Below are 121,896 nucleotides of genomic sequence, written 5' to 3'. Positions count from 1 at the left end.
AGGATTACATCAGTACACACCGTCAAAGCAGCGCCAGACACACTAAAAGTGGGACAGCTGTGTTTCCACGCTGCAGGTGAGACAGGTGTGTGCCGTGTAGCTGCTAATTAGACTGCCTTTTCCTATTCAGTAAGTCGGTGGAAGTAGCACAAGATCGATGGGCTAAAAGTGGCTCTTTGATCCTGGATAGACGGATGCGGGGAGTCCTGAAATCAGCCTCAGGGGACCACACACAGCTTTAGGGACCCCATCAGCACCAGATTCTCATCTCCACCCTCTTGTAACGGCGTTAAGTAACAGCGCACCACATGTCAGCGGCATTATCTACTGCAAATGTGACTTTAGAAGTAGAAACCTTGCAGAAGCGCTTCTCCTGCCTTGTTACTGGTGAAGCACTGTGGCTGATGAGGAGAAATGAGCTGACAAAGGTGTTTTTTTATTCAAAAATTCAGTATGAAGAAAAGAACAGCAAAACCAAAAGAACATTGATACAGAAGGCATTTACAACAGCAGTTTTTTGGTTTCGTGGAGAAACGTAAGATACGGAGATGACATGTTCGATGCTTACAGACACAAAGGTTGGGAACAACAGCTAAGGCACAGAGGTCCCCTCCGACTGAAGAGTTTAAATAAATTGTGCAACAGTTGCTCAACAAAACATTCCAGCACAGAGAATGGCAATCTGGCGTACGATTCTCTGAAAGGCAAAAATGTTCATTAAGAGCCACACACTCAGACTTGTACAGCCCTTCACAAACTCTTCACGTGGAACTTTTGACGGTCTATACAGTGCCAATCAACACACCAAAACCTGATCCACTTAAAACAATGTTATTTACAACACTTTATGAACATCAGCCCAATAAAAAAAAACTTTACATTGTCATTCCTACCAAAATAGCTATAGTACAGAAGAGATGTCTGCATGATGTGGCAATAAATATCCTTTCAAATGTGAACGCCAGATTAGATATTTCTGTGAAAGTAATGTGAAAGAAAGAGGTATGTTGCTGTATTTGTGAGGTTAGATTCGCCCACTGCAGAGATCTTAAAATGAAAAATAAAAGTTTTAATCATTGTCATCATTTATGAAGAAATGTTCTTTTTTTGCCCATACAATGAAAGTCAATGGGGGCCAGTGTTGTTTTGAAGCCTACCGACTTTAATTGCATCGACAAAATTAAACATTTTCAAAAAAATCGTCTTTTGTGTCCCACAGAAGATGGAACAACACGAGGGTGAATAAATCATGACATAATTTTCAGTTTTGGATGAACTATCCCTTTAAAGGTGAAGTGTGTAATTTGTATAGCAACAAACAGAACTGCAAATATTATTAGACGTGTTTGACTTCATGAGGCGCTACACATGCCAATCGGCTTCATGTTCTTTGACTTATAAGCATTATGAGAACAATTCAAGAGCAATGTTCACAGTCTGCGCAGCTTCTCCAGAGTGGCTACTCGAGCTCTGTTGATGACACAGCTGTTTCTTAATGGGCTTAGATTCACCAATGAGTGCTTATTCTGACACCTTCAGTTGCTCAGAAATCTTTTCGTAACAGTAAAAACTCTTTTCATGTTATGTTATGGCATGTTTATCAAAAATAAAACTGATAAAAAATATAGACTTCACTGTTTTCAATAGTATATGTTTCTGTTTCTGCATGAAAATGACTGTAACGTCTATGTATTTGACAAATCTAATCCATTTCATCTGTAATAACGTACACAAACAGAGCAAGCAACGTTACAGGAAGCAGAAAGTGTCTTGATGTCTTTTCCCTGACTACAAGCGGCAAAACGGTTAAATCCAACCGAAGTTGAACACACATCGTTTTAGGCCACGCTCCATCTCTCGCCTTGCCCCAAACTCAAACAAAAAGAGCAATTTTAGAAAAAAACAGTTTGCGCACTCATTGGGAGGAACTGGAATAAGAGATTTTTTGAACATGACACACTTCACCTTTAAGCGTAAAATGGTTCCATTAACATTTAACTATCCAGTGGCTGAATCCTCACTTACAGCCAAGATCGTAAGTCAGAAGTCAATGAGATGTATGTGAATAGATAATTTCATATAATTTCTCTTTTAAGAATATCAAATAATTTGCACTTTCACACATACAGTACGGATGTAACACCACTTAGACAAGCATCTATTGAAAAATTTAAATAATGCATTCCCATTTCGCACCCCGCTGGGAACATATGAATGACAAGAGTGCTTTATTGAAATTTTAAGGTCGCATCCTCCTTTGGATCACATGACAGCAATGACATTTCACTGTTTGCGCACCCCGGGCGGGACGCCACATCTCTGAAGACCAGATAACAATCAGATTGCATACAAAGTGATGTCTAGGCCAGGGTCACAGAGTCCCAGAGGAGACGTGCTCCTCAAATGAGAGAGTGCAACAAGCCACACTAGCCCAGTTTAAATATGGAGTCGTACATTTGCAATGTAGAAACATAAAAGGTTCGTAAAAATGGAGAAAATGTTGGTCCAGCAAGCTTGCAATCTTCCTCACTAAAAATACATCTCAGTCAGATCTGAGAGGCCACCCTATCATTATTATGGATGCGAGTAATCCGTATGGCCCAATCTGGAAAATGTGACGTCCAAACGGCGTACGTGCAGAAAAGAGACTGAGCCCGGGAACTTTAGGAACCATGTTGAAATTGCATGGATGCTACCAACCAGTCCAGCCGATGTCAGTTTTTGATCATTTGAGCAATATATGGCCAAAGTACCAAACACTGGCTCATATAAAAAACACTAGAATAAAGAAAATGACAAGCAGCATGACTGGAATCTCAGTTCTTGAGGTCAAGATCATTGATCCAGTTAGTTTCCGTAGCTCAACGTTTGCCAAGTTAACAGATGGACCTCAGGTGGAAGGGAAGGAAGGTCTTCTTACTAACGCCCGTACTAGTACTGCATCTTGTGTTTATAGTTGTAATATGGTTGGGATGATAGCCTTTGTAAATAAAGGCAGCTTGTTTACAAAAGGTATTGAATGAGCTGCAAAAACAGCATATAGACATTAGTCATTGACTAAAAAAATATCTATTTCATTTATATAAACACATGAATAAATAGCCAACTTACAACCCAACTCAGCTACCCAGTACCTCTGATCAGGGGAAAGGGAAAAATTATAAAACAATAAAAGGCAAAAGAAATTACATATTTTTTCGTGCTGCGCCAGCACAGCTGGCACCTTCCATTTCAAGATTCGACAGTCTGAAGAGGAACGACACTTCAGACCGTCTCACAAGATACTCGAGACTCTCTCGCTTACAGAATTGTAGCTTGGTATCGTGCAAGTTTTGACCTCTCCACAGAATCCTTTATCCTTGGATCATAAAGCAAACTAACTGACTACAACAACTTTACTGAGTACTCTATTTGATGGTTGATTAGAAATATTAGTAAAAAACTAAAAATTGCTAGCTAAACATGTCTTTACACTTTTATACTACTGTTCAAACGTTTGGGGCCAGTAAGAATTTTTATAAGACAATAATACTTTATAAGAGACAGTAAATACTTTTTGTGATATTATAAATTATTTATATTTTAAATAAATGTTCTTTTGAACTTTCTATTAAAGAATCCTGAAAAAATGCATAAAGTTTTCCAAAAAAAAAAAAAAGCAGCACAGCGGTTTTCAACACTGATGATAATAGGAAATGTATCTTGAGCACTAAATCAGTACATCAGAATGATTTCTGAAGGATCATGTGACGCTTAAGACTGCTTCACCATCAAAGGAATACATAACATTTTAAAATATATTACAATAAAAAAGTTATTTTAATTTGCAGTATTTCATAACATTACGGTTTTTACTGAGTTGTTGATCAAATAAATGTATCTTTGGTGGGAATAAGAGACTTCTTTAAAAATATTACTGACATCAAACTTTTGAATGGTAGAATACATCACCAATCACTTTACATAAATAAAGCTAAAAAATGCTCAAATGAAACCTTTCCTGTTCTGTTTTCAGTTAGCTTGCAAGCTCTCCAGCCTTCGCATATCTCTATATAAGCCTGTTAGTTTAGCATACCACTAAATATTTATCCTGCCAGCTTAGCAGCTGATCAATTATTTGTCCTTTTCATTATTTGTAGCTACCATTACTACAAAAGTATAACCAAAAAGGCCATTTTGATTATACAGAAGTGTGATACATTTTTGAACAGACTAACTTAACTGCGACCTCTTTGCCTCCACAGGTCATAGAATTCTGTGGAGGTTGGCATCTTGCAAGACACTGGATCTCTTTTACTTGTCAAAAGCTCAGTTTTTATTAAAACCAGATGTTTTTCAACCAATAACTTATTAAAACTAAACAGTAGACTTTATTAGGGGAGTTTGAAGGCTTTAAATACCTGTTTGACTGCATTTGATCCAGTGAAAGCCTTATAAAAATGGAACACATTTTCTAAACACTAAAGAAACACACAATGTTGTGCTACAGACAGTTATATACGATCTGAAACATTGGTTTTAATAAGGTATAGGTCGAAAAACACCCCTTCTATCATTTATGTTAGGTGCATGTGTGTTTGTTTTTAAATAGAGGCTTACTATACAAATATACCTTTTGGTCTTACAACCAGTGTTAAGGTCCATTCTGTGCTTGAAATCCCAATCCCAGCATTCAGCTGTAACACCTACATTTAGGCATCACCAGCTGCTTCCAGTTGACAAAGATTCAATCACAGTAATCAAAATAAATTAAATATAGAGAAGCCTGACAGCACTCACATCACTAGAGCACTCGGAGTTTGAGGGGGCACACATAAAAAAAATAAAAATAAAAAAAAAATCACCAGAAACTTTCCAGCGCACACTTTCGAGGCCCTACGCCTTGCGTTTGAGAGAGGGCCGTTTAGCTCATATTCACATGAGCGATGCTGGGAAATAAATAGTAAAAGCAAAATGGCCTAAGTAATGAAAAAAGGAAAGTCTTCAGGGCAGTGAAAGCTGCTACCTGATTCGTCCGTTGGTTTTGGGTGGGCCCAGTTGGGACTTTGGGTCCGGGCTGAGAGAGCTCCACACAGTTTCCCTGCAAGTCTGCATGACTGGACAGCCACTGGGGCCCGTTGAACACACGTCCACAGCAGACCACACCTCGCCCACTAGACTGTCCACCCAGCGCTCCAGCTCGGACCCCGTAAGCTCTGCGTTGTGTTCGGCCGCTTCGACCTGACCCAGGTGCACCGGGATGTTGAGGATGGGGTTCAGGCCGTGGAAGCTCTGCTCCATGTAGCTATTCTTGGCCGGCCCGTTGTGCGTTCTTAAAGCATCCTCTGTGAGAGAGAGAGAGAGAGATGGAAAAAGAGTTGGGTTTTTTTCCATGAGGATGCACAACGGCTTAATGCAAGCAAAGCAAAACTAGGATTATGACTGAATTCGCTGGAACATTTGACATTTTTACATATGAAACATAAAGAACAGTCTCCCTGATTTCATTTTTTGGGGAAAAAAAAAAGATGACTTTTTGCTTTTTCTTCAGCTATGGGAGTTATAAAACAATGTCATTCATGGATTTATATTTGCGCAATGAACTTTAAAGCTATTGTTTGTTAACAGGATAATGCATTTAAAACCCACATTAGCTTTAAGTTTTGTTAATGCTGAATTTGTGTGTTTAGCTGGTGGATGGAAGGTTATTGGTCATATGTCAACGAGATTATTATTTTTGTGTGGGTACAAATCTATATATGTAAACCAATGTTATATCAGAGTTATTTACAGTAGACTGCTGTTCAAAGGCTTGGGATCAGCAAGGCTGTATTTATTTGATCAGAAAAAGATACAGAAGAAAACACCAGCAATATTTTGAAATATTATTGCAATTTCTAATATTGGTTTCCTTATTGAATATACTTTAAAATATCATTTATTTCCGTGACGCAGCACTGAATTTTCATCAGCCATGACTCCAGTCTTCAGTGTCACATGATCTTTCAGAAATCATTCTAATATGTAGTGATCGACCGATATTGATTTTTTATAACCGATACCGATACCAATTATTGGCATGTCTATGTGCCCGATAACCGATATGCAGAACCGATATTTATTTACTGTTATAAAGTAAATAAATGACTGCGTGAAGTAAGTCCATACTTCACTTTGGTTTTACCTCCTTTCAGTCATCTTAACAAATTTTTTTTTGAGAATTAGCAGTCTTTCATGCAGGGCTCTAGACTCATTCTTCCCACTGATCTCACTTTTGCGCACGAGCACATCATTTGGTTGCAATTTGTTTTTTGTTTTTGCTACAACATTTGATTAATCAATGCATGCTGATGAACTTTTATCATTCCTTTTTTCGTGCGCTTTTTACTTTCAAATTTGCGATCTTGGTGTCACATTTTACAAGAAAAGATCATTGTCTGTTTTGCTTATATCTATACACCTTTAACTTTTTAAGACTAAAACAAAAGATGGATTCATTGTTATTCTTAATTAAAAAGCGCAACAACAATAAAACAGTACGTTGACAATGACAAACTCTTACATAACATTTATCAACAAAAACGAATAAGACGAGGCATGGCATAGGACACACCACATGCTGTACTATATACCTAGTATATTACAGAATGTTTAGCAAACTCTGAGGAAGCAAATAAATATTAATATATATATATATATTTAATTAAGGAAAGCAGCATAACCTGAGGTAAACAGCAAAGATAACAAGCTTCTCAAAACGAAAACAAAAAGAAAAGTAAAACTAAACTGGCTGTAGCTGACAGGACTTGCATGTTTTTTCTACAAGAATACCACCACGTTCACCTTCTCTGGTTTAAGAAGCGGTCTTTTACTTTAGTTTGAAAACAAATCCATCCGTTGCGCTCCATCCGCGACGCGCACCTTCACGATCGTGCTGACGCAGCGAGTATAAACCAGGCTCTACCCACGCTCGCGCTGAAAGCACCTCTCTTCACGTGATCAGTGAAATCTGACTCCTGCTATAATGTGCTGCGGCTGGCAGCGCGCGCTGTATGAAGCAGGCGCTTTGGAGCAGCGCAGACCATGCACTCATACAAATGCGACCACGTCAAATTTTAACTCGCAAACAATTACCATTTTGGTCGCAGCCTAGAGCACTGTCATGTTAAATGTAATCTTCGTATTACAACAATAAAAAACATTTTATTTATAAAAAACACTAATATTAGCAGTAAGCAAAATGAACATAGAAAGTCTAATGTTTTCAAATGGAGAAAATAAATAAAGGACAGGAGTCATATCAACTTCATTTTTAACTTCATTTTTAAAAACAGTTTTTTAAGCTGTTTAATAGGATAAAGAGTGAAGAATAATTCACTGGATAATGTTAATTCACTGAATAATATTCTCTGGAATATTGGAATATAACAAGCATTGTATTTTATTGCATTTCTCAACTGGCATGCTCTAAATTATGCTGCTGACAGCGCGGTTTATCTATGCCTTTACACAGAACTATAGGCTACTCAAACTGCCATCGATCGCGGAGATAATAAATAATTAATTTCCATAGAGTTGTATTAATTTAGATGTTTATAAACGAAATAATGGTTATATAGTAAGTGTTAATACAATTTAGGGTGCTTCAAAAAAGTGAATCTTGTTAAAAGTTACATGCGGTGTCCGAGCTGGAGCATTTCTTGAGCATCAACCGCTGAGTGAACTGCAATATGAAAGCGGCTTCACGAGACTAATGATGAGCATATAGACAACAGAGAGAATTACATTCAATGCTTTTCTTTCCAACATGCAATCATTCATGGCTGTATTATTTAATTCATGCAAAGTTACGTCTTTATTGGGAGAGGACTTGACGGATTATCTATGTGACTCCGACTTCACGAGACTAATAGACCACAGAGAGAATTAAATTCAGCGCTTTTATTTCCACCATGTGCTAATTCATGGCTGTGTTATTTCAGGCAAAGTTATAGCCTATCTTTATAGGGACAGGGCTTGACAGAGTATCTTATTTATCATATTTCTTAGAGCCAAGTTGCATTTAAACTATATATCAGGCATTTATGTAATACATCTAATTTGTGCATTAATGCCTGTAATATTAAATAGTTTACTAACTACAGCAAATCAAGTACCTGCACGCCTTTGCTGTCTTGTCTCCCCTCAGATGCGCTGCAATTGCGATCCTGCGCGCAATTCTGAAAACGTCCACAAGATGGCGGTGTTTATCGGGGAATCCGATATTACAAAACCGATATTCGATTATGAAAAAATGCTTAAATATCGGGAAAAATATCGGTAAATCGATATATCGGTCGATCTCTACTAATATGTTGATTTGTTATCAATGTTGGAAACAGTTGTGCGGCTTAATATTTATGGAACCTGTGATACTTTTTTCTTTGATTCTTTGATAAATAAAAAGTGAAAAAGAACAGCATTTACTCCAAATAGAAATATAACAATATAAGTCTTTACTATCACTTTTTATCCATTTAACACATCCTTGCTGAGTATTAATTTCTTAAAAAACAAACAAACAAACAAACTAACTTTTGAATAGTAGTGTATATTGTAACACAAAATTTCTATTTTGAATAAACACTGTTCTTTTTAAGAATCCTGAGAAAAGCATCACAGGTCCCAAAAAATATTAAGCAGCACAACTGTTTCCAAAAATAGAAATAGAAAACAGTTATTTTAAATTGCAAAAATATTTCACAAAATTAATATTTGTTCCTGTATTTTTGATCAAATATATACAGCCATGATGAGCATAAAACACTTTAAAAACATGAAAAAACTCACATTTTTGAACATCAGTGTATATACTATTAAAGTATTTTGAATTAGCTTTTATTTTCATATGTTCAGCTTTTACACTTAGTTTGAATTTTAGTTACTTCAGTTATTTTTATTAGATCTACTTTTAAGTATTTTGCAAAGAAGCAATTAATTGATCAAAAGTGACAGTAAAGACATTTATGATGTTACAGAAGATTTCTAAAAGATGACGAGTCTCCAGCCACAAGAAGCTTCATGCTGTAACTTAACTTTTACTAAGTTTTAATACATTCAGTCTCTTTTTGAGGGCACGAAAAAAACACAGAGCTGGGATTTTACATCTCTCAAAATGGCATAAAACATCTATACTTTGTTTAATTTTTAAACACATCTTCAAATATAAACTAGACCACTAGTATGCATCACATAATCTAACACCAGACGGCTAAAAACAGCTCATTTAGTTGTGAGGACGGAGGTAAAGCTGTGAATTCCTCGGGCTCCTCACACCTCTTTCTCTAGCCGCCCTTCACAGATCACCTTCTGTGTCTGTTCCTGACCCCCCTCTCCAGGTTGGCCCACCTCCTTTCCAGAACATACCATATTACGCTCACAGGAAGTGCATGGACAGGATGGCGTCGTTGCTTACAGCGTGCCGCCCGACCTGGACCGCATAAACACACTCCATAAACTTTTATTAGCTATGGGTGCAGATGCACGGCGAGCAAAAGAACTCTGTGCCTGCCGTAGACATTAATCATACGACAGTCTGGTAAATCACGTGTGTTTATCACCCGCCCATTCCCACACCGAACTGCAATCACAAGCTCTCCCTCATTAGGAGCGTTTTGAGGACAGATACGCTGATGACCGCACACCACTCTTATTTCGAAATGTCCCTAATGGGCTAGAGATAGCAATCGCGGCCCCTGCACTGTAATCTTTTGGAGTTTATTCCAATGAAAGGTGACCCGGCGTGGTGTATTACTCATTTGTGACTGAGAGCCGGGGCTATATATAGGCAAGCAAGCGGCCCAGACACAGAGCTAGACGTGAAGGCAGAAAGTGCCTTAGAAAGCAGGGGGGGGTGACCTGAAAGGTTGAGGCAGTTTAATATACAGCGTACCATAACGTCAGACTATGGTCTTCAAAAAAAGCACCCGAAATGCAAGAGGACTAGTCATTACATTTGGAGGAAGGAGCATTTCTCATTCTGCTTTAAATATACGAGCCTGGAACAGCGCATAAATCAAAGCTTCAAACGCGGCGCATTTTCTCCAGTGATATTCTATGCTACGACAGCCAGTTTAGACCATGTTGACAGGACAAAAACAATGTTGTTTGTTGTGGAAGTGATTTATATTTTCCCCATGAACTTTAAAGCTGATGTTTGTTAACTCGGATTGGAGAAGGTATTTTAACATCCACATTAGCTTTAAGATTTGTTGGTAGGTCGTGTATGTCGTGCTTGTGCTGGTGAATTGGAGGTTATCTATTTTTTGAAAAATATTTTTAATCCAGTGTTTATATACTATTATAGTTGAATTTATTATATATTAGATTTTAAAGAGTAGCGTTAAGTTTAATTTATTTTTTGGGGATTTTTTTTGTTCATATGGTTTGTTTTAAAAAATAGGTTCAATAATGATTGACAATAGCCTCGTAGTTAGTGCGTCGACATACAGCGCAATTACGCTCAAGCCAACCAGAGTTAGATTCCCGTCTAGAGGTCCTTTGCCGATCCCGGCCCCCTCTCTCTCCACCCAATGCTTTCCTGTCAGCTCTCTACTGTCCTGTCCCAATTAAGGCAGAAAACGCCCATAAATATAACTTTAAAAAAATTAATGATTGACTGAATAATTTGAATCATCATACAGTGTATTTTTGTCTTCCTTTTTTTGATGAAAAATGTTTTTAGTGATTTTCTTACACTGAAGATTCTCCCACTCTGGAATCAGAAAAACTGAATCATCAAAAATCATCAAATTCGTTCATGCATCTTTGTGATCTTCACTATGCAGTGTAACTCTCACCTTGGCGTATAGGCAGGTGTTTGTGGTGGGTCAGGGGAGTGATGAGAAAGCGCGTCTCTGCCACAGGGCTCCAGTGGTGCAGCACACGCACGGTCCACATGCCGGGCCGCAGGGGCAGGTTCAGCGGAGGCCTGTAGTGAGTGAACTCAGCGCTGCCGTCGATCAGGATGTCGTAGGTGGCAGCGATGACATTGGTGGGGTCAATCCACACCACAGTCACAGTCACATTTGACCCTTTCCCCCATTTTTGCATTCCCACAGGCTCGTCCATGGGTCCCATCAGATTCCCATAGTTCCGGAATATCCTTTCCTTGGCATCCCAGTCTGTTCCAATCTGATGTTTGAGAGAAAATGACCAAAAACAGATATTTAATATGAAAACCAAGGGCAGTTTCCACCCAATCTTTTAGCCTAATGAACCTTCACAGCCCTGTGAGTAAGGATCAAGTACCCCTTTATTGACACAAACTAATGTTCCCATTCACTCTGGATATCATTTAACATGAAAATGAATGATATTAAAGTCACTTTTAAATCATTGATAAAACGAATCAATGCTGTGGGTGAATAACAGATTGAGTCACATATAATCACAGACTACTGTTCAAAAGTTTGGGGTCAGTGAAATGTTTTAATATTTTTAAAAGAAGTCTCTTAAGCTCACCAAAGCGGCATTTATTTAATGAAAGATATAATAAACCAGTAATATTGCATAATATTACTACAATGTAATGTTACTACATTGTAATGTCACTACAATGCTGTTTTATTTGAATATATTTTAATGTGATTTATCAGAAATCATTCTAATATGCTGATTACAAGCACTATTTATTATTATTGTGCTGCCTAATATTTTTGTAGAAACGTGATACTTTGATTCTTTGATGAACATAAAATTTAAAAGAACATTATTTATTTGAAATAGATTTTTTTTGTAACATCTTGTACATTATAATTTACTGTCACTTTTGTCGAGTTTAATGCATCCTTGCAAAATAAAAGTATTCATGTCTTTCAAATTGTTTCTTTAAAAAGGAACTGAAAAATCATTAAACTCAACGTAATCTAAAAATAATTTGTATGCTATTATATAAATATATTAATATTTATTTTATTGTTCTATTACATTTCTCATAATATTATTTAATAGTTTTCAACGTGTTTGCATAGGTTTAAGTAAAATCTTTTCAAGTACCCCCTGGAACCTGCCAGAGTACCCCTTGGGTTACATATACCTCTGGCTGGGAATCACTGATCTAAAGCAAAGTTGGAGAGGCAGAAACAGTAAAAGCAAAGAAGAATGAAGGCAAGTGAGGCAGGAAGAGAACACAGTCCTGGGGGCTTTAAGACAGAGTGTGTCCCTCCAGACACTGCCCAGGTCCTCATTGCAATGGAAGCTGTACAAATTTTCTGTATCCTTAAAATTCAGTCCCCTAAGACACCAGAGTACTGGGATGCCTGAGCTCTGTACATACCGGTTGCTCCCTAAGAGAGGCACATGCAGCCAAATGAATTGCACAAGATCCCATCGTAAGTAAACAGATGGCACCAAATGGGACGAACAGTACCAGCTGAGATGAACATAATTGCATCAAACGATCAGCAGTGCCCAGTGTAATGTTTCTCCCACTGTGAGGTAATTTGACTTCTGGGATGGGGGGGGTGCTGGTGGCTTCGAGCCGTTTAACATTAGCTTGCTCTGGCCACTCTTAGAAACAACAGAAATTTCTACCGAGGACATGACCGACAGCTGGAGTCTCTTGCGGTTGACCTGTCCCATATCCCTCCTCAGCCGTGCCCGCACCTCAGTAAAACACAGCAAATCAATTTGATCATTCTGTGGGGAAGATGCCTGAGACCCAGCTGGACTTGGTTTAAGCACTTTACAGCTCTGCTGTCTTGTTTATGGGTGTCCACCAGGGATAGATGCTGGGAAATTACATCCAGGCAGGCTCCAAAATTAACTTTTTGCCACACAGATGAATTAGGAACATGTACTAGTCATACATATACATACATACATATATATATATATATATATATAAATCTAAGCAGAGTACTAATCATACATTTATATATTTATATATATATATATATATATAACATGATATACACTACCATTCAAAAGTTTGGGGTCTGTAATATTTCTGTCATGGTTTTGAAAGAAGTCTCTTCTTCTCTTAAAGCTTGAATTTACTTAATTAAAAATACAGTAATATTGTGAAATATTATTACAATGTATAATAACTGTTTGCTATTTTATTATACTTTAAAATGTAATTTATTCCTGTGATGGCAAAAATTTAAATTTAAGCAGCCATTACTTGAGACTTCAAATGAAAAAAATACATCTACGAAATTGCATGCATCACAAAACAAAGAGTTTTATATTTAATTTTATTACTATAATAAACACATATTAAACATTAAATATTTTAATTTAAAATAGAGTAGAGTGATGGTTCACCTTTAATTTGAATTGTTTGTCAAAGGACGTGTATAATTATTACAATGAACTAGTTAGAGATGCTCATATGCGGTTTAAAGTCATCTATCCACATCTAACTCCTGTGTCTGAAAACAAACATGTACCCTTGGCTTCCAACAGATAAACTGAGGGCAGTTCAGCGTGAAGTCATTATTTTATCCCCATACTCGTGGCAGACAAATCACTGATTACGCCAAAGGGCAAGATGACAGGTATGGCGCTGCCTGACAGCTAAATCAATGAAGAACGCCTGAATTATTGGTTGTTTAACGGAGTATGTCAAGCACAATGTGCAGCAGTGTAAGATTGCCAATAATATTCGGAGGTCAATTTTCTTAGCAATGCATACATTCTGAGGGTACTGCGGGGGGCGATTCGGCACCTATAGACCGCCAAGACATTTTTACTGCGGTGAGCCAGAACAAAATACGCATTGTCTTAAAACTTTTATTTATGAAACATTGCATGATGACAGTTTCTGTTCATGAATAAAAATTACCAACAGAAAACACATAAATGTACTACCCATCATCCTTTAACTATTAGAATACATGAAAACATTTCCTCTCCAGAGTGTGTGTTGTTATACAGTGAGTCTACTAACCTCAGCAAACTGCAGTCTGTTGAAGGTTTTGGGTGGATTGGTGAACTTGAAGAACTGTTTGGGCATGACCCAGGTCTCCAGGGTTTCCAGTTTGCTGGTTGCCAGGTTGGTGGCATGATGCCTGACCAGGTATCCCTGGAATTCATCAGACAGGAAGTAGATGTGGACAGACACAGGATGTCCCATGGCAAAATACCTAAAAGACACAAAAGAAGTAATTTAACAAATTCACAACACTTGCATTTAGGGTCCAAAATTAACTTTCAGCCACATTTGCCAAAGGGGCCTTCATTGGGGATTTAAAACAAAAACAAAAAACTATTTCTTACTGGTCATGCTATTGATTTATATGAGCATTTTGAATTTTTCTGAAAGTATATTTTTTTTGTCTCTTAATATATTTGTTTTGGTGGCTTAAAGCTGCAGTCCGTAACTTTTTTTGTGTTCAAAATTTACAAAATTTATATAATAAGCGAGTACACCATGTATCCATTTTCCAAACCTGTGTTTTTGTCTTGTCCTGAATCACTACGGTACACCTATAATAAGTGTTTATATTTGGATTGTTTTAGATTCGGGTAGATTTAGGCTCGGGTAGGTACCGCTGCGGAGTAGCCCAGTACCTGCATTATTCGTCATAGACATAAACAGAGAGAAGTAGCTCTGGCTACAATGTTCTTCTGTAAAACGCACGCAGTTCTGTTTATTAACTGCTAGAGCGCCAAAAGTTACGGAACTTGAGGAATGTTCCACATTAGATATTTCCACATAGATCAGTTTACATCTTTTATTCTTTAAGAATGCATTCAATTGATCAAATGTAACCATTTTCAACATTGTTTACAATGAGAATGTTTTTCTAAGCACCAAATCAGCATATTATTATGATTTCTGTAGAATCATGTGACACTGAAGACTGAAGTACTGGCTGCAATTTTTTAAAGACTAATAATATTTCACAATATGACTGTTTTTACTGTATTTTTGATCAAATAAATGCTGTGGTGAGCATAAGAGACGTAACCCCCCCCCCCCAAAATCCTTTTGACCGGTTGTGTATATAAATATTTTTTTTTATAAAATGTTAAGACAGTTTGCACTGTAAAAACAAATATAGGACTTCCTTTAGACCAGTTATTCAACCAGTAACTGTCCTCGATATTTCAAAGTTTCTTCTGGCTTTGTTAACAAGCTCTTCACTTGGGGAAAAAATGCTGAAAAAAAACTTCGCTGAAAAAACTTCTGAGCGACCAAACCAATCATTTTTTATTCTGGAGAGAAGTTTATTTTCTCTAGACGTGGGGTTGTAGAGAGGCGAGTGAAGCGCTGGGCTGTGAGACACTGAGACAGACAGACAGAAGGACGAGCAGCAGGAGCTGATAGAGACGCAGGCGGCCATGCGAAGCGGACGGCTGCTCTCACGGCGATCTCCACCCTGAGCTCCACCGCCGTGCTCTCATCAGTATTCCAGCACAGGCTAGAGGTGCTCCATCTCAGCACCGCTCGCCTAACAAGCAGAAAAGCAAATATTTACCCCGGTGCGGCCGCCCCCGCCTCCTCCCCGTCCTCTGTCACTGCAGGAGGTGGGCAGCACGCAGGGACTAACAGAGCAGCTATTGAAGCGGCCCACCTCAGCCTCTCACCGCTGATGTCACTGAGGGCTGCGAAAAACAGAGCGCTGCTTCACTCACGGACCCCGAGCGCCACCACCCAACCCCCACCAACCAGCAACAACCGCATCCTTGTGTTGACGAGTCCCTCTGCAGGGTCCAAATACTGTGGCTCACTTGTCTGAACGCAGCAGCGCTCTCCTTGCACAGAAACAGCAGCGACGCCAGGCCTTACTGCACTGATAAACACAAACATCTCTCTCTCTCTTCTCTGACAGATGTGTGGACAGCTGAGGAACTTCAGATCTGCTGCGAGTGAGATCAAATAAAGCTGCACTTCCCTCAGCAGACAGCACAAATGAGTGTGCACTTCTTTAGCTTTCAGAATAGCCAGAGTGCCAATATACATACGGTTATACACAAAAGATAATTACTATGAAATACCCACACTAACAAAAACATGGACACACACAATTGTTAGAGGAAGAATTCCCTTGAAAATGATGAAGCTATGTTTTGTTATGTTATGTAAAAGTTATTTAGAGCAGTGATTGGTGTGATGTCAATCAGAAAGGATGATCTAGAGTCGCAGAATCATTACACAATTGAAATTCATTCAAGTTAAAAGTAACCTGAAATATTTCACAGTCCACACATTTTTATGGAGGTTTTAAATGGAGAAATATTAATGGTTTTAATGGAGTACAACGGTAATAAAATCAACTAATTAAATTATTGCTAAAATAAAATGGACAGTAAATTAAACTAAATTAATATTCAAAACATATTTAAACGCAGTGGGCTGAAAATGTATTAAACGAAATACCAATTATTTAATATATTTATTTAAATATAAATCAAAAGTAGGGTGTAGCACTAACACTTGATTAAATGATTTTAAAAATGATAAAAAATTTACTTTTCTACAGTATTTCACATATTTTTTTCTTGACAACGTCAAAAGCTGTGCATCTGATCGGATTCCTTGTAATATAAGTGAAACCACATTAAAACAGGTTCTCAAGCAACAAGGATTAAAAAACAGTTTGTGTCGACTATAATGTGGAATTATTAATTACTGATTGCAGAGCATGAAACCATCTTCATTCAATTACCATCAACCAGTTTAAGTCGTCTTGTGATTTTCAGCGTAAAATATGGGTCCTGAAGCAAACCCACTGATTTTCAGAAAGACGCAAGCTGCTCTTTTCCATACAAAAAGAGCCAATGGCAAACCCCAAACAAGTCAAAACGATAGACTTAGATAATCTAAACTAGGGTTCCTCAAATCTTGGCCTGGAGAGCTAATGTTTTGTACAGTTGAGATCCAACCCCAATCAAACACACCTGTGCAAGCTCAGTCTTTAGGATCCCGAGAAAATCACAAGTAAGTGAGTTTGATCAGGATTTGAGCTAAACTCTGTAGGGCATTGGCCCTCCTTGAGGAACACTGATCTAAACACAAACAGCACTTCATTGAAACATACAATATACTGCGTACTGACCTGCAGCTGTTGTCACTGGTGTCACCCTGTAACGAGTTGGTAGTCCGTGCCAGACCCAATCGGGCGAAGGCATGATAGTAAGTGATATGCGCGTCGGACAGGCTGTGAATACCATCCGCTTCATCAAAAACATTCTCCCAGTAGGCCTTGAGACCCGGTGTGCCCTGGGGCATACTCCCGAACAGGAAGGTGTCCAGCTGATTCACTATCTCTTGATTTACACTGGCTTCAAACTTTCTTGCGAAGAATGTGGGCCTGGTGGTTTGCTGATGGAGACGAAGACAGAGAGAGAAAGAAATAGAGAGTGTGAGTGTGAAGACAAAGAGACGCTGATAGACATGACAACCTGCTGAGACTGTGAGAAGCAGGAAGAGAAAGAGAGGTAGTGACAGAGCGAAGAGACGGAAAACTGAAAAGCGTGGCACACCATCCAGTGTGATGTGCTAGAAAGGGGAAAAAGCTAAAAGAATCAGAAACGGAAATTTTCCAGAGATAATTGAAGGCAAAAAAATAAAAATCAAAGTGGCATATTTCTGGAAATGAATCGGTGGTATTGCTTTTTATTCACATCCACCTCGCCTCCCCGCAGACTAACATGTAACATAAAACAGTTAAGAAGAAGGACGACATCTGTGAAGAACCAAAAATATAAGAAATAGTTTTCAGGCAACATCAGACCCCTGACAGACATCTTTCAGGAGAACGTCCTAGAAGATGGAAAAAATCAAAACACGAGCCATGAAAGGAACAAAAATTCCCCAAAATTAAGATTCTGTCATCATTTACTCATCCTCATGGCTTTCCAACCCCACATGACTTTTTTTATACCATGCAACACCAAAGAAAAAGTTCACAAAAACTAGAGCAGTATGATTTGTAAGCAAATCATTCAAACCGTTAATAGACCTTAGCCAGGGTAGTGCCATAATTTCTGACAGAAGGAAAACAAGACCTTGAGGGACAGAAATGCAGTGCGTCTAATAGATTGTACTGTTATTTAACAACATACCGATTGTTCAGCTGACAAAACGTCTTTCTGAGAAAAAAAAACTCCATAAAACAATAGTGAACGTTGTGAGTTATGCGATCTAGAACTTTATACAGTGTGTGCCACTATAAAAACTGTTGTTAAATTCAATATAGCACTAAAGTCTACTGTGAGTGTGAACTAAATCAAATAATTAACTGGAAAGCTCTGATTCAAAAGACTGATTCATTAACAAATAATTAATACGGTTAAACTGGACTGATGTATTTATTTGAATATTGCTTATGGAATAGATATCGCAGCTCGTGATTCTTTTTATTATTATTATTACATAGAAAAAAGTGACCAGTACAATTCTTTAAAATATTTCCTTTCATGAATTTTCATTTTTGGGTGAACTTTGCTTTTAAACAAAATTCAACTATTTTTTTTTTTAATGTCAAAAGATGTGAGAGAAAGAGAAAGCATATAAAATATAATAAAGTGATTTTGAGAGGCATGTCGAGAAAGCTCTTTTATACGGTTTGGGCCTCTATAGGGTGAGAGGGGAGGGGGGGTGCTTGGATAAAAACTGAACTGCCATGACACATTTCAAGCCTCCCTTCCTCTCCCATTGTTCGTTTTCTTCAGAGCTGTCTGTGAGAAAGGAGGTATTGTCACAGAATAATTACTCAATACTCACTATGGGCATGCCTTCAGTGATAATGACCCGCTAAAGGCTCGCAGACCCTTCCCCCAGCTCAGGCCTGAACAAGTTAACTGCAGGCTCCGTGAAAGGACTCCATTATGTAGAGCAGTTGTGGCTGTAAACATTTAGCGATGCTCAAAATACGCCAATGATGGTGCTGGGTTTCTAGCCCTTATTTAAAATAGGAAACACTAGTTATAAATCAAACAGGGCCAAAATAACTTAAATTGTACTTTAATTCAAATGTATGAACATCAAGATCCACCATTGTGGATAAATGGAAAAAAACGTGGCTTAATCAGCTGGTTGGTTTTGAAAAAAGCAACAAGTGGCAAATCCGCCTGATGTGGCACACGGTGATGATGTCATGGTTTGGCACACAGGCTCACAGTAGGGAGTTTACGAGGAAACGGCCTGCCGCATGGAATAATGTGAGACCATACCACAAGCAACACGACATGGAGAAAAACAGGCCAAGAGAGAAAATGCAAAGTTGCAGTTCTGTTGCAGCGGAATGGAAAAAAAACAGCACAGCCAGCTCTGTGAAAATCAGCAGGCTGGGAATGACAACTTTAAAACTCATTTCGAGCTCCGTTTACAGTAGAGAGAGTGAGTCACAGTGGTCGGGCATGACCACGTTAGAATTGACTCTGTACTGGAGGCTAATGAGAGACTTCCAGACCAAAGGTGGGGGGGGGGGGGGGGGGGGGGGGGGGGGGGAACAGGGAATCGGCTGCTGCGGTCAAGCTCCACAGCCTCATTCCACTATTCTAGACTCACTACCAGAACCCTTTTGATGAGAGACTGCCTTGCAATTGATCCTTCATCGTCCTTTTCTGCCGGCCAGAGTTAATTACAGATTCCCTGTGTAGGCACGAGTTAGCAAGGCTTTCCTTTAGTTGAGTCTCATTGGATTTCTAATCACGATTGAAATCGCTACTGACTGGAGAGCTTGTCTCACACTATTAGGTGTTTGTTTAAGGTAAATTAAAGGCCTATTGTGCTTATTCAGACTAAACAGGGCACGGCGTAGGTCTCCTTCGGGCGTGAGGTCAGCGCTGTCATGGAAAAGGCTTTAAAAGTGTTTAACTAATGATCGAGTTCTTCTAACTGTTCCCATTGTCTCTGGCTGCACTGATACAGTTGGACACCGAGAGGGCTGAGAGCATTGTGGTGGGAAGGGTACGAGACGCTCACCTGGAAACGGGGCAGGTCGGAGGGCTTGAAGTCGTTCGGCGAGCAGCCGCACCAGTCCACGATGTGCTTGTATTGACACTTGCAGCCAAGCTTTCGATTCCAGTTAGTGATGCGAAGGTTGTTGTCCACCATGCTCTCGCAGTGTGGACTGTTCTCCAGAACCGTGTGAAAGAATGACTGCGAAGACAGAGAGAGAATCGGGGAGGAGGAGGATGATAAATAGGAAGGGACGGTGAGAGGTGAAGAGAAAGAGAAGAAAATAGATGACTAAGAGGTTGAAACAGAATAATGACATCTGATAAAATGAAGATGGATGTCTAACAGAATGGCCCTGTCAGGAGGTCTAGTGTGTTAAATGTCTATATCAGTAAAAATGGCCAATTGCCTTCTCAAGCCACAATATCCAATATCTCAGCAGTGAATAACTAGCCCTAGACAGAGCGAAGAATCCAATTTCGCCGTGGCACAGCAAAAAGCCCTTCATTAAAACTAACACATTGACACAGTCATTTCAAATGAACAAACACGCAATGCAAATGAGCAAATAACACTATGCAAATTCATCTCGCTTTTTGGAAATTTATACAATTTATCATCTTAAACTTCAAACTCATGAATAAGTGAGAAATATTAATGAAACGCCAATCTACTGAATTAATGTAGCAGAATCCTTGGAATATTGTGCAATGCAAAGTCATGGTCTCGATCATTATTATTGTCTTGTTTTTGAAGGAAACAACATCTAAATATCCTTAAAACAACATGCATTTAATTCACAATGAAAATTGCGCAAGTTTTCAGAGTATATATATTATTATGAATATAAGAATAATATAGTTAATGTTTCTTACCCCATTTTTTACTTGTTTTAAACTTAAACTCCACTCACAAATTCATTTAGATTTGTTCAAAATAAGAAAAAACAATAATAAATGTAATGCAAAATATATTCTCTAGTCTATATAGTGAATTTCCATTGTTTTAAAGGGATAGTTCACCCAAAAAGTCTTCACCCTCATGTCGTTCCAAACCCATAAGACCTTCGTTCCTCTTCGGAACACAAATTAAGGTATTGTTGATGAAATCCGAGAGCTCTCTGACCGTCGACAGACAGCAACACAACTGACATGTTCAAGGCCCAGAAACGTAGTAAGGACTAGGGGTGGGCGATATAGCCTCAAAATTATATCACGATATTTCAAGAATATCTGCGATAATGATATTTGTGACGATATACAAAAAAATATGGAACAAAGTTTTATTGGTGATTGCAGCTGGCAGGCAGCAGCATTTATTAGTGCAAACACAATGAAGGACATTTTCCATCCTTTTCCAATGAGCTACTGTCATTGATGACAGACTACATAAATCGAAGTGTAAATATATTGTCATAAGGTGGCAGAAGCAGCATTATAGTATACCTTTCTAGGCCTTGAATGTGCCAGTTGCGTTGCTTTCTATGCAGGGCCAGAAAGCTCTTGGATTTCATCAGAAATATCTTAACTTGTGTTCAGAAGATGAACGAAGGGGAGTAATTATTAAAAGAATTTTCATTTTTGGGTGAACTATCCCTTCAAGAATGTTTAGATACTTTTTCTGGAAAACAACACATTTTTACTTCTTTGACATTCATTTTACATAGTTTTGGTTTCTCACCTCTGCAGGTAAGAGTGTGTACGCGTAGAAACGTTTCATGTTGGTCACAAGGTCATCTTGAGAGTTGATGACGTACTCCACGAACATTCGGTTGAGCAGAAACCAGTCAGAGCCTCCATCCACGGATATGCCTTCTGGAATTTTCCTGTCTCCAAGTCGCCACATATGGGTGTCACACTCGAAGAAAAGCCGGTCCAAACCTTGTTTTCTGATGAATCTGTTGGCGATTATCAACAATGCAAATTACTAATTTATTTTTGTCGGTTATAAAAGGCACCCTTCTGTGCAAACTGGCAAGCATTTGAGTGTCTTGGGCACCATAAGCCATCAGCATGATCACACGTCAGCACTCACCGAGCGTTATCTCTTCCGTGGGACTTGATGAAATTCATATCTCTGTATTTGGACAGGAAGGCCACCAGCTGATCATTGGTCCTGAGGAGACATTGAAAAAATGTTGGAAGGGAAACCAGAAAACAAGTGAAAGAGAGAAAGAGTAACAGAGAGTTTGCTAATCAGGCTAATGAGCCACAGTGTAAATGAGCGCGGAGCACGAGGGATTCTGGGTGAGTCCAAGCTCACATACAGAGCCAGATTCTGCCCCTGATGCCAGCTGCCCAGTTTCACCGCCTGTCGCAATGCACTGCCTGAACGTCTGTAGCCATTTTTCCCCATACACACTCCTCTCACACATTTGTTTTTTTTCACTGCAGGCTTCTGCTACAGAGGAAAGAACTTCACACTGAAGATAAAAAGAATAATACAATCTTTAATCGCAATACCAGGGAAAGTGGAATTTGAGAAATGACTAGCTCAAAGAAACAGCAGTCATGGCTCACATTTCTGGGGATCAAACCAGCAACTTTCTGGTTACTAGCCTTGACTGTGAACAAGAACCGCAAGAAAGTATGCAAATTCTTGTTAGATAGTAATTGTGAACATTTTTACAATGAAAGTCAATGAAAGATTGCAATGTTATAGGTGCCGTACCATTATATTTCACTTTTAAATTCTTATTATAATCTTATAATTGACTTCTTATAAAGTCTTAAATGTCTTAAGTCTGCCATTATGCTTTATGATCACAAAATCTTGGATTAAATCTTTTTGTCAACTTCTTGTATTTAAATTAGTACTGGTTTTATAATTCTTTTTTGAACTGGTTGTGATTTTTTATTTTTTTTGTGGATAATTTTGGCAGTGTTCACCCCACAAATGTGGTGCATAAGCTCAGATCATAAGGCCATCCGTTACAAAAAAAAATAAAAAATCAAATACAAAACTTTTGCTAATTGAAAAAACAAGTTGATAAAAAGATTGATTCCAATTTTTGGTAATAATATTGCAAAACAAGAAATTTTCAAGCAATTTTTTGTGGGCTGGTCATTTTTGACCAGGAACACCACAAGTGTAACAAAGCCAGAAAAAAAAAAAAAAAAATTAAGAAAAGGAAATTGTTATATCTTGTATGTGCAAAGTCTGTAAATTTTAATCCTATGAGTTCAAACTGGCTAGGATTTTCAGGAAAAAGATTGGTTGGTTCTGAATTAATTGCAAAAAATAAGTGAAGAGGAAAATTGTCTCCTATTTTGAAGGCAACAAATGCTTGTTTGCAACCAGACAGTTATAAATAGCTGAGGTGAATTTGTTGATGTTTGCATGTGATTTTGTAGCTCCATAGTAAAAGCTCTGTCATCCCATCATCACTTGCATGATGTCTTCTACATGTCTACAGCCGCACACATCAGTCACACACTTACTTCATCTCACACGTCTCTTAAGTTTCAGTAGCTTAAGACGCTATATCATCCTGTTTGTTATACAGCCACATTAAACGTTTAACTGCTGTGGTAAAAAGATCAACACACACAAATGCACTCTGACCTACAGTGTCTTCCTGTTTGCCAAAGATCAGCATGGGAAACCCAGTGTGGCATTTGAAATGAAACCCTGCTCCAGTGCTCAGTGTATATATACAGCTGCCAGTCACTCCCAACTCAGACCTCAGGCTATTAGAGTGCTGTACTCTGTAACCGACCTACCAGCGAAATTTGAAATCTGACTGCAGTGCCATCAAAACTGTGCAATAATAATGAGCAACAATCCGAGGGGGAGGGAGCAGGGGAAAGAGAGACACAAAGGGGATGTTTATGCTTAATTTTTAAGGTTTCTTCAGGGAGTGCAAATTTTCTCTAGGCATGGAATACTTGGATGTCCTGCTTCAATTGCACAGAATGCAACCATGAGGACACCATACTATATACCATAATACAATGTGCCCAACTGGATCTCAATAGTGATGAATGAACTGGAAGGAAATTATGTTTTGTACCATTTTTGACTGCGAAATGTGTGGAAGCAGTACCCCCCAAAAAAAAGCATTTATTTTCAATAACTGAATGCAACAAAGTGAGGTCATGTGCCAATGTAGCATAATACAATATGAAATATTTATTGCATGCTGCACATGCAAAAAATAATCTAAAAAATAAAATAAAATTGCATACAAGTATGCAAATAAATGCAAGAAGACAAATCATAAAACAGAATGCAAATGACAGGAAATGAAAGCCAATGGGAGTCTTAAATGTTTAAGTGATGCATCAAATTTTTCCTTTTTAAAGGGGTCATATCATGCGATTTCAAGTTTTCCTTTCTCTTTGGAGTGTTACAAGCTGTTCATGCATAGATAAGATCCCTCAAGTTGTAAAGGCTAAAGTCTCAAACCCAAAGAGATATTCATTATAAAAGTTAAGACTTGTCCACGCCCTCCTAAAACGGCTCATTTAAACACGTCCCCACATGTCTACGTCACAGTGTGGGAGATTTGCAAAACACCGCCCAAATGTATACGCAATGAAAGAGGGCGTGATTTTTATTCTCGCTGTAGTATCGTTCTTGCTGCCGGCACCATGTCCTGGAGATGCTGTGTTTCATTGTGGAAGAGAAAGTACTTTGTTTGGGCTTCTAAAAGAGGACACAACTAGAAATCAGCGGTTAAGTTGTTTTTACAACACTGTTCCATAACAGTTCAACTCAAATATTAGAGCGTTTACAGCACGGAGGACTGTTTCCTAAACCTGGAAGAGTAGCCTACAATGCTGGCTTGCACAAAGGCTGTTTCTATAAAATGGGGCAATTCCAAACTTTGCAAGGACAGTCTGGCGCTTCTGACTCACAGCCTGTAAGTATGTTTTCATATTTAAAGAATTTACCACTGACGATTCGAACGCGAGTTTTGAGCAGTGTAGATTAATGCTTGTTGTTTGTCGTTTCTCCGATCACAAATGCAGACATGGTAATGTTTACGCAGCGCGATGCAACGCGGTGCGTAAAAAGACAGTATAAGTCATTATAATCAGTAATTATGTCCCCACTGGATGCAACAAACGCCTCGTTTATAATGGGTTTTATTGTTTTTGTGTCGTCGCGCTGGGACACGGCATCACAGTACGGTAAGGGGCGTAACATTTCCGTCTCACGCTTGAGGTATTTGGCCAATCACAACGCACTGGATAGCTGGCCAATCAGAGCACGCCTCGCTCAGAACGATGAGCTTTGTAAAAATCGGCATTTTTCAGAAAGGCGGAGCATAGAGGAGCAACAATAATGTACAGTATGTGGAAAATAATGTGTTTTTTGAACCTTAAACCGCATAAACATTGCATAATACCAAATACACAAAATAATGTTCTTTTTAGCAACGTCATATGACCCCTTTAAATTCTCATTAACCTTATAATTCACATTAACATTTGTACTTACATTTGTATTTATTTTCAATAACTGAATTTGAAATGGTTTTTACTAACCTGAATATAGTATATATAATAAATACAGTATATGCTGCATAGTACTTAGTAAGTTAGTATTTCATTCAGAAACTGTCTGTAGAGCTGCTCCGTTCCAGAAGAGGGCATCATGGAGCCCATGTGACCACATGGGAAGAAGAGAACAACAGAGTCCAGACTCATTGTTTTCTTCTTTTCTCTCTTTATGAAAAGGCCATAAATACAGCTGCGCTGACTTAAAAACAGGGCTGGAGAAAAAGAGCAAGATGGAGCGGATAAATGGAAGAAAAGAGCCTGGCGCTCCCAACAAAGCCACTGTGTAACAGATCCCTCCGCCCCTGGCATCCAGGTTCGCCTATAGAGCAGAGAGCTTTTTGTCAGCCCCTTTCACAGGCATCCATGCAGAAGGATGGACATCAGGAGGGCATTAGAGGGGAAAATAGGCAGCTAAGTCAGTAGATGCAGGTACTGCACGTCCCTCGGCACCGCAGTCACGACATGCGGACAAAGCGTTCTGCAAAAGGGCTGTGCACAGGTCTTTAGTAAGGCCAAGACTGAAGACGTCCCCCAGGACCTCTAACACATGCTGTCATACGCAATTAGCCGATAATGGGAGCAGCCGCTATGAAGCTGAGCGCAGACTGCAGTGTCACTAAACATGCTGAAGTCAGGCGTGCAGTTGAACATTGTCTGCGGCTTCGTCTCTGTCTCCCTCTCACCACACTTCCTGTCTCACACTCACTTCCTCCGTCAAAGGCCATTGGAGGCAAGAGTGGGAAAAACATTCAATGTCAGGAAGATAACCCTTCAATCTTTGTAGCCAAACTGAGATTAGGTCTAATGGAGTCCAAACTTGACCTATCAGTCTGTGCTCACTTCTGTCCAATCAGAGGAGATCTTTCACCTACAGCACTGGAGTGCAACAGTCGGGCTCCAAGAGTAAAATTCCCATTGATTTTCTCCATAGGGGAACTGATGATAACTTATAAACCTTTACAGAGAGATGTACGGTGAGCTACAAGATTGTTAATCAATGGTACATGCTTTTGTTGAAGGCATCAGCCTGCATTATTTCAACTTGTTTTTTTTTTACATAACTGTAAATAAAAATCTACATTACCCATGATAATGCAAAACAATCTCCACCAATCAGAGATTATGTAACTAAACAAAAAGTACACTTCAGAAACTAATGCCTAAACTATGCCAAAAGAGCATTTTAGTGCCAGGCCACTCCCATGATGCACTGTGAATTATTTAAAGGCAGTTTCCTTACACTCTCAAACTACTTGCATGTGTAATATGCATATTTTTGCAATACACATAAAATATAGTTGTATATAAATATCTAAACATCTGGAAAAAACAACAATCACTCTTGTGTGAGAAGCAAAATTGTACAAGATGTCATTTATTTAAAAAAATTTAATTGAATTAAAATAGAAGTGTGAGACGATTTACCTAAAAATCTAAAATAGGATCTAAATTCTAATCTATTTTGTCTTTTGTCTATATAAAAATTGTACCAATTTTTATATATATTTTTGCTTCAAATCAAAGTTTTATAGCTTGATTTGAAGCTGGTTGGTTTTGTTCATATAACTCTTAAATGTAGACTTACAACTCAAAGAGTTGAATGGAAAAAATACTTCAGGAAACAACGTTGCTAAACAAGTGGACAGACACTCCTGCAATCTATACATTTGAATGCCTCAGACAGACAGAAACAGAAGTTTGTGGTGTCAACCCTTGATTAAGGGTACAAAAGCATATGAACATAAATGAACATACTTTTTCATGTTGTGGACTTAACGCTGTCTTCAACATTTCTTTTGTTGTGTATTTTCCTTACAGTTTCTTCTTTGCTGACCTATGTTTCTATTGTGATAGTGGACTGAGAAATAACTCTCCATCACCACGACCGGAGGAGCTGGATTGGACTCCTTAATGGAGCGATTTGTCCTCATGTTTTAGAGAAATGATGTTTCTGCACAGTATAATACAAATGATAGCAACTACATCACTGCACTACACACACACACACACACACACACACACACACTGACAGGCTACTTATAGCTCACACCTGAACCCGACTCTGAACTAGAGATGAAAAGAATCGTTTTATTTTTCTTTGATGTTTGCTTTAAAGGGGCTTTGGCTCATAGGTAACTTTCCTCTCTGGTCTGGAGGTGTGGTGTGCGACAGAGTGATAGAGAGGCAGGATTAACCTTGAACGGCAGAGCGGGACAGGCCAGAATTCATCACAGGGCTGTATCGATCTCTAACACCCTGATTTCTGAGGGCTGCAGTAAATGACATGGCTGTAATATTGATTGTAGCCAGGGGAGTAGCTGGGTTACTCAACCTCTCATCCTGCTCTCATTATGGACTGAAGAGTTATGCACGCTAAAGGCATTTATCATGGTGATAATTCAAATCTTCAGACGCAGTTCGGCTTACAGATAGAAATGCCACATTGAGTTACAGGTAATGTGATGAGATACTGGAATGCTGGGGTATTTTTTTTTTTAAATGTGAAGAATATTTGGGAAATAAAAATCCTGGACTTAAAAAAATGGATTAAAAACAAAACTGATTATGAACAAATGCTTTCATATTATGTTACTATTTTTTATGTCCAATACACATGTTGTACCAATACACAATTAAAAAATAAAATAATAATAATAATAACAACAACAACAACATCAATACCAGTAGTATTATATTAATACCAGTAGTAATTATTTTTTATTACTTTTTCAGTATCAAGATGACTGCAATGAGAATTCTGCTAATATAACAAAAAATGCTAATAATAATAATAATAATAATATTACAAATAATATATCTTTTTCCCTTTCTTTCCATCTCTCTCTATAATAATAATAACAATAAAAAACTATTTTAAAAACTATGCATCACTTTCTGGTGCAGCTCTTTTCTAATATTCATAATCTCTTTATTTTGCATAAATAGTCCACAAGCTCTCATTTAATTTCAGAGTCCCTCTAAATTCAATATCTTCAAGTTCCTTGTTTTTTTGTTAAATTTAGTTGTGGCTCTGTCGATATTAAATTGAGCTAATTCTGAATAAACAAGTACAATCTCCACAAGATGTTTAAATGTAATCCCTTAACAGTTCTATGAACCATCAAGCTTGTTGACACCAGATCAAACAGCCAATGGTGATCACAATTACCCATAATCCCCTGTTAAACTAAATTGTGACATTGCTTGGAACTAATCTCCCAGCAGTCCACAGCTAAATGCTAGTCAGGTGTTAACTCAATTGTTCTCTGTGGCAACCAATAAACTTGAATCATTCCCTGAGAGAAAACAATGACAATCCAAGCAATGCAAATGATATCAACAGAATCATCAGTCAAAAGTGGAGTAATGCGAGATTATCATGACTCACCTGATTGGGTAATCAGCAGCACTCAGGTTGATGAAGAAATCCCAGGACCAATCTCGCATGGCCAGCAGGTCCTTCATGCTCTGCAGATACATGGTAAGCAGACTGGCACCGCCCCATATCGTAGACATGCGCCACGATGTGACCCGGACGTTGGGATACTGGCGAGCCAGAGCCACCATCTGCCTGTGCAGGTAGTTGGATCGCTGCGGGAAAAAAAAGAAGGCTCTGGTTAATTTGGAGCCTGAGAACTTTATCTGGGATCAGTCTGTCAAACGTGACCAGTGTTATTATGAGATAAACAAAGTCTGACCACCCACTAAGGGCACCTTGTGCATGGGGAAAAACCCATTGAATGAAGTGGATAAGGCTTTTTCAAACAGTCAGGTAAGGTTGCACAGAGTTTCATGGAATATGTGCACATGGCAACATTTTCTTGGTCAGTGTATTTGTCTGGTTTTCCCCACTTTTACTTAAACAGCAAAATTACACAATATAATATAGGACTTAATGAAAATCAACTAAATTTACTTCTCACCCCATTGGTAAAAACGTTTTAAACAAATCTAAGAACATTTCATAGGGATGCAAAATATATTAAAATTCAACCCAATAGCCAACAATTAATTTGAAGTTATGACCAATAAAGAGGCAATATTAATATTCAATATTATTTTGTATAAATAAAGAAAACTAAAAACTCAAATGAATGATTTTAAATGCTATAAGTGAATTTTGGCATCATAAGATTGTACAATATGAAATTGATATTCATTTTAAAATTTTGCTAAAGATTACACTGAACAGCGCTATTAAAATATTAGAGTTTTTAAAAGATCACCTTTGCCATCATCCAACTCTCACTTGAAGGTAATTTAAACAATCCATATATATATTATTAACTCGTTCCCCGCCATTGACGAGATAGCTCGTCAATTAAGAGACAATGCTTCCCCGCCGTTGACGAGTTTTTACAGCAATCCGTGTTTTAGGTGTATTACGGTAAGGAAAGCCCTAGCGCATATCCTGAATGCGTTATGCGACTTCCCGTCTTCAAGGTGCAAATACAAGATGATCGGCATAAATAGAAGGCTGCTGCAGAACCCAAGTTCACTTCAGCTTGAGGTCACGAACAGATGGCCGGATATTGTCCTTCAGGATTTTTTGGTAGACAGCTGAATTCATGGTTCAATTTATCACAACAAATAAAAAAGACCACTGAAAAATAGGCGACTGTGATGTTACAGGTTCTGCAGGTATTGTGAAGAAACAAGCGAGGACAGATCATGGAAATAAATGTTATCTTCCAGGCTGTACAGGGGATGTGAAGTGCAGGGATGGGCTGGTGCCTGTAAACGGAAAGCAAATAACACGTTCTAATAAAATAACACGAGCCACTAAAGAGACATGGTTAACTCCTTGCTAGTTGTAGCCTGTTGCAGTACATACAATTTCACTTACCACATAAACAGAGTAAGGAGAGATGACTGAGGATGATGGCGAATGATTTACAGATCTTGAGCACCACTGACAAGCATCTGATCTTGTAAAATGTGTGGTAAGTACTGCCGCTCTATAGTATAAACAGAGTACATGCGATCGCGAATCTTGAAAGCGAAAGTAAAAAGCGATCGTGCATTTGAAAGCAGTTTCAGTGCCCCGCATATTAATATGACCTGATGCTCGCATTTTATATACAGTAAAATTACCTGACGATATAATTGCGAGAGAAAGTATTGAAATATATATTTTCCCAGTGTTTCCTTCCTGCTGTGTGAGTTAGTGAAATGAGCCGCACTGTAAAACAGCCAATCAGAGAAGAGCTCAACATTGAGCCGCACTGTGAAACAGCCAATAACAGACCATTTCATTCAAGGGAGAAACCCTAGGGTTGTAAATGGACATGTAAAACCATTTCTGGAGATTTTTTTGCCCTTACCTAAGCCACATACCTTCTATGTAGATATAAGAGAACAATTTCAAATGTTGTATCAATGCATTCTATGGCACCTTTAACTTTTATAAAGAATATCTCTTTGGGTTTGAGACTTTAATCTTTGCAACTTTACAGATCTTACATATGCACAAATAGCCTGTAACACTCCAAAGACAAAGGAAAACATGAAATCGCATAATATGACCCCTTTAAATAAAAAAACATATTGTGCATTCCTAAAATTTAGTAAATATTATGCTAAAAATAAGCCTATTTATCTAACACAATCTTATTTCTCAAGTTTACATATCTTGTTTTTGGGATGTCTAGATATTTTACTAAAAAACAACAAAAACGCCAAGAAGTTTTTCTTTTTTGTGGCTAAAAAAGTGCTTGTGATGAACTTGGCATGCAATTGTGAAGCACTGTGTTCTTCTTGAGATACACATCACAGACTTCGATTCCCTGTGAGTTTTCGGTGTTATACCACCCCACCTTTAACTCCTCTCTTTTCCTCAGCTCGTTTTTATGGTGTCATAAAGCTTGTCTCTATGATGATGGACTGATTGAAAAGCAGCTCTTTATCCTAGTCTTTTGAAATTACAAGACAGAGTACTCACCCTACGCATTCCTGCCATAAATTCAAGTGTCTCATTAAGTGTATTTTTGTATGTGTGTGTAATTAAGGGAGGGGGGTTGCAGCATTACGCGTGTGTGTGTGTGTGTGTGTGTGTGTGTGTGTGTGTGTGTATGTGTGTGTGTGTGTGTGTGTGAACAAACAGCCTTTCATGTTCACACTGTATCACTAGCCAAGCTGAGAGAGTAAATGGTGTGAAAGACACTGAAGTATGGCTCTTTAATAAGAGGCTTTTTATCAGGCTCTATCAGGCTTTTGAAACTGGTTACTCAAAGAATGGAGGGGTTGGAGCCCACTGTTTAACCAGCATCCCCCTCTCTTTCAATCCCCCACTATTGCTCTTAGAGATGGTTAACTATTCACCCAACAACCGATTAGTTAATCAGTAAGTTCAAATAGTTATGTTTTATATATACACTTTACATAAATAGTTTGTATTTTATACAGTTGTTAACATGATCAACACCACAACGTCTGCTGTTCAATCATTTATATCATCAGAATATTCCCATCATTATAGATGATATTTATAAAACTAAGTGGTTGCTGAAGACATACCTGGTCCACATGAATGTAGTAGAAATGAGATGTGTGGTATATGGCCTTGAAGAGACGCTGCACCTGGCGTGAGGCCCGTCCGTGGACCACCAATATGAAGGCTATCCGCACCGGTACCGCAGGCACAGTCTCCATAGAGTCGTCCTCCCACTGCACATTCATATTCACTTTGCCTGCACAAACACACAGACACACACATTAGCCACAATGAACTCGAGACTAAATTAGCAACATCTAAACTTGTCAGTTGCCAGAAATTAACTTAAGGGTAATATTTGCACTCTGTAGCTGATTTTTCTGTAGCTCATTTTGCATTTGCAAAAATATCTAATAATAATAATAATAATATTTAGTCTGGGTGAACATTAGAGACTTCTTTTATAAAATCTTACATACTCCAAGCTTTTAAACGGTAATGTTCATTTTTGATTTGAAAAGTTACAGCTGTTATAAACAGTCATTTTCACAGGTTTTGGTGTTGATTTCAATGTAATTGCAGTTTACAGAGAGCTAAAATAAAGCTAAAATGTCTAAAACCAATGCTTTCAATGATTTTAGTGTTCATTTTAGTCTATTAATAGAACAAAAACCCACACACATTATTTTAACTTCCAAGTCATTCTGAAGATCACCATCTTTTGCCAATATGGTTACAGTCATTATTCACATCTTTAACTCCAGGAATATAAAAGGAGCTTTGTTTATTGTAAGAACAGGACAATTCGGGACAGATTTCTATCAATAAATGCAGTCATCAATCTCAAAAACTGACTGTGTGACGCAGTCATTGAGATGGAGAGTATCCCTCAATGGTCCAGATGAAACAGATGAGCCTTTGTAACACTTAAACAGAGTTGAGGATACCTCAATCCATCCGAGACACTGCTGTGACGCCGGAATCCAGAACCGCAGCGATCCACCACATGATCACCTATTGGCCTATAAGTGTTTCACTGATACTATCTCCACAATGGCTGTTATAAGACACCACCCCCGCCTTCCTTCAGACATACATTCAGCACTCACAAATAGCTTGGCGCAGACCACAAGGGCTGAGCCTTGGTCGTTTGTGGCTTTCTAAAAATGCCCACAGAATAAATGTGTGGCGGACTGCCTCTCTCTCTCCATGTCATGATATAGCCTGCCACTTCTAAAGAAGGGCAAGCTGAATTACTCATTACAGGCCACGAGGTTAATTTTAAATGCTCATATGAAATTACACTGAAGGCACTATGTTTTGGCGCAAGGCCATGCTGACTGAAGACATGTGCCATGAGGGGGTAATGACTATAATCTGAGAGCCGAGCCTGTCGTTACTGTCTCAAAGTGCACCGGTCTCCCAGACCCTGTGATGGAGCCTGAAAGGGGGCAGGAGAAGGCACCGCTCCTGGCCCTCAGGGAGAACCTGGCCGACCCTGGATGGGTGGCGGCTGGGAAAAGCATTAAGGTCCTTTATTAAAGGTAATTACACCATCTTAAACCCTCAAGTGTCCTATGTCTTAATGGGGTGGACAGGCCTGACCATCATCTGTCCCTGCGTTTCCTATGTGTTCTCAGTGAAACACTGGTCCTGCTATAAGAGTGTGTTAACGTTTAGAAAGAGAAGCAGAGTTGTGTGATTTCGCCTGAAGCGATCATCATTTTCAAAGTTGGAGCATCTGTGTTGCCTCTCGCTACAAGATCTTTCCGATACCACTCTATCACGAGTGTGACACGACAACAACCCACAATGCAAGATTTCGCTGCAGGTTAAACAGTCTTAACAGACTTGGTAATAAAATTTACTACTGTTCAAAAGTTTGGGTTCACTATGACTTTAAAATATTTTTAACAGAAGTTTCTTATGCTTTCCAAGACTGCATTTATTTGATCAAAAATACGTCAAAAAATGTGACGGAAACAACTGTGCCGCTTAATACTTTTTATGGAAAATGTTTCTTTTTTCAGAATTCTTAGATAAATAGAAAATTCAAAAGCATTTATTTGAAACAGAAATCTTCTGTAAGATTACATTTACTATCATTTCTAATCAACTTAATGCATCCTTTGAAAAAAATAAAATCATACTGATCCCAAACTATTGAACAGTAGTGAATTTAGAGAAAAAAATGTGTTATTGCATAAGATGATGATATAAATCTCACAGAGCAGAGTGGAGCTGAGCAAATATTCAAACCATATAAAAATATATAGTAAAATGATTGGAATGAATCGACATCTTACCTTTCAGTTAAAACCCCCCCCCAAAAAACTCAGCTTCTGGTTAGAAACATTACTTGTTTTAACTGCATTGTGATAACTGGACCAGCCTGAATAAGTCAGATTTTTAGAAAAGTAATGTTCATAAACAGCTTTGGAAATTTCTCCATTCAAGTAACAAGCAGCCAAAATGGGCCACTGAATTTAGCACTCTCAGTTCTGTAAATCTATTCTTCAGATTTCCTTCAACAGTCAACAGTGTTACAAAAGCACAGATTCCTTGTGGGACCTCATGACCGACCAACAGCCTGGACCACATTTGAAACTCATTCATCCAACAATGTTCATTAAAAACCTGCCATTTGTTTCAAATTTATGTTGCTTTTGCGCTAATTGCCACCACTGAGGCAAAGCTCTCACGTGTTTGCCATCAAAGACTTTGTCTGTTCCTGCACAATGCAATTACAGTTTATATATACACATACAAACAGCATCCCTGTGGCTTGTTCGGTCTACTGTACTTGCTGAAAATAGATGCGTTCATGGCCCGCCCCACCCCCTTACAACCTCCGCATGTACCAGACTCATGTCTCTGTGGTGATGTCCCTTGTCATATCTGTCAAAATCCATTCTGGTTTCCGGAAGTTTCTCCGGACAGAGGCTCTGAGCCCTGAGAAGATCTGTCACTGTTCTATTTGAACGCATCCACAGCCCTGATTTGTGTGCAGACGACTGAGCACTGCATAATTGCATGAATATGTTTTCTGTAGTCAGCTATGGTAGATGGAGATGGGGGGGGTTGGGGGGGAAGACACCGTACAGCAATTACATCCGTCTAACCTTGTGCGGAAATCCAGAATCTAATTTCCAGCCCGTCTCTGATTGTAATTACAAGTGCTGTGAATGTCTGTTACCAGCCCTGTGACTCTTAATGCGCTAATTCTTCCATAAACCTCCAAAGACAGGATGGCAATTAATTCGGGAAAACCATCATTATTTATCTTAAATTCCCATAAACTCCAGCTAATGTTTCCCTTCATTCCATTGCAGGTTGATGATTATAATCAGTCCTCATCCCAAAAGAAAACATCGCGCCATTGATTTAAAGCCCTGACAAGTACAGTTTTCTCTCCTGTGGTGATGTACTTCCTATTTAAACAGGAAGTTTGGCCAGTGAATATGAAACGTCTTGTCCATTTAAAAAAAAAAAAAAAGGCTTCAGTTACGGCAAAGTAGGGCTTGGCGATAAAACGATAATTATCGCAATATAATTTTCCTCAATAAAACGACAACAAGAGTTGGATAAATGTTCGATATAATGTTTATGCACCACAAGTGGAATGTAACCCCTACTCATTTAAAGCACGCCACACAGACAGTTTATCCGCTTGCCTCAAAGTTCAAACGACAGTGCAAGCTACTACAGCAGATGTGTTTACTCACTGATTAAAACTAGTTTAAAGCCAGATGAAACAGCGCTGACAAACAGGAGAAACAGTGTGTGCAACAATACAGTCAGAAGACTTTTCAATCTACAAATCACCATCATTTACCATGGATTTATCGCAGTAACACTAACCGCACCATGGCATTGTGGCAGAAATGTGGGATAATAATAATACATTTTATAGTATTATTAATGCAGACAAATTAAATGTTTTAGAGTCATAAGGGAATATAATTACAGTATTTTCTGATTAAGCTATAGCATTTGTGCATTTATACTAAATGTATTTAGACTACTATTTTTCATACAAATTCATAGAAACAATATAGATATTTTTACCATGGTATTGAGGTGCTGTATGTGTGGTTATGAGGATCGAAATGTATGCTACTATGGAAGACCAATGCTAAAGTAATAAAACTCAAACAGAATAATAATTACATTTCACAATATAAAAATTAGGTAATAAAGATTTTAAATCTATCGTGATTATTATCGTTATTGACTGATATTAAAAAAATTATAGTGATTTTTTTTTTATATTCACCCAGCCCTACATCGAAGCCATGAACCATTTGCTACTGCTAGTCAGTTGCAGTGGTTGAGCCATTCTCATTCTATAGGGCATCTGATTGGACAAAAATCTGTGTAGTGCAGGATGAGTCATCGATAATTTGGGTCCATTTTCCAGGAAAATAAATCCTTTTAAATACATATATCTGAAATTTGCAATGAAACTATAGTAACGACAGGTCTTTTGTGTTGTGACATACATCCAAGTGTAACAGATAATTGAAAAAAAAAAAAAAAAGCAGGGCGGAGACTTTGTTCCATTCATCGGTTGTTGACTGAATTTTAAAAGATGTAGACAGTGCACACAAAAATGAATGCATGTTGCAGTCAATTGCGGAGGGGTGGGGTTATACTGACTAAATAAATGAAGTCCGGCATACATGACCAGAGAAAAATAGGGTTGTGCCGATAGACGATAGTATCGTGAATTGATGATATTCAGAGATATCACCTGTGGCTGATGCCTTTGATGATAATTATTATTATTTTATTAATATTAGGGCTTATTTGCTCAATTTTTTTCTCTGTGTTTTTACAGTGTTGCACTCATAACCAATCAATCACACACGAGTCCGTTGAGTTTATGAAAGCAGAGGTGTTCAGATAAGTCATGTTTTGTTGTTGAGTTTGCACACTGACTGAATTCTGCTCTCTTTCAAATTCTCTCACCATAAACAACAAAGTGCAGATGCATGTGCGATGTAAGTATAAGAGATTTATTCATCATACAGTGTAGATGGCTTTGCTTATCATAACAGGAGTGTTTTTAAAGTGCATATATTTGCGTTAGACTGAAATCATGTTCTTTGATAATTCAAATGTACTTTGCTCATATTCTGTAGCTGCTGTTTGAATAACAGATGAAAAATAAGCATTAGCATTAGTAACTTACAATGTTTCTATTAAATTATGTTAAATACAAATTCAGTCATATTAAAAATACTTTTTATATTTAGTTAATATTACACAAACATTAGGCTGTTTAAATAAATAAATTAGCATGATAATATCGTGTATCAGCGATCTCACAGGCTGACGATAACACGATATAACTATGGAAAGGGAAGTGGTGTGTGGCCAAGTATGGTGACCCATACTCGGAATTTGTGCTCTGCATTTAACCCATCCAAGTGTACAGACAGTAGTGAACATACACCCGGAGCAGTGGGCAGCCAATGCTGCGGCACCAGGGGAGTATATCCCCCAACACTAGGGAGAAGTCTATCGCTTTAAGTTTTAACATTTTGATTAATATTATAGATCAAAAATCATTTGACGTTAAACAAATGAAAAAAAGAGTTCACAATAAGATCAATAACATGCATTTCAAAAACAGCTGTGATTTTTATTTCATGCAAACTTGAAGATAATTTCTCCACTAGTGAGGGATTCAAAGCTAATAAACATGGGTTAAAAGCCACAAATTCCCAATTTTGATTTTATGAGGTCTTTAACATTGAGTATGCTGTGTAAAGAGAGTCTAACTCACCCTCTACGGGGCAGTAACGGGTGACCTTCTCGGGCATGAGCTGGCGTTCTTTGTGGCGGCAGTAAACCTCTGCTATCTGCTGCCGGCACTCCTTGGTCTTGGCGCGAGAAAGGGCAGAGATTGCCTCTTTGCCGCTGATCTCGCATTTGGGCGGCTGATCGTACTTGATGTCGGCGGTGGGCGTAGCCGATCGCTTGGCCTGCTGAAGGTGGTGCCGGTGCTGCTGGGACTGCTGTGGATGGAGGGTGGGATTGGCCCTCCGCTTAAGCTCAGTGCGCGTCTGATTGAAGCCAACTTTGTTCTGTGCATACTGAATGACTTCGTTGGAGTTCTTGCTCGGGTTTTGCTGTGCATGCGCCTTCTCCAGAAGGCCTTGTTTGTGCTTGCCAGGCGCGTGTCTCTGAGTCTGTGAACGCGCCCCGAAATTACTGTTGTCTATATTCTCAAAGTCTTTGGGAACGGAGTTCTCGTTGTTGCTGTCCACACGGACTTTCTCCTTGGGCCGATGCGAGTAGTAGCCGTCCTGAAACATGAAAACAGATGAAATCAATAGCTGCTACTAACAGAACATCAATGTCACACCAGATAAAACACAACACCATCAAGTTTTATACTTCAATTAACTTTATAAGCAATCAGACATACAATTTCTTTTACTATTTTTTTAGTTGAACAATATGGGCGAATAAAAATCTAATAGTTTTACATTAAAGGAGGCACACAGAATATCATAGAGACCTGGAGATGGGCTCTTTTGACTTGGGTCACTATGCAACCTCCTATCAACCAAGTAGAACACCCTAGAAAATGTATATCAACATCTTAGCAGCCTTTCGGAACACCTTAGCAACTGCATACCAATGACCTGGCAACCGTCCACAGCACTTCTCACAGTTTTACAATTCAGAAAGCATTTAGTTCCTTGTGTGCTGTAAAAAAAAAGGCATATCCACACAGGTGTCTGCCGGTATACGAGTAATATTATTGAGCAACTGTAAAACTATTCAGAAGAGTATGTAACCTTATCAGACTTTAACCACACAGTAATTCACAGGGAGCATGACCTCAGGTCATTTCTGATATTTTGCAGTTTCCTGTAAGTGTCACTGCTGATGGAATATTCCACTGGTAACAGTGTGTGCAACAGGAAGGAGGTTGCAGCCATGCCCTGAGCGCTGATATGATTGCAGGAGACATCTCTGTAGCTGTGAAAGCTTTAGGGGAGGATATGATCTCTGACATGACAGGACACGACGACTATCTACATGGTGATTTGCAAATGAGTGTGCAATTTTTCACATTTTATCTCTTTATATATTTTGTTGATTCCATTAGCAAGCCATTCGCCCATTTTTTATTTGAAAGAAAGTAAAACTTCAAACTATTCTTCAAGCATGCATTAAATATCAAAAGTGACACATCTACTTTCAACATTGACAATAATAATTGTTTCTTAAGCATCAAATCAGCATATTAGAGTGATTTCTGAAAAATCATGTGACAGTGAAGACTGGAGTAATGGCTGCTGAAAATTCAGCTTTGCTATCACAGGAATAAATGACATTTTAATACATATTAATTGATGATAATGACGATAATTTCATTTATATAGGCTAGTTTCTTGGCAATAGTGTTCAAAGGTTGCAAAATGTAAAATAATGCTCATCAGAATGTGCACAATTAATCAAACTATGGTTAATATTTATTAAGAAAACAATGAAATCACAGGTATTACATCTTAAATTCCCTTTACTGCAAGTCAGTTCAGTCTGCTGCCATTTAAGCTATCAGTGATTCTCAGCCATGCAAACACACTGCTTGCAAACACTACGTTTTCATAAATTGCAAATCAAAAATAAAATCTAACAAGTGTTTAAAAAAAAAAAAAAACACAAGCTAAAACCACCCCAAAAATATTCAGACATAAACATGCATATTTTAGAATAAACAAACACGTGATTGGTTGTTTTAACTATAAGGCAGGACTAAATAAGGGTCAATACATCATATAGAGAGTTTGGATGTCTCTGCCTTATTAAACATGTGTCAATAGCCAGTTTAACATTACAACCTCTTTGACATGTTCTCACTAACTTTCCCATGCATCGCATCCCCTGACTCTCAAAAACGTCCCTACATTCTGTCAACTGCTCTTACTTTTACCCAACTCATTCTGTCCACCGATTACTGCGCCAGGCTTAAAGGATGCTGTACGTAAAGGAAGACAGAAAAAGAGACATTAATAGGAGGAAATGGAGACAACCAAAAAGAAAAAAATTAAAATCAAAGAGAAGGAGATGAGGACAGGAAGTAAGTCGAGGAACCGCTGCAACTCTCATTTCCTTACCGTTATGGTGCAATTTGTCTACTAAGCATTTATTAAAGCTTGTTTGTGAACTCGCAGAGTATATTATTTGTGAGGGAAAACTTTCGAAGACAAATCCCTGTCGCGTCACCCGCACCTTGGCCCTCTAAAGGCTACCGTTTACAGCAGACTCCACTCCTGCTCCTCCTCATTCTGCTCCAGGAGCTTTCAGGAGGAAATTACAGTGCCTGGGATTAATAGCCTGAGCAACCACAGGAGGTAAGTTAGGCTGCTGGAGAGAAGACTATCGATCGCTTGCAAAAATCTGTCATTTCCCAAGGTGCTCTGGAAGCCCTGCTCTACACCGCTGAGCACCCTGGCAGTCGCAGGCCTTCTGTATTCTCTCTCATGGGGAGGAGGCTCCCCTCTCTTTTGCATCATCCATCACAGGAATGGTGGGAGTCGCACACTCGTTTATCAAGCACACTTTTATCTGGCTCTTTTTCCACCTCTCTGATGGCGAAGAACATCACAGGCCACACACACACGGACACACAGACATTAGAACTGGGCGGTATGATGATATATACCGTAAAAATGTGTCAGCCGGCAGAGACTCTGCTATATTGTCAACACTACCGCGCAATTTAAACAATCTGGAAGGAAACAGAAATGTACAGACAGCGCAGCGCAGAGAGGCACTTCTAGTGTTCACAGCTTTATTGATTACAATAGGAGCGATTTGGTTTTAGTTTCCAGTGCTGTGTTTCTGGGTAGTTATGATTGTTGATTTAAATGACAAAATATTTGAGAGAAGCTTTCCCTGGAGTCATTGGCACGGTGGCGAGGAACGGTCCGACACTGGAATGCTGCTTTGCCTGTTCTCTCAAAGCCTCACGTCAGAGACTGTTTGACAACTATAGTTATGTAACTGTACACCTTAATGGTTTAAATGAATGAATAAGGTTTGAGGGATAGTGCACACATGAAACCTAAAACCAAACAACACTCACTAAATCTGTCCTGATTTTCCTTCACAGTCCAGCAACTAATGCGTGGACACCGTGGGAATAATAAAATACTACTTATGTATCTGATCTCTTCTGATCCAGGCCAACTGCATCTCTTGATCTGAGCCCTGTGGAGTGAAAGTCAGAAAACCTAAGAACATCATTTCACCTCAAAACTTTAAGACAAAAATATCAGAAATAAAAGAAAATGAAGAGACTTTTTTTGGATTGTAGCAAAATTTTTTTTGACAATTAAAATCACATTTACACTCAAAGTACTGCCAAGCACACCAGGAAAAGTCATGTAAATTAAAACCTTAAATGATGGCTGTTTTTCATATAATTAATTAGTTATGCCAAGCTCAAAAATATTTTAATAAGGTAGAAACTCTGAGAGAAAAATATTCATTCTTATTCAGTAAACCACAAAAAAAACTGAAAAAGTCATGAGGCCTTTGACTGTTGTTGTGAATAAAGAGGGGCCCTGGAGTCAAAAAGGCTGAGAACCACAACCCTAACCTCAAGTATGAAAAATAATATGGATGTTTTTCTTTTAGAATGCACCACTACAAATAATAATTAAATATCCACTCAAATTCAACATGCACATAAAAAAAAGTCATCCACAACTCCTGTAAATCATGTAGCAAGTACCGAAATGCAGTTTGTGAGTCACCTGGATCCAAACGGGTGAATCGCATCTCAGCAGAAGCTTGTTGGACTAACAGCACTGGGACTGAATGGAAATGCTGTTAATCAACTATTAGGAGAGTCATAAATACTTCAGTCCTCTGTGAAGCTGACGCAAAAAATGACGTCAGGAAACATTACATGACTCAGCCTAAGGCTACAAGATATGAGCTTTGACTGTGCAAAAAATATGCAGGGGAACGGACGTGGAAGCTGGTGCACATATGGATATAGACATGAAAAGAGCATTCATGCCAAAAAAAACAACAAAAAAAACAAGACAATGGGCCAGGAACTAAAATGTCTCTTTCCATGAGTAATCTCACAGTCTCTGACCAAATGTGACACCTCATTGTTTGTTTTACCAAAAAAAATTGATAACAAATTTGATAATGCAATAAGCATGCACTAGGAAATGAAGGCCGCGAATCCAAAAGTCACTTCCAATCACTGTTCATGCTATTTTTGACCAAATGTAACACCTCACAGTTTGCTTCCCCCAGCAAAGGTCGGCAAAGTTTACCTCACCCTGTGCCCCAGGGGTCACCTTCCTAGAGGCTGCCCTCTCGCTGACCTCTCAGCCTGGGGGGCTGTGCAGGGTCAGTGCTGAATGAGTCACATAGAGCTGGGGGTGGGGAGAAGGTCACATGTGCAGACTAGACACAGAAGGTGAGCTTGCGAGCTGGTTATAGCATGCGGGACGGGCGCTGAAACCCAACTCTGACCTTTTCTACACCACAGAGAGCAGCTCCATCAATCACTGTGACTGTCTACAAGCTACTCAATCAATCTGAACCGATGCCAGCGATCCACATCGAATCCTCATTCACAGAGTGTGTGTCTGAATCTTAATAAAAACAGCCACAGTTGACCTGCTCGTAAAGGTCAAACTCTGGACAAGTATTAAAGAACACTGGGGCTTTGTTCAGAATAGTAGCGCAGTACAAGTTGCACAGTTTATACTTAATGCTGCCAACAAATGTTAAATCTAGATTATACCACAATAAACATTTCAAATAGTAGTATTCTAACTAGTCTTTTCAAATAATGAGTCATGAAAGTAAGGTAGGGCTGATTTAAGTCACATGGAAATAAGGGGGTCAAATTGAGCACATTGCATTGTGAGATATAGAAGGTCATTATGATGGCTGTGCGTTATTCAGTACTGAATAGGAAAAAAAATGTAATTAAATGCCAAATTTTTTCAATCAATTTGAATTAGGTAGCAAATAGGATGCTTAAAGGGTTAGTTCACCCAAAAATGAAAATTCTGTCATTAATTACTCGCCCTCATGTCATTTCAAACCTATAAGACCTTCGTTAATCTTCAGAACACAAATGAAGATATTTTTGATGGAATCTGAGAGCTCTCAGACCCTCCATAGACAGCAAGGGTCCTTACACGATCAAGGTTAAGAAACGTAGCAAGGAGCTTGGTAAAATAATCCATGTGACATCAGGGGTTCAACCGTAATTTTCGTAAAATCTGAGAGGGTCTGAAAGCTCTCAGATTCGATCAAAAATATCTTAATTTGTGTTCTGAAGATGAACATTTTATGAGTTTGGAACAACACGAGGGTGAGTAATTAATGACAGAATTTTTAAATTTTTGGGTGAACTATCCCTTTAAAGTACAATTTGAATTTATGGAGGCAGAATAATAATTATTCTGAAATTCAAATGAACTGAACTACAAAACAACAGTTTGACAAGGGAAAATTTTAGGTTAAAACGTCTTGTCTACAGTTTAAAAAGGTGTTAAGTTTATATTGTATAAATTATTGTAAAAGTTCTACAGGCATTAAAAAAAAATCAATGTAAAGCAATGTTTACTCATTCATATATACTTTAAATTTTATTTAAAGATATACTCTGTGTGAAATTTATATACTTACATGTAAGAAATGTATGGATCAGATTGGAACAATACTTATTTTTCTAGACTGCCATTTCCTGATGAATTTATAAATGGATTTTTTTCTTGTGGCCACAAGAAGCTCTTTTACCCAACATTATGCATTCATAAAATCAGCAAATTGTGCACAGTATTCAAGCTATATTTACCACTGAAATGCTAAAAAGTAGTATGATATTGGCCAAGCGAAGGCAAGGACTAGATGTTGGCTAATGGTATCATCCAAATATTCTGAAGTTGTTTATATCTTCTGCCATCACCTTGTGGTTTCTTGCTGGAGGTGGAGAATTAAAATGGATTCGGATATTTGGTAGATTGAGTGAAAATTGCCTCTGTGCTTTCATCACCTCTGCAAGCAGAACAGTTGTTCCTGACAATGAGGCAGACGCCAAGGACAGACAGACAGAAAGAACTCGAAGCATAACCTGACCTTTGTTTCGAACAGCAGAAACCACAGAGGAAGTCGTTCATTGTTTGTCAAGTCAGACATGCAGTCCAACAAGCATGCATGCAACCACACTTAAGAAAACATAACCTAACTGTATAGTATTCGCATACCTAGAGACATCACAGTGCTTTTTCTCTCTCTCTTACATGGTTTTGCTCTGAGCAATGCTCTTGTCCTGTGTGATTCAGTCTAATGAAGGGGCTGGTCCCATAGCCATTCTTACTCACAGCTCTGAGTGGGCTACTGGGAAAAATAGTGAAAAGCGCTTCCACTAGTGATGACAAATAAGCCCAGCTCAGCCCCCCAAGTGGAGAAGAGCAGGTCTGCATAAGACACTCAGCAGACTGTCTGAGCTACAACACCTTCTACACGGCCAACATGAGTCAGAAAGACCACAGCAAAGCCAGAACAAGGAGATTACATTAGAGAAGATGGCTTATCTCTGAGAGAAAGCAGACGAGACCGAAAGAAAAGGTTTATAAGAGGAGAAAAGAGAACAAAAAGGCAAGAGGGGAAGAAAAATTAAGAGAAACAGAAACATAAATGAGCCCAAGAGGAAGAGAGTTTCTTCTTCTGTGGTTCACGGTCAATTAAGACTTGCAAACGTGTAGGTTTTTTAACCTGTTTCTGAAACACATTTGCTTCCATAATCTAACATTTCAGAGTGAAACAGGATGTTCAGTGTGGAAAAATTTGAAGTTGAACAATTCATCGCAATTGTCTGAATTATGAAAAGTGCCCATTACATAACAGAATGAAGCCAGACCAAATGAGAGTTTGCTAAAATAGTGTCCATCATCTCTATATTTGCCCATCAGTTAACATTATCCAATTACTTGCATTTCAAAGGGAGAGCAAGTTATTACAGATGAATTAAAGATTAAAGACAAAACGTTGCTATTTGGAAAATCGTGCATAATCAAACATTCACAATAACCAAGTAGTTCAGCTTCCATCATATTTCCACTCTCTATATGGTCTGTAATTTAAAGTCACTTCGTTACTTTCCACTATGCACACCCAAAAACACTCCAATTTAGACTTCTGACAAACACTCGTGATGGATGGGGAACGTAACTAGTTCAAACACTCTTTGATAACTAGCTACGAAATAAGATCACGGGACTTCAAACGACGACCTCTGCATGACAACTTCAATGTTTATGAAGCCTCTGAGCTTGAAAGCACATACAGCTTTCTTTTCCAGCGCGAAAAGATATAGAGGCGATCATCAGTCCTTGATCATGGCCAGCCACAACATGACTGATCATTTGTAGCACAAATCTACTTCACTATATCGAATAGTCACTAAAAGCACCCTGACCTACTTCCTTGCTACGCTTGCTTTATTAACTCCACTAACTGACAAATATTAACCTTATTTTAGGATTTATGATACAAAGCTACGGAAAAGGCTGTTTTACTGACAATTATGTGTTTAGTTTATGAAAAAAACAACAACATCAATTCAATTTAAAAGCTTTGTATCTGCTTTTAGCTGTGATACATTATTACAAACTTCACCATAAACAGATTAACATAACTAACACGAGGGCACGAGCTCTAATTGTTTGGGCATTAACAACAGTGCCTCAAGGATGAAGATTTACATTTGAACCTCTATCTGGTCTGTGATTTGTGCATTAAGCTGTCTTTCACAGCTGGTAGACTAAGCTCAGAATCATCAGTTTTGGATTCTCTGTGAAGAGCTCTGAGACTCCCCATAAGCCTCCGCTTGAGGCGCTTTGTGGCGTTTTTCCTATTGAACGCAGCCCCAAGCTCTCTGAGCACCTGTTGGCACGAGGCCTGATTGGCAACATCCTCTTCCCTCTGAAGCGCAAGGCCCACAGCTCTCACCAGTGCAAATGAGCAAACATTAAGCCAGGCTTAGCCCACTGCTTTAAGGTTTAAGGCCTCGGCTTTTTGTATCAAGTGGTCAACAGTAATCCATTATGGTAGGGATTTCTGGCACTGTCTCAGTAAATGCTTTCCTAAGTCTGAGGGATACAGAGTCACGCTGCTCAACTAGTGAAAGCTGGCCCGTTTAAGAAGTTTTCCAGTTGCCAGCCCCACATCTCCTCAGTCTTGCACATTTTGTTCTTCTGTAGCAGGGCAGGGCAAAATTCACAACTGAAGAAATGGCTCCCTTTCAGTTCATGAGCTGGATTTGAATAGAATTGGACAAAACTCACAGGAAGTTGAACTGGAATGACAGGAAGAGGTTCACTGAACTGTAATTCAAAGAAATTCAACAAACAATGCTTTCTGAGAAATAAAATTTCCTTCAACCCTGGTTGCAAAAAGTTAATTTATTTAAAAGGAACAGTTTGCCATTGCACATTGCATTAATTTTTATTATGGATGTGCACGCTTTATTTGACGACTGTTGAACAAAAACACCCGCCCACTGCAATGATAATGCTTGGAATAGCCAGGACAATTTTTAAAGGGGTTATCGGATGCAAAAAATCACTTTTCAAGTTGTTTGAACATAAATGTGTGTTGGAAGTGTGTGTACACATCCATCCTATAATGATAAAAATCCACCCAGTGTTTTTTTTTTTAAATCCCTATTTTAAAATACTCTCTCAAATCAGGCTGTTCTGAGACTCCTGTCAGAATGACGTACGATTAAGTGATTGAAGTGTTTAGTTGGATGTAATAATGAATATAGCAGTCGTCATTTACTCCCGACATCTGAGCCGCTGAAGACGCAGAGGATTAAATGCGTCTGTTCGCGCAAATTATTTGAATCTTTGGAAATCGCCTTTCCTAATATGTGCTAGTTAGCTAGTTTCGTGGCTAAAGTAGACAGTACTGCTCGTCACCCCACGGAAGAGAGGGGCGGGGCTAGCAGAGCATTTAAAGGGACATGGTCTAAAAAACGGCTTGCTGAAAACAGAGCTGATTTTGACAGGGCAAAGGAGGTGTTTTTTACACTACCATTGAGAAATTTTAACCAAAGTATGTTATATAATTTTCATCAAGACCCTAAAGAATCATATCAATTTGTGGAAAATGGGCATCCGATGACCCCTTTAATATAACTCGGACTGGATTTGTTACACCAAAGCCTGTTTTCTTCTTATTATGAAAAATGTTTCTAAGAATATATTTGTAAACATTTCAAGAATTGTATTTGGGAACATCATTACAAATTTCTTCGAATTTCTTTAAAGAAATGTCTTTACTTCTTTCTTAAGAAGATTTTCATGAATCCAGGCCCCTTATCTGCATCAGAGAACAACATCATGTTCCATGCATCTTCTTTAGTTAAACCCGTTACATCAAAACAAACAACCACCTTTCCGTCGACAGGAAACCATTGTTAATGAGGGGGGCAAAGCCTTGTAGGCAGAGTGTTTAAAGAGGCATACAAATGAGGCAGAGCAGCAATTCGAGAGAATCCACAATGGATGCGGCCACTCTCGGCTAAGGATTTCTTAATGAATGCTCAAGGTGCTGCTTGTGAGACAGATTGCTCAACATGTGGCCTCCTCGCATACGAAGTGGTCTGGGACTCAGGCCTCAATGCCTTTACATCAATGCCCTTTCAGTCAGGCAACGTGGGAGAACTACAGCTTTGTGTGGGCAATGGGACCACGGGGCGTACGTGTAAAAAGCAGGTCTGTGTAGGAAGAACGACTGCTCCTTCATTCCGCTTGTGAAAATATGCTGAAACCCACCATGCTCAGAATACCCTTCCACGAACCAGGACTGAAAACAGCCCCACCCTGGCTCGGTTCCTTCGGATCTCTCAGCCACACGCACCACCAGCAGTACACTGGAACTGGGTGTATTTTGGGCTAATCTCTTCGCTGATTGCTAATAGTAAGGTATATGCATGGAACAACCCAGATTTGGACATAATGACAGCAGCAAGGTCAGCGCAAAAGGCGGTTTTCCAGGCCTGTTATTTGGGAGGCATCAAGCAACAGTGAACTCAAACGTCCAGGCGGTAGTCTGTGGCCCATGTGGAGGAATAAGAACATCAAACAGAAGCTGACTGGCAGAGCCCGTCTCGGGTCAGTTTACTACTGCTTTGCTTTTACAACACATCCCGGTGCCATGCTAACACCCCTAAATTTTGCAGATGTGCAGTTTGGCTCGATCAGGTTATATACATATGAGACTTGACGGATGGCTTCTTTGCCAGTACAGTCCAGTCGCATAAAGAGTATCAATACACCATCTGTAACAGAAAACCCGAGAAGCACCGGAGCATTAATTGGAAAACCCTTCCATCCCTGCCATCCCAATTTCAAAGGCTCTGGCCAACGGCACAACTCAGCAGGTCTCGATTAGATTTTTTGGTAACGCATTAGCATGCTGACCCACAATGAAAGGGCACTTTTGTCTGAATACAATGATCAAAATGCATTAATTTATATAGTTAACAAAGGAATAAAATATATGGCAGCTGATAACACCAGTCTGCTCCTTTACTTTAATAGTTACTAATCTGAAGGAAACAGCATGTGGGAAACTATAGTACCTTGTAAAATCTAATCACACAACAATGGCAGTTATTGTGTTGATTACATAAAGTATGTTTCTATACAAATCATACAAATAAACCATTTGCTAATTATCCCCCATTAAGAGCTACTTTATAAAACGGTGTGCTGACACAAAACAAGCAAACAGAGTAAAAAAGCAGCAAACTGAAAGCCATATTATAATTAGAAGCTGTTGCAGTCATGAAAAAGAGAACAGAAGGTACATCCAAATTTCTCCGCTCCTCCGCGACAAGTCACTGTAGGCCTATATCTAAAAATATTTAATGACAATTATAGACTAGATGTGCGAGGAGGGAACCAATTTAGACAAACATTGGCAGCATGCGCGCTACATCATTTATCTGAGTGTGACGCAGAGTGGATGTCAATATGAGAAAATCAATGGCTAGAATAGTGATGCAACAGTCCTGTTCAGCAGCGGGGTGCCCTTTCATGGGCAGCAGACCACTGCATTCAATGCCAGCAGACGCTCAAAACACTCCCCTTCTGTTCATGACTCAGTACTTTTGCTGTTCACTCTGCTGTGCTGCAACTGCAGAACAAAAGAAGCTGTTAGAATATTCACACACGGTTCAATCCGATTGAGATTTCTGAGGTCTGTTGTTTGCCATTTTTTCTTTTTCATTTTTCGTTAGTCTTCCTTACCTCGGCGTTTAATAAATCTGCAAACACGCCCTGAATAAATACCAATCACCTCTCTGCTTCATCTCCCTTAACAGATCTCATTTACATCCATCCACCACGGCGCAATTCTATCAGCTGATATCCAATTCTGATATTAACCCATGGCTGTTGTCCATGCATTAATGTGCCCTCAGTTTGGAAACCAAATAACAATATTATCCACATCTAACGTCCCAGCTCTGCATTTAATCCAAGCTCAGTCTGGCATTTGCTTAATTTATCTCTTTCAGGTCTCAGCAGTTTAATTCTCAGTAACCCCTCAAGAAGCCAGCTACCTCTTGGCAGGCCATGGCTTTAATAGTTTTTGCAGAAACCTTGATACTTTTTTTCCCAGGATTCTTCGATATATGTAAAGTTCAAAACAATAGCATTCTTTTTTTTTTAAAGGAATCTTTTGTAATATTAAATATGTTGTTACTGCTATTCTTGATCAGTTGAACGCATCCTTCAAAACAACACCTTCGAATGGTAGTGTATTTTTAGATCATATCAAATTGGTGTTATTGGCTACATTTGAAGTGGGCACAATGCAACTTTTACCAACACAAACTTTATAATGTAATTGACCAGTACCACCAGTACCAGACCAATGCCCTGTAATTTATACACTCAAGTTTGAACAAAATAGCCCAATTTGGTACCCAAGTACTGTTTGTTCTGACTTCCCCAATCTTTACATGTCTGCTCTGGCCAGCCAGAGCTGTATAAATGTAGAAGGTAGCTGGAGGCTCCTATATGAACCTGCCCACCACCTGCCCACGCGCATCCATCTTTCCAGCATTCAACCAAGCACAACTAATCCTGATCTCCAACACCTTTGGCCTGAGACCATGAAGAATTACATGCATATGCAAATGTTGTTTTGCATTCAAGTATCTCCACCTGGCATCTTAACTAATAAGACTTTATTAGCTTGATCAAGAAATAACACATAATTGTGAATATTATTGCAATATTATAGTATACAAATAAGTGATTTTATTTGATCTTAATGCATGAATTTTATTATTGTAGAATCTGAATATCTCCATTCATCAGTTATTGGCTACAACATGAAAATAATTATCGCCAGAATATTAATACGCACTCATCTGTAGTCCCACCATTGGACTCTTCAGACACTCCTATCTTAAGAACTGTTTACACAGAGGTCTTCAATTTGATTGCAGTAAAAAAAAATAAAAAATTAGAGGAGCGGCTGTGCAAAAACGCTGAGATGTAGGGAACTGCGCTATCTTTAAGCCCTTAATTTGAAACAATGATGGGACATGGAGTGGAGAACCCCACTTCAAAGACTCAATACGCCCATGTGCCTATTAAAACTTGAAAAGAATCACATAAAAGGAGGGAAAATTTGGAAGAAGAGATTAGAACAACTCTTCACATGACAGTCAGAGGGACTGCCAGGGTATGAGGAAGGACACAGTTACTTCTTACAGTAAGAAAACGAGAGAGAGAGAGAGAGAGAGAGAGAGAGAGAGAGAGAGGGGTGACGAATGACTGAAGAATTCAAGCAGAAAATGGATTCTCAGATTGGGGCTGAGCCTAACCCTTTGGCCCTCATATCAGGCTTTTCCTGAGCTCTTCTGACAGCTCTTCCACATGCTACTAGTCTACTTCCACCCTAATACAGGCCAGCGTCACGTCAGCATCATATCAGGAGAGTTATCGCTATGTGAATGTGTGTGTGCGATGGTTCCTACCATTGATCCTGTTACACCTGAACTTCTCTGTCTCTGTCTTTCTCTACAAGTTGTAGACACAGATTCCCTGCCTGCCTGGGAGCTGTTATGAAGTATTGATTTCCTTTACAGTATGTGGCTGTGGTCAGGGCTATGTGCTGAATGTGGTTGCATTGTACATCACTGTGCTTGTGGGAGAAATGAAAAAAAGAACACTGGGGTTTATGGATGAGTCTGACAGTGTGACTACAGATGCAATCCCACAATGCACTTTCCTGCTGGCGTGAGGGATTTGTCACTGCGAACAAAGTACTAAAAAGCAGAAAGATGGACAGGCGCCATGGCAGTACCATGGTATGATTAGATGGCATATAAAAACAATATGTTAATGGTTTAGTACCATCAGGTCATTTCTACTGGGGAAATTAGATTACAGAACAACGGCTGAAATAGGACTTTGTAATCACATCCTCATCGATCACGTCTGGAAATTTCAAATTGAAGTTGGTAGCAAGCAAGGCGAATGTAAAGATGAAACATTTCCTGAAAGGATAAAACATGCAAATAACATGCAAGGAAGGAGACATAAACAATAAAAAAAAAAAAATGTATTCACAAATATATGTGTTTATATGTTGTTGTTTTATTTCTCACTGCTGAAATGCATTTTGCCAATTTGAGAGAAAATAAAAAGACAAATGCAATTATAAAATGTATTTTGCTCACTAGTTCTATGGGACTACTTTATATGCTTAAAAGTAAATTTGAATACATTTGAACTGAATTGAAAATGTCTACAATACTCTAGAAAATAATGCTATAAACATACTTCTTAAAATATATAAAATTATTCATACAATTACATGTAGATCTGCACGTTTATTTCTTACTGAAATGCATTCTGCATTTAAGAGAAAATTAAAGGACTATTTATTTGCTGTATAGAACTATTTTATATGCTATAAAACTTATGTAATATTGTAGAAAAAGTGCCATTTTAAAAAAACTATAAACCGAATTCCTCTAATTATTCACAAAATTAAATGTAGATTTGCAAATCTGAGAGAAAATGAAAAGACAAATGGATAATTGCAAAAAGCATTTTGTTCATTATCTGTATAACAATATTTTACATGCCATAAATCTGGATAAATTAATAGATTAATTCAAACTGAAACTAAACTGAAAAAACCCTCCTATTTTGAAAAATATAACATTACAACCTCACTTGAATGGGATCATCATATGAACATGCATTAAAATGCCTAAAAACCCCAGCATTGTGAGATAAAATACTTTAAATTCCACAGAAGTAATTGCTTTTAGCAAAGTGGCATAAATTGTGCACCGAGGGTTTTGACGCTACTTGATGACAGTGAAGCCCAAAGGCCAGAACAGAAGACCTGTAAAAGATAAGTAGCCTCCCTCTCTCAGCAGCAGAGCCTTGAAGTGGTGCAGCTGGAGGAGTGTGTGACCGCCATCATCAGATGATCTCTAGGGCTGTGGCCTTTTCTCTTGGCCAGAATCAGCATCCCTTCAGACCCTATGGGATCAGTTAGCCAGTGCAGTGCTATTCATCAGACGACTAAATCCTTCCCATTACAGAGTGAGAGAGAGAAGGATGAGCGATATAGGCAGAGACGGAATTAGAATGTAAGAGAGAGAGAGAGAGAGAGAGAGAGAGAGAGAGAGAGAGAGAGAAAGCACACCAGGGGGAAAAGAATGATTAGGGAACTTTGAGGCAGCCATAGACTTTAATTACACAAACTATACTGGTTTGGAGGGAAAGTGTTTTAATACCTCCATAAACTGCCCTAAAATGTTTTGCAGGCCGTTCAGACACAGTCAGGCAGCCGACTGCGGGCACAGTGGAAGGCTGGCAAAATCCTTCCACGTTGCCTCGGTGTTGAAGATCAATAACAGTGGGCTGAGGTAGATTAGCAGCAAGACTTACACACTCGGCGACATCTTTTATGAGCAGCGCTGCCTTAATATCACGGAGGCTGTAACCAACACTTACACTAAATCAACCTAAATAGAAACTTAAATGGCAAAGTGACTGAAAACTAATGTCAGAGAAAAAGGACGCAAAGATATGCAAATAACAGCTCTCAGGATAATTACGGTCATTTATTTGCCCCCTCCTATTGGCTCAAGGGTGGATTACAGAAGCAAAGCTCGACTCTTAGAGCCAGTGCTTTGGCAGCCTTTCAGTCACCATTACTCAGTGGTGTGTCTCATTTGGATCTTTTCAGCAAACTCAAGATCATCTGGGAGGCTCTTGCACACACTCAAAGGCATCAGTGTACATGCGGATCAGCATGTGCATGATGTTCTTGGTGATGCTTGTGCTATTACTAGGTCTGGGCGGCATGAAACTCTTATACTGCATGAAATCTTCACTACACAATGGACAAAACTATAGCGTATTCTCCAAACTACCACATTTTATTACCTTGATGATTCTGTAGCTTAAACAGTACAGCATAATACTGACAACATCAAAGTCTTGGGTTCGATTCCCAAGGATAATGTAATGTAAGCAATGATATCATTAACTATAACAATTAAATATAATTAAGTGAAAATTTTAAATAATTTATCAATTGAAATAAAGCAATTAAAAAAATTTAAACGAGAAAATATATGAAAAAAATAAAAGCTAATTCAAAATGTTAATAAATTTGACAAGCACATAAATAACATGCTGGACAAGTGCATGCAAAATGAATAAATGTACATGAAAATGTACTGAAATAGTAAATGTTTAAAGAAATTAAACAAAAGATTTTAATTTAATGCATGATAAAGCTAGCAAAAAAAAAGTCCTATAGAATTTCACTGATGGAGGGACTGGAGCCAGATCTCAATATAGACTCTTTGCACAGCAGTCTACTAAACTACCGGGCGAACAAAACTAAAAATCTAGCTTAAAATTTTAATTGACCATAAAATGACACCTCTCAGTTCAGTGGCACCATCCATCCGCTCTCAACTATGGAGAAGAAGAGGGCACAAGCAAAGTCAGAATAAGCCAATTCCCTCTCTTCATTAGTATTCTTTTCATTCAGCTATTCAACCTTTTCAGGTTGTGAATTTGGCCTTAAATGGATACCCCATTTCTCTTCTCTGGAGTTTCTAAAAGGGCACCCCAAAGTGAAAAAGTTGAACTGAGAGCCGTGCTTCAGTGACTGGTCTGTCCCCGTACACCAGACACTTGACATTAAGCGATTCTTTCTCCACAGCTTAAAGTGAAGATGCGCAGACCGTGTGGGAGGCTGATTCATAATCAGATGATTCACCTGTCCACCGAATCACACTCAAATCAAAAGACTGTCTCCCGAGAGGCGGATGCTTCACCAAGCTACCAAAGCATATTAAATGCAAAGTTGACTGGAAGGAAGAATTTGGATGACTGCAAGCTTGAGAATGCTGTCAAGCAAAGTTGACTCAAACACTTGGGAGAGCTTCACAAGGAGTGGACTGGACTGAAGCTGGAGTCAGTGCATCAAGAGTCACCACACTCAGACGTCTTTAGGAAAAGGGCTTCCAAGCCACTTCTGAACCAGAGACAACGTCAGAAGCGTCTTACCTGGGCTGTGGAGAAAAAGAACTGGACTGTTGCTCAGTGGTCCAAAGTCCTCTTTTCAGATGAAAGTAAATTTTGCATTTCATTTGGAAATCAAGGTCCCAGAGTCTGGAGGAAGAGTGGAGAGGCACAGAATCCATGTTGCTTGAAGTCCAGTGTGAAGTTTCCACAGTCAGTGATGATTTGGGTTGCCATGTCATCTGCTGGTGTTGGTCCACTGTGTTTTCTGAAGTCCACAGTCAACGCAGCCATCTACCAGGAAATTTTAGAGCACTTCATGCTTCCTTCTGCTGACAAGCTTTATGGAGATGCTGATTTCATTTTCCAGCAGGACTTGGCACCTGCCCACACTGCCAAAGGTACCTAAAGCTGGTTCAATGACCATGGTGTTACTGTGCTTGATCGGCCAGCAAACTCGCCTGACCTGAACCCCATAGAGAATCTATGGGGTATTGTCAAGAGGAAGATGGGAGACACCAGACCCATCAATGCAGATGACCTGAAGGCCGCTATCAAAGCAACCTGGGCTTTCATTACACCTGAGCAGTGCCACAGGCTGATTGTCTCCATGCCCCGCAGCACTGATGCAGTAATTCATGCAAAAGGAGGCCCAACCAAGTATTGAGTGCACAGAAATGAACATACTTTTCAGAAGCCTGACATTTCTGTTTAATATATCCTTTTTTATTGATCTTATGTAATATTCTAATTTTCAGAGACACTGAATTTTGGGTTTTCATTATCTGTAAGTCATAATCATCAAAACTTCAAGAAATAAAGGCTTGACATATTTCACTCTGTGTATATATAATATATGGCTTTCACTTTCTGAAATAAGTGACAAAAATTATTGACCTTTTTCACGATATTCTAATTTTTTGAGATGCACCCGTATCATAATCAAATATACTTCAGTGTCTTTAGTTGGACTTCTACACTACTTCCACACAATTAAAGTGCATTAAGCACAAAACTACTTGTTTCAATTTAGCAGACTTTAAGTATACCAGTTTAGTATACTAAAAGTACAATTGCAGGGTATTTTTTTAAAGTACATAAATATGTCAATGTATTTGTAGTATACTTGGCATGAAATAAATGTATTTCATACACATTTAAGTATATTTAGTTTTCACTAGGGTTTATCACTGTCATTTACAGTGTTGCGATTAACTTGGTGACAGCAAAATAAATCTAAATGTAAAAACAGAGCAAATCAGCTCAATCAAATATCCAACATGGACCAAAACTGTTAACTTCAGATGATAGCCAACATGCTATATTACACATATACTGTGCATCACTTACTTCAGTCAGATTATAGCTTGCCAAGTTGCTTTCTAGGTTTGTATGAAATATGCATCAGTCGATCTGCAAACAAACTGCGAGTGGATTGTGGACGTGCACTCTGAGGCAGAAATCATACCACTCGCATATAAGAAGCTCTAGTATCAGTGGTCTGGGGAGACAAAGAGTTAAAGGTGCCATAGAATGCATTGATAGAATATTTTAAATTGTTCTCCGATATCTACATAGAAGGTATGTGGCTTAGGTAAGGGCAAAAAATTCTCCAGAAACAGTTTTACATGTCCATTTACAACCCTAGGATTTCTTCCCAGAATGAAACGGTCTGTTATTGGCTTACGTGGAAGGGTCATGAATAATAATGTTGAGCTCTGCTCTGATTGGCTGTTTCACAGTGCTGCTCATTTCAGTAGTTCACAGGAAGGAAACACAGGAAAAATATATATTTCAATACTTTCTCGCTCAGTTATATCGTTGGGTAATTATAATGTAAATAAAATGCGGGCATCAGGGAGCCGCTATTAATATGCGGGGCACTGAAACGGTTTTCAAATGCACGATCGCATTTTACTTTCACTTTCGAGATTCGCGATCGCATGTACTCTGTTTATCCTATGGAGCGGCAGTACTTACAAATACAATACAATACAATATTTATTTGTAAAGCACATTTTAAAACAACCAAGGTTGACCAAAGTGCTGTACAGAGTAGAATAAAAAAACACAAAAATAAGATGGATACAAGACTCAAATACAATGGATACAAGATTCAAATTTAAAACACAGCACTAACAAAACAACAATTCAACCAATAATCAAGGGGTACTGAAAGCTAGAGAGAAGAGATACGTCTTTAGAGCAGACTTGAAAGCAGAAATAGATGGGGCTAGTCTGATATGAAGAGGTAGACTATTCCAGAGTTTCGGACCTGCAGTCGCAAAAGCGCGATCACCTCGTTTTTTAAGTCTACATCTAGGCACGATGAGTAGACAGAGATCACTAGATCTCAATGCTCTAGATGGGGTGTATGGATGAAGCAAGTCTGTCAGGTACTGAGGGGCCAAATTTTTAAGGGCTTTATACACAAATAGAAGAATTTTAAAATCAATTCTATATTTGATGGGTAACCAGTGCAATGCCGATAAAATAGGGGTTACTGGCCCATACTTGCGGGTACCAGAAAGAAGTCTAGCAGCTGCATTTTGCACTAGCTGTAGACCAGAGAGAGAAGACTGAGAAACACTGTAGTAAAGTGAATTGCAATAATGTAGGCGAGTTGTTACAAAAGCATGGATCACCGTTTGGAAATTACTCTGTGATAAAAAGGTTTTACTTCAGAAAGTTGACGGAGATGATAAAAACATGATTTTACAACAGCATTGGTCTGTTTATCAAATTTTAATTTATGATCAAATAGTACGCCCAGATTTCTAGCACACTGGGTTTCATATGGTGCCAGAGGGCCACAGTCAACATCTAACACACACTTTTCCTTATGCCCAAATATAATTATTTCGGTTTTATTTTCATTTAAATGTAAAAAATTACTTGAGAGCCAAAGCTTAAATTCTTCTAGACAGGCCAACAGCAATTGTAGGCCGTTTTTATCATTGTGCTTTAAAGGAAAGTAGATCTGAGTATCATCAGCATATAGATGAAAGGATACTTTATATTTGTTAAAAATGGAAGTCAGAGGTAGCATACATAGGGTAAACAATACTGGTCCAAGGATTGATCCCTGTGGCACTCCACAATTAAGAGGTATACTAGAGGAAGACTGATGACCAATACAAACATTAAAACTTCTTTTTGGTCAGATAGGAACGGAACCACTGTAAGACTGTGCCACGCAGGCCCACAGATGTCTCCAAACGTGTCAACAGGACCTCATAATCAACCAAATCAAAAGTAGCACTCAGATCTAATAAAACTAAAGCCATGGATTTCCCAGAGTTAGTTTCTGTAAAGATATCACTTCAGACTCTTAAAAGGACAGATTCAGTACTGTGTAAAGCTTTAAAGCCAGATTGAAACATCTCATGAACAGAATTAGCAGTCAGATAAGATTGTAATTGAGTCAAGACAATTTTCTCAAGGATCTTTGAGATGAAGGGTAGATTAGAAATAGGACGAAAACTGGAAAAAGAGGAAGGATCCAGGTTTGTTTTTTTAAGATATGGCGTCACCACAGCAAATTTAAGACTGTTAGGGAAGGAACCAGTATACAAACATTTGTTAATAACCAATAACAGACCAGAACCAACTGTATCCATGATTTGTCTAAGAAAAAGAGGAGCAATTATATCTTGAGGGCAGATAGTTGGTTTTAGGTGACCAACAATTTCATTACATGAAATCAAATCAGTAGGCTCAAACTCAGACCAGGTAGAAGAACATAGTGGAACATCATGCAAAACATATGTTGAATTAAACAGCTGGGATCTTAATGTTGTGATCTTCTCAACAAAAAACTTCTCAAAATTGTTGCAAAGAGAAGTTGAGGGTTCAAGAATAGAATTTAATAGTAGAAAAGTTAAGTTAATATTAAGAAGTTAATAGTAGAAAACAGAACTTGAGGTTTGTGACTATTATTTGTAATAAGTTCAAACAAATATTTTGCAGCTTTCTGAAACATGTTGTAAGAGTTTCTCAAAATTTCATAAGAAACCTCCAATCTGTTCTTCTTCCATTTGCATTCAGCCTGTCTGCAAGTCCGTCTCAGAGTACGTGTAGTTTCAGTGTGCCAAGGCACAGGTACAGGCTTATTATTTTTATACTTCAAGGGGTCAATAGAATTCATGATGTCAGCACAGGTAGAATTAAAAAGATTAAGATGTGCATCAGCGTCCAGATTTAGCAGAGTAGATTCTGACTCGAGAGAGTTGCATACAACACGGTAGGCTACAGAAAAGTCTTCACTAGAATGTTGAGTAAGAGAGCGAGTCAAACGTGCCAGCGATGGATTTCTAAGGACTCGGCCCGTAAGAGGGACAGTACAGAAGACCGGTCTGTGATCAGAGAAAGATGCACTTCTGATTTCAATATTTGAAATAGAAAAACCATGGGTTAATATCAGATCAAGCGTACGACCATGGATGTGTTGGACTGGAAACCCATTGAGTAAAGTCAAAAGACTCAATCAAATTCAAAAATTCAGCAGAGTATGGTTTAGAAGTACAGCAAACAAGAATGTTAAAATCACCCAAGAGCAGTATTTTTTCATGCCTTGTAACCAAATCCCCCATTATTAAAAGGTCCTTGTTATGATGAGGAGGTCGATATATTAGAGCTATAGTGATGGGGTTTACTAAGACTAATTGTAAAAGTTGCACCTCAAAACTGTTGTATGGGCCGACAGATAGTGAACGACAGTGAAAAGTGTCTTTAAAAACGGTAGCAAGGCCCCCACCGTGGCCCGACATACGTGGGGAATTAAAAAAATTACAGCCGTAAGGCACCAGTTCCGACAACGGGAATGACTCGCCAGGCTTGGACCAAGTCTCCGTAATACATAGGATGTCCAGCGCTTGCGAAGTAAAGAAGTCATTCAAAATAAAAGTTTTGTTTACCAGAGACCGGGCATTAATGAGAGCGATCTGTAGCTGCGATGTAACTTTCTCTAGCTGTGTTTCACGACACAGCGGATGAAGGTTGTTAAGATTCGCTCCACCACGGCGAGGACGAGAGAAGATCCGAGCAGGTGTAGAGAAGCATCTGGGAAGAACAGGGCGCAGGCATCGATAAAATCCATCCAGGGAACGCTGGCCAGCAGTGAATCCATGCACAAATTTAGATCCCCATGGGAGAGAAGCATGTTGCAGATTATAATTCCATAGCAGGGCCATTCTGCGTCGTAGAGCGATGCCCCCCACGCTTACCTCGCCTTCTCCGACGTCTCCGGCGAGGTAGATCCACTTGAATCCGACACGGGAACCCAGGGGTAAAAGATGAAGGTGGGAGGCCAAGACGCGGTCCACAAACATTGCATGTAGGCAGAGCAGTGACCGCACTACGAATGTTAAGTAGTGTAAAGCGGTCATAGACCAAAGTAGCCTTACAGATTAAAACTAAATGACAGAAATAAAAGCAGAGCAAACGCGATGCCTAACAACATCGGCGCCATCTTGCATCCACACATTTTACAAGATCAGATGCTTGTCAGTGGTGCTCAGGATCTGTAAATCATTCGCCATCATTCTCAGTCATCTCTCCTTACACTGTTTATGTGGTAAGTGAAATCGTATGTACTGTAACAGGCTACAACTAGCAACGAGCTATGTTGCTAGTGGCAAAGTATTATTTTATTAGAACGCGTTATTTGCTTTAGGTGCCTTTCTGAATACAGACACCAACCCATCCCTGCACTTCACATCCCCTGCACAGCCTGGAACATAACATTTATTTCCATGATCTGCCATTTTCGCTGTTATCCTCGCTTGCTTCTTCACAATACCTGCAGAACTTCTGATGGTTCGGCTGGCCTAGAACATGGGTGGGTATATTGCAAATGTTGGAGGCATAACTATTAGTGATCCCGACTGTCGGTGTTATGTTCTGATTCGCCTATTTTTCAGTGGTCTTTTTTATTCACGAGATTTACATAGAGGAGGAGGAAACTATGGTGTTTGAGGCTCACTGTATTTCATTTCCATGTACAGAACTCTTATTATTTAACTATGCCAAGATAAATACAGTTTTCCATTCTATGGCACCTTTAATAAAGACACACTAACAACACACACAGTATTCTCAAACCCTCTGGGATTGCTGAGGATTACGCCAGGGATTTGAGTAGATGCTGGATTAAGAGTTTAAAAAAAATAAATAAAAGGAGAAAATACACATAAATTGCAGTTTCCTCATTGAGCCTGCACTTTAATACAGCTAGAGACTGAGCCTGGAAGCTTGAGACGCTTTTCTGGCCTGTGACTGTATCTTCAACAGTGGGCTCGGGGGTCTCCAGATCCCTGTCAGAAATCAATCGCAACCTTTGCATTTGCACCCACTGCTAGTGCAAACAGCGCTCAGAAACACACAGACCAGCTGTTTAGAGGGATTCACAGGGGGTTCTTCTAAAAGAGTGCGAACGGGACCCTCTGTTCTGTTTGGGGAATCTAACCGTGGGTGGCAGAGGGAGTTTATTAGCATAACCTAGCCTGTAGACTAAAGGACATTCAGAGGCTCGGTGGGAATTCACACCAGCGTGTGATATACTCGCATTCGCTTGCTTGGCTTTAAAAAAGAGAGCGGAAGAGTCACGTGATCGGGGCTGTGAAAGAGTCTGCGTCTTGGTCACATGCAGCCGACATGATTCACAAGCCCCAGCAGGCATTGCCTAGAATTATGCCCTTCCAGCGCACTTTAATTAGGTCTCCGTTGCGGGATGCATATTGTATAATGGAATGGGTGAAATGGCATTTGTGGCTTGAAAAAGGTGGCGATTTGGGAGCACCCGTTGGCTTGCAGACAAAGCTATTTGTGATTATAATATAACAAGATAATATGCTCCTCGTTTACCACGTTAAATTCACCGCCGACATTCACAGATATCCACAAATGATTCTCCATCGGATACAGAAATTACAAGAGGATCATTAGCTTTGGCGTCGAAGGAGTTTACAAAACAAAACTGAGATATGAGAGGTCTCTCAAAACAGAAGACGACCGCAAACGAGGCCTTGAAAATTCACGGAGTGATTTAAATTCCCTGAATTTCACACGCGAGCATAAAACAACACCAGGTCTTATTCCCAGGATGCCTCTCGCTATCTGCATAAGACAAAAACAAACAAACACAAAAACTAATTTAAGATGCTTACCAATGGGATTTTTGTCTACTCTTGGGATTATGGATTTGAAGTATTTGTTATTGCATCTGCTAAAATCCGTGGCTGATATTAGGCCATGTGTAATGAGGCTGTTGTAGAGTAGCGTGATTATCTGATGCTGGGTGGATTATGGTGGCTGCTCGCTGGCGATGGATACATAGACGAGCCGGTTTGGCCCACGTTCAGCGCAGGAATGCAGAGGACACAATATACACCGCGGACAGAAACAGACTGAGAGACCTATTCAGAAAGGAGACAGGAAGAGAGACAGAAACGGACAGACATAACAAACTCGCAGACCTTGTGTACCGAGACCCTTCAACCTGTTTGACTAAAGCTGATCTTCTCTAGTTGAGTGTGTGTGTGTGTGTGTGTGTGTGGCATAGCTTTGAATGCCATGCGTGTGAAGATAGTTGGACGTGTGGGAGTGCTACTGGGGGGGTGTGGGGGAAAGAGACAGACTTATAGAGAAGGAAAACAGAAAAAGAGACAGAGACAGAGAGAGAGAGAGAGAGAGAGAGAGAGAGAGAGAGAGAGAGAGTAATTCCACTGAATATTGCCTTTTAAAACACATTGATGAAACTCAGAATGATATATGTTGTTTAAAAATCTAAAATAATTTTTAAAGAAATAGACAAAAATCCAAGATGTGATAATCTCCACAACAAACCTTTATATTGCTGAAAATAAAGCTGAACTGTAAAAAATAAAAAACAGAAAATGCAATTACCATAATGTTATGCTGATAAATTCTGCTTAAATAAATACACCATAAAAAAACTAAGGACTAAAATTAATCAATTTAATTTAGGCATCATGGCACTATAATGGACATAATGAAAAATGGATATTCATTTTGAGATTTTAAATATTACATTTCAGAGTGTAATTAAATTAACTTTAAGTGAGTTTTACATTAATGTATACATTTTGGGAAAGTTTTCAATAAATAAATCAAATAGTATAATAAGTGAAGTGAAGTGACATACTGCCAAGTATGGGGACCCATTCTTGGAATTCGTGCTCTGCATTTAACCCATCCAACGTGCACAACACAGCAGTGAACACACACAGCAGTGCACACACACACCCGGAGCAGTGGGCAGCCATTTATGCTGCGGCGCCCAGGGAGCAGTTGGGGGTTCGGTGCCTTGCTCAAGGGCACCTCAGTCGTGGTATTGAGGGTGGAGAGAGCGCTGGACATTCACTCCCCCCACCTACAATCCCTGCCGGCCCGAGACTCGAACCCGAGTTACGAGTCCGACTCTCTAACCATTAGGCCACGACTTCCCCATTAGGCCCCGACTTCCCCATTAGGCCACGACTTCCCCCTTTCAAACCTTATACAGATACAGAACCTTTCAAACTATTCAATGCAATTCAAAGAGCTAAATGTGAGCAATGAAAATAACAAAAACTAGGCTTTAATAAATGAGTAAAATAAGATGAATTAAGAATATCCATAATGAAATGTTGATTAATCATAATTAAATATATTGGTATATTTGTTTTTGCAATATTTTCCCTATATGCTACTCAGCTGCAAATGCATGTGCAATTATTTGTCAAGCTAATAAAGCACATAGACAAAGAGACAGCCAGGAATACAGAGAGAGAGAGAGAGAGAGAGAAGTAGTGGAGTGGTGGGGTGAGCACTACCTGTCTGGATGGAGGGTGTAAAGCAGTCGGTGAATGCCAGTTTATTTTCCTTAAGTCGTAACTGTAACACAAGCCTCATTCATGTGACTAACACACGGTTACACAGTCACACTGACACACCTCGACACTCACAGTCACACACCCTGACCAACGCTTTCCACCGCTCACACTGAACGCATTCACATGAATACACAACCCCTCTCTTCATCTGCAGCGTCAAACGCTCGCCTCCACGACTCCTGCTCAACTGCCGTCTTCTTCAATCATCAACTTAACACATACAGCATTAATGCATTTACTGATGTGTTTGCATAGCAGTATATTTAACCAGTTAAGCTGTATTTATTATAGGGATATGTAATATATCAGTACCATATTGGTTCTCAGCCTATATTACATATTGATTATTTTTATTTTTTTTCCGATTTTGTTTTTGCATAGTGTGCCTTGGCAGTGTTCTTTATATTCACATTCAGATTACCTGTCACAACCTAATTATGTAATAATTTAGCACATCTCCAAATTAATATCCATATTTTATACTGTACACTATAATGATGTGATGCCTAAATTGATTTGTAGAATGAGTTTAGGCCGTTGAGTTTAGGTTTTAATTAATTTAGACAAAATATTATAAAATGTATATTTTGGCCATAGCATGAAATTAATTATTGTCTTCAGAAATAATTTCTTAATTTCAGTTCATCCCTAATATTCTGCACAGAATTCACCAAAACATGACCGTATAACCGTCAAAACACAAATGCCACTCCATCACCCCGCCCACTACTCACCAAGCATCCTTAAGCCCCACCCCCTTCCATTTCCACACAAAGAGTGATAACAAATAGACGCCAACAATAACAGGGGTGAGATGGAATTAAGGGCCTGTAGCAGCATATTTAGCCAAGTATGAATAGCGACCGACCACAGTTATGTTAATGGTAGCATTACGGTGCACCAATTTGCTGTTTTTCCAATATCTGTGACAGGCCACTATTGTGCTGTCAAGTTTACATAACAATTAGTTCACTTTTTATGGACATGTTTACAAAGGACATAAAGCACTGTTAGCAAAATACTCTACCCTAACACAATAGACATTCAGCCTCTTGAAAGCATTTTCACGACGGTGGCTGAGCCAGGAAAAGAAAGTCTTTATCACGGTGCTCGGTGTAAACTATAAAATCGGCCTGAGCGCTTGCTTTCTTTTTAGTAGATGAAGTCTTTGGCGAGGTAACGGGACCGAGACCGCTCATTAAGAGAGCACATCATGGAATTGTTTCTGATAACCATCAGCTTAACACAGAGAAACAAATCAATAGGTGTTGGCTCGGTTCATTACGTAACAGTCAGAGAGAGATGAAAGTGCTCTGTTTGGTCTTTTCTGCTCTTCTGGAACGAAGGTAGTCTTATGAAAAAACATTCGCCTCTAGACTTCGAGAGCCATGCAAAAACAATCTGGCTCAACTTTGCCGAGTCGCCATCATCAATCTTTACAAGGTCTGAGATATACTTCCCTCCCTGTTTAAGAGCTAATGGAGAGGAGGAAATGCTAACAGGGCAGCTGTCCAACTGAAGCTGGGGCAAACGAGCGCCCTGGGGCAACTTCTGATGATCAAGCAAAACAACGACCAGCCTGGATAAAATGTTGAGAGAGAGCGATAGAGAGAGAGAGACAAAGAAGGAGATGAGGAGAGAGAGGCAACAGAGACAGAGAGATGGCCTGTAAGCACTCAGGCATACTGACGGAGTGTGAGTCAGCACTGCATGGCGAAGAGAGGAGAGGATGGAACAACTCAATAACAGGAAAAGACTGAGAGAAAGACAATGTATCCACTACAGCGTTTCTGCTAAGACAATTAGTTGAGTGACTGGGAATGACACAGCTGGTCGGGCAAAAGGGGAAAAATGTTGGTGTTTATTTTGTGTGGTAACATGATGGACTGTGTAGAGGTTGTATAACAAACAATCATTATCTACTATTCACAATTATGCAAAGAACTGCTGGGGTGTAAAAAATACTATTCTGATTGAGTTGTAAAATCTTTTCAATAATTAACAATTGCAATGTAAGCCAAAAATTAGGTTACCCAACAACTGTCTAAATAAAAAAGCATTAATTAATGCATAATATGTGTTAGTGTGTTATTCAGTGGTTCTCCACCAGGAAAGGCCCACAAGGGGGCCTCTGCAAACTTCCAAGGGATGCAAGAACACTTTAAGTAATTTAAAATATATTAAAATAATCTAAATGCAAAAAATGCTATAAAACAACGTTATATGTGTAACAGATTTTTTTTAAATGTTAAAATTGTCCGCTCAACTTTTGAGGAAAATACAGTTTTTGAAATATATGTACTGTAATTAGGAATATAAAAATTCACAGTTAATTATTTTAATCTATGGCACTCTATGAATCCTTACTTTCCTAGTTTCTGTGAATCGAAATGTTTGAAAACAAGCAATTTTGTCATAACTACAGGAGAAACACCAGTGGAAATACGCAGATGCAAACATGAAGATGAGAGCCTCTGAATATTCTCTTGAATAAAGGAGGCCTCGGCATTAACAAAATATGACTGATAAGCATCAGTCTGGTGCAATGGGACAGTTCTATTTATTAATGCACAAAGTTGCTTTATTATTGTGTTACTGATAAAAAAAATAATTATGCTACATCATTACTTTGTACATCATGTACATGGACTATGCTTCATTATTCCTAAGCTTTGTATGCCTAGTCACCAATGGGTGCGCTCTCTGAAGCTCTTCTAGGAAAGATCACTCCACATGCTACAGCGGGTGAGAAAGAGCTCCACTGGTGTGTGTGTTTATGTGGACACTTATGTCACTGTCGGTCCCCAGAGCCCCTCCCACTGCTAATTCAGGTGGTGACCGGTCGGCAGATAACGAGCACATTCACATTCAGCACACATGCTGAGCACGACATATGAGATTGATCACCATCAAACCCGACTCCCCTCACATCAGGAACGTCCTGTGGCGACAGGACCCGAGCGGTGTTTGAGCATGTGGGAACGGCTGACCTGAGAATAATCAGAACATGTAGTAACAAGACAAATGTGGCGTTCCGCTCACCTGGTGCGCAGCGGCATCTGACTAATGAGAGCATGTTAAAGCAAATGAAGGAAGTGCCGTTTACTGCTGCATTAACACAGGCCCCAAAACACGCCAAGCACATGTGGAATTAACTTAATCGTCAACATCACAGCCCTTCACTGGCATGGTTTACCCAACCCTACATCTGCCCACAGAAATCTTTCAATTACTGAGGGTGCCAAATTTATCTAGAGTTTTTCTTTTAGCCCAGAAAGAGGAAGAGAGAAAATAAATGTTATATAAAACTTGGAATACAAATTAAAATGTAAAATTAATATATAAAACAAAATACAAATAGTAAAAATATTATTTTTTATAAATTCTTAATGTATAATATTTTTCTTACTACATTATATGATACATTTATACTATATATTATTATATATTGTATATATTTTTAATATTTTGTAAATGTGTGTGTATTTCTCTTTTCGACCCACAGAAACCTTTTTCTCAATTTCCTCAAGAACAATTTGTCAACTAGTCATTGAGCCAACCCATCGACTCAGTGAGATATGTATGTGTATGTGTGTAGTAGTAATAATAATAATAATATAATTTTCTTATTATATATAAAACTGCATTATATAATACATTTATATATAATTTATACAAATGCATATATCATATGTACATTTGTTATTTTATTAACAAGTTTGTTCATAAAACAATGATTTTTTTCGGGGTCAAGTTAATGTAAATCAACCTAATTATACAGGTTCTCCTCAAGACCAATTAGTCAAATGGTCATTGAACCAAGCCACCGACTAGTTGATTTTGAAAATATAACATTTTCCACATCCATTTATAGTTTAAATTCAGTCCAGGCTTTAATGGCTAATTTGACATTTGGGCTTGGAAATTCTTTGCTTAGGTGGTACAAAAGTACTTATTCACAAAAGTAAAGTATCCCCAAAAAGTTGTAACTAAAATAGACTGATGATGAAAATGTGCCAATTGTGCCTTTTACAGAAAATCCCACATTTTTTCGGAGGTTTAATCCACTTCCCATTACATAGATCCAACATCCCCATTTCCACAAGCAATGGAACTTCCAGTTTCAGGAAAGAATAAGCACAAGAAACCAAACAAGAAATCCAAAACTGAATAACCAAATAATATGCAAATGGTGTGGACCAACAGAAATCTTCTGACTCTTCTGCACCGATTTCATCAAATATGTTAATCAAGACAAATGAGTCAAAACACGAACATGCAAGATACAGAAGATTCTATTTTCCTGCAGCGTTTCCGCTGGGCACAGATTGCGTGTGGGCTTGGGTTAATGCCGTGTTTAAGAAGGCAGCGCAGTGGCCCACAAGAGGTGAGAGGTCATTGTGTCTCACGTCTCTTTAATCAAAAAGGCTGAAGAGCAGACAATCTGAGCCGGCAGAGTTGTGACTGTGGTATTAAAGAGCAGTCGGCAGTTACTCAAAGTGCAATGCAAAAAGGGAATAGTCACACCTCCATCTATTTTGCTCTCTTTGAGTCAACACAGGCCAGGTAGAGTGCAGCACTACAGCCAAACACCCAGAAAACAAAGGCTCACAATGCTTTTTAGACAGACACAAACACACTAGACTCTGATTATCTGCACCAGCGAAAGCCAGAACAGAAAAATGTGACCCCAGACCACAAAACAAGTCATAAGGGTAAATTTTGGAATTGAGATGTATACATTATCTGAAAGCTGAATAAATAAGCTTTCCATTGATGTATGGTTTGTTAGGATAGGACAATATTTGGCTGAGATAAAACTATTTGCAAATCTGGAATCTGAGGGTGCAAAATAAAATATTGAGAAAAATACCTTTAAAGTTGTCCAAATGAAGTCCTTAGCAATGCATATTACGAACCAAAAATTAGGTTTTGATGTATTTACTGTAGGAAATTTACAAAATATCTTCATGGAACATGATCTTTACTTAATATCCTAATAATTTTTGGCATAAAAGAAAAATCAATAATTTTGACCCATACAATGTATTGTTGGCTATTGCTACAAATATACCTGAGCTATGACTTGTTGTGCGCTCCAGGGTCACAAATGACTTGAAACAACAAATTAGCCACGAGCAATTCCAAAAGCAATGTGACTTTAGGATGAACATTCATTTTGGACAGAATCAAACCGATCTATTTCCTGTCTGTGGAACTCAGCAGGTTTGAGAGCCTTCAGGGGTTCAGATGCATCTTCTGAAACACTCATGTTTCTAACTCTCGCTCCAGACTTCCCACCTCGTCGTCTCAGGACGAGGATCGAGATAAACAGCTGAAACAACCGGGTGCCCACTTTAATCCTCTGCCAATCCTGTTTGCCAGAATAAACAGCCCATCGAGGCCACAAACAAATCCAAGAGCAGAACAGATATGGAAGAGCAGAGGGTGTACAAGAAAGAAAAAAGGTGACTGGTGCTGGGGTCACCCAAGACACACTCTGTTATTATTGCAACCAGCTACATTCGAACGAATCGAGCGGCACAGGGCGCTTCCTGCAACATAGCCGGCTTAAAGCAAGCTGATGGCTCTACAGGGAGCATTTCAGAGCAGACGACACCAAAAGACAGACACACTTCACACTGCCGAGGCAGGATGGCATCGAGCCGCTCTGCTGACATGCACACATTTACTGGACATTAACACTTCTGCCAAACTGCGACAACTCGAAGGCAAAACTGTTGGAGAAGCAAGTCCTGCTGCAAATATCGGCCGTCGATTAGTGCTGGAGGGATTATAACGTGCACTTTAGACTTTGGGTTTAAATACGACCACAGAAGAGTAGAATTATCACATTAGACACAGACAGAGCAACAAGTCTGTGGGGATATTAGCGAGAGACTAAATGAGATGGAACGTCGCTCCAGGCTCGCTGTAGTTTACATTACACCTGGATTAGAAAGCTAAATTAACACCTCTGCAATTAAAAAAACCGTACCACATGGAAGCCAAATGGCGATGTTAGTATTAGCCTGCAGTGAAAATCTGCTCCAGCCTGCATGTTTTTACATTATCCAGATATACATGAACACAATTAGGATGATTTTGTCTTCAGTGAGGAGAAAGCTGTTCAAACACAGCTATTGATGACAGAGAGATTTCTAATTAGATTAGGCAAACCTATGTTTGAGAGAATTATGGTAATGAGATTATACATGATAATTAGTATCAATTAATCGTAAAAAACGAGGCAGAGTGTAGCGCTTTCACCGAGATGGGGCGTATAAGGTATTCTGTGTGCATTCATTAGAAACACTTTAATGTTTTATACACTCTGACTGTGAGAGAGATGCCTATCTAGAAGGCATACCTAAATATGCACTTCATAAATTTTGAATAACAAACATCAATACCCAAAAAATGCTGTCTAGGTATGGAGCCAACTAGATTTGAAGACACAACCATAGTGATCCATCCATCCAGGTTTGCTCTCAAATGGTGTGAACAACTGTCTTTAAAAAAAAAATAATAATAATTGCTTTTTGACCAAATAGTTTTAAGAAGCTGATACTCCCTAAAAAGAGAACACGTAACTATAAAGAGATATTTTTAACTGACCTGACCCTACTCTCACTCATGTTACCTAAAGTAGTCGGGCCACTGTCCGTAACGCATGGCATGGAGGGTCTGACAGCAAAGACTCAGAGCAGGAGCATCATGTCCAGATAGATAGCTCTGCATTTCCAGCTACAAACTGAATGGAGGATGTTATGAATCCACAAAATTAATAATAAAAAAATGTTGATTTTAAACTGCCACTACAGATTTTTTCATTTTTTCCCCCCAAGGTGTCAGGGAGGACAACATTCTTTGGTGCAATTTGTATCACGGTTTGGAAAATCTGCTTAAACCTTGTTAAATCAAGTCACACTTGACATATAAAGACATTTATATGAATTGACTCAGACTAAAATATTATTTTGAACATATTAATGAAATCAAATTTACGGAGAAATAAAATAAACTGAGCTGTCGTAAATGAAAATGCACAAACCTAAGGGGTTAATCAATATTGCAACCTAAGTTAAAAAAATTAAATACATTTTAAGACATGTTGAATAGCAAGTGGACGTTTCAGTCAGGAGATTTCAGTCTATATTTTGACTTCAATTAGTTAATGTTATCAAATAAAACGCATTTTAATTTACCTGACCAAAGATTTGAATAGTTTTTATTATAAAATTGCTCGATAAGAACAAACACGGCGTATTTAATAAGAAAACAGACGCTTTTACACGATACCCATATAGCGACGAAACCGGATTATAGATCATACATCCATTCACTCTTCATAAAGGTCACGAAGAGATCATTCTCACCAACAACATGATCTGAAAGAAACGCTACACAATTGCAATTTAATGGGAGTTTAAACAGACAGTGATCCGTCACACGAGATACATAAGTATCCAACAAAACTGCGTCTCACGCGCCGCGCGCGATTGTCACATTTTCATCCGCGGAGCGCAGTCATGACAACAAGAGCTACATCTCACCACATCACAAACAAAACACCCAGCCCGCGTCTGTGAACGCAGAAACACCCCTAAACGCTGGGTCTGGGGATCAGGCACCATGAGCGGGCCCGTCATGACGGCGGACCGCGAGGAATGAATGGAGCGCGGTGAACGGGGAAACTCCGCCTTACCGGTTGATGTTTGTGTCGACTGGACGCTTTCTCCAGCGGCGGCTGCTGATGCCTCCTCTGGAAGCCGCTCTTCTGGTACTCGCTGTAGGCTTTGTTGATGCCGATGCTCTCCCTCTTCTCTCTGCCGTTGCCTTTTCGCTCTTCTCCGGTGTCCAGACTGCTGAAGTTCCACACGATGAGCGTTTGGACCAGCAGCACCGTCAGCGCGGCGATCAACGCTGACCGCGACCGGCGAGCCAGCTTACGGGCGCACAGACCGCCGTACATCTTCACCCTGAAGCGGCGAGGTGCCTCTGCCGTGCGCCGACGGGCCGCTTTGTGGCTCAGCGTCGCGAGAGAAGCGTGGAGAGAGAGAGGGGCGGTTGGCAAGAGCTCTGCTGGAGGAGAGAGAGAGAAAGAGAGGGGGTAAGGTATGGTATGCGACCCCTCGTGGTGACACAGTTAAACTACACGGGGGTCATCTAAGAAATGGGCTCCTTTCCATTTTGGTCATCTTTAGTAAACATTTAATCTGGCAAGCAATGACTTAATTCTTGTGTTAGTTCATTTGGACATTTTGATATATGTTGACGGATAGCCGTGGCTTTAAAAAAGCAACTGGTTGAGGAGAACAAGGTTGGCAAATTTACAGTTCATTACCAGTCGTGCGCTCAAGGCAAGGTCATACTACAGGATAATTATTATAAATATAATTTATATATTTATTTAAATATTTTAATTAAATATTTTGTACATACAGTCAAACCAAAAATTATTCAAACACCTTCAACATTTCTCACATTATCCCATTTGTTTTATTCACTGTAGTTTAGAAAATGGTAATTAAATATGACAAGAACTCTAATAATTTCATCTTGACAATGTCAGATAACTTTGATAGAAAGCTATGTAATGAATTATGCCTAATAGTTGTCAACTGTTAAATTTAAAAAGATAACATTAGCAATTAAAGAAAAAAACACTTAAGCAAAACATGGTCAGGTCAGTGTCTGAATTTTTGGTCCCAAATTGTTTATCAGTTTTACTGTTAATTCACTGTATGAAGAATGTTTAGGTATAATATGTCACAGTTTACTTTATTTCTGCTATACTCACTTACATAAATGAACTATAGTGTCCTGCACCCACTAGTAAAAATATATCAAAAATTATATCTGGTGTCTGAATAATTTTTGGTTTGACTAGATACATCTATTTTTATTTGTTTATTATTATTAATTTTTTTTTTCTTCCCACCCAGATCAATCAAGGACAGGAAACATTATAAAACAGGCTATAATAAGACCCTATGCGAAGTACTTTTTTTCTTTTTTTCTTTTCTGTTTTTAACAATGATAACTTACCTTCCTCTATTGACAAACCTAAGAAAATATATGATAAAGGGATAAAACATGAAGGTGTTTTAATGGTAATTTTTATGGTTCATATTTTAAAGAAAAGTTATTATGATAACAGCGTTGACGTATTAAATGCATGTAAATTTGGTGTTTTTATTAAAATATGTCCACTAAAACTTAATTATAGCAATACAGAGAATAAATGAAAAGCAAGTGATGAAAAGTGCCACTGCTAATAAAGTAAAGCGAAAGAAAGACATATGAGTGGGGAAAAGCCATATTAAATCACATAAAATAAATTTTCTGTGTTATTAAAAAAGGGACTTCAGGAGCCTGATCGAGACGGTATGCAGCACATCGCCCGCGACAACGATCATCGTGTCAGGACCGCTTCCCACGTACCGACGAGGACACGAAAGGTTCAGTAGACTTTTTGCTTTAAACGAATGGTTATTGTCATGGTGTAAAGAACAGAAACTGCTCTTTGTTAATAATTGGCATCTTTTCTGGGAGCGTCCTAGGCTTTTCCGTGCTGATGGCCTGCACCCCAGCAGAGTCGGAACGGAACTCCTGTCGGACAACATCTCCAGGATACTACGCTCCATCTGACTAGTAAGCCAATTCTCAAATAACTACTATGATGACTTTTGTTCTACCCACTTAAATGATAGAAGTACTTGCATTGTCCAATCTATACAGACTGTGTCTGTTCCCCGAATAGCGAGGTCAAAATATAAATTTAATGCAGGATCTAGAAAAAATCTGATCGTGATTAAACCAGAAAAACGCAAAATAAATGAACAAAAACAATTTTTAAAGCTTGGGCTCCAAAATATTAGATCACTCGCACCCAAAGCAGTTATTGTAAATTAAATGATCACAGATCATAATTTTGATGTACTCTGCCTGACTGAAACTTGGCTTAAACCAAATGAATATTTTGGTCTAAATGAGTCTACTCCACCAAGCTACTGTTATAAACATGAGCCCCGTCAGACTGGTCGTGGCGGTGGTGTGGCAACAATATATAGTGATATTCTCAATGTTACTCAGAAAACAGGATACAGGAGGTTTAACTCATTCAAAATACTTCTGCTTAATGTTACACTGTTAGATATGCAAAAGAAATCTCTCTTATCTCTTGCTCTGGCTACTGTGTATAGACCACCAGGGCCATATACAGATTTCCAAAAAGAATTTGCATATTTCCTCTCAGATCTATTGGTCAATGTTGATGAAGTGATAATTGTCGGAGATTTTAACATTCACATTGATAATACAAATGATGAGTTAGGACTTCCGTTTACTGACCTAATAAACTCTTTTGGAGTCAAGCAAAACGTCACCGGACCCACTCATCGTTTTAATCATATGCTAGATTTAATTATATCGCATGGAACTGATCTTACCGATATAGATATCGTACCTCAAAGTGATGATGTTACTGATCATTTCCTTGTATCGTGCATGCTGCGTATTACTGATATTAATTATATGGCTCCGCATTATCATCTGGACAGAACTATTGTTCCAGCCACCAAAGACAGATTCACAAATAACCTGCCTGATTTATCTCAACTGCTCTGTGTACCCATAAATACACATGAAATAGACGAAATGACTAGCATTATGGGCACTATTTTCTCTAATACATTAGAAGCTGTTGCCCCCCTCAAGTTGAAAAAGGTTAGAGAAAAACGTACTGCGCCATGGTACAACAGTTATACCCATTCTCTCAAGAAAGAAACTCGTAAACTTGGAAGTTTTTAGAATTGCATGGAAAAACAGTATGTCCAGCTATAGACAGGCTCTAAAAGCTGCCAGGGCAGAGCATATCTGCAAAATCATAGATAATAACCAAAACAATCCAAGGTTCTTATTTAGCACAGTGGCTAGATTAACAAATAAACAGAACCCACCCGATCTAAATATTCCCTCACAGTTTAATAGTAATAAGTTTATGAATTTCTTTACTGATAAAATAGATAACATCAGAAATACAATATCAAATATAGATTCTACTGCGTCTAGTATTTCAGCTTCATTCATCGCACCCAAAGAAAAACTGCAGTGCTTTACAACTATAGGACAGGAAGAGCTAAATAAACTTATCAGTGCATCTAAACCAACAACATGTTTATTAGATCTTGTACCCACTAAACTACTGAAAGAGTTGTTACCTGTAGCAGAAGAACCACTTCTCAATATTATTAACTCATAGTTATCTTTAGGTCACGTCCCAAAACCATTCAAGCTGGCGGCTATTAAGCCTCTTATTAAGAAACCACAACTAGATTCTAATGAACTGACAAATTACAGACCCATTTCAAATCTTCCGTTTATGTCTAAAATTTTAGAAAAAGTTGTGTCTGTTCAATTGTGCTCCTTCTTGCAAAAAAAGGTTCTCTATGAAGAATTTCAGTCAGGTTTCAGGCCTCACCATAGTACAGAAACTGCACTTGTTAAAATTACAAATGACTTGCTTCATTTTTGCTTTGCATTTTTGCTTAGCTACGCTAATTATGTCTCTATTTGTTTCTCTGTTTCTGCCACGGGATTAACATCCCATGGTAACTAGGAATTACAGAAGCTTCAGTCTAGATCCAACCCTTAAATGATCTGAGATGACCGAACACCTGAGGAAAGATAATGCCAACCCCTCAGAGGACCTCAGAGGATGCCTACGCTCAGACAACATACAGAATTACCAAATTTGTCCATAAGTTAAATATATTAAGGTTCTGCAATATATAAATATATTGTGGAAACTTAATTTCCTGTAGAGCTGCATTGCAACGATTTGTATCATAAAAATATAAAAACTGACATCAGATATTCATTATATCAGATATTTTACTGGCATCAGATGTTCATTAAAAGTCTATTTTTACACATACATATGTTAGGGAGGGACACAAAAAGCACCCATTTAGTGGAATGACCCATATAAAGTTTTTAGAAGGGACCAGAAAAACCTTGCTTGCTCAAGAATAAATCTTTGTAAGACGTGCTAATCAACAAAACTAAAAAAAAAAAAAAATACCAAAACCGCAAATGTCCGTGTGAAACATCAGCAAGTTTCAAAACTCTGAGGTTCCCCTTTTTGGTGAGTTGCTTCAAATTGTAGTGTGTGCAGCTGTATGAGCGGAGTACAGCCTCGGGGGTGAAGGTGAACAGCTACATCATCTTTCAACCAGCCTTCGTTATTGTTCACCGATCAATGGCTGCTAATTGATAGTGTTAACCTGTCAGATTTAGAAAAAAAGAGTGATAACCCTGGGGAGCCATCAAGATGACTTCCCAATACAATAGACCCAGGTGAAGCGTTGCCTACAGTTTTTTTAATCAAGACTGAGACCATCTTTCATCCTGCATAGCGACTCGCACGACGGGGTGACATGGTTTCCATGGGGATACCCTCTGTGTTCCTCTTCCGTTCCTCTAGAAGTTCAGGAGACAGAGAAATAAAGAGAGAGATACGTGAGAATGCAATTCTGCTTAGAGCTAAGCGAGCACTGCTGTTTGTTCACAGCATTCTTGACATCATTAAAGTTGAATCAGCTACTCCTCTATAATTCACAACTCTCTCATTGAGATGGAGATCACAAGGCTTTGATGAATTTGAAAGAAAGCACGGGGCACAGTCACACTTCAATCCCCTCAACTCCCTCGGGCAGCAGACGCTGAGGTGTGCAGTTACGAAGGGGCTACGCATGTCGACATTTGCTGTCAATATAAGCATGTTAGATCTAGCAGAAGGGGAGCTGGAGTAAGAAGTCAGGGAACATGTGCCTTTGGGCAGACATTCTCTCCATATGCCTCCTCTGCAAGAACTTCTCTCAGTCTCTACAAATCACCGATTTGTACAAAATGAGATGCTCTTAGAACTGATGGAATCAGTTTGCATGACTTTCTAATTACATATCGGTCGAGTTGACATGGCTAAAGTCTGTCATCACTTTAACATTAACCTATTTAGGTTAAATACAGTGCAAAAGATGTTTTCATGTTTTTGAAAGAAGTCTCTTAAGCTCACTATCAGGCTGTAATTATTTGAACTGTAATATTTTTTAAATATAGTTACAATTTAAAATGTCTGCTTTCTATTTACATATGTTTTAAAATGTAGTGTATTCATGTGATGCAAAGCTGAATTTTCAGCATCATTACTCCAGTTTTCAGTGTCATATGATCTTTCAGAAATCATTCTGATATGCTGATTTGATGCTTAAGAAACATTTCTTACGACTATCAATGATGAACACAGTTGTGCTGTTTAATCTATTTGTGGAAACCATGAACAATCTTAAAGATTCCTTTTCCAATAGAAAGCTCAGATGATCATCACTTATTTGAAGTAGAAATATTTTGTAAAAAAAAACTACCTTAAACTTGTATACATGAAACACCATTCTCCTCTGCTCCAGGATTCACATCTGCAAAAAGATAATGTCAACTCTTTTAAGTAAATAAAAAAAGATACTTATGTTAAGATGTCAGCTTGCCAAGACTTAAAATCTACCATCAATGTAACAATAATCTATTTAAATTACATACCTGTGAGAAGATTTCTTAAGAATCAATTTAAAAGGAAATTCATTCACATTCCCTTTATTTACATTATTTCAAACTGCTATAAAAAGTGTTTCATTACACATCATGCAGAGCTAAGTGTTTGCAGACTTAAACGACTGACAGCATCACAAGAATATTCATCACATCAAAACAAAAAACTGAAATACTTTGAAATGACACCCAAACAGACTTAAACCAAAAAGTAGTTTACTTCAAGTTTATTTTATTAAGTATACTTAAGTAAAGTTCAAGTATATTTTTAAGTATACTTTATGTAGTAAGTATACAAATATCAGTGTACTAGTATACTTGTACTATTTCAATACTCCCTGGGACTATATTGGCCCACTTTCTAGTAAGTATACTTTTAAGAATACTTTAACAGTAGTAACCTTTGAGTACACAACTAGTTTACATCAAAGTTTTTTAGCTTGTACTGCGACTATACTAAAAGTGAACTTATTGGTATACTGATAGTAAATATTTGTTGAAGCATTTTTAGTGCACTTTGAAGTATAGTCTCAGTAAACTACTTGTTTACTAGTTTTATACTGCAAGTGCACTCATAAATTCTCTTTAAGCAAACTTTACATTATACTTATACATTATACTATGTCCCTATTTAGGTATTAATTTGTATATATTTTGTTATATCTGAACATACAAAACATCAAAAGAAAGAACAGGGTATCTGCTTGTAAACAAAAAACATTTTATCCTAGCTTCATGCATCCTTTTTTAAACACTTGAATGTAGGTAAGTTTCATTAATAAAAAAAATAAAGAAATAAACAACATTTTGAACAAAAAGCAGAAAAAAAAGACTATGAATTGGATTCAGAATCATAATCAAAACGTAGATGGAGTCGAAAAGCATGACATTTACCTGATCATTTTGAGGAGAGCAGTGGTTCTCAAACCTGTCCTGGAATACCCCCAGTCCTGCACATTTTGTAGGTCTCCCTCATCTATCACACCTGATTCAACTCATCAGCTCATTAGTGGAGACTGCAAGACCTGAAGTGGGTGTGTCAGATATAGGGAGAGATACAAAATGTGCAAGGCTGGGGTACTTCATGGAGGGATTTGAGAACGACTGGAGTAGAGAATTAAACTCATTCTGAAATCACAAGACAACAAGTTACTATTGTGACAAGAAGATCAAAAACATAGTAAACAAAACTAGCAAACAGCCAAAAAATACACCATTTTAATTATTCATATCCTAGTGCATTCTAGGAAGAGGGCAGTAGGGACGGGATATTATTCAGTGTAGGCATATTTTAACTCAAATAATGCATTAATTCAACTCATCTGCTATGCATTTTTGTTTGACTTCTGAGTACATCATAACAGAAAAACAGCATTTAGATGCTGCATTTCTGTTCCTGAAAGTAAACACACAAAACAAGTTTAATAATTAAGTAAATCCTTGATTATTTTTACATTATTTGCTTGATCTAAAAATAATTTTGAAAGAAATGCTGTCTCTTTTTTGTCCGCCTGTCTGTTGATAGTGACAAACATGTCCTCCTTGTATTGACAAGCTGATCATCTGGGCCTGCTGGGTTGTAAAGCACATCTGTTTCAGTTTCACCAGCGGTTAGCGAAGCATCTCCTAAATTCTCGGAGCTCTGAGGGTCTTCAGTATACACAGCTAGCACACATCCTCAGACCTCCACTTCATTTACTCTCTTAAGACCGTGGAGAGCATTCGAATTGGTCACGCCGATAAGAGCGCCGCTGTGAATAAATCCATGGATCAGTGAATCCCTCCCTGAAAAGGACATCAATAGTTTTGCATACTAAATCAATCACATTTCATTTTCACCACCATCATCAGAATAAAAAAGATCTAATATTCAAGTACAGCTAGATAACAGATATCTCCAAGCGAGCACGACTGGGGTTTGTTTCTTGTTCTATCTCTGCGCCATTTCAAGTATGACATCTTTGAATCCTCCCACTATGGTTTAGCCTCGGCTGACTCATTCACAATTTTAAATCCATACATCAGATCCACCGCTGAGCCACATCAGGACGAGCCGAGGCGAGTGACACATCATCAGGTTGAACCTCTGACCCCTAGCACAGTCCCCAGGGGAAAGAAACAGTGACACACTCATTACAGTCAACCATGAAACACTCAAGCATTCCCAAGCACGGCATTTACTAGTTAAATTGCTGTATTACGCAGAAATTAAGAGTAAATTAATTTCTCATGGAAAAAGGACCATCGCAGCTTGGTCTTCCTGTTGTTTTTGCACCTTCCTCTCATGCAGGCTTTGATTTATGGTATAGCTCATTGAAAGCGGGAGATTGAAGTCACAGAGCGCTTCCCATCACGGCCCCACCGCTGACCTTGACCTCAGACACCGCTGGGCTCTCATCTGTCACAGCGCTCGCATCTGTCAGTATCCAGGCTGCTGATACGGATCCTGTGCTTATAGACAGGGATCTTTTTTTACCCTGATTCATCGATTTGCTGAATAATTTATCATTGTTAATTTTCCCTGACAAATTGTTTCCTCTCTTGCTCACATTTCCTGTGATGGCGAGGCCTGAGTTCATTCTGCTTTTGTTTGCATTCGCTCTGACATTGTGGTTTATGAGGCGGTGATGTTTTCAGCTCCTGGAAGAGATGCTTTTGTATTACAGTAGTCAACTCTATTGCATGCAAATGGCACCAAAATGAAAGTTTATTTTCATCATGTGAACCATACAGGTCAAATGTTTCAATGTTTTTTTACTATAGCATTCAATCCTGGAAATGTTTATATGCAAATTAAACTGACTGCTTACTATACTACAAGAAAGTCAGTTTTATCCAGATGAATGCCACTGTGTTTTCAGATACAGATTTTAATAGTGGGCAGCTTTTTATGCTGCGGCGCCCGGGGAGCAGTTGGGGGTTCGGTGCCTTGCTCAAGGGCACCTCAGTCGTGGTATTGAGGGTGGAGAGAGCGCTGGACATTCACTCCACCCACCTACAATCCCTGCCGGCCCGAGACTCGAACCCGCAACCTTTGGATTACGAGTCCGACTCTCTAACCTTTAGGCCACGACTTCCCTCATTTTGTGCCAAAGCAATGGAAAATGTTCCACAGTTTTGCCCACATAGACTGTTTTTGTTGCACTGTGAAGAGTATTGAAAAATGTTTTAAAAAACAGTTGTTTATCCTTAAAAACCTTTCAGTTTAACAGTTTTGAAAATGTAAACATGCAAATTGGCCAGTAGGTCCATAGAATTTTGGTCGTGGTTGTTTCTGAGTGAGAAAACAATTAATGTAATTTGACATGTAGTCACTGAATATATTTATTTGACAGTTTAGACCACATAAACGGCTGTTGTGTTGTGTGAAGAGTTTTAAAAAGGTGATATAAGTATTCAGAAATGGGCCCTGAGGACTGCAAAAAAACAAAAACAAAAACAACAACTGTAAATGAGTAAGAAATTGAAATCTAATATGAACAAGTAACTGTTCAGAGAACTAAATGTTTTGAGAAAATATAAACTTCTCATTCGAGAACTGAGCCAAAGCGATTGAGAAAAACTGGAAGCTGCATACTGAGTTTACGGCAGTGAAGGTCAGGTCTGTCAGATGTGTCACTCAGTCTCTTTCCATTGTGAGCCACCTGCGTCTCCTCACGCTTTTTTGACCTTCCACAGCTGCCACTACTCCTTGGGGCAACACCTCTCACGCTCACCAGTCGTGACGAGGCCATCCATTTCCCACGATGCACCTGCAGCCCTCCTGCACGCCTTGCCCGGAACCTTGTTAGAGCAGTAAAAATAGTAGCATGGAACAGAATGGATGGCGAATAGGATAGGGACAAAAACCTATAGCGCACCAGCCAAGATACTCTCATAGGACTGCCACAGTTCAGCAAAGCAGGTTAGACCAATTAAACAAGCGTCAGCTGCTTTCGCTGATTAGCATTCACACCTCACACTGTGCGGGAGAGAGAGAGAGAGAGAGAAAGAGATGATTTCATATGGAACATGTTTCATATGGAGCGGCTTCTTAGGCTCTAACATAAGCTAATTTATTGAGCCAGTTAAGCAAAGCAGCCAGGGATAGATAGCGGGTCGGAGAGCGAGTATTATGTGGTGATGTTATGGCTTGTTGCACAAAGTTTAATCACGGTTGGACGTCCCCACACACATTCATCTGAGGGATTACACTCTGACAGGAAGACGATGCTTCACATACTGATAAGAGTTTGCTTTTGTTTTTCCCCCCGTCGTCATCACAGCTCTGTTGCTCTTCACTGCACTCGGCCGTCTAATTCTCCCCAGGCAGAGGTCATTACATTTCCTATCTAAGCGAGAGTATTTGGGCTACACAGATCGATGGTCTTGGTAAATGCCAGTTGAGACTGTGTGTTGGGTCCATTTCGAGACTAGTCAATTGCGGCATGCGTGGGATTTAGGCGGCCAGATTTACAGGAAATGCTCGACAGAGGTGATTGTGGAAGGAGATCAATGTCTCCAATGGCTTGCTTTTGTCACTCTGGGAGCATTTGCAGTTCACAGGAGGGAAAAAAAGATAGTTGTTGTTGTGGGTCACCCTCAATGTCTTCTGTGAAAGAGTTAATCTCACACAACCTGGCAGAAAGATGGCATCATGCTCGTAGATCAGCTCTAAAATAAAAAGAGAGAAATTATTATACAAAAATAATAAGACAATGGTAAGATGTTTTGTATTTACTTTATTTTCATAAAATTTAAGTACATTTGCACACAATTTTCATAAAAAAAATACATCGGTCACACTTTATTTTAAAGTCCAATACTCACCGTTAACAAACCATTAACTACAACTTTTGCCTCAATAACCTCCTAATTTGCTTCTTATTAATAGATAGTAGGTAGTTGTTAAGTTTAGGCACTGGGTAGGATTAGGGATGTGGAATAAGTACTAATAAACAGCCAATATGTTAATAATAGGCATTCTAATAAACAACTTAGTAAGAATTGGTCCCTATACTAAAGTGTTACAAAAACATCTTATCAGTATAATGTGGAATTTTTTTTTTTTTTTTTGTGTATTAAAATAAATGTATTAAAAACAAAAAATAACTGTTATCATGACAAGAATCACCATTGAGAATTATGACTAAAAAATGCTTCAGCAGGTAGGGGTTTGCATGGGGGTTCAGAGGGGGGCCGGGTGGTTTGAGTTCAGGGCTCTCACAGCCTGGGGGAAAAAGCTGTTGAGCAGTCTGGCGGAGCGGGCTCTGATGCTCCGGTACCGTCTTCCTGATGGTAGGAGCTGGAAGAGACTGTGGGAGGGATGGGTGGAGTTCTTCAGGATGCTGTTGGTTTTGCTGGGGCATTGTGTAAGGAAAATGTCCAGGATGGAGGGGAGGGGGTTTAATTAACATTTAAAGCATGTTAATTAAAAAATGTAGTACATAATAACTGGGAGTAATATTTGATGATATTGTGAACTGAATATTTCATTTGAATATTTTTATAATAATAACTAGGATAGGCTATATTTAATCACAATACAAATAAATAATCCTAGGAAAATATAATTCGATATTTATTTTTTTTGTGGGTGGTGAAATGAGCGTCTCATGTAAGCTATGAAATCCAGTATTACATACAGTAACATTTGCCTTTTGTACTGAAAACTCTACTAGTTACCAAGTAGGTTAACAACCAAGAATTATTCAACTGAGATTATTCAGTGCCAAGCAGACGACTCAGAGCTGAATCACAGATCTCCTGCAGTTCAAAGTACGAGAAGACAAAGAATGCTAAATCTTTTATTCCACTTTAAATCTGACACATCAGAGGAGAGTTTGGGGAATTGCCTGTTCCATTATGTGGTTAGTCTTAATAATGTAAAAGTGGATGTCTCTCTCTCAGTCTCTCTCTCTCTCTCTCTCTTTCAGATGAAAAGAGAAACAGCGGAGGAAGCCCCAGGCATTTTGAGAGCTGGATCGGAGGAAGCAAGTGTTGCAGCCTATAAGATTCCTCCTTCACCTTTGTGTAACCATAGTGTGACAGGTATGTGCATGATCTTCACCTTCTCTCTGTGTTTGACCCCCTGTGAGGCTCTGTTGGACTCCTCTTCAAGGCCTGTATATATGAGTTCTATTCCAAAAACTAGTGAGATGCCTACAGAGTCAGCATAGAAAGGCATTCTCATGACTATTTTATATTATATGCAACTTAATTATGACACCTTCAGGCCCCTTAGACAGCAAAACATATCAATGCACTGCGATGAGCTTTCAGCTCAGTAAAAAATATTCCAAAAAGGTGAATAAAAGAAATATTTATAATACACAAACTTGGATTTCATTCAATATTTTTATTGACCATGTTCTATAGAGAACCACAGACTCATCGTGTAGCTTTTTGCAGGTTTAGCGACACTTTCAAGGTGAAATGTCTGGTTAGTGGCTCTAAAAATTGTGTTCAGAAATGAAACATCTGGTGGGTGCCGCTAATAGGTTAATTGTTTTTGAAAACAATGTAACACCTAAATTAACCATACAATAAACATAACTGAGTGTGAGCAAAAGCACATGTGAGATAAAAATATATTTCTATCATAACAACTCTTGGAAGATTTTAGCATGGTAATAGATATAACAATGATAAAGGGGTCATATGATGCGATTTCAAGTTTTCCTTTCTCTTTGGAGTGTTACAAGCTGTTCATGCATAGATAAGATCCCTGAAGTTGCAAAGACTAAAGTCTCAAACCCAAAGAGATATTCTTTATAAAAGTTAAGACTTGTCCACGCCCTCCTAAAGCGCCTCATTTAAACACGCCCCCACATGTCTACGTCACGGTGTGGGGAGATTTGCAAAACACCGCCCAAATGTATACGCAATGAAAGAGGGCACAATTTTTATTCTCGCTGTAGTATCGTTGCAGCCGCCGCCATGTCCTGGAGATGCTGTGTTTCGTTGTGAAAGCGAAAGTACTTTGTTTGGGCTTCCAAAAGAGGACACAACTAGAAATCAGTGGTTAAGTTGTATTTACAACACTGTTCCAGAAGAGTACAACGCAAATATTAGAGTGTGTGCAGCGCATTTTACGGAGGACAATTTCCTGAACCTGGGAGAGAGTAGCCTACGATGCTGGCTTGCACAATTATTCTTTCTATAAAGTGGGGCAATTCCAACTTTGCAAGGACAGTCTGGTGCTTCTGACTCACAGCCTGTAATTATGTTTTCATATTTAAAGAATTTGCCACTGGCTATTCAAACTCGAGTTTTGAGCAGTGTAGAGTAGTGCTTGTTGTTTGTCGTTTCTCCAATCACAAATGCAGACATGGTAACGTTTACGCGGCACGATGCAATGCGACGTGATGCGTAAAAAGACAGGATAAGTCATTATAATCAGTAATTATGTCCCCACTGGATGCAACAAACGCCTCGTTTATAATGGGTTTTATAGTTGTCCAATTTTGTAGTTGGCCAATCAGAGCACACCTCGCTTCTCAGAACGAGGAGCTTTGTAAAAATTGATGCGTTTCAGTAAGGCAGAGCATAGAGGAGCAACAATAATGTACAGTATGTGGAAAATTATGTGTTTTTTGAACTTTAAACCACATAAACACATTGCATTACACCAAGTACACAAAATAATGTTCTTTTTTAGCAACATCATATGACCCCTTTAATTTATTCGGTCCTGGCAGAATAGATCTGCTACACTGCTGAATTGCTGCTGCTGTTGGTTATAACTTATTGCTATTGCTGCTGCTGCAGAGCAAGTACAGAAGCTTGCTACTGCCAATAGATATGCCAATACAGTGCTGAGAGTATTTAAGACATACTGTGGCTGCACAAATAGCATATATAATAACCTATAGCAAATCTATACAGGTGGAGCTGGGGAGGTGGAGGGTTTCAGAGTAACTGAAAGGACATTGCAAACTACTCTAGTGAATGCTAACCAGCCATTTAAATGTAAAGCAGCAAGCTCATTGGCTGTGAATACAGCATGAACCAATCATCTTGTGCCAACTAGTTTAACGTTGTGAATATCATCAGTTTGTGTTAACGACCCATCAGCCTGCGCCATCTAGAGTTTCATGACAGAACTTAGCATTTGTATTTTATGCATTACAATGCATTATGTGATATATATAGACAGATTGTGACTTGTGTTTCACTAAACTTGTACAGAGTGCTCTGCTTTTTAAGTGTAACGCTGTACCAGGTGAGTGACTGGGCAAGTTTACTATGTTAGAAAAGACATACATATAGAGCTGGTTATGTGATGCAAACATTAAAATGTATTGATTTGCAAATCATGCGCTATGAGTTCTTAACCAATTGAGTTTAAGTGGAAGACATCTGTTAATGTCTTGTCACTTTAATTTTATGTTGCTAGTTTTTTTATTACCCATGAAGTGAATTCATGAAAAAAAAGTCAAGTCTGAGTACAAATACCCCAACTCTAGTGAAAAAGGAATACAAGTTTTTGGTGTTTAACTGCCAATAGTGTTAATTTCATTTGGAATCTGCAGTTTAGAGTAATAAAAAAGTAGCTATTTCACACTTATTTTATATGGTTTGTATGCTTATTAGAGTATTGTACCATTAGCTTAGTCATACGCTTACATATCTCATAATGATTGCTATTTGTGTGGTGCTCACACTTGATATTTTACTGTATGTAGAGTGTTCCCAATCAATCACTTATGAGGTGTCATGATGGTTAGGATCCCATGTTATCAGAACATTCTGGCAAGGTTCTCTCAGAGTTAAGTTAAGTTACCTGCTCTTTAATAATTTTTCTTTATCTTTCATATATTTTTTTAAATGTTTCATTAACATTCACATAACCAAGAAAAAAAACATTCAGAAATAACACTGATATTCATAACTTAATGTGTATGTTAGCTAAATGCTCTTAGAACATATTTTTGTTGGCTGGTTAGCTTAAAATGTAGCAGCCTATTTAGGCAGTAGGCAGCTCAATAGGTTTGGGAACAACAATAGAAATACCAGCCTCTGCAATGATGTAAACTTATATTAAGCATCTTTCTTTAGATATAGAAATATTCAAGCACTTAGCTGGGTTAAGCGGCTCCTCCGCATCTTCTTGGGTGATTCAGAATGGCCCTGTGGGATCCGTGCAGTGGGTCCATCTTGTATGTTGGAGTGCATTTTTCATTGACAGTGTTTGTGCTTATTTGCAAAGGCCACATATTTTCTGACCCATGTAGAACTGTTTAATATGCTTATTATGCAGTGTGTCCAAAGCTATGTCACAGTAAGAGAGGTGAATAAAGCTCCTCAAAAAGCAATCTTAGAGCAGAGGCAGCCCAGTGAGAGGTCGCTCATTTCAGCCTGCTCTGTCCGATCAGCTTCAGCACTGAGATACTGTTCAACAACAGGCTGCTCCTAGAATCTCAACAACTTCAACAGGCCCGACAGCATGCATAAGAAAACAATAAGACAAGGCATGTCCTCCGGCCTAATAGAGTAGAGAGAGTGCACACTGTCAGAGCGTTTACAAGTAATGCGAGTTTGATTACTCCACCGGAAAATGCGTTATCAAAAAAGGCTGAAAGTCAATTTATAATTTGTGATCGCATAGATACAATTTATGAGTTGTGTCAGTGTGTGCTGTGCCATATATTATGGCTTATCAGATAGCAAAATTGGTGTAAAATAACGAAAAGGGTTCATAAGTGTGCTGTGGTGCAGACCGTCATGCAGACCTAATTGATTATGTAGGTAGAACATCCATCAGCGCTCAGCATTTTATATCGGGTGGAAATGCTTTCAACTCATCATCGAACCACAAGAATTTTGTGTTTCACAGGCATAAATCAGGCTCTGGTCACAATTTTAAATGTCATTGGATTAAAGAATTTCTAGTGAAGGGAACTATTAATGTTCTTTTATTTCACAAATCAGCTGAACCTAAATATGGTTTCTGTTTATGAAGCATTATTTCCATGCTCCATAAAACCTTTCCTCTACACATTCCTAGAGGCGCTGGTGTTATATTTGAGCCCCTTTACATTTACATTTATTCATTTAGCTGACGCTTTTATCCAAAGCGACTTACAATTGCTATATATGTCAGAGGTTGCACGCCTCTGGAGCAACTAGGGGTTAAGTGTCTTGCTCAGGGACACATTGGTGTCTCACAGTGGATTCGAACCCGGGTCTCTCACACCAAAGGCATGTGTCTTATCACCACCCTTTACCTTGTTCCTGCGGTGTAACAATTGTTATAATAGTGAGTGAGCCCCCACTTTTAGGAGATAATCATATTTTAAAAAGTTTTGCAATAGCCTGCGTTCACCTGACATCCTCCTTTTAAAAAAAAAAGCAATTAGGGCCAGGCTTATGCAAAGGACCCTCATATATGATGAGCCCCTCATATGATGACCCCTGTCTAAATATAGGGCAAAAAAAGAAGATAAATAACAAAAAGAAAATAAAGAACAAAAAATAAGGTCTTTGAATAGAGTGAAATAATCCCAATAATTTCAGAGTTTAGAAAGCAGAAAGAAAAATCAATAATTTTATATATCTTATGTTAATACATTATTGCAATAAACACATTTATTTATTTATTTTAAAGAAATTAATACTTTTATTCAGCAAGCTTGCAACAGTTTGATAAAATGTGACAGTTAAGACTTTTACATGGCTGAAAAACAATATATTTTAAATAAATGATGTTCTGTTGTTTTATTTCATCAAAAATGTTATATTCATCAAAAAATCCTGAAAACAATTATCACGCAGTTTCAAAAATGATAATAATAAGAAATGTTTCTTCAGCACCAAATCAGCATATCAGAATGATTTCTGGAGGATCATGTGACACTGAAAGCTGAAAATACAGCTTTGGCTTCAGAGGAATAAATAACATTTTAAAGTTATTTTATTTTTAATCAAATAAATGCAGCCTTGGCGAGCAAAAGATACCTTTTTAAAAAACATTTATAAAAAACTAAATCTTACTGACCCCAAACTGTTAACCGGTAATGTATATTTTATAGTGTGTGTATATATATATATATATATATATATCTCAAATATATATGTATATATATATATATATATATATATCTCAAATTTTCCACAGACCCCTCTTGCAATCTGAAAAGCCCTGAGTTGGGACGAAGGTCAAATAACATAATTAATATTAATGATCTAAGAAATGCCTGGAGCTGTTTGTGCTAAACCTCTGACAAAAAGTCAGTTGCCTGTGTAAAGTCTTCTGACAAAAATATACTTTTTTATTGATGGTTGTTTCAACAATATTCCAGGCCTCATTTCCTAACTTTACAAAATGCTAGCATGACTTTATATTTCTGGAAAGTTCAGTTTTTAAAAGAAACAAGTGCTCAACCAAGCAACCTTTTTTACATCACCCATAAGCCTCTAATTATTGCCATTATAAGAAGAGAATGTTGTTGGAACAGTGTCCCATGACTATAGGTAAATGCTTGCATGTGATATCCAATGACACAGATTTACACCTCTGATTATCGTATTTTGTGACAGGGTCAGGTGTTCCTGCCCTCAGCACAGCTTATGAACTCATTTGACTGTCACCACAACCATTAGAGTACCAGCTATGTGGCAGAGATCCTGTGAGCTCAACTAAGATAAAATTCATTCCAGCCCTGATATATATGTAGGTCTACCAAGGTCCCCGCGTCCTTAGTCTAATGCCACTAGATATCCCCCAGCCCAGCTGTCTGAGCAGATTAATATTGTACAGATTTCCTCCAGCTAGTCCATGACTACACACCGTGTTCAGCAGAAGAGTTCAAAGCAGCTAGGCAGCTCCTGCCACAGACGCTCCTACAATCTAAGCCACCGTTCAGGGCCGAGGTATCAAGTCATTGTCCTAGTAAGACCTGATGCTCTTTTCTAGTGAGAATGTGTCTCGGCTGGTTATTTTCAGTTTAGGAGATGCGTCGAGTTAAAAGACAAAAACAGCTTTCCATTATAGACAGCGGTGCCTGGGCAAAACAAAGTGTCCTCAGAGACACAAAGGAAGACAAAAGGTAAAGTAGCAAGGGGAAAGACACAAATAGACTCAATAAACAATACAAACATCACAAGCCTGCTAACTGTGTGCTTACTTTAGTTATTAGTCGGTTGGCAGATGATTTCTTATCCAATTTCTAAGCAATGTTTAGTTCATTTACAAACAGGATCAGTTCCCTGGAGCAACTGGAGGTCAAGGGCCCAATGGTAATTGGGTAATCCAGTAATTGTGCAATTCAAAGGATTGAACTTTGACCTATGACAGCCCAACACTTCCAACATCACCTGCACATTCCTATATATATTTAATGTTTTTTAAAGAATTCTCTTCTGCTCACGACAAGACACGACAAATCCCTGACAGTACATTGATGCCTCGTTTTATTTATGACGTACTGACACAAAATTAAAATAATTTGCAACGGTCACTTTGTCACGTCCAGTGTGGACACGATGTGACAGCAAAAACATGGCGAGTGTGAAGAAAAGAAAAGTTGACAGAAAATAGACCATTCAAAGATGAGTGGACTTAACTATTTTGAGTAAGTGAGTGACTTATACCATCTTTGTTACGGAATGCACGTGCTGGTTCACATTGAGTTCACAATTTTAGCTTCCCACAAGTTTGCTTTAATTTATTTTCCAGATCTGAGGTAAAATCTCTATTGTTGCTTTCATTATGGCTATAAAGGTCATGCAAAATAATATTCAAACTCACATTAGACATGGTTAACATTGAATAAAGCACATAATCATTACCTGAGATTATCACATTTTATCGCAGATAATAAAAACGGTTTCTAAAGTAGAATTCCCTGTCACTTGTCGTGTGTCACTGTCATGGGTGGTTAAGACAAAAACTTAACCAAAAAAGATCACTTTTATCGCGACAGGCAAAATTCTTTATTTTTCTGTATAAAAAAAATTTCATAATAGTTTGAATAAAACAGACTACTGGGAAATAAGTTAAAATTTTTATCTTGTGACACTTTTAACTAAAAACAACAACAATAAAAACAGCAGCAGCAACAACAACAACAATAAAAGGAGCAAACATTTTGGTCGTAGCATTGCGGTCGGTGGCCTTTGGCTTGGTATTGTTGACAAAATTTGTCCCTCTGCGAAAACTTACTGAGGAACCCTAATTTGGAGTGACACTTCACATTTAATATTTTGCAACGGTTTCTTCTAAGCTATTTCTTATCAGTTACGTAAGCTGCATTAGGGTTTTATGATACATCTAATGTTGTTAAATGTTTATTGCATTACTTTACATTTTTGTGTCGTGTGTTACCATGATGCTTGTTTAGTGTTTGTGTGAATGACACTGTGCACCTTTTAGTATTTACGTCCTCAGCTTGTGGAAGAGCTGATGCGCTTTGATTCATTACGTGTCTTTCTCATTACCACCTGTTTTTGGTGGTTGTCCGTGTATAACAAAGGTACAATACATATATTAGCATTTCAATAGGTTGCTATATAACATATATTACATATAAAATACAGTTTTTACTATAAATTGTACATTTATGTTCTGGCAACCATAGCTTTGAATTTTTAATTGTAAATTTCAAGGTACATCTATAGTATTTTCAGTTGCTGGTCCTGTATGACAGAAAAGCAGAAAAAGTGCATTTCAAGAGTTGAAAAATATACAGGCATCATGCATAACTCTCACATCCTATCTCTCCATCCTCACCCGCACAACCTGTTTAACAGATGTTAATGCTTTTGTTATGGAAGAAAGATAAAAAAAAGTGAGTGTGAATGAAAGTGAGAGTACAGGGGGTCTCACAAACTGGCCCCCGCAGACTGGCAAAGGCAGCAGCAATAATAGAGCACATTATTGTTATTGTACTGATCAGATCATTGAATTATATCCAGCAGAAGGACAGAACAGCCCAGCAGGGGAGATGCTGCTATCATCTGGACCACGTTAAAGAGTGATGCCTCCCTATTGTTTGGAAATGACCATTTAATAGAGAAAGTTGTGATTCCGGCTCCATCGCCTCCATTGGCCATGACTGTTGTCCAAGTGCTGTCTTAACCGAAGGAGCTCAGCGGAGGGTCTGGACCACTTCGAATCCACTACAGCATGAGCAGACACACTGGATACCCAGGAAAGCTGGGGATAATTTAGAAAGAGCACACATAATTAGACACACAATATGTTCTTTGTTTGTTAATCCATGTCAAAAACGCTATTGATTACACAAATGGCAAAGGAAATCAGTCACAAATAACCAATGCACTAGTTATGCAGGTCTCACACAGTAATTTGGGTTTATGTGAGGACCTGCTTGGCTTGACTTTTGCTAAAAGTTTTCTGAGGACAGCAAATTTTAGTTTCCCAGCAAATTTTCAGTGTTTCCCAGTTCTCCCATCCAAACTTTTCCTACATTAAGTATGTGGTCTAAATCAGTGTTTTCCATCTCAGTGTTTTTCACCATAGCAACACGGAAGTAAGGCTATGGGCAAGACTTCCGGTTCATTAGCCGCTATAGGGAAATAACAAGAAGAATAACAACATGCAGTAAATGGTAGAACTGCTTGCACTACAAATCAGTGTGTTCATAATCGAGACAATACATTTAAATAATATTATCAATATCAAGCAGCAAAGCAAACTATTTTGCACAGTTTAAAATAGCTGGATGTGGATGAGACTGGAAGCTAGACCCACAGAAATTACAAATGGCCACATCTGCTCTTATGGGAAGAAAGTGGATACAAGTAAATATAAATATGTTTACATGATACACCACAAATAAAAGTTTGGGGTTGGTAAGTTTTTTTTAAAGAAGAAACAAGGCTGCATTTACTTGATCAAAGATACAGTAAAAACTATAATATTGTGAAACATTACAACAATTTGAAATGGCTGTTTTCTTTTTGAATATACAATAAGTTATCATGTATTCCTGTGATGGGAAAACTGAATTTTCAGCATCATTACTCAAGTCTTCAGTGTCACATGATCCTTCAGAAATCATTCTCATATGCTGATTTGATTTCTTATTATTATCAATGTTAACAGTTGCGCTGTTTAGTATTTTTGTGGAAACAAACACTTTGAATATAAAGTTCATGACAACAGCATATATTTGAAATAGAAATCTTTCGTAACATTATAAATATCACTTTTAACCAAATTAAATTCAGCCTTGCCAAATTTTTTTTTTTTAAATTGGTTGTATACACAATTCAAATTCATAAAACTTTATATAACATTTGTAAAATAATTTTTTTTCTTAATAATTAAGACATTTCCTTAATAAGCATCAGAAAAATAATGAGATTAATTCTTCAGTTTTATAGGTTTTTATTTAGGGGGAAAAAAACCTGAAATCTATGCAAATACAGGGAGTATTAAAACGGTTTAAGAACACCCAGGTTGGGAATCACTGGTCTAATGACCACAGGCAGTGACCTTTTATAGGTCCTGCACTGAAGGGAAGTGAGACAGTGATCACCCATCAAAATCCATTTAAACACAAAGACCATTTATACCTCTCATGAGAAAGAAAAAAAACTATTCTGGTGTTGCTAGTTAAGGTGCCAGGGTCACAATAAACACTGAAATCTCTTCATTATACTTTTGTATCGACATCATTTGCCACATTTGGCAGAGGTGTGAAAAGCAGGTGATCATTCTCCTTTCTGCCCACACAAAACCTCCCTATTACAAAGGCAATAATTGTGGCTTTTTAACACGATCGCAAACAGTGTGGCTGAGTGCGGAAACAAAGGTCTGAAAGTCGGGCATGGTTTCACTAACCTGTCGCTGCGAAGCGGTAGGCTTGCGATTGGCTGTCATGGCAACTGACTCCTGACAGCAACTAACAGAGGCTGACGCACCAGTAGCCTCAAATTCATTTGACACACATGAGGTGTCCAGCCTTTCAGATGCTTAATTGAATTCAGAGTGGCCCACTGAGATGGTGTTCAACCAGTAGTGCCACTTTTATCTAACACGAGATGCATGATATGATACAGTGTGAAGGGATGTGACACAATTCAGAAACGTCCAGATGTGAGCCCACAGGACAGAAAAATACCCAGTGAGATCAGTTGTTTTTCATACACAATTCATTAAAATACACAGCATACTGAGATATCTGCTGGAAAAAAACTATAAATCTCATGAGGGTCTCCTCTAAAGCAAGAGTTTTTTATTTGTATTTATTTATTTCTAATGCCAAGGACACTCAAATATGATTCCATAGCAATTATATTTTATATTATTTAATTATTTGAGATACTCTTACAGTTTTGATTAATATTTTAAATTATTTTTAATTTGCTAAAATGAATGAAAATGAGATGTGCTGCCTTGGGAACTAGCTGAAAAAAAAATCAAATAAAGAAAAGAAAATTCTGTCATCATTTATTCATATTGTATGAATTTTTTTGTTCTGTTGAGCACAAAAGAAGATATTGTCATACCCCAGGACTGTTTGTTATGGTTTCTCTTGTGCCCATATTTGGTTATGTTCCTGTTCTCGTTGTGTCATTATTAGTTGATCCTCTCACCTGTCTGTCCCTGATTAGCACCCCTACTTAGTCAAGTCTGTCCATTCTGTCTTTGTCCGGTATTGTTAGTGTTACCTCGTGTGTGTGTGTGTGTGTGTGTGTGTCATATGAGGACACAAATTTGTATAAAGACATGGGTGTGACATAGGTATTACAAGGAGAAGGTGACTTATGAGGACATTACCCCATGTCCCCATTTTTCAAAAGGCTTATAAATCATACAGAATGAGTTTTTTTGAGAAAGTAAAAATGCACAAAGTTTCCAGTAAGGGGTAGGTTTAGGTGTAGGGTTGGTGTAGGGTGAAAGAAAATAAAGTTTGTACAATATAAAAACCATTACGCCTATGGAATGTCCCCACAATTCACAAAACAAACATGATTGTGTGTGTGTGTGTGTCTGTGTGTGACAGAATACCGGACCTAAAAGAAAGTAAAGTGCCGTGATTGTTTTCCCATTTTTCCCAGTCTTTTGTTTTATGGATTACACCGCTAAATTCATCCCAAGACATAATTTTTTTTTCCCTTTACATTTGATTTCTGTAGTCTTGCCGTCACCTGCCCCTATGATGACGAGACATTAAAGTCTCTTTTCCGGATCAAGGCAAATTTCCATCATCCCGTTGACCTCCCAGACACCACAGGACTGAGCTGGAGGGAGGAGACAGGAGGGACTTGGAGCAGGAGGAGCCAGGCGGGACCCAGGCTGCAGCCAAGAAGGCGACCCACGGTGGAGCCGACTGAGGGAGGAGCCAAGGTGGAGGAAGGGTTGCCGACTCCAGGGGGCCGACCGATGGCGGCGGAGCAGGTGGTGGAGGATCCCTTGTCTCTGCCTCCAGCCTGTGAATCCTGGACTCTGCCTCGGCCCTTCGACCCAGTGGCTCCACCATGGCTCCTAACTCCCTTCTCTCCACCATGGCCCGTCAGTCCACCAGCTCCGCCGGGCTCCCTCGTCCCTCCGGCTCCGCCTCGGTTGCTGGCGCCATCCGCTTGGCCATCCGGATCCTCTTCGTCGCCCTGGCTCATTGTTTCTCCGTCTCGGGCTCCTCTACCACCTGCTCCGCTGCCGTTGGTCGGCCCCTTGGAGTCGGCAGCCCTTCCTCCACCATGGCTCCTCCCTCCGTCGGCTCCACCATGGGTAGCCTTCTTGGCTGTGGCCTGAGTCCCGCCTGGCTCCTCCCTCCGTCTGATCCACCCTGGCCCCTCCTGTCCTCTCCCTGGCTCCTTCCTCCATCTGGTCCACCCAGGCTCCTCCTGTCTCAGTCCTGACTCCTCCCTCCATCATCTCCACCCTGAATTCTGTTTGTCGTTCTCCTCCCGGATGTCTGTCCTCCGCCCAAACCTCCACCTGTACTGTTTGCCTGCCTTCCTGCCAGCCCTATGCCATCCCCTGTCACCATCCCACATACTCTCCTTTGTCCTCCTCCTAAGCCCCCCTGCATCCCTCCCTTTGTTGTTCCTGCGGTGCGAGGCCGCGCCTTCCGGGAGTGGGGAGAACTGTCACACGCCAGGACTGTTTGTTGTGGTTTCTCCCTCTTGTGCCCATATTTGGTTATGTCCCTGTTCTCGTTGTGTCATTATTAGTTGATCCTCTCACCTGTCTGTCCCTGATTAGCACCCCTATTTAGTCAAGTCTGTTCATTCTGTCTTCGTCCGGTATTGTTAGCTTTACCTTATGTGTGTGTGTGTGTGTGTGTATTCCTGTGCTGTTCGGATTTCCCTTGTTGTGGAATCATTAAAGATTATTGTATTATTCATCTTCGTCGTCGTCCTGCCTCATTCCACACACCGAGCCGTGACAGACATTTTGAAGAATGCTGGTAACCAAACAGTTAACGGTCTCTATTCACTTCCATAGTATGGAATAAAATGCTATAGAAGTTAATGCTTCATCAAAAACAAACTTTTTTTTTAATGCCAAGGGATGTCAATTTTGAACAATATTTTCGCAAATATACTAATCTAAAAATACAGTTTTATGAATATATATTGTCAGTGTACTAAATGAAAAGTTAAAATGTCCTTACTTTGTATTATGTTTACAGTGCATCTGAGATTGACACGTTTTATTTTTATTCATAAAATTGTATGCAGATTAGTATTTTCTGTCTTACTTTGAGGAAGTAAGAGAGTAAAATAATCAAACTCATTGTTTCACTCGTAGCATAAAATACAAATCAATCAAAAATCCCCTTGTGGGAAAAAACTGCTGCAGAGTATCTTGTCAAGAAATTTTAAGATTTATCAAGAAACCTTTTATCTAAAGATTTGAAAAGATATCTGAGAGCTCCCTTATGTCCCCTGATCTATGAAAGACAATCTCTGAGCAGGGGAAACACAAGTACAGACATTAAATGTACTATTACATATGGAGCATACACAGCCATATTTAAGCGACATTGTATCATCTATTAAATCTTGTGCATTTTGTGTGCAGAAAGCAGCACTTTCACTCAGATTTAACGAGTAAAGCTGTCTAAAAGGTCTTCAGAGTGCTGTAGATTCTGCGGCCACATTAAGAGTAGAACAAATTGTGTTTAAGAGGAACGGCCTATTACTGCTGCGCCGCGTGACACATAGAGGCCAAACTTAAACGGCTCCTTAGAAGTTCAGTGACAGATTACCAGCTAACACCTCAAGAATGTTTAATCAAGCCTGGCCTATCGGTGTTTGTGTCTTGTGTGCGTTTGTGTGTACTTGTGTGATATTAAGACAGCTGGAGGCAGACATTTAGAAACATCAATGGAAGCCTCCCTTGAGCTCACAAAGATGGTGAGTTTCCTCGGCGAGGCCTCAAAGGCTACAAGTGTTTCGCTGAGAGCTGGGAATATAGAGCAGAATCACATTTTAACTACACTGCTGGCTTTCACTTTTGGTTTGGAAATTTTTCTTTGGGTGTAAATGAAACAGAATATTCTGTAACCCCTTTACCTCAAGGACTGAGTGTTAGGGAACATCTAACTAAAAGTACTGACGCAACACTGCTAACTACATTTTTTAGCAGCAAAACAGCAGCAGCTCATTAAAAACCAAGTGAACTGATAATAATCAAATAATCAATAATCTGCTTAATTTTAAATATCTTGGTAACACTTTACAATAAGGTTCATTAGTTAACAACACCCTAAATTAGTTAATTTGAGATGCCGCTTATTGCTCACAAAGGCTACATTTATTTGATCAAAAATACTGTAAAACAGTAATCATATTTAAAAAAAATAAAAAAAAAAATAAGCTGAATTGGTGCTCAGTAATTATCAATTATTGGTGCTCAAATAAAAATGATTCTTATAAATATCAGTGGTTACGTTTTTTATGCTTAATATTTTGGGCGATTTTTTTAAAAATTAAAATAAAGCTCAAAGGAACAGTATTTATTTGAAATCAGAATCTTTTGTAACAATATAAATGCACTTACTGTCAGTTTTTAATGTGTCCTTGCTAAATAAAAGCATTAATTTATTGTATTTTTGAATGGTAGTGTATTACGGTATTAAGTAGAAAAATCTGTTTTCAATATTGATAATAATATGAAATGTATACTGCATAACAAATCAGCATATTAGAATGATTTCTCAAGGATTATGTGACACTAAAGACTGTAGTAAAGATGCTGAAAATACAATTTTGCCATCACAGAAATAAATGACATTTTATAATACAAAAAAACCTGTAATATTTTTTCATATTGTTATCATTTTTGTTGTATTTTGCTGTGCCTTGGTGAGCATAAGAGACTTCAAAATCTTAAAGGGTTGATTCATCCAAAAATGTAGATTTTGCAATTAATTACTCATCCTCATGTCTTTCCAAACCCATACGTCCTTTGTTCATCTTCCGAACACAAATTAAGATATTTTTGATGAAATTCGAGAGCTTTCTGACTTTGCATAGACAGCAAGGGTCCTATCCCGTTCAAGGCCCGGAAAAGTAGCAAAGACATCATTCAAATAATCCATGTGACCTCAGGGGTTCAACTGTAATTTTATGAAGCTAAGAGAATATATTTTGTGCAAAAAGAAAACAAAAATAACAAATTTGGGTGGCACTGTGGATTGTATTTGATTACAGAATGTTGTGGTCTGCCTCGCCAAGTTTGTAATTACTTTGATCGAAATTACCGTACTAAATGATCTTAATTGCCACTGGCCTTTGTCAATCATGGCCTCCTAATAATCCCCATCCACTTGTTTGGCTCTATGACTCTCTCTCCTCTCCACCTGTAGCTGGTGTGTGGTGAGTGCACTGGTGCTGCTGTACTGTGGCTGCCGTTGCATCATCCAGGTGGATGCTGCACACTGGTGGTGGTTGAGGAGAGACCCCCCCATATGATTGTAAAGTGCTTTGGGTGTACAGCAATACACAATAAAGTGCTATATAAGAGAATGATTCATTCATGCTTTTGATCAAATGAATCAGTGAAACTGAGTTATCATAATATTTCGTTATCTTTGTGTCTCTAGAACATCTGTGTCGGCACGCGTTCTTATTGTTATCAGACTGAGGAGCCTTTCACCCGATCATATGGATTTTATTGTTTTTCTCAACATTAACATGTGATACAATAAGCACGATAAACATAGGCCGACTCAAGTGTAAGTATCTTCTGTACTGTAATTGGCTTTATTTTTTTCAGTTTGCTCTGCTTGAGCTTGAATGCTTTTGTTCTTTATATATACATACATATTTTGGTTTACACACATTTTCAACTAAAAGAAAACCTTGAGATATAACGTAACAATGCTGTAGAACATTGTTCTGTAAAATGCCTAATCATAAAGCTTGTTCAGAAATGGTGACAAAAATTATTTAAAAAATAACGTCTTTCTCGTTAAACTTCATTTAAACAAACAAACTTTCAAATAATAGTTTTTTTATGAGCCCAAATAATCAAATACAATATTTTTGAAAAATACCCATCCCTACGCTCTATAAAGGCTGAGGACTGTCCCAGGAGAGAAGACACCATTGAATAAAGTTGTTATTTTGTTTTCTTTGCGCACAAAAAATATTCTCGTAGCTTCATAAAATTAAGGTTGAACCACTGATGTCACATTCATTATTTAAATGATGTCCATAACTATGTATCTGGGCCTTGAACCTGGTAGTACCCTTGCTATCTATGGAGGGTCAGAATGCTCTCAGATTTCATCAAAAATATCTTAATTTGAGTTCTGATAATGAAGGTCTTACAGGTGTGGAATGACTTGAGGGTGAGTAATTAAAGACAGAATTTTCATTTTTGGGTGAAATAACCCTTTAATTATCCCAAACTTTTGACTGGTAAAATGCGGAGTTCCAGATCCTTTCTGGATTTCCGATAAATACCAACCAGAAAACTGCTATAAATAAATTATGTAAAAATAGATTCAGTGTAGTTAGCATCGTATGCTAATAGCTTGTAGTGTAGCTAACAGCCTTTCAAAAGAGCAGCTTTAGTCTCACAACTTATGAATAGCTTGTAACTTGATAAGCTTGAGTTTCAAAGTAGCGTCCACATCACTACCAGGACTGCAGTCCTGAAGGTGAGCGAGAGGCACATGGTATTTATGAGACGGGGTGTTTATGTCCCAGAGGTTCAAAATAACTGAGGCACCTCAGCGGGGTAGAGCATTAGAGCAGAAAAACAAACCAATGTTTACCATCCTCACACCTCCAACTTTTCTTGTTGCTTCTGTTTTCCAGGGGTCTATTTGTGCAGTCTATGGACCACTGCTTTTTCCTGTTTGTCTTTACCAACTTTAAATGAGAAGCAGCGAGAAGCTAAGTTTGGGAATAGCATAGACACACACACACACACACACACACACACACACACACATATATAGCTCAATATATCCATACACTAAGGGGTTTGAAGGGTTATGGGCTGAGAAAAAAAGACCAGAGTAGATGCTTCTCCAAAGTCCTATCAGACTGGCTGTTTTGCAGATCAGAACGAGTTGGGGAAGCAGTCTGGATCAGGCACCTCAAATGGCAATTTCTCTGCCAACTTTCAGGGCAATTGAACAGAACTTACTTTCTTGTTCTCTCGCCCTCTTTGTCTCTTTTGATCTCTTCTCTTTTTTGTCACTCCCCATCTATTCGTTCCCTATAATCATTACATTCAAATCCACACATTTTTGGGTTTCGTGTCACACAGGTGACAGTCTATCATCATATGCTCTTTGCTGAAAGGCCACAAAGACGTACATCTCTGACCGGTTCTATATAATCAGAAACCAAAATGTCTAAAAATAGACTGTGAAAAATAATTTCTTCTTGGTTTCTCCCTCTCTATCCACTTTACTGACCAGAAAGATTCAGTTCATGAGGGAAGCATAATGAGAACCTCGGCTTGGTGGATCAAAGTAGAAACCTTGAGGCTTTTCTAAAAAAAACAAACAAGAAAAAACCACCATCAATCAACAGAAACGATATCAATTTGGGCTTTGACAGGCACCAGAGGAACTTCAAAAGAATCTGAAAATGTAAAAAAGCTCAAATCAGTGACATTTACAGACACCTGTACTAATTCGTTAAACCGCTGCCCTTTATTGAACGAGAAACCTTTGATTTCTATTAATAAAGCAAGTCAAGCAGAATCACTTTCATTGGGATGAATGGTTGAGTTTACTGCAGTTGTCGCATGAATCGCACCTCTTTATTAGATGTGAAGTTCACGAGTCCTCCGTGCACGTGTCGGCATCCCCCTATGCAACCGAACAAACATAGCGGGGTGGGGTAATAGGAAACACCTGGACCTCATTATCTATCAACAAAGTAGTAAGGTAAGCAAAAACACCTCTGAGACTGTTCCGACTCTAGATGGTAGATCTGACTGTGTCAAACTTTTTAAATGTGGGATAAATTTAGGATGTAAGATATTCTTACTTGAAATCTCTGACTGAAGCCTGAGACACACTGCACAATTTTAGCAATCCAATTTAGCAATACAAGATCATTACATATCACACACTGTGCGAGATGGCTCTAATAAACTTGGGTACGACATGCATGTAGACTGTACGATGATGACACCTATTGACACTGTCAGAAAATTATCGTAGACTATCTTTGGTTGCAAGACCATAACAACGGCCGTCTTTGAACCTCTCTCACTGTACGACACAGGACCACTGATTAGGAGCTACGATCACAGAAATCGCCACGATTGCTTCACGATGCCAAGCTTTCGTCTGGGACAGCCAAAAATATTGGGCTTTAGACTATAAACACGCTCTATTGCCTGCCACTTGGAAGACGAAACAAGTGGCTGTTCTGTAAAATTCAGAATTAAAGAAGTGTGAATTTGAAAAAAAATTTGCCACTCCCCAAAGAAGCTGATCGATCGATCTGTCTGTCTGTCTGTCTGTCTGTCTGTCTGAATATGAATTTCTTTAAACGACCTTACATTACCTGTCAAAACCCATGCTTACATCATCATCATCATCATCACTTCACTTCCCCATTTTCTAGTACACAAAAATAACCTTTTTAGAGTAATTTCCATTAGTATTTAATTCAGCTTCGACACAGCTCACTAAAGAACTGAAACATTAGTTCAAGTTATGGATCCCTTAGTTTTTCAGGGAGCATTGTCTCTGAAGTGGTTGATTCAAGTCTACAGTATCTCTAAAATAAGAATATTTTAAAACAAATATGTGCTGGGAAGGATTATCTTGGTCTTCCATTATATTTTTTTCAAAACAGGCCCTCAGAGATGAGGCGAAAAGGTGAGTAGCTTTGAAAGTATGTCTCTTGTATTTGTGCAGTATTGGATCTACAGGCTCCAATTTACACACACCTCCAGCTGGTTTATTGTCGACCTTGTCTTTCAATACGGCCTCTGCGGCTGAATTTATAGAGCATTATAAAATCATACAAACAGAAAGAGAGGGAGAGAGAGAGAGAGAGAGAGAAAGAAGCCGCAGATGAGTGTCCTCACTGAGTTCACAGAAAACAAGGTCAATGCCCTCCTCCTTTAACAGAGCTGGAATGAGAAGAGGGCATTTCATAACAGATGAAAGCCAAAATAAACATTGTGATCTCATTGGGCCGTGAAAAGACTGTCTGGGACCAATAAGAGTCCATCGCTGAGACAAGGGTTGGGTTCTTCTTTCCAGCCAACATGACAACATCACACCCAAACATGCCTGATGTCTAGCAACAGAAGCCAATGACTTTGGCGGGTTAGTACGACCCCGTTGGCCCCTGGTAGATGCCATAACTACATCATCTCCAGGGTTCTGCGCCAGTCAAACAACTGCAATTGAGATTAATGGGAATGCTAACGGATAGCTATTTTAGACCTCTGTGATAGATAGAAACAATCCAATGTCCCACAGCAGGTTTGAATCACAGTAGGGTGATCCATGAACTTGAGCAAGGCATTTAGTCCCTGGTTAGTCCATTAGAAAGTGCATTTTGTGGATAAATATGAGAACAACATGATCATTATCATCAGTCTGCCAAATCACAAGTGTTACCTGTGCACTTTTAATGCTGGGCCAGAGTTCTTGATTTTAACTTGGTTCTCTTTGCACATTTTTTCTTGTTATTTTTTCCTGAGTGGAAGAAATGTATTAATAATGGAAACAGAGAACAATGTATATTTAAATAAGTCACATTAAGTGGTGTTAAGGTAAATATTTAACTCTAGACCCAAATGTATGAAGAAAAAACTGAACATAGTCCTATTTTACCTGGAGCTACACATATTTTAAGTAGTAGAGGAATTGGCCTAGAATGAGGCTTCTCCTCTGTTACCCACAATCAATCACAGTGGCTTATTCTGCCATAAAACCCACCTAAAGTCTTTTATCTCTTATTATTAGTTTTTTATTATTATTTGCTTTTTTCTATAACATAAAATACCACAGCTGTGTGCACAGATTTCTACAGGGAATGAAGGAATATTAATAAAAAATAAAAATAAAAAACAGAGAAAAAGTTATAAATATGGTGTGAAAGCAATTTTTTTCTTCTTCTATTAATTTGTTGCTTTGCACTATTGACTATTATCTACTATCTTCATTTTGCATTTTTTGTATATTTGTATGCATAGTCAACTAAAACTAAAACTACAAAAAGGTTACTTAAAATAAACATTAACTTAAATTACTGAAGTGCAAATGTAAAACTGAAGTAACAATTTAAACTATATAGACATTTTAAAAAATTAAATGTAATAAAATGAATGGAAACATAAAAACTACAAAATAAATAAATAAATAAAATAATGTAATCTCAATACAAAAATGACACTGTATATGTATATGGATGTGGGGGGCTGTCAAAAAACTGTGCTTCTAGTGAATCCAGTAAATACACATCCCAACAAATCCAGTGGGGAGTTGCAGTGCTGAAATTGCCACCAATGCCCTTCTAAAAGAATGGGGCTGAAACCCAAAATCCAGCACAGAGAGTGGGCCTGAGCAAGTGAGAGAAGAAGAGATGTGAAATATGTGCCTAATAAGAGGTGAAGGTGGCACGTTGCACACCAGCTGCCAGGGCACTGACGCGGCACAAATAACTGCAGGGGAAAGTCAAATAAACGGATAGAGTCATCGCTCAGAGCGCAGGAGAGTAGCGAGTGAGATGGGTGTGGATGCTTCAGACCAGAGCTGGAGTCTGGTGCACAGCAGCGTCGGCCTCTTAGGTTAGAGGTCACATTAATGCTATCTGACAACACATTCCCTTTGGTATCAGCCTGTTTGTACAGTTAGTCACGCCAGGAATGTCAGAAGAACAGGTAGAACAGAGGGAGCCCTGCTGGAAAAAACAGCATTATCACTGCTAGGATGAGCTCATCCACCATCTAAATGCAGTGATGGGCACTATAGAATCACTAAAATGAGAAATTTAGTTTGACAGTATTTCAGGAATAAAAGATACGTTTACAGTGCTCTTTACTGTTTATAACACAAACAATGTCCGAATTAGTATTAAATGTCTCTTCCGTACTAGTTCTTTTCAACGAATCAGTCAAATCTGTCAAGAAAAACATTTATAAGACCATATTTTAGCGATAAAAATGAGTTTATCCAGTGAATTTTTGTGTTTGCACGCTGAAGGGCATCAAAAGTTACTATTTACAACGTGTTTTTGCAGTGTTGAGAAATGCAGCCAATCACAGACATATCTGATGGTTTCTTGAATACAATGGTCAATCAGAGGCATTTTAGTTGGACAGAATTCACTCACTGCTGAAAACGCTGGAGTTTTTGTTCAGTGCAGTTTTGCACGCTCATGAATCTCATAACCTCATAAACAAAGTGCAGATGCAATGTAAATAAGATTCACTGTGCAATTTAGAGAGCTTCATTGATTATAATGGAACTGTATGAGATTGTTATGAACTAAGATGAGTGACAGCTTTTTAGTGAAAGCAGTCATTTCTTTTCCAGTAACGGACAATAGAAAGTTTGGGAATGGGAAAATATGTGATTTATGACTGGCTTGAATATAGTCCCATAACTGATCATTTGTTTGTTTATTTATTTATGTGTCTCACTTTTGGTGGCAATGAGTCCAAACATGGAAAAATTCAATGAACATCAGAAATGTAGCATGCACATTTCTGGTTAAAAATGAAAAGTCATCAATAAGACACTTAAAACGGGAGGAATCGCCATTCAAATCAGCAGCAAGAGTCAAAGGTAGTCCACAGTTTAGTAAACATTGGCAACCTCTTTAAGTTATTCTTGACTGTGCTGCATTGAATGCTTTGATGGGGTGCTATAAGGTAAAACATTGTTTTGATACTTATATCTGTAAAATATTTTTGAAAAAGATTTTTGTTGTTGTTGCAATTTCCACCCCCCTTTGTTCTTTTCAATTAATTGGTTGAATTGGTCAAGAAAAACATGACAATATTCCAATAATAAACCAGTTTACAGTATTATGTAAGTATTATGTTGAGAATCAGAACAAATGATGAGTGAATCAGAAATGAATAACTCTTTTCAATCCATTTTTAAAAGTCAAGAAAGCCAAACCATTAATTTTTTTTTTAGATTTCAGTAAAATACAAAAAAACACGTTTACAGTATTCTCTATCAGTTGTTTAGATTTAACACAAACAGTGCTTGAATCAAGGAGTGATTCACTCATCTAAATCATAAATTGGGCAGTGCATCTTTTGTACTTTCCCTAAAGGGTAACTTTCAGCTTACCTTAGCTAATATCTACAGAGTAGCTAGTAGCTTAGCTAGCTACATTTCATCACACAGTTTAAATGCCGAAACATGGCACAGGATTATAAATGTTGCCTTACCACATTTTGCAAGTGATGTATCAGCATTCACTGGTCCCTTTAAGACAAAGTGGAGCCCATTTGGTGATTTAAAGGTGTAGTTTTACTCTGAGAGGAGGACTGTGGCGCCTTCCATCCATCCCATGAGGCTCCAACGAGGCGAATTAGAGAAAAAGGCACAAGGCAGAAGAGACGCTAGGAGCAAAGGGTCAGTTAAAAATTGCTCAGACGTGTAAGAGTCAGGAACAGACCGCATTGATTTAGGTTTCTATGGCATTCTGTCATAGTGGCACACAGACTCAACCCACCTACAGGTGTTTGTCAGTGCGACTTCTCTTGCTAGCAAATAATGGCCCTTTTTTTCTCCTCATGAGCTGCACATACCAGCAAAACAAAAGCCTGCACACTCCAATGACATACTCCAATAGAGCCGGAGTTAGATGGATGACTTTTACAGTCCTACTCTGACAATCTGGTTGGGAAAATGAGGAGACGTGATGTATGAATTTGAGCGAAGCATTTTGTGAATGCGTGGGCGTGCATGCATTTGTGTCTGCTCGTGCAGCGTCAGTGAGCACCGCCATCACAGATTCTTCGGTTGGCAGCGCGCCACCGTTGCGTGAGCTGCCATCGGTGCTCTGACTCAGCCCCGTCATGAGGAGGGAGAAAAAAACTAACTTCAGGCCATCTGCAAGCCCGTCAGGAGGCCAGCAGGTCCCTGTGAAGCCATTTACCCACTGCTGGAGCTCCAGCCTGGGCTGGCACACGCCGCTAATGCTGCCCTCCATACCGGAGCCATCTTGGTGGGTGGGGTCAGCTGTTGCTTTAGTCGCTTTCTCATAATTACACATTCATTTCTGTGGAATCGATCCCAGGCTTCAAGGTGACCTAGTGGGTAGAATTAAGATAGACCTAAAGAGAAAGAAAGAGTTCATTACAGACCTGTTTTTAAGTCAAACAGCATCAAGCAGTAATAATGCATTATAGTAGATAATTATTCAATGAAAGCTGTAGCTGTTGTTCAGTAGTTTTATTTAACATGTTATTACTTCTCAGTTTCAGAATGCTTAATGAATACTTGAGACTATAAGCACCATATACTCAGGTTTAAATTTTGATTCATTGGTTTAATTTTCTATCCACTGTTCTCTTCATTGTATTACTGTCCAATACTTTAAAAACATGATTGATTTTAACAAGATAATTATTTGTTTTAAATATACTATTATTAATAAAATATAGCCTACTATTTATTATAATAAATGTAGTATTTAATATAAAGTACCATTTAAAGGTTTTGGGTCGGTAAGATTTTAATATTTTTGATCAAAAATACAGTAAAATAAAAATATTATTACAATTTAAAATAACTGTTTTCTGATTGAATTTTAAAATTCATTCATGTGATGGTAAAACAGAATTACTTCAGTCTTCAGCGTCACATGATACTTCAGAAATCATTCTAATATGCTGATTTGCTGCTCAAGAAGCATTTCTTATTATTATCAATATTGAAAACAGTTGCGCTGCTTAATGTTTTTGTGTAGACTGAGATACATTTTTTCAGGATTTTTGTTCAAAGTTCAAAAGAACAACATTTTTTTATAACATCGTAAATGTCTTCACTGTCAGTTTTGATCAATTTAATTTATCCTTTCTGAACAAAAGTATTTATTTCTCAAATATCTTTGGTATTTGAACATATTTCCTTGGTTTAATACCAACTACTAAATATCACACACTATGACTACACTTAAAGCTGCAGTCTGTAACTTTTTTTTGTTAAAAATTATCCGAAATCAATATTTGAGAAATTATATAACCAGCCAGTGTTCAAAACTATCACCTTACTTTAGCCTGATTCACAACGGTTAGCTTGTAATGATGTTTTCTAATTTGAGTGGTATGGGTAGGTTTCCGCGGGAAATTTGAGCATGGCACTGCATCATTACGTCACGTCTGTAAATATGAAGAAGTTGTCCCGGCTAGTAGGCTATCGCATGTCAGGATCCTGCAGGTGTCAGATCGTTTAGGCTTTTCTCACAGCAGCTAGAATAATTAAATGTATCATTTTGATGGCGGGTTGTAATCCAGAAAGGATTATGTGTTTATGAAACACATGTGAATGAAATTAAATTATATTACAGTTTTAAATGTGCTTCTGATTACAGATAGCCAACGTGGGATTACACAAGTTCTTGTATTTTAAATAGAACCAGTTTGAAGGAAGATTAATTAGCTTTTTTGGATTAAAAGGATTTCTTAATAGATAGGTGCAGTGACTGACAACACATTCACCTCAAAACATTAGATTCATCCGCGCTGGAGCCGGGCCGGAACACCGGCTCACAACCCCGCGCACGAAGGATAATTCTGCAAGAAACTGCAATTCCATGTTTTCAAAGAGGTAAAAGTTACGGACTGCAGCTTTAAATATTTATTTACACTAAACACATAATGTAATACAAAAGCCCTGTGACCTGTTGTGAGCTGGGTTAAACTAATCATCACATAATGTACTATTAGTACTTATCTAGTACTATTAAGAAATGAGATGAGGAAACGCAACCCTAGTGTATTTCAGTAGTAGTAGCTTTCAGCGGGTTTGGAGTGGCTATTTCCTGCTCAGGTGCAGCATTGCCATGGTTACCGTGGTGCAATTCATAGGAGACGGCAGGCAAAGATTACAGGAACGTGGGGAGGAGAATTTCTGGAGAAGACAAAAGGCAAGAGGCTGAGACAAACAGAAGCAAATTAGATACATGGAACATGCTAAAATGTGACTATAAACATGCCTGACTTCAATTACAGGACATGCGCATGAACGCAGATACTACATCACCCACCCTCACACACACACACTCATGCTGATGTATAGGCCTGAGTGCTGAGCTGTAAAGTCTAGCAGATGATCTACTGCAGCATCTGTGCTAACCTCCTCACCACCCGGCGCTCCATCACACAGCCCAGATGAGGAGTTATAGAAGATGGCTTTGCCTCCCTGCACGGCCCTGCGGTTGGAGCTGCAGATAAGATGAGAGGCCCTCCAGAGAGTCATACAATAACAGCAGAGAGGACAAGAGGAAAATTGTGAGTGCTGATCGCTGCCCTGGGCTCCTCCGCAGGCGACGCGTCCACTTTCATCTGATTCCAGGAGAAATGACAGCCATTTGGAGTCTCGTCACCCTAGCAAGCAATCTCATTTTCCCCATACAAACACAGAAAGAAGGAGAAATCCGTAAAGAATGCAAAGATTTCAGTCAGTCGAGAGCGATCAATTTGCCTCAAGTAGCTGAGGGAAACCAGACTTAGAGCTTGGGGTGAAATTATTCACATCCTCGCGCTATTTCAAAAGGCTGTTTCTGAAAAGGCGTCAGAGATGCAAAACACTTCATTATGATTCTGGGAGAGGATAAATGCGAAAATACTCCGTCTATCAAGGTAATTCACAGGGAGTAAAAAGAGAAAACGGTTAACAACACAGCGATGTGTGATTATTTATTTTGAAAAGCACAACAAAATATGTCCCTCGCCTCCTATAGATATGAACCAGATGCACAGAGCAATCATTGAAGTCCTCATCCGTTTGCAGCACTTGTCAAGCGGTGAAAAGCAGCCAGTGATGATTTTAGCATTGGAAGGGAACTCGCCATACACCTGCCAGATATGAACTAGCGCTTTCCACCGAGAGGCCTAATCCACCATCATGGAGAGTGACGTGAACACTGGTGTGGGGTTGAATTGATGGATGGGGAGGCTCCTCGCTGCGAAAGCCGTCCACGTTGAGCCTGATTGCACTGGATGAAAGTACAGAACCTGCAGCGCCACACTTCATCACCTGGGCCAACGTGTCTCCAAAAGCACAACCACCCAAGACACCTTTCTTGTGAGCTGACAGCCCATCTCACAACAGATTCCCACCCGTGTGATGCTGCAGGCCTTCAAAAGCAGGATTAGCAGAAATAGCAGTTTATTCGCTGCACCTCACAGACACATAACGCTTGAATGATGCCTACATCATATTAAGGTGTCATGCTAGTGTTGCGATTAAGTCAAACGTACAACATAAAAGTGTACATAAAGGAGATTTTAGTATGCTGAATTGCAGCTAGAGATGGTTGGGATAGCTTAGCCCTGAGAGTCAAATACAGCCGTGAATTAAGGCGCTATCAGTGTTCCCATCCTTTCTATGCTTTAATTCAGTTTGATTAAAGCAGATGGATTTTATGAGCTCATCAGTAACTTAAATTAATTTGCGATGTAATTCAATCAGCTGTTGTTTCAAATATCCGATTAAAACCGATTTAGCGAGAGCTCTTGGTTACATCCCGGAATTGAGTAACAAGGAGAAAGTGTAGATCGTTCAGGTAACAACACAGTATTAAGAATCAAGTGTATGTAAACTTTTGAACGGGGTCATTTTTATAAATTCAACTATTATTTTCTCTTGTGGACTATATGTAAACATCTTTTATGTGAAATATCTTATTCAGGGCAGTACTAAATAAACAATAACATGCATTTTATACGATCCCTCTTATCTTGGTGAAATAATTAACATTTTGCAGATTCTGAAAGGTGTATGCAAAGTTTTGACTTCAACTTTATATATATATATATATTTTTTTAAATTTAACTGAATTTTATGAACATTGTTTATTTTTGCACTTTAATGTATTTTTTTTTAATAAGGTATATTGTAACCCAATTTTTTGTTCCTATATTATGAAAAAAAGTATTTTAAAAAAAGCATGAATACATCATGGTAGAATTTGTTTCACTACCTTTAATTTATTCTTTTTTATGAATGAAAAATGTGTTAAAGTAATGTAGAATGTTTATTAAAAAAATAATTTTATACATATAAAACATGCTTGACATCAAGATGACGTCCAAGTAAAATATAACTCAGAAAGAGATAATTATATATAGCCAGATATAGCACATAATTTTCCTGTATTTTTTTTTTTTTTTTTCAATTTTAAAAAAATTTGTTAAAATGTTATTTAATATTGTATATTTAGGATACATAAAATTCAAGCTAAACTATCCTTAGTATATAATGTATTGTTTTCCTGTTAAAATGCAAATTCCAACAGTCATTTCCATCAAAGACTGCCACGAAATGCTATTAAAATCCACAACTTCAGAAACAAAGACTATACTGTCATTTTCCACAGAGCCCCAGTGTCTTCAGATATTACAGTACATATACATTGACCTGACTCATAGCAGACATGCAGTGGGACATGGCGTCTCCTGCCTCTAACAGCTTCTATTCAACACTTCCAAAGCCAGTGAGACAAACAGTGAGAGATCAAGAGCATCTCAATGAGATCTGAATTGAGCGAAATAGGAATAAAAAAGCCCCAGAAATTACTTTTCATTTTATCAGTGATTTTTAAATGTACGAATTAGCTCTATTGAACAAGAGCTTGCACACAGGGGAACTTTCTGAGGCGTGAGAGTTATGCCAGATTACAAAACGGAGCTCATGAGGGACACAAATGGCTTCAGGCTATCGATATAATGAATTTAGGGACTTTAGCACCTCCTTTTGATGCACTTAAAAGTAATCTTGCTCAAAGTTAGCCAGTGATATATGTATGTTTTAGGTTTCTTGTTTGTATGGGGTGCAATATCCTACCACACTGCCAATTCTACACTGTCTACTCATCTCTCCCTTAGTAACATTCACACCTGTGGGTATAAAATTATACATTCAAGTCAGACCACATCAGAGGCCGTTAGGGTTGTAGTATCTATGTGAATTCAATGCCCAGCCTCACATTAAAAATGACACACACACACACGCACGCACGCACACACTCTTCCTGGCCTTGCAGAGTAAACAGGGGGAGGTCAGTCAGGGATCGGATTGCCTCAGGCTGCAGTCAAACTCTCATGTTGACAACTTGGTATCATCTAACTGAGTTTGACTTCTGTCTTTCGCGTGGCATATCACTAATGGATATGGGGCGTAAAATTACCGCCTCCCATCTGGGACCCTGGCAAGAAACAACAAAAGCCAGTGTCCTGACGTCCTCCACCAACTGGCTACCGGAGACACGTAGAAGCTAATTAGCAGATCAACCCACAGCTCATCTATCATGTATTAGGGGAGGGAAGGTGAAAGAATGTTGAAAAGTAGGACGAAAATCCTGTTTTTGCAGTTTTCCGCCCCAGTTCGAGCTGAGGCGCACAGGGAAGGAATTGTTGATGCTTTGTTATCAAAATTACAGCCAACAGAAACTAGAGATGTACAACATTTTGGTACCATGTTAACGCCCAATATTAGCATTTTCTTTTAATTATCAGTATATGTAGTAGTATAGAATATATTAACTGATAATGGATATGTAATTATCCAAAATCAACCTATTTTTGCCTAGTTTCATCTATTTTTACATTTAGATGATCTTTTCTGGCATCACACACTCACTCAAAGTTATCTTATTAAAGGTGCCATAGAATGCATTGATAGAATATTTTCAATTGTTCTCTGATATCTACATAGAAGGTATGTGGCTTAGGTAAGGGCAAAAATGATCCAGAAACAGTTTTACACGTCCATTTATAACCCTAGGATTTCTCCCCAGAATGAAACGGTCTGTTATTCCCTGCACTTCACATCCCCTGCACAGCCTGGAACATAACATTTATTTCCATGATCTGCCATTTTCATTGTTGTCCTCGCATGTTTCTTCACAATACCTGCAGAACTTCTGATCGTTCGGTTGGCGGCTGGCCTAGAACATGGGCGGGTATATGCAAATGTTGGGGGTGTAACTATTTGTGATTCCAACTGTTACATAACAGTTGGTGTTATTTTCTGACTCGCCTATTTTTCAGTGGTCTTTTTTATTCACAAGATTTACATAAGAAGGAGGAAGCTATGGTGTTTGAGGCTCACTGTATGTCATTTCCATGTACAGAACTCTTATTATTCAACTATGCCAAGGTAAATACAATTTTCCATTCTTTGGCACCTTTAAAAATATAAAAAAACATTTTTTATGTCTTACTTTCAGTTACAGTCGTGGTCAGAATTGTTGGCACCCTTGGTAAATATGATCAAAGAAGGCTGTGAAAATTAATCTGCATTGTTATTCCCTTTGATCTTTTATTAAAAAAATTCACAAAAATCTAACCTTTCATTGGAGAATAACAATTTAAAATGGCAGGAAATATCAATATGAAATAAATGTTTTTCTCTAATACACATTGGCCACAATTAACGGCACCCTTTTATTCAATACTTTTTGAAACCTCCATTTGCCAGTTTAACAGCTCTAAATTATCTCCTATAATGCCTGATGAGGTTAGAGAACACCTGACAAGAGATCAGAGACCATTCCTTCATCCAGAATCACTCCAGACCCTTTAGATTCACAGCTCCATGACGGTGCTTCTTCTCTTCAGTTCACCTCACTCATTTTCTACAGGGTTCAGGTCAGAGGACTGGAATGGCCATAGCAGAAGCTTGGTTTTGTGCTCATTGACCCATTTTGTGTTGTTTTTGAGGTTTGTGTTTGGAAGATCCAAACACGGCCCATTATAAGATTTCTAACAGAGTCAGTCACTTGTTGATTTTTTTATCTGTTGGTATTTCGTAGAATCCATGATGCCATGTGTCTAAACAAGATGTCCAGGACCTCCAGCAGAAATATAGGCCCACAACATTAAAAAATACAGCAGTATATTTCATTGTACACATGGGGTAATTTTTATCCCAGTGTTCACCAAACTCATCTTGAGTGTTTGCTGCTAAAAAGCTCATTTTTTTAGTTTAATCTGACCATAGAAGCCAGCCCCATTTGAAGTTCTTGTCGTATCTGATAACTGAATATGCTGGAGTTTGTTTTTGGATCAGCTAGGAGAATTTTTCTTGAACCCTCCCAAACAACATGTGGTGATATAGGGGCTGTTTGACAATTTTATTTTAAGGTTTTCTGACCCCGAAACTCAACCTTTCTCTACAATTCTCCAGCTGTGGTCCTTGAAGAGTCTTTGGACACTCAAATTCTCCTTCTCACCGTGCATTAGGACGATATAGACACACGTCCTCTTCCAGGCAGATTCATAACATTTTATGTTGATTGAAAATTCTTAATTATTGCCCTGATGATGGAAATGGGAATTTTCACTGCTCTAGCTCTTTTCTTAAAGCCACTTCACTAATTTGTGAAGCTCAATTATCTTTTGCTGCACATCAGAAATATATTCTTTAGTTTTTCTCATTTCTCATTGATGGATGATTAAAGGAATTTGGACTTTGTTTTCCCTCCTATTTATATTTCTGTGTAACAGGAAGCCATGGCTGGATAATTTCATGTTCATAATCACCCTGGAGTGCTCAAAATTGTAAATATGAATGGGAATATACTTCAGAGATATTTTACTCATAAGAATTTCTAGGGGTACCAATAATTACCAGAACAGCCAGACACAAGAACAGTTTTTTCCCCCAGGCCGTATCCCACCTGAACAACACATAACACACCCCGGTACTGTACATCTGTAAATAACCCATCAAACCTTCATCTGTACATAGGACACATGCACATTCACAGTTCTGTCTATGGTCATGTCTCTTTTCTGTATATTTTTATTTTTATTACTATTGTTATTCTTAATTATTGTATATTCTCTTCATTAATGTTCTTTATCACCTTAATTATATGTTGTCTGCACTATGTTTGTACTTTCTGTACTGGTAGCTCATAACACCAAGACAAATTCCTTGTGTGTGCAAACACACTTGGCAATAAAGCTCTTTCTGATTCTGATTCTGATTCTAATTGTGTAGAGCTTGTATTTGAGAAAAACATTTATTTAATAATGAGATTTTCCCCCATTTTTAGTTCAATTAAAGGTTAGATTTTTGTGATTTTTTAAAATAAAATATCAAAAGGATTAATAATGCAGGTTTATTTTCAGAGCCTTCTTTGATCATATTTACCAAGGGTGCCAATAATTCTGACCACATCTGTATAATGTTATGATGCTATATTCACTAATATTCCATGATATATTTAAAAATTCCAAACAAAGACTTGCAATTTTATTCCAAAATGATTTACCATAATAATTTTCACCATATAATTTTAAATGTGATGAAATTGAAATTGGTCAATTCTACATTTTAATAATAATTGCACAAATTGATTTTATATTTATTGTTTTATTTTTAAATAATTTATTGTGTTAATTATTTATTAATTAATAAAAATTATATTTATTATGTCTGTGCTAAAAATAACATCTGTAATGGGGCGAACGAGATGCGCGGATCCATTTGCAAACTTTATTAAAACAAAGACGTGGTCAAAAAACAAAAGCAGGGTCAAAACATCAGCATACAGGTATGGCACAGACAAGATACAAGAATAATCCAGAGGGCAAGCGTGGGTCTATGATCGGTGAACAATATCCAGAGGGCTTGAGAAGCGGGGTAGTCCGATAACCTGAGCAATTATCCAAACGAGGTATAAACAGAGTCCAAACGGCGAGACAAGGGTTAATCCAAGATACATGGGCAGGAATCAGGAAACGTGGCTATAAACATAAACTAAACTTAGAAAACATGGAAGGACTCCGTAATGTAGCTATCACTAGGAGAGCGATAAACGCTAAACAATACTGGAACTAAACAAACACAGAATGGCTTGGTAAAACAGCTATCACTAGGATAGTGATAAATGCAGAATAATACTCAGAGCTAAACATAAACACAGAATGGCTCGGTAAGGCAACTAACACTTGGAGAGTGCTAAACGCAGAACAATACACGGCGATCTGTGAAAAGAAGTCCATGGTTTATAAAGGGTGTGTGATTGTGAGATGGTTCTCAGGTGTGAGCGTGTGATTGAGACAGCTGTGTGTACTTAGTGCAATGACTGATGGGAAATGCAGTCCAGGGTAATGTAATAGTCTGTGTGGTGTGAAGGTCAATGTGATGGAGGAAGTTCATAGACCAGATTCGTGACAACAACATTATACAAATAATAGCTTATTGGTATCGATAGGGTCATTTGAATATTAAATGAAAAATTACTAACTGAATATTAGTATATAATATATAACAATAAATAATAAAAGACTGACTGATTATTAAAATCAGCCATTTTAAAGTTGGTCTGAATTGGAATTTCACTATATCTATTTCTAAATGCATGTTATTGATCTTAATGTGAACAATTCATACATGCATAAGCATTTCTTTTTTCTATTTTGACCTTGTAATTTTTAATAAAAATATCAATCTTCCAGGAAAATGACAGACTTCTCTGTGGTGATGTATAGGGGACTTCCCCATATATTCCAATTAACACCCTTCATCCAATCAACAACCAACAGACAAATCAATTCCCCAGTCTACATTTTTTTTTCTTTTTGATAATCCATATCATTTTGGATATAAGTCACAAGACATAAAGATCTGTTGTTATTTCAGTTGGTAACAGCTGATGGTAACAGCTGACGGCAACATTTTTCAAACGTACTTCCTTTGTGCTTATGTGGGTTTCCAGCGATATGATGGGGAGTAAATGATGACAGAATTTAGATTTTTGAGTGAACTGTCCCTTAAATATCAGTGTATCCCTAATGGTAATGTACTTCCACACTTTGCCTCCTCATTCCAGAAGCCCAACGCACGCCACTGTTGTACAGAGCGGGGAGCAGGGATTTATCTTCTTCATCCTGAAGTGACCTTTACTGCTCTGGAGAGGGATCTATTGATTGGCAGCGGCAAAACATTTGGCTGGTCCTCTGTAGTCTTTTTCCACGGAGGCCAAAGTGCTAGAACAACAGCAGTGGGGGCTGATATTCATGGAGTCTGTTTTAATTGACATCTTACAAACGCAACCTGACAGCTTTCTCACACGAGAGCAGAAGACAGCGGGTGTCCTCTCATCAGTCGCTTCCTCCTGGCCTCGTCTGGCTGGTTTGATGCTGACTGAACGTGTGGGTGGGTGTGTATGCGTGTGCGCGCCTACCGAACGTGCTCTTTCGAAAATTTTTGTGTTGTTTTGATCTCAGTATGAGTGAAATGTAAGCATAGATGCACGGAAGCTGTTCTTCTAACACTAGACGTGGCACGATAAAACAAGCGATTTGCTTCCATGTAAATCTGAGTTGTAACTGTGTCCTAGGCGGCCATGACATTTTTAAATAGCTTGGTTGAGCTGGTAGCCCAGCCCATGGTGAAGTTTCATAGGTGCGTAATCTGCAGTATATATAAACCAACATAAAAGTCAACATAAAATGATTACTGACCGTATTTACTTTCCTTAATACTTGATCCTAGTCTTATTGGGATCAATTTATAATTTATTTTTTTTCAAAGGAAAAAAAGGGCTCATAATCTTTGATCAAATATTGTTTAAACTTGCTCTTCCTCTGAAATGACTTTCCTTTTCTGGAAATAATTTTAACACTTTTAGCCACTTTTCATGGTCTAATCAATAATTGTCAATGGAAAAAGTCATTATGGAGGATTTCATGGATAAAGAAATACATTTGCACAACAGCATAAAGAAAAGCAATTACATTCTATATAATAATGCATTTTAAAGGGTTAGTTCACCCCAAAAATGAAAATTTTGTCATAAATTACTTCTTCGTTCATCTTCGGAGCACAAATTAAGATTTTTGATGAGATACGAGAACTTTCAGATCCTCCATAGACGGCAACACAACTGCAATGTTCCCAGACCCAGAAACATAGCAAGGATATCGGTAAAACAGTCCATGTTTTACTTTTTTATTTTTCTATTTTTATTTCAGTAAAAATTTTAGTAAGTTTTTGTGTGTTTGTCTTTTTTGTTATTTTTTAAATGTCTATGTAGTTCTTTTTTTTTTTTTAGTTTTAGTTTTATTTTAAAATGAGAAATGGTGCCTTAGCAACTACCTGAAATAGAATAAGTTTAAGATTTTTGTATTTTATTTCACTTAACATTTGTTTTAAGTAATGAAAATGTTTGTAGTTTTAGTTAACAATAACAACCCTGCTTCAAGCATGTCCTGATTGGCTTTAACTATGTCACATTGCGCAGCAGTTTCACGTTCACTGTCTACAGACAAATTGCTTGTTGCTTGCACAGTGTTAGGCCAGAGTGTGCGTGTTCATTTTCAACAGTGTCAGGCGCATTGGGGTGCATCTGTCTGCTGTTATCTCAGCACTGCTGGGGCAGCAGAGCTTGGTGAACCCTTCTGTTCGGGGGAACAGGCGCTGTAGACGCTCACGCTCTGATCTCTGAACATCTGATGCTGGCAGGAGAACCATGGTCACCACATATTACAACACTCTCCCCCATAATGCTCTTATCATCTGGTATGACGGCCCATGGGCAAGAGGCTGGAGCCAATGTCAGTTTAATTAGTGGGCCACTGGAGCCCTCGAGGCACAGAAATGTAAGGGAGTATCACGCAGAGCCAAACACAAGAGTGCAGGTGAAACAATGGTGACAAGTCTCTATGGAGGACGTACAAAACTTTTACACAAACTTGCAGTTTTTACTATTTTACATCCCATTTTAATCTCTCACTATCACATATCATCTCTCTTTCTACCAAATTCTCTCCCGCATTACATGTTTTAAAGTAGAACTTGATCCTGGATCAATATCCTTTGTTGGTCCTGGAATAACCATAGACCTTATCTTACTCATAAGTCCAAGGATGGACTACAACTAAAAAAACTACCTAGCATACACTTGGTGTTAGTTAAGATAGTAAAACCTTTTATAATGTTGCCAAAAAAAAGCGCTAAAAATTCTTTGAAGCGCTGAAAAAGTGTACACAAGGCTCTCCTCAGATCGCACTAAACCACGGGTTTTCATCTTTAAACTCCTGCGGTACACGGACAGGGAGCTCATTCTGCGGGCCGCCAGACTTCATGCCCGGTAAAAACTTCCAACGGAGCAACGCTGTCTTTCTTTCCAGATTTTTCTCCGGTCACCGCAAAAAGAAGAAGTGCATTTGCGTCAATTAGGAAGGAGATGAGAGACGCTGGCATCCAGAATTTTCTCCTTTACCCTGCAACTCTGAAGGTCATTCTCAATCAAGGTGAACCTAAAATGCTACACTCCCCAGAAGAAGCAAGAGTTTTTCTCAGATCCCATTCATCCACCAACTCTCAGTGAGCTTCAGCTGGACATTTGCTGTCTAATCAGAGAAGAGATGCTCTAAATGGTTAGGTGACTGTGTCTTTCACTGTTCACTTGTTAATTCATAGTTCATTGTGCATACAGTATCGCTTACTGATTATGATATTTTATTTGTTTTAGTTGTATTCTTTATCTCTCTTCTCTTTTTTTTTTTTAAATAGAAATACTACCTAGTCAATATGTGACCATGGGGCCAATGTTGGTGCTTCAGTAATGTGCAGGTTTTTGTTGACGCCACGGACCATATTTAAGGGGTTCTGGCAGATCAAGGTTTGTTCTTGGTTTGATCTGCCATAGTTCATGGGAATGTGTTTGTTTTTTTGAATGGTAATGGGAAGAGTAGGGGGTGGTTTAATGGTAGACTCAACTGGTTTTATTTTCAAACTTGTATTTTGTCTTATTATGCAGTAATTCTGTTTGATACCTATGACTGACCTTAATATTCTGAGTTGTAATATTAATGGCCTAAATGGCCCTCACAAACATACATGTTTTCTGGATTTTTTGCGAAGAAGAAGGATTGATATAGTGTTAGTTCAAGAATCCCATTTGAAAGAGGAGGATATACGCAGATGTAATATGTTTTATGAAGAGGTATCTCACTCATCTTTGAATACTAAAACCAAGGGTGTCCTAATATTGGTGCGGAGGACTTTAAATATTACTATTTTAGAGAAAGGTTGTGATACAAATGGTTGAATAACACATATAAAAACAATAGTGGAGAATAGGAATATTGTATTTCTCTCAGTTTATGCCCCTAGTATTGTGACCATACTTTTTTCTCTGTTTTATCAACCTATCGCTTGAAGTTTTCAGATTTTGAAATTGTATTGGGTGCAGATACGAATTCTGTAATGTCGCATTTCCTAGATAGATCTGGACCAAAGGAATCACGCTCTCAAGCTTTGTGTTCTGACAAACTTCGGTAATGTGTAACCTCATCCTCGTTGGTGGATTTATTAAACCCTTCTGCTAAGTCTTTCACTTTCTTTTCTGCTACTCATAATTCCTATTCGCGAATTGACTATATTTCTACTTCTTTATCTTCAGCTGTTCATGATGCCGATATCTGTTCCTTATCTCTGTCAGATCATGATGGAAATTTGTGCAGATTATCTTTGATCCCTCTGTCATCTTGTGCCACTAGATGGCGATTTAACCCTAAATTGTTACAGGATGAAAACTTTTGCAGTGAATTCAGAAATAAATTTGCCGATCTATGAACAAGGGGAAATCCCCAGGCATAGATGGCATTCCAATCTAATTGTATGCTACTTTTTGGTCGGCTTTAGGCCCCCTCATGTTAGATATGATACATTTTTCAGTTACTCAAGGCTCATTTCACCCACCCATTAATATAGCTGTTATTTCTCTCTTGTTAAAAAAAGATAAAGATCCGACTACCTGTTTTAGTTAACCGCCACTTTCTTTGATAGGGACTGATGCTAAATTATATGCTAAAGTACTATCTCGTCGTCTAGAGAAATTTATGAATAGGCTAGTTCATCATGACCAAACAGGATTCATTAAATCTTGCTCAGCTTCAGATAACTTGCGCAGGTTATATCATATTATTAATTCAATGAATAGTTTGTCCTCTCCTTGCTTAGTATTATCTCTAGATGCGATGAAAGCTTTCGACCAGCTAGAATGGAACTATTTATGGGCGGTTCTACAGCATCTGGGTCTAGGATCGAGTTTCATAAATATTATAAAAGTTCTGTATGCCAATCCAGCAGCCACTGTTCTCACAGTTTCTGTTCGCTCTAACCCATTCTTTATACATCGAGGTACTCGTCAGGGTTGCCCGCTGTCTCCTCTGTTATTTGCCCTATCCTTGGAACCCTTAGCTCAAGCGGTCCGACAATCTGAAACTATTTCTCCCATAAATATACGGAATACTCATCATCATATTTCTTTGTTTGCTGATGATATCTTATTGTTTTTGGAGAAGCCGTCACATTCATAAGTCATGTTTACTTCCCCTGAATTCTAAAATTGATTCCATGTGCCTTTCTATATCTATTCCATTGGTTCAAAACTTTAAGTACTTGGGGATAGATGTTTTTCCTTCCCTGGAGGAAATCGTCTCAAAAAACTATAATGGTATTCTAGCCAAAGTATCCTCAGATTTGGAAAATTGGTCTCGTCTTCCTACTTCTTTTCAGGCCCGTATATCAGTGATTAAAATGAATGTTCTCCCACGTATCAATTTATTTTATTCCATGATTCCTCTCGCTCCACCGGTTGGCTACTGGAATAAACTAGATGGATGTGTTTCACGGTATATATGGGATGGGAAACGTCCTCGTATTAAACTGACTACCTTACAATGATGTAGATTACATGGAGGTCTTTCTTTCCCTAATTTTAGACTGTATGCTCAAGCCTTTTCCCTCCGCCCTTTAGCAGTTTGGTTTTATCCTGACGCTTCTGTGTCTTGGAGAGCAATTGAGGAATCTATTGTTTATCCGTATAAATTGATGCATCTTGTTTTTTCGGGAGTTCCGCTTAGGCAGTGTAAATCTCGGTTTTTGGTCCCATTGTAACCCACCTCCTCTCCATATGGAGGGATATTGAAAGACATTCACAACTAGCTACAAAATGGCATAGGCATTCGCCTATTTTCCACAATAATAACCTTTTGTCAGGCAGTACTCCATTTCTTTGTCCGTAATGGACTCATAATAAAGTAAACACTCTGGGAGAAATCTATGATGATAGTGGTTTAAAATCCTTCCAGAATCTTAAAACTCAATATAATCTGCACATCCTTTTTTATGTATTTGCGTATTAGATCGGCCCTACGGGCGTATGGGGTGCCTTGGAACTCTCAACTGCTTGTTCACCCTTTGCACAAACTAATCCTTGCTTCTGAGGAATCTCCCTCCTCTGCTTCAGTCATCTATCTCTTTCTTCTTGAGCATTCATACAAACCTTTATCTATTACTACTGTTTGGGCTAAGGATCTTAATGAGGATGTGCATGTTTTATTTTCCGATCAGGTATGGGGTATGTTTAAATTGTCTTCTAAAAACCCTAATCACCAAATGATTCATTGGAAATTGCTGCATAGGGTTTACTTGACTCCAATGAAACGTTTTTATATGAATCTGTCGTCTTCTCCTAAGTGTAATCTCTGAAACCATTAGGCCTCGACTGCCCCATTTTAACTGGAAACAGATATTTTAAATTGTATAATATTTTACAATTTTATTATTTTTACTGTACTTTAGTATTTTTTTATTTGAGAGTGAACAAATGTTTAAATTTCACCTTGTTCATCATACAAAGTAACTGTGATGCTTACAGTATAGCAGTCAAGCCTTTTGCATCAGTTTCATGCTACGGTACTTTAGTTTATATCCTGTTTAGAAAATTTTTCAGTGACTTTCATAATATGAAATATAAAACAAAAAACTTAAATATTCTTTCTCGAATTTTTGTGTGAGATCGTTGCTTTGCGAAATTTCGCAGGCAAATTTCATTGCGTAAAGTTGCCGAAAAACTTTAAGTTGGTCGCAAAGATTCGCTGCACTGACCAACAGAAAGCTGCTTGGTTTGAGATGGACTTCTGTGTTAGTTGTGGATCATACATCACTACACTACCAAAAATGGAAAATGGACCATTTTCGCCTAAATTTCACTAATGTGACTGCACCTTAAAGAGAAAGTTCACCCAAAAATGACAATTCTGTGCTCATTTATGGAATACTGTGGAAGTCAGTGGCTCAACTGTTTGGTTACCCACATTCTTCAAAATATCTTCTTTTGTGTTCAACAGAAGAAAAAACAACTTTTGGACAAACACGAGGGTGAGTAAATGATGACAGAAAGCCCAAACCACCCCCAAAAATCAGATGAACTGTAAGAGGTTGATAAGAATATAGTAGACATCAGATCTGAGCTTAACCCTATCCATAACTCTAATCTTATCCTAAAAATCTGATTGGTTGATACAAATGTTGTTCCAGGACCAACAAGGATGTCCTACTCAGGTAAATCATGTTACGCACTCTCTTGTTCTCAG

At 38.5% G+C, this 121,896-nt stretch overlaps 1 protein-coding gene and 1 long non-coding RNA gene across 2 annotated transcripts; one reads left to right on the top strand and one right to left on the bottom strand.

Annotated features, from left to right (window-relative positions):
* Positions 1 to 421: 421 nt before the first annotated feature.
* LOC306868662 (xylosyltransferase 1-like) lies at positions 422 to 71,346 on the bottom strand. The gene is made up of 11 exons (XM_079414945.1): positions 71,011 to 71,346; positions 37,608 to 38,130; positions 31,900 to 32,072; positions 28,772 to 28,974; positions 21,911 to 21,991; positions 21,557 to 21,773; positions 19,901 to 20,077; positions 17,028 to 17,293; positions 13,913 to 14,108; positions 10,818 to 11,151; positions 422 to 5,324 (listed from the first exon to the last, which is right to left on the bottom strand). The coding sequence occupies exons 1-11, from the start codon at positions 71,275 to 71,277 to the stop codon at positions 5,002 to 5,004; spliced, it is 2,760 nt and encodes a 919-aa protein (XP_079271071.1). The 5' UTR covers positions 71,278 to 71,346; the 3' UTR covers positions 422 to 5,001.
* Positions 70,867 to 75,363, top strand: LOC306868663. Its single transcript, XR_013784114.1, has 3 exons — positions 70,867 to 71,415; positions 72,668 to 72,959; positions 74,926 to 75,363. It is a non-coding gene; the product is annotated as an uncharacterized lncRNA (long non-coding RNA).
* Positions 75,364 to 121,896: the final 46,533 nt, after the last annotated feature.

The sequence above is a fragment of the Barbus barbus genome, assembly GCF_936440315.1.
Source record: "Barbus barbus genome assembly, chromosome: 4".
Lineage (NCBI taxonomy): Eukaryota > Metazoa > Chordata > Actinopteri > Cypriniformes > Cyprinidae > Barbus > Barbus barbus.
This window is presented reverse-complemented; position numbering and strand designations above follow the sequence as displayed.

Excerpts from the sequence above, each read along its gene's own strand:
- LOC306868662 (XM_079414945.1), bottom strand. The coding sequence starts at position 71,277 with ATGTACGGCGGTCTGTGCGCCCGTAAGCTGGCTCGCCGGTCGCGGTCA. Across the intron at positions 20,078-21,556 it reads ACACACTCTTACCTGCAGAG|TCATTCTTTCACACGGTTCT; the intron begins GTGAGAAACCAA and ends CTGTCTTCGCAG. Across the intron at positions 11,152-13,912 it reads ACAGACTGCAGTTTGCTGAG|ATTGGAACAGACTGGGATGC; the intron begins GTTAGTAGACTC and ends CTCAAACATCAG.